Below are 102,547 nucleotides of genomic sequence, written 5' to 3' on the forward strand. Positions count from 1 at the left end.
TCTTAGCCGATAGGTTCTCTCATTGTCTCTTTGTCACTTGTGATGGTATGGAGGAAAATTGTTCTGTTGTACAGTGAACACCCATTTGATAACCAGAATGTTCAATAATCAGTCAATCAACCAGGACCTTTAATGGCGTGATAGCATACAGGATAGGCTAATACAAATTACAGGATTGTTACAATAAAAAGATAAAAACATGTGCAGATAAAATTCAGTTATAACATCGGATCATCTCTGTCTTTTATCTTGATGGATCTTGATGGCAGATTGGAGAAACAAAGCAACCTTCTTGGTTGTACCAGGAGAGGTGTCCTTCAAGATATAGTGGGCTTTGATGTGATCAGACAGATCCATCTTATTTCCAAGAATATGGTCAAGATACTTAAAATGAATATTTGTGTAAAAGGGACAATAAAAGACGATATGTGGGACTGTTTTGATACATTTCAATTTACACAGACAGAGTCTAGCAGAGTAGGCTATTTTTTGGAACCTGCCAGTTTGGTGTAGTGGTTAAGAGCACGGGACTCTAATCTGGAGAGCCGGGTTTGATTCCCCACTCCTCCACGAAGCCAGCTGGGTGACCTTGGGCTAGTCACGGCTCTCTGGAGCTCTGTCAGCCCCACCCAGGCTGTTGTGGGGTAATAATAACACTTTGTAAACTGCTCTGAGTGGGCAATAAGTTGTCCTGAAGGGTGGTATATAAATCGAATGTTGTTGTTGTTGTTGTTGTTGTTGTTGTTGTTGTTGTTATATAAGAGCGCTGAAGGCATGGCAGTGTTCAGTATGAAGAGGCAGCAGATCTTTGAAAGCCTGGAGCTGGGTCTTTCCATTATATCTGGCCGGTGAGTTTCCCAAGTTCATCCAGCTGCCCAATGATGGGAACAGAGAAATGGGGCAAATGGACATTTGGTCTGATCCTCCCTTACTATTTCTTAGGTCTGTCTCATTTTTGCAATGCGGAAAGCTAGAATGGAACAATCATTGCACATCATGAAACTGCTGGGTACTGAGTCAAACTCTTGGTCTGTCAAGGTCTCTATTGTCCGCAGTGACTGGCAGTGGCTCTCTGGAGTCTCAGGCAAAGGTGTTTCACATCCCATGCTAATCTCATGCATGTCAGCCACAGGGCCAGACAACAGCATTTGCAATGGAGAGAACAAGGACATTGAGGCAGTGCATTTGCAAGTCTCCAGACAAGTCAGAACTTTAGAAGATCCAACCAGTCGTCCATCCAGTCCAGAATATTATCTCAGACAGCAGCCAACAGTTGCCCAAACAAACAGGGTATAAGAGGCCAGAGATTTCTGCTGCTGCTGCTGCCTCGCACCCTGGAATTCAGAGATTTTCTGTGTCAGTCACCACGGCACCGTTGATGGACCTTTTCACCATAAATCTGCCTAACCCTCTTTTAAAGCTGTCTATGTGGGTGGACATCACTGCCTCCACTAGCCCATGAGGTGGGCAAGTCCCATGTTGTACACCTACCTGACTTATTATTTTATTGTTTATTTATGTCATTTATAGTCCACCTTTCTCACTGAGACTCAAGGCAGATTACAAAGTGTGCATCTAATACAGTCAATGTCAAGGACATTTCCATAAGCAAGTCTAGAAGGTATATAATTGCAAGTTTACAAAGACGTAACATAAGCAGAAATCCAATACAGAGTTGAAGACAGGGATTTTTTTCTGGGAAAAGAGGTGGTGGAACTCAGTGGGTTGCCCTGAGTCACATGGCTGGTGGCCCCACCCCCTGATCTCCAGACAGAAGGGAGTTTCGATTGCCCTCTGCGCTGCTCCAGCGTGGAGGGCAATCTAAACCCCCCTCTGTCTGGGCAATCTAAACCCCCCTCTGTCTGGAGATCAGGGGACGGGGCCACCAGCCATGTGACCATTTCCAAGAGGTTCTGGAACTCCGTTCCGCTGCGTTCCAGCTGAAAAAAAAGCCCTGGTTGAAGAAATGCTGAAACAAAGCAAAAGCAATTCTAGGACTGACATTAGACAACATGGAACTACCCAGTAGGATCATACTTAAAGCACACAGTAGCACATACTTAAAGCAACGGATAGGACGTAAGGCAACACAGTGGTAAAATCTATTGTCCCTATCTCTTTAGTGAAGCATCTCTTTGAGACCACTTCCTTACTGCACAGTCTTCCTATCTGAGTAAAAAATCCCTTTTGAATAATTCAGTTGTGCATCATTTGCAGAAAGCCGGGAGAGTGGGGGCTCTCCTGACCTCCTCAGGCAGACCATTCCATAGGGCTGGGGCCACACAGAGAATCCACATATATGGGCAGCTTTTGATTTCGCTGATGTGCAGGGTGGCATCTGCAAAAGAACCTGTTCAGATGAGCAAAGCTGCCGTAGAGGAACATAGGGAGAGAGGGAGTCCTATAGGTATGCTGTATCAAGGCTGTGAAGACCTTTGTGTGGTGGCCAATACCTTGAACTGAGCGTGGTAACCAGGGGTCATTTCATAGAAAAAGAGCGGGAGGAACTCATTAGCATATGCCACACCCCTTGCCATCATCAGAAGTGTGTCATTGGCATAACTGATTTGCATATGCCACACCCTCTGACCTCACCTACTCTGACTGTTTTGGACCCAATCCTGGCCATTCAGGGCCGAAATTGGGCCCAAAATGGCAAAAAGGGGCTGAAAATGGCTGAAAAGGGGCCCAAAATGGTCAGGATCGGGTTGCTGATGAGAGGGAGAGTGATCCACCACCTGTCAGAGGCCTGATCCAGGCCATTTCGGCCCCAATCCAGGCCGAAATGGGCCCAAAATGGCTGACAGTCAGGAGGGTGGGGCCACCTGACATGTGACCTCTTTGGGGAACTGCCGGAACTGTGTTCCTGTGTGTTCCCCCTCGAAATGAGTCCTGGTGGTAACTGATAGGAAGCTGATGGAGTGACTGCAGGATGGGAGTGATATTCATGCTCCTGCTTGCTCCTGATAAGAGCCGAGCTTTAGCATTTTGCACCAAATGGAGTAAGCCCTGTTGAACCCAGTGCTACTCCCTTAAACAGTCATATGATCAGCAAGGCTGTTTTGGTTTTGCAGTTATGCTTTGGAGAGGCAAGAACTGGCACTGGATGCAGAACTCAGGATTTTAAAAGTGTTGTTTCCCAAAAAAGCATGTTTCTAGTCCCTAAGACTGTGATGGTGGCTTTGGAAGCGCCCTGAAAATATCTGGAGGAATCTCTGAAATCTGGGAAGTCTTTCCAGTGGCCTGGGCATGGAGTTTAGTTCCTGATATGCTTCATGCCCTTCTCTGTCAGTATTGGATAAAGACTGCTTTATCCAAAATAAGTAAATGTATGCATGTTTAACTAATTCAAGTCATAAAATCCAGCTTTTCTTGGCACGGAATTTGAGTTCTCTTCCCACTGCGCCAGTACCCAGCCCTCGCCCTGTTCTAACAATAATACCGGGTCAGCCCCTCTGTTTGGATGCTGGTTTATATGCCTCCCTCAGGGCTCAAGCTGCCGGCAGCTTTCAGAGGATGCGATGTACTTTATTGTATTGCCTACTCAGATCTTGATTTCCTGTGTGCTCACTCGCTTGCCGTGTTCATCATGTCTTTGGAGTAAATTTGATAGGCACAGGAAGTGTCATTAGATATTGAACCTACAGTCAATAAAAAGGAACTCTGTTTCAAAGAACGGTACATCATCACGTCCCTTTGGATTTTATACCATATGAGCAAATGTCAGTGCAAAAGATTTTTTTTAGCCTCTTAGTGATGCATTGCAGAAACAGTAGTATAAAAGATGCATTTTTTTTGTCCTCAGCAGAGGAAAAATATATGAATTGGGGATACTGATATTGTAATGATGAATGTCTTCATCCCATTCACTACCTACCAGTGCATTACGAACTGCCCACATCACCAAAAGTCACATTTCACATGGCTACTAGTTTAGTGTATTTATGGTGCATGAGTCATCAGACTGCCTCCTGATTGGCTAAAAATTAAACACCCTTGGGACTGTCAGTCAGTTACAGCCATTCTCAGGCTTCATTCACAGATTTATTTAGCTTGTACACAGTGAAATTCATTCAGAAAACTTCATTCATAAAAACTGCAATCTTCTCTTTCTCTGTTTTTTAACAGAAATAAAACTGCCACGGCCTGGCTGCTGAAGAAAATCTACAGATGCCTCAAAGGCTTCCCAGAGATGTTCTCTAGGCGATGATGAATCTGAAGCTGTGAAGTAAAATCGTGCCGGATCATTAAATCTACTTGGAGAGTTTTGGGATATTACGGTGTTCAGGGATCTTTCAAGAACTGGCAAGGTGTCTGTTGAGAACTTCAGCCACAGAATTATTTTTTGCATGGATTTTCCCCCTTCCATTCCCCTTTTGTATTATTTTGGTTAATAAAGAATTTTATAAAATGTAGATCATTTCCCCCCAGCTGATCTGCTTAACATTTAAATGCTAAGCACAAGGCTAGTGGGGGGAAAAATCCTCCTTTTATTACTGCTGATCTAGGAAGAGGAGATATTTTAGCTCTCGTATTGTTTTGTATGGAACAGTGTGTGTCTTTCATGCTGTGTATGTGTGTGCGTGTTTACTGCAGTCAAGGTTTTTGCTATTAACGATCCAGGCGGTGTGTGTTCGAAGCTGAGAATGGTTTTAAAGGTTGCCTGCTTGTGAATGAAGTGATGGGGAACAGCTCTTCCCATTTTAAACAACTGGTTGCTTTCTTCGGTTTACCTGCATGTGGGTGTCGTGAGTGTTTCCTCGAGATTTAATTCCAAACAGCCAGATGTCCAGGCAAAACGAAGGTGGGTTTGTTAAGAGGAAAAAACCACTCGGGAAGCAGCCGAGAACCCCATCGACCACCAAATCTGCTGTCTTCTTTTTCGTTTTCAAAATTGTTCTGGTTTGTTTAATTCCATATTACTTTCTGTTGTTTTTAAGAAGGCAGCCAGTTTAGGCAAAGAGGGATTGGGTCTTTTTTTTTTTTTAACTTCAAAGGCTATGAGAGAACGCATTCCACAAAGCCTCAGTGGACACGTACTGTATGTAGAATTGCTGGGAGACCCAGGAATGCTTCACAGGGCAAAGTACAGTCGTTTTAGGAATGAGTCCCTCTCATCATTTGAGGAAGATGCACAGAGTGGACCTCTGCATCTTAAAGGTTCTCCATCTTCTCATGTCTCAACGCCGAACATACCAGTCGACAATGTTGCCATAGGGACGCCGGACAGCCCTGTTGCTCTGTGTGCCTTGATACCTCGCATGGCTAACGTCAAGCTTTCCAACCCTTCCACCCTACCGAGCTTAAAGAACTTCTGTCTGCGGACTAAGGAGGTGCCGAGAATTAAACTTACAGAATGTGCAACTGTTCCGAGCAGCCCAACCTCATCAGAGGTCAACCTGCCTGCCTGCCTGTCCTCTTCTTATCCCCGGGGAGAACTGGATAAACCACTGAAGGCCAGCTCAAACATCCCAGAGGAAAACCTTTTGCTGGGCACTGAGGACTCGGCTGTGCTGACCAAACCGGACAAAGACCTCGGCTGCAAGGGGGTCGGACCTGGTTTGGAGACTGGGATCTCGTACAGCATCCGAGTAAGTTGCTTTTTCCTTTCCCTTTGGAAATGCTGATGACTCGGTCTAGTATTTTTTTTTCATAATGCTGCTTTATATTTGTTTTATGTGTGTGTGTCAATCTCCATGAGGCAAATTAGGCCAGAGTTGTTATTACATGCTTGCTCAAGGCCACTTTTAGAGGCTTCCTGCCTGAACTGAGGTTTGAACAGGTGGTTTCCTGGTTTGTAGTTCCAAGGGCAGTCTTAGTGATTCTAGAGCCTTGGGTAAAAAGTCCAGGATGGGGTCCCCAAACCACTGACACCTCAACTCTGCCTTCCCCCCTGATGAGGCCAAGGTAGATGGGGGGCACTGTTAAAAACTGGCTGCCCAAGCCCCAGATGGGTCAAGCACAAGCAGATGTCAGGTCCTTCTTCATTTCCCCCACCATTGGGGTGGGGCCGTGGAGGATTAGTCCCCCCTCCACAGCGCAGGGACTGGGGCAGCTACCCCTATTGCCTATCGGCTAAGGCTGCCTCTGTCATTCAGATAGATCAGTTAGTCTGTTAGTCTGTCTGTAGCAGTAGAAAAGAGCAAGAGTCCAGTAGCACCTATAAGACTCACAAAATTTGTGGTAAGTTATGAGCTTTCGTGAGTCGCAGCTCACTTCTTCAGATCTATGAGCTGTGACTCACGAAAGCTCATACCTCACCACAAATTTTGTGAGTCTTATACATGCTACTGGACTCTTATTTTTTTCTTCCATGTCATTCAGTCACTTGTCCCCAACACAAATTTTTATCATAACCCAGGTTGGACTACAATATGAGAGCTAGAAAAACATGAAGACTTTTAAGAGCCCCCTTTTCATACTTAAAAGCTTTTTTACTACATGTAGGAAAGAAGGCAAGATTGAGATTTTTTTTAAAGTCAGGTGTTTGTTTTAGTCACTGTAATGTTAGAAGTGAATTACGTATGTGGGACATACAAGAACAAAAATAACCCCTGTCCATTATTAATTATAATGGCCAATCTGAGGATATGCTGTGCTAAGGTATATGTCCTTAGCATATCTACCTTAGCACAGGTCAGGAGGTGTCTTGGCACAGACTGAACCAAAAAAATAACTTGTATTCCTGAAATAAAGCCCAGTACCTTCCCCTTCACCGTTACTCCAAGCCCTATGGGAAACAAGGCAAGCAGGAGGATAAGGGTTTAGTAGGACTAAAGAGCAAAGGTTCTTGTTTCAGCAGAAAGGGCGTAGGAGAGATTGCATTGAATGTGCAGATGATGTGATGGTCAAAAATGATTTGTTATCCAAACCTTCATTATACCTAATCAGACTATTGATTGGTCTGATTTATGGTGCAATCCTAGGCAGAGTTACTCCGGTCTAAGCCCATTGATACCTAATCAGACTATTGATTAGTCTAATTTACAGTGCAATCCTAGGCAGAGTTATTCCAGTCTAAGCCCACTGATTTCAAAGGGCTTAGACTGGAGTAACTTTGCTTAGGATTGTACTGTAATTGTTCTACTCTGAGTAGCAGCTGCCATCCCGGGTCTCGGGCAGAGAAGGGCTTTTCCCCAGGACTGGTTGCCTGAGATTATTTTGCTGAAGATGCCAGGGAGCTAAATATATCTTTGTTTGAAAAGCATGTACTCTTGCCACTGCCACAAGCCCTCCTCTTCTAGGGATGAATTTTCCTCCTCCTCACAATTAATCTTTATGGAAGAATGGAAATGGAAATGGCTATGCTCAAAAAAAGGGAAAGGGAGAGAATGGGGGGAATTAAATGGAAAAAAATATACACGTGAGAAGTGGTTCAGAAGTAATGACTGACATACACTAAAATGAATGTTAAAAAAAATAACCAGCAGCCAAGGAGCTCACAGCCTTCCTGGATTTAGTGTCATGTGTACATGTGCAAACATAAGCACCCCATTCTTTCTCCTTTCTCTTCCTAAATTGTTTTTAAAACGTCGGTGGCACCATCTGTGAGGACCACTTGTAGGTCCCAGCCTACTGGTTGAATATCAATGCCCTAAAGCATTTTTACACTTAGGTGCAATTTTGTTATGGTTCATTAATGTATTGATTGTAAGATCTGAAATAGCTAGGCATTGCACACTGTGTAACATGCAGCTCATGTGTAATGAAAATCAAGCGCAAGTGTCAGTCTAGCAGGAAACAAGGTAGTACTGAATGGCAATAAAACTGTGCATTTATTCTTATTTTAAGCGGTCTTGTGGCTGAGAAGATGCCTTTTATTCCTTGATCGTCACAAAACCACTGAATGCTATTGAGGTCTCTTACTGCTAGTACATGTTTTCATTTTAATCACAAACCATTTTTAAACCCTTGGGTTTGTGGAGCATGAGTTGGTGTAATCCAAACCGGAGATTCGGTTCCTTTGTCTTTATAATGAAAATAGTGGTGGGTTACCTAAAAGAATTCTTGTAAATAAAGTTGGTAATGCAAGTACAGTCAGCTGTTACCATGTTGTTCTTAGAGAATACACACAGAGTGAAAATCCATTTTATTAGTTCAGTTCCAACTGGTGTAAAAGTATATAAGCATTCAGAGTTACACAGAATTCTTAGGGTGAGATTGAATGGAAATGAAACGAAATCACACGTTATTGTGTGTAGTCTTACAAATCAAGAAAAGTTAATAGTCTACAATAGCCTACCCACCAACGCATTTATTACTAGGTGGGAGGGGGGCCAGTACTCACCACGATGATATACCTGGTACCAATGCAACGACATAACTTCTGGAAGTGACATCATCATGCTGGCCACGAGAGCATTCCTGCTCTTCACGTGGGGCCGATTCTTTGACAATCTGCCTTTGGGGAGAGGAGGGAGCAAAATCAACCCCAAGTGAAGCGTGGGAACACTCCCGTGGCTGGTGCAATGATGTCACTTCTGGCGACTGGCAGGCAAACTAGCAGGATGTTGCCTGCCACTGGCAGGCACCTGGAATACCTCTTTATTAGGAATGTATGGCTCTCAAGAAAAAATAAACTGCATTTGTAAAAGAAAAGAGTGAGATGACATTTTGAAGATGAACAGGTCCTCCTCACGTCACTCACTCCATTTGTGCAAGTGGCCATTTAGCTGAGGGAACCTGATTTATAAAGGAAGTGTTGGAAGAGGAGGATTTAATGCTGTCCTTTTCCTCAGGTTTCAGAGGGGGACAAACCAAAGAGTTAGAAAGGTCAAGGCACTCTGTTTACTTACAGCTCTGACAGTCCTTTGATATGCAGATTGCTATTCTCAGGATTTCCTCCTCCTGACTTCCGTTCACTTCCTCTCTTCCTGGCATTTTTCCAGGCAACATCTCTCTCCTTCTTCTCGCTCCATCTTGGCAGCATGGATGCCGGCCTTGTCCTGCCATCCATGTCCATCCTTAGATTAGATAGGTAGTTAGGATCTGTCTCTCCTCCTTCCTATCAGAGGATGGAGTTCCTACAATAAAGAACTCTCATTTCTTTTCCAAATACAAAGCAAGTGTATGATTTTATTATTTTCTCTCCTGCACATACACCAGCCAGCAGAACCAGTTCACAACCACCTATAATCACACTTCCTATGCCAAATGATAGACTCTGCGAAGGGCCCAAATGTGGAATCCTTTCATTAGGTTTCTGGGGCCTACATAACGGTTTATTTATCAGGAAGGCTCCAAGAATTTAAGGAAAGAGATCCCTCACCCAGCCTATACTCCATATGAGGCAGAAGAACCCAACCATTATATGTTGTTTGTATATTTAACATATTTTGCTTTGAGGTCAGAAAGATTCTGTTTTGGATCCAAAGGTGTTCTTCTACTCACAGATCAAGAAGTCCTCCCTTGGGGAAGATTCCTTCGGTTCATAGAAGATAACTTTTCTCAGAAGTCTCCTTCCATGCACGGAGAAGTGAAGAGGCACTTCTGAATCTAACCACCGTTGATCTTCTTGCCCTTGGGGGGAAGACGCAACACCAACCACCTCACATTATTCAGTAAATACCTAAGTAAATTCTTACCCCAGGGGAAATTTTACAGTTTCCGTTCCTGTTTCTCTCAGGTGAAGGAAACACACTAATAATTGTGGCTAAGAAGGAGAATTCTCCAAGACTAGGGGTTAATTTCGCACTAGATTTCATTTCTGGGAACATAACACTTACCTTGCAAGTATATTAAATGCTAACGCTATATGTGAAGTACTCTGGGAACTGTAAAACCTAAGTACTGTGATAACGGTGCTTTGGCACTGTTTCGTATTATGTTGTAAAAGCAACATAAGCAAGCAGAAAGCGAGACACCTCTGTGCTTAACCATTCACTATCAGGAAGTTTTGGGGCAAAATAACAAAACAATAGTTTTATTCCTGCTTTTATACATATACATATACATATACATATACATATACATATACATATACATATACATATACATATACATATACATATACATATACATATAACTAGAAAGAACTAACATTGACAGACATCTCTTGCACCTACCTACATATACATATACACAGGGCTTTTTTTCAGCAGGAACGTGGTAGAACAGAGTTCCGGAACCTCTTGAAAATGGTCACATGGCTGGTGGCCCCGCCCCCTGATCTCCAGAAAGAGGGGAGTTTAGTTTGCCCTCCACGCCATGGCAAACTAAACTCCCCTCTGTCTGGAGATAAGGGGGCGGGGCCACCAGCCATGTGACCATTTTCTCCTAGGGCAACTCACTGAGTTCCACCACCTTTTCCCAGCTACACACACACACACACACACACACACACACACACACACACACACCATAAGGTAATTGAGCATGGACCCATTCACGGTGTCGCAAAGTTGCCAGATACACACTGTTGAAAGAGTGGCACATTCTACTTTTCAGTAATTCTTTCCACCTAGGCTTGTCTTCCCGGGAATCTTTGGGTGTCTGTGGTAGAACTTCTGTGCATTATAGTAGATTTGGGGGCATGTTCTAGGGCAGTGCCCTTCAACCTTTTTAGACCTGGGAACTGCTGAGCTGCAAGGACATAACAGGAAGTCCATGTGACATCACAGCCACATGACAGGAAGGGTGGGGGACGCAGAGCAGAGGTAACGATATCAAGGGTACCTTTGTAGGCAGCAGATCAAGAGAGCTAGGAAGGGCAGCCAGGCATCAGCAGGTATGTTGTGGTGAGAGACAAACAAAACCATGGAGAAATCTCTCCATCCAACCATAAAGGTTGCTAGGCCAAGGCCTTGTGGATTGTAGCACTGTTTTTTATGCTTTCGGTTGTATTAGTTTTAGATGTTTTTTTAGATGTTGCTTGCTGGATATATTTTTGTGAGCTATTGTGGGCTGTATCTGTAGAGTTGTTGTTACTTTAAACCATTTTTTTCTGGCATGGCTTCCAGTTAGCATTGCTGGTTCCCAAGCTGTCCTCAAGCTCCGGTATATGTCAGGATTCTGGTTGACTTTTTGATTGTTACCTTGATGTTTGTCAGCTGGTTAATGCTGTTTCATGTTGATGGTTCATTTCTGCTGTTCTATTATGCTGCATTTTTTGTTATTCACCTTGCATAGAAATGTAAAATATTAAAAGATTAAACAAGAAGGATTTGTTTACTATTTATATATTGCAGTAAAATTTTTCCAAAGCTTGGAAAACTATGAAAAGGTTAGCAGGGTTGTCCGTGCCTATGCAACGTGTATTTTCCAACGCTGGCCTTATTTGTAATGTGTGCACATAAGACTGACAAGTGGAGCATGTTAATATGTTAATTTTTCTTAACAAAAATTGGTAGCAGAGCTGACAAAAATGCAAGAATGTGTAAGTGGGCTAGATGGTGAGCTGATAAATGTTTGAGCTATGATTTTTTTTTATATTTAAGTGGTTGCTTTATTAAGTGAAATGGTCATCCCCGACCCCAGCCTTGGACATCTTTCCAAACAGAAAAGCAGGATATAAATTTATGAAGTAAGCAGGGCTTTTTTTCTGAGAAAAGAGGTGGTGGAACTCAGTGGGTTGCCCACGGCAAAAAGGGTCACGTGGCTGTTGGCCCCGCCCCCTGATCTCCAGACAGAGGGGAGTTTAGATTGCCCTCCGCGCCACTGCGCGAAGGGCAATCTAAACTCCCCTCTGTCTGGAGATCAGGGGGCGGGGCCAACAGCCACGTGACCATTTTCAAGAGGTTCCGGAACTCCGTTCCGCTGTGTTCCAGCTGAAAAAAAGCCCTGGAAGTAAGTGTGTGAAGGATTATCAGGTGTTTTGATGACCGTTGACTTCAGTGCGCTTAGCTGTGCAGAGGATTCGTTCGTGGAAACAGGGGAGAAGAATATCTTTCCACGGTGGTGTAGAAAGAAAGGTTTTGGCACCGGCTGGGAGAGTGAGAAAAGCCTTTAGAAGAGTTGGGGGCTGTTTTTCACATGGATGAGTCACTGTTATGCAAAACAAGGCATCTTCCCAATTTAGAATCTGTAGGCTCATCCCGAAGATATTTTTGTCTCAACTGTGCTGTTGGATTCAATAGGAAAAATCTGAGCCCCGCACGGCAGAGAGAAATGATTCTTTCCCCCTTGCCTGAAACTCAGTCCTGTCGGTTCTGTTCAGAATGTATTTTCATTAGGCTCAGTTCAGTCTTCCTGGAATTGAGGTGAACTTAAATCGATGGTCTAATTCCTGGGCTCTCTCCTCGTTCAGTTTTCAAACACGGTTTATGCACAAATCATTTTTTAAAGTTCCAGCTGTTATGCAAGCATGGAACACACCACAAATTTTTCCCATCTCTTCTCTTCTGTGTGTCTGTTGGAGTGGATTCTTTGAAAGAGAGTACTTGGAAGTTTATTATTCACTGGTTACAAAAAAGTAATGGCCACTTTTATAAAAAAGTAATGGCCGCTTTAGTGTTAATCTGTTTAGCAAGTGTTACCCTGCTGCACTTGAAACCTCTTACAAGAACTGGTGCTTCTGAGAATTAAACATCTGTGTAGGCCCCACTCAATGGGAGTGGGGGATCCCCCACTCCCAGCCGCTGCCCCTCGCCACCACTCACCTGGCCAGTGAGAGAAAACATGCAGGGAATGGGCCCCGGAGCCCCTCAGGGTGCTCCTGCATGCTGCGGAACACTTCCTTGTGACAAGCAAGTGAAGCTCCCTCCCCCCTTTATCAAATGATCAAATCAGCCCTGAACAGGGGCCTTCACTTCCTCGTTGCATCGGGAATGACATAATTCTGGGCATGACAAGGAAGAGCTTGGGAGCGCGGGCACAAGGTAAGTACTCCCAAGGCTCACATTCCATCTCCCCAGTCCCTCAGTTTTGGTTCCGGGGCGGGGGGGGGGGGGGCTGGCAACCCTAATCCCACTTGTCAAAACAGTCTCTTATGGCAAGTGAGGTTGTGGTAACTGGAACTAACTGCATAGATTGTCATGTCTTGGTTTAGAGATGCCGGCCCAGGAGACTTTGAGGGGAGAGGGGCAGAGACTCACTGAAACGGTGTCCCATGATGTCATTTATGCCTGTGTAACTGGGAGTGACATCACTGCATCATTGGCTGCTCTAGGATTCACTTGAAACTCTATGGTTTCTAGAGAATTCTAGAGTGTTGATGGAGTGGCATCACTTTTGGTTATTTGAGTGTTTGGTTGAGAACTGCTGTAGCATCTCAGTTAAGTGATTGGTCTGTAAGTGAGCCAGGATCCTGCTGGTTCAAATCCCACTATTCCTATGAGCTCAGCAGGTAGGGTAGCCAGATGTAATAGGAAAAAAACCCTGACCTGCCAGATTAGAATTCTTCACACATGTGCTTTGCGCGTGTGCACTCCTGGGAGCCAGTTTGGTGTAGTGGTTAAGAGCGTGGAACTCTAATCTGAGAACTGGGCTTGATTCCCCCCTCCTCCACTTGAAGCTAGCTGGGTGACCTTGGGCTAGTCACAGTTCTCTGAAGCTCTCTCAGCCCCACCCACCTCACAGGGTGTTTGTTGTGGGGATAATACTTACATGTTGTAATCCGCTCTGAGTGGGCATTAAGTTGTCCTGAAGGGCGGTATATAAATCAAATGTTACTATTATTCGTTATTATGAGCCAGGGTGATGATGTCACTTCTGTAAGTGATGTTATCCATCAGCTCTCTTGGGCAGCTTTCGCAGGCCCGGCCTCACTGAAGGGCAGAACGAAGCAGGCCCAGGCCATGGTATTGCCTCCTTTCTTGCTTGGGCCATGTGTCTGGTATTTTGATCTTATTTCTCTTAGATAGTCCAAGAGAATACCATTCTATCTGAGTAAACACCGGACACCTGACAACCCTATAATTTTGGGTAAGCCACTCCTCTCAGCCCCGGCTCCCCAGCTGTATTGTGGGGATAATAATAACACTGACTTTGTTCACCATTCTGAGTGGGCACTAGTTTGTCCAGAGGAGTGATACATTAAACACATTTATTGTTATTATTATAAGTGGTTGGGCTGCAAATAAGCATGCTGCTGGTTCGCATTTCTCTACTGCCATGAGCTCAGTAGGAGTGATATATTAAACAGAGTTATTATTATTATTATAAGTGGTTGGGTTGCAAATAAGCATGCTGCTGGTTCGCATTTCTCTACTGCTATGAGCTCAGTAGGTGGCCTTGGGTAAGCCAGTCCTCACATTCCCAGCTATATTATGGGGATAATAATGACACTGACTTTGGTCACCTTGCTGAGTGGAGCACTAATCTGTCTAGAAGAGCAGCATATAAGCTCAGTTGTTGTTGTTGTTATGTAATTGAAATGATGTAATGATATGACATTGCAGGAGGTTGTTCCAGCCCCTGCATTTCTCCCCGGCTGCTCACCGGGGTGGGTGGGCAATGGGGTGGGGGGTAGGGGGTGGAAGTTTCCCTGCCTGAGAAATGACAGCCCTATGCACAGTGTCAGGAAGGCAGCCAAGTGCCACAGTCTTCCACATCTGTATGAACTTCAGCAGCATGCAATTCTTGGCCTTTTAAGGCCATCTTTAGCTTTTAATTTTGTTTAAACCCTTTCTAGCCAAGGTACTCCTCTATGCTAAAAGAAACATACGCATTCAGAGAGACAGTGTTGTGTGGCAGAGTGTTGGCTAGGATCTGGGAGACCCAGGTTGAAATCCCCACTCAACTATGGAAGCTTGTTGAGTGACCTTGGGTCACCCATACACTCTCAGACTAACCTACCTCACAGGGTTGTTGGGAGGATAAAATTGAGAAGGGGAGAATGTTGTAAGCCACTTTGGGGTCTTCACTGGGGAGAAGAGTGGGGTGTAAATGAAGTAAAATAAAGTGAATAAAAAAGAGGGATTGAAGAAGGGCAATTCAGTATAGAGAGTGTAACAACAACAACAATAACAACAACAAAGAACAGCAACAACAACAACATTCGATTTATATACCACCCTTCAGGACAACATCCACTCAGAGTGGTTTACAAAGTATTATTATCCCCACAACAATCACCCTGTGAGGTGGGTGGGGCTGAGAGAGCTCTGAGAGAGCTGTGACTGACCCAAGGTCATCCAGCTGGCTTCAAGTGGAGGACCGGGGAATCAAACATGCTGCTCTTAACCACTGCACCAAACTGGATCAGTATACACAGATGACTCAGGGTACAGACGTGTTATAGAAACTAAATCTTAGGGTTAGGGTCTACGGGAATGGTTTCGAGTAGTCCAGTGGTCTTCCCAGCATTTTTAAGACTTTGGAGAACCACTCCTAAATGTTTCTAGTAGCACCTTAAATACCAACAAGATTTCCAGATTATAAACGTTTGAGAGTCAAGCTCCCTTCGTCAGAAACTAAGATACCCTGGAAATCTTGTTGGCCTTTAAGGTACTACTGGAGGTGAGTCTTATTTTTCTATTGTAAATCAACAGAGCTACCCACCTAAAACTGTCCAATGAGGTGGGGTGTGTGTGTGAGACGCTGAAGCCCCCTTGGCTAAATGCACCACAGTAATGATCCAAATTAGGCAATGCATACGTAGAAATAGAGGCGAACCTGTACCTGGCACCTGACTGTTACACAAGATGGGGACCCAACCTGTGCATTCTGTAATTGTGTTTGTGCCTCTGTATGTGTGTGTGTGTGTGTGTAAGTTTTTTTGCTGAATATAGTCTTCCGTGCATTCTATCAATTGAAAGGGGGAAAAAGAAAGGTAAGTTGACCTTTCTTCCCTAGTAAGATTTTCCCCTTTGTGATGTATTTACAAATGGAGGATCCTGTTTAAACTAGGTGGGGAGGGGAGGGGGTGGGGAAGAAAACAGGCTACCACTGCTCCAAAAAAGGATGTTTTTTGACATCTTCCCACTCGCTCTTCGTTACGTGTTCGATTTATAAATCCTCCTTCTCTCTAGAGAGTTCAAGGTGATTTACGTGGAGTTCCAGCCTCCCTACCATGCGCTAGCATGATCCAGAGCTGCATAACTTCTGCACGGTGGCTACTGCTTTGCTTTTCCGGGGACGGAAATGAACTTCAGTGACTCTGTGCTGCTTCTCTCGTCTATGATTCAGGAGCCGGGGAAATATTTTTAGCTTCTCTCCCCCCCCCTCCTCTTTTGATTCGCTGCACTTGGGGAGCAAACGTTTAATTATAATATCCGAGGAAAACCATTCAGCGCACAGGTGTCTGCTTGCAGACCCGTGTGGCTCCAAATCTCATCAAAGGGACGGAGGAAGAGAGGAGGCTGCAGCTGTTCCATCTCCTTCTTTTTAATAATTACTCACCAATGAGTCATGCGGCTTGGCATCCCACTATGGACTGACCTGGCACGGATGCCCTGGAAAGCTGCTTGATCCTTGCCTTTCGTAGCATGGCCCTTCGGTGAACAGCAAGGAATGAGTGTGCACTACAGGAAGGCGTCAGTTGAGGATGTTGAAGCTGCCTGGCCTCAGAGCGGGGCAAGGTGGGACAGATAGCAAGGCCCTAGGGGAGCAGGAGACCCATAGAAGGAGGGTTTTAAAAAGGAAAGGCAATCACATGGTCTTTATTTCATCCCTAGCCTAGCACTTAATACTTTGCAGAATGGTAATTTTGGTGGCATACGAATTGGCTTGCTTGCTTGAGTTATCTGGCAGAAGTAGTCAACTCCATTTGTGTGCTCTGTCCCCTCTGTGTCTCCCACTGATGTTCCTTGTCTTACCTAAGGGCTCGCAGAATTCTGAAGCTAGCCTTGTTTCCCCTGGTAGGTGTGGTTTTACTGCATTTTTCAGCAGGGTGAGTTACAGCCGCTCTACAGCTGTTTTGTGGAACAGCCAGCTGCTGTTTTCATATAGGGCACAAGAACAGCTTTGCCCTGGTGCACAGATGTGTCTCCGAGGGCTGTTCTCACAACACAGAGGTTTCGTTCACTAGAACTTTTGCCTTAGAAATACGAATGGAATGTTTGCTAAATTTAATCAGTCACACCACACTGGGGGGGTGGGGACGACGACCCAGTCCTGATACGATAGTACTTATGATTTAGGCCTGGTGGCAGCAGGCAGTCTCTTTCCCCTGCTCTTGTTAACCTGAGCAGCAGAAGAAAAAAAAGGGGTGGGGGCTGGCACCAATAGTGATGATCTAGGAATTTCCCTCAGTCTCTGTTGCAGAGACTACAGAGATTGGAGGATTCCGAGGGCGTTGCCCAGAAGTGACATTGTCTATGGCATCACATCCTCCATGCTGCCCTAGGATCTTCTCTTGAAATTCCTAGAGTGTCATCCAAAAGTGATGTCACATTCCCTCAAAACTTCTCCCTCCCCGGTCACTGTTCTCCAAATCTCCTGGTATTTTCTGGCAATCCTACTATGAGCCCATGATTCTTCTTGAGCAGCAGTTTTGGTGCACACATGTTCCTGAACAAAAGTAAAATATTACAAGTGAAAATTCAGTGAAAAAAGTGAAATTCAGATGCAGTGATGCATAGAATTATATTAAGATTGCTAAAACGTTGCTTTGGAAATGAGGATGAGGGGCAAAAACATATGGGTACAGCACGGGGTTATGTAGTGCCCATTCGTTGTAGTGCCCATTGCTGACCCACATATGGGTTGCAGTACATTATCTGTCTGCTTCCCTCCCCCTGTATGTTGATGGGCAGGAATCTGGAATTGACCCCATCTTGGGACAGTTATTATCCGTGTGTTGATTTCATGATGAACTGTTGCTTTATGAATTGTTTTAATATTTGTATTATATTTTTATAACTGCTGTACCTCGCCCTGAGCCCGCTTGTGGGAAGGGCGAGTTGTCATTGTTGTCGTCGTCAATAAGAATAAGAATAAGAATAAGAATAAGAATAAGAATAAGAATAAGAATAAGAATAAGAATAAGAATAAGAATAAGAATAAGAATAAGAATAAGAATAAGAATAATAAAAGACATGAAGGAACTGAAACTTGCAGCAAACGACCGAGGCACCTCACTCAAATAAATAACGGCAAATAGGATGCCGGCGTATCTCATTTAATCAGTGCTATTCTCACTGGGACTTGAGGCAGATTACTTAATTTAAAACAAGGCAATAGGAATGGCACAACAAAAAGTGCAATGAAAACTAGAGAACAAACTTAGAGGATGCAGTAGAAAACTGCAATATATACAATAAAGAACGATTGCAAAATTGGAGAACAATGCAATAAAAACCTTATAATATATACAATGGGCAATGCAGTGAAAACTGCGTACAATTTCACAGCCAATAACACTGAGTCTCTCTACCCGAGAGTGCATGTTCGTTAAGTACAGGGAGACGCGATGTTAGCCAGGTGTAGATCACTCCTCAGAGGGTTTGTTAATTTCATCTTCTCCTCTCCCCCCCCAAAGGCTCTGTCAATTTCACCTCTCCAGTCTAAAACTGTGTGGGATGGCAACCAGAGGGCAGCGAGGAATGGAGACAGGCTGGAGCTGCCTTCCAGAGCTGGACTTGGACCTGGAGAGGTTATAATGGGCTGAAGTTTCCCTTCTGGCATTTCACAGCCCCTTCAAACAGCTCCAGTGTATAGCAAAACCTTTACTCTGCCGTCGGCTCTGTCTTTTTAGACTACCCTTCCCAGCTACCATTGCATTGCCTGACATGTGTGCTTCACGTGTCAGATGTCTTGTGTAGAGAGACTCTGCATCCTTGTTCCCTTTATATTAGTGCTGTCCTGAACAATTCCATCTGACACATTTTGTGGAATGACACTCATCATCCAAAGGAAACAAGTGTTCTTGTATCTTGGTCCACAATACAACACATTAGAAAGTTTCCACTTTGGAAACTAGAACTCAGAAGTTGGGATTCGAATTTTGGAAGCATCTCCTCCCCTTGTGCCTTACATTACACATTTCTGCTAGCTTCACCTTTTCTCTTACTTCCTAAGGATAGTGTAATTTAGGGTTTGAGACCTTGAGAGAAACTTGAGGTTTATCCAGCTCTGGGGTCGTCAACATTTCCTGAACTTTAGCCCTAAGCTGGGCTTCTGTTTTCATTCTAGGTCCTCCGCCCTTCCCCTATGCCTTTTCCCCTCCCTCCCTGCCATTTCACATTGGTTATTGTGCATAAATCATGTCCAGTGGTGGCCATTTTAGACTTCTGCAGGGACACACAGCTTCCCTTCTCCCTTTGTGCTCCAACTTCTTCTCAGACAAGAAGTGTCAAAAAAAAGAGAGGAGAAAATGGCTAGCACTACGAGATAGCAGAAGCTGATTAGACCTCAACCCAACTTCTGGTTTGCAACCCAGTCTGTTGCAGATACGTGACCCAGGTGATCACGTCTTGAATTCTGACATTGGAGTGGTTTCCTAGGCAATTACACAGGGTCTGTACTGACGGATGCTTCCAAAACAAAAGTGTTCAGACTTCCTGTCTCCGTAGCACTAGAGAACAGAGATTCATAAACGTTGCAGATAAAACCCTTTTTTGTCACCAAAGCTGCAAGTGCGGCGACCTGGTTGATAACAAAGCAAAGAGTAAATCAAGATGGGTAGCCATGTTTGTCTGTAGCAGTAAAAAAAGAGCAAGAGTCCAGTAGCTCCTATACAATGAATAAAATTTGTGGTAGTGTATGAGCTTTCCTGAGTCACAGCTCACGTCCTCAGATACGAAAGCTCATACCCTAGCACAAATTTTGTGTCTTACAGGCGCTACTGGACTCTTGCTCTTTTCTAAAGCAGAGAATAGATATCTAACGGGTTTTACCCACTGTTCCTTCTACAGACCTCTTCAGTTTGATCCTGACGCTGGTCCTTTTCACACTAACCAACTTTATTGTAGCATAAGCTTTCGAGAACCACAGCTCCCTTCATCAGATGCGTCTGATGAAGGGAGCTATAGTTCTCGAAATCTTATGCTACAATAAAGTTGGTTCGTCTTAAAGGTGCTACTAGACTCTTTACTATTTTGCAACTACAGACTAACACGGCTAACTCCTCTGGATCTATGGTCCTTTTCATCTTTTGAAACCAGCCAGCCTCCTTTGATACTAGTAGTCGCAGTTCCCTTCATGTTGAGACTGTGCTACCTTACTGCTTTGATTTAGAGATGTGTGTGCCATTTGTACACCGTAAACAAGTCCAGAGACCGGGAGAAGTGGCTATATAATGCCTTTCTTTTACTCAGGCTTTTAAAACAAGAGTGAGTCTTTGTGAAACAGTGATAAGATTAGTTCCACTCAGGAGAATTTATTGCAAACTCCCTGTATTGATTTTTTTTTCTTGTCTGTTCTCCCCCCGCTCTCCCCCCCCTCCAATCTTCACTCAGTATACCTTCCCACGCATGTTCAGGGTGATATTGCTCACTGTCATATGATCTCAGCCTATGACTCACCTACTCATACAAATCTTTGGCTTCATCAAGGATGGCGAAGCACAACCAGCCGATTTACAAGATTTCTGCGCTTCACAGAAAACAGAGCTGAGAACACTCACAGAGTCGCAAACACAACACTGCAGCGCTTTTCAGAACATAGGCTTCCTGATCTGTTTAAAAAAAAGATTCTTCATCTCAAGGGGAATTTCAGCCTTAACCCTGTAATTGCTTTTGTGTTCTTTTTGTGCTTCTTAAGAGTGGACAATGAGATTTCAGCTTAGGTGAAACGCAAGTTATGTCTTTAATATATTTTCCAGCATGGCCTTGAGTGTGCAAATAATTGGCAGCAGGCGTCATGGATTCTGAAACCTTGTTTGCATGATATATATAGTAATATTACATGCTGCACTGAGAGATGTGACAGTCCAGAGGCAGAGCTTACCTGGACATAGGGTTGCCAACTCTGGGTTGGAAAATTGCTGGAGATTTTGGGGTGGAGCAGGGGAAAGGGGATGTTTGTGAGGTATAATGTCATAGAGTCCACCCTCCACAGCAGCCATTTTCTCCAGGGGAACTGATGTCTGAATATCAGTTGTAATTCTGGGGGCTCTCCTGGCTCCACCTGGAGATTGGTAAACCTACCTGGAATGCTTCTCTTTGGAAGAGATTCTGGAGACTTTATGGCATTGTTTAGGGATTAGTTATGGCAGCCAGATCTTCCGCTGTAGCTGATTTTTAGCAAGACACTTTTGGTCCGAGGCCCCATTGCTCCCATTGCTGCTTGGTGGCAAAGTGGAAGTACTGCATCGGCATGATGCTCTAAGATTCACTGGAAACTATTTTACCATAGACTTTGGGCTGTATCCTAGAGCATTGTGCTGACACATTGTTGTGACTTTTGGGTTCACACTGGAAGTGATACTGCAACCTTGGTGTAATGCATCGAAATGTAATGTAATGCAAACATCCTGACTCCACCCCCTCCACCCAATTCATGGAGATTCTCAGCCCTGGTTGAAAGTAGCAAAGAGAATTTGTCTGAATAAAATTCTGGATTTTCTTAAATGGATCAACAATATAATTTTTGTACATTTTGAGCATCCCAGACATATTTTCTCATCTGTGGAGATTTCAATATGTGCTTGTATCTGTTTCTGCATCGATTATCTTTTAAGTCAGAGAGCTGGTATGATGTATTTGTTAGAATGCCAGACTAGAACTTGGTGTAGAGCTTATTTTTATGCCACTGAATCTGATTTTTATGATTATTTGATGTTACTATTTTATCAATGTATTTTTATCTGTATGTTGTAATCTGCTCTGAGACCGTTCGCAGGGAGGGCAGACTATACATTTAATTTTAAAAATAATAATAATAGGAGCTGGGAGACCCAGGTTCGAATCCCCACTTCTACCATGGAAGCTTGCTGAGTGACCTTAGGCCAGTCACACACTCTCAGCCTACCTTACCTCACAGAGTGGTTATTAGAATAAAAAGGAGGAAGAGGAATTGATGTGGTAAGACAGTTTGTTTCCTCATTAGGGAGAAAAGCAGGGTATAAATATCTAAATAAATAAATAATAAACCAGGGGACTTATTTAAACGTATATTATGATTGGACAGTCTCTCTCTTTATTTGTTCTAGATTGTTTTCAAACAGCTATAATTTCTTTCTCTTTCAATATTTACTCTAGTATATGGGCTGTATTGAAGTGTTGCAGTCAATGAGGTCTCTGGATTTTGGCACCAGAACCCAGGTTACAAGGTAAGTGGCCCGAGACTGAATGTAGCATCTTACCAAACGCTGCAATATTTATTTTGCTGTGAAGGCACAGATACGGGTTCAAATTCTGCTGATTACTTTCCCCCTGCAGTTCTTTTGATGTTTTCACATCCTGTTTCAGGTTAGAATTATTCAAGTTTAACAGTAAACCGCATTTTTTTTTAAATAAGGAGAACAAACCTTGAAAGTCCTTGGTTTTCTGCACTCCCCTGCCTCCCCCACACTGCTTTGCATGGCTCCAGTATTGATGATCTCATAGTTTACATCGACTCACGCTTAGTTTCTTGCCTACAAGCGAAGATGGGTGAGAATTCTGATCTGTAGGCAAGGCACGGGAAAAACACAGCTTCTGGTTCAGATGTAACAATGATGATCTGTGGTTTGTTGGAAACAAGCAAGTATCCAGTATCTTATGCAAGAGAAAGGGAAAGTAGGGTGTGTTTACGATTCCCAGTCCGTGAGAGACAAGTGGCAGGAACATGAGGGGACGGCATCACATGCAGCCACATGAATTTCCCCAACATCCCCCCTGCTACCCTAACAAGTAGCGGCAGGAGTTTGGGGCAGCCCACGAGAGGTCTGTTGCTAGGTGTGTGAGAGCCCAAAACTTTCCAAAGTTTTTTCTGACTGTTGTGGACCATTAGCTCAACCCAATATGATTTCTTCAGTGTAGCCCATATAAGAGGACATCTGTACTTGGACAATTGAATCAACTTTATGCCAATGTGCAACGGTTTGATTGGATCCTATACTGTGCCAGGGTCCAAGCTAGAGAATCCCGTGGCAGTTACGTGCTTGAGAGCCAGTTTGGTGTAGTGGTTAAGAGCGGCAGGACTCTAATCTGGAGAGCCGGGTTTGATTCCCCACTCCTCTGTTTGAAGTCAGCTGGGTGACCTTGGGCTAGTCACAGCTTCTAGGAGCTCTCTCAGCCCCACCTACCTCACAGGGTGTTTTACTGTGGGGATAATAACAACATACTTTGTAAACCACTCTGAGTGGGCATTAAGTTGTCCTGAAGGGCAGTATACAAATCAAATGTTGTTGTTGTTGTTGTTGTTGTTGTTATTACCAGCTCTGCATGCTTATGAAGGATCTGCCCCTCACAGAGAATCTTTTAAAATAAATTTTGGTTTTGATTCCAGAAGGCTTATTTTATGGGGCAACACATCATTTATACGTGTGTCACATTACCGTAAAAGAAAAGTAATCAAAAGTGTTTCCAAATCCAGATCAGGTAACTGGTTGTAGGAAGCTCACAAACTTGATCTAAACATGGCTGATTGGCAACAGAAACACAATTTTCTGAATTGTGGCCCCGGTTTATATCGGTTGTTACTGTAATGAAATCAAGTTTTTTTAAAAAAAAGGGATTGGGAGGTATTGAATGCCTTTTGTTTTGTAGAGCAGTATAGCTCCCAGGCTTCAGTCCTGCAAAGAATGAAGAATGGATAAGCTGGATATTACTCTGCTAATATATTGGCCACCAACCATCATATGAATGGCTGTCATAAATGTCTCTATTCAGCAGGAAACAATAAAGACCAACTTATGGTTCCTCAAGGGTTTTTAAAGCATGAGCTACGCTGTGCTGTGTGACATCATGTTGAGAGAGTTGTAGCTTCCTCCGTTGAGTTCTGTAAAACAGATTTTTGCTAGACTGCATTTTCAAGGCTGCATGAGATGTGTGTTAAACCTAAGCTGAGGTTTCCGTATTCTCTGGAAACGTTGCTCTTCCATGTCCCTTGCATGTCCCTTGTGGAGTCCCATGTCCCTTGTGGAGTACAATCTTGATGCCTTTTCTCCTATATACATACTTGCTTATATCTCTGCATGTGGAAAGATGGGGCTGTCAGGATTTTCTGGTGTCTCCCCTCCCCAAATTTATAGTGCAATTCTATTTATAGTTACTCCAGTCTAAGCCCATCGAAGCCATTCAATTCAGGATTCTGAAGGCAGAAGCATCTTGGTACTTTTGTGATAAATTGTGGGGATTTATAGTGAAATCCTAAACAGAGCTACTGCACCCTAATGGTCTTAGGATGGAGTGAGCCCCCTGTTAAAGTCTGAATAAGAACACTGGTTAGGGAAGGAGGAGCACATTTTTACTTTGTGTGTTTTAGACCACATGCTGCTGTTAGCCACGGGTGTTTTCATCACTGGTTATCACGAATTAAGGAAATAAACCAATTTATGCTCTTAAAAATATTGCTTTTTTTGCATATTCATCTTGAATATTTCAAAAAGCAGGCGTTTGTACCTTGCTTACTATCCACCACCCCAATACACGCAGTGCACACATTCTCTGTCTCTGCAATCTACCCCCCCCCCTAGCATCCTTTGCATGAATACGTCTGGAAGGGGGAGGGCATAGTGTCAGGAATTTCAAGATGAATTTTTTTTTGTTTTTACTGTGCCTTTCCATGGGCAAAACAGTAAAGAGTCCAGTAGCACCTTTAAGACTAACCAACTTTACTGAAGCATAAGCTTTTGAGAACCACAGTTCTCTTCGTCATGCATCTGACAAAGAGAACTGTGGTTCTCGAAAGCTTATGCTACAGTAAAGTTGGTTAGTCTTAAAGGTGCTACCAGAATCTTTACTATTTTGCTACTTACAGACTAACACAGCTAACTCCTCTGGATCTATTTCCACGGGCAAAGAAGCCATATAGATCAGAATGTACAGATTGAGTTTCTAAAAGACAGAAAGAGAACAGGGGGTGGGTAGGAAAAGTGGTTCAAAAGAATCTTATATTTCCATGATCAATAAAGAAGATGCTAAAATGAGTTTAAGACAGTGCCTAGCTATTACGAGAGACTTTTGCATTACAATGGAACCTGAGGCAGTGCCTTTAAAAATGAATTGTTAAAAGCTTAAGTCATTAAGTCTTCCATTTGCCGTGCTTTAATGCAGCCTTAGTGCATCGGCTCAGCCTTGAAATCGGAAGTTTTTTGCTACCGCAATTAATTTATGCATATCATTAAGCTGCAGAAGAAGATGGTATAACCAACGCTTAAATTAACATGTCACAGTTGTCTGTTATGGGAAGCAAACGTCATCTAATTCTGTAAAGCCAAAAGAGAGGAAGTTGAATGTACAAATTCAGTTGCTGTTTGCACACTAAAACTGATCTCATGCACCACATTGTAGGCGCAGTATTGCAATGCAGTGTTTTGTCTGGTGAAGATTCCAGTGGACTGTTGCAACATTCTCATACCTCAGCATTCTGCGTACTGCAACGGCCCTATAGATTCTGGAGGAACCACAGGCAGGGGGTGATGGAGACTGTCACCCCTCCCCTCCCCCAAATTCCTAGTAATCAGCCCCAAATTGGCAATTGATTAATACAGCAAATACCGAGACCAAATCCCACTGTTGGATTGACTAGCAAAAAGAGCGCTCCTGTCATGGATCCTTTCAATTTTTAGTCGTTAACCCTAAATGATGTGGGATTCTGAAATCTTACTGGGTCAGAGCCAACCAGCTTGCTTTGCTGGTTAAAAAGAAAGGAGGGGTTGCATTCTGCTAAAATGCTGAGGGTTGAGGGACTAGAATGCTCGAAAGCCACCCGAGAGAGAGAGGTTGCAAAATGAAGGGGCATTGTTGCAGAGGCGGGCAATGGCGAAGTGCCTCTGTTAGCCTTTTGCCATGCAAAGCCCACCAGGGGTCGCCATAAGTCAACTATGACTTGAGGGGCAGGATTTCATGGGGGTGGGGCGCAAAGTGGAGTGAAAAATATGAGCAGATCCAACCCTCTTTCTGCAAATAGAGCTGAGCCAGTAAGTATTCCCTGATGCTTTTGGCTGGGGCAATGCCTTTCTTGCTTCACCATCCATGCAGGTTTTCTGTTGAGCTCCTGGCTTGCCTGGGGACGTGCGAGAGACAAGGAGTAAAGGGCGTTTATTGAGCAAATACGTCCAGTGATTTTTAATTAAGGGTCTAACAGAGGCCGTCTCACGACTGAATTCAGTGATCTAGTAGACAGGCATAGCCAAAGTTTGGGAAATTCCTGTGGGTCTGAGACTCTATGGCATTGTAAGGAGCAGGCCCTGTTCCGCCATACTCAGAGTAAAAAACTTTGGTTCGGGCTTCATGCCTGTAAGAAATTCTGTTTGCCGAGAAAGGCACAGCCATGGTTAACTATCTGCACCTGCGTTCCTATCGTTTCCTGAGAAAGTAGCCTTGAGAAGCCCAGTGCCTAGCCCGCCTCTCAGCTCCAAGCCATACTCCCTAAACTTTCACACTGAGATAATGTCCAATTAAGTAATGAGCCCTTGAGGGGGCTGATGGCCCCCACCACCTTGAAGAAGCCTCTCTGTTTCCAAGCAGTTTACCATTCTACCATTCCATACCATTCCAATCTTGACTACCTATGCTACCTTCTGATCACTGCCAGCTATGGAAGAAGAGAGCTTCGAGCTCCGTGCCAACTCCAGGATGCCCAGAGTGAGCTGGCATGGGTGGACTTTGGTAAGAACAACCAGCCCTGGAACCAGCTCAGAGAAGGTTTAGACAGCTAGCCAGCAAAGTAGTATTTTAGCTAGGTAGAACATAGGCAGAATAGCAAGCTGTTTTTTGTTCCATGTCTCTAGTTAATGGTCTAGGGGCCAAGCTACAAGTGACGAATGACACTTGAACGGCAAGTGAACAGACTCACGTGTATTCCTCCCTGTTCACTATGTGATCGAGTGGAGGGCAAGAGAACGGGGAGGAATACATGTGAGTCTGTTCACTTGCCGTTCGAGTGTCATTCGTCACTTGTAGCTTGGCCCTAAGAGCCTACTGGAGATAGTGCTGGCTATACTGCACTTGCCTGTCAGAGTACCTGTGCATGGATGTTGAGGTCTCCATGGAGTGCATGCTCTACTGCTTCAGATGATGCGACTGCTGGGGGTGTGTTTCTGACTCTGGATAACAGACTATAAGAAAACCCTGTTTTCCTGCCGCGTCTATCAGCAAAAGCATGGTCTGCTTTTAACAGGACAAACTCTTGCTGAGTGAATTAATACAGCTTGCAGAGCAGTACACCTTCCATGTATGCATGTGTGCAAGAACTGGGTGGTGATCTTTGTTCTGGGAATCAGTGTTACAAGCACGTCTCTGTTTTCAGCGGTGACATGTCGGGGAGTATGTGAAGGCTGCGCTAACTCTTAAACTTGAAAATGGCTCAGCAAAAGAGCTTTGTGGGGGTAAGGGGGCATTTGAAAATGTGCTGACCGAATAAGGCAGACTTTGTCTTGATGATTCAGCCTTCTGCTTCATAGGATACAATCCCTTTCTGTTCTGTGGGTGAAGGCCCGGCCTCGGAGGCTTAAAAGCCCTGTCTTCCACCGCATTTTTATTCATTTACATCAGCCCCACCACGTCCTTCCCCTCCGACTCCTTTGCAGAAACAATCAACAAAGTGGACCAGTGTTGTGGTGAGCTTGCCTCTCTCTTCAACAAAGTTCTTCTCCAGACTGCCTTAGAAGGGCACAGTCCCTAGGGGTTGGCAATCCCTTGACACCCAAGAGACCTTGGATTGTCTTTGAGCATGGAATGGCTGTTTTTCATGCTCTTTCAACCCACTGGGGCAAGGGGAGCTGGGGTTAGTGGACTCATAAAATACCAAACAGAGTCTGCTGGGTATAGAATCTCTTCTGGCTGGCAATTGCTAACCAAAGCTAACAATGCAGTGAAGTTAAAATAGTTCCATAGTTGCAGGAGGCTCAGACAGAAAAATCAGGATTTGCATCTAAAAACAAACAAACCACAATTCTGTGCCAGGAAACACTGGATTCTGCAACTTGCATATATTATGCAAATAAATGGCCAGTATATATTTTAGGCTTGCTCCGTTTCTGGCTAATGATGGCCGCCTCTGACCGTTGCAGATACCAGGCTTCTGAAATTTCCCTGGATGCTTCTCATACTAGGGTTGGCAGGTCCCTAGGGGGGCAAACCAGAGGATGGGGAGGGCATGGGGGGAGTTGCATGGGGTGGGTACTTGCCTCACACGCATGCTCTGGAGCACCCCACGTCATTCCAGGAATGATATCATTCCTGGTGCAATGTGGAAGTAATGGGTTGCGCCAGGGGGCCTATCGAGTGGGAATCAGCCCCAAATGCTAAATTTGGGGCCAGTTTTCACTCAGTCAGCCCTTAGAGCAACCATTTACTTCCTCATCGCTCCAAGAATAACGTCATTCCTGGTGTGATGCGGGCGCAGGTGCTCCAGAGCGCATGGGAGTATGCTTTGCCCCCGGCACGGTGTTCTTGCACCTTTCTTCCCCCTGCCAGCCAGGGAAGAAGTGGCGGGGGGAAGAGGCTGGGGGCACGGCAAGCCTATCCCATACACTCGTAAGAGCTAGGAACTTTACTTTAAAAAAGAAAGAAAGCTGATACAAGTCATGCAAACTTTAATTGCCATCAGGTTTCAAATTTATCCTGAATGATAATTTGGTCCATATCCGTTTTGAAGAGGCCATGTCATTAAGTGGTTCCCAATGTATCTGTATGATAATGACCCCACTAGTTCAAATTTACGTGGTTCGGTGACCCAGTTAGAGTTGGCCCAAGGTTTTAGGGTATCCTAGGCGAAGTATGACCATGGCTCCCATCTAGTCCAACATTCCATTTTCTACAGTGTAGGGTTGCCAGCTCCAAGTTGGGAAATTCCTGGAGATCTGAGGAGAGAAACCTGGAAAAAATGGGGTTTGGGGAGGGAAAGGACCATGGCGTGGCATAATTCCATAGAGTCCACCCCCCCAAAGCAGCCATTTTCTCCAGGTGAACTGATCTCTGTGGCCTGGAGACCAGTTGTAATTCTGGGAGATCTCCAGCCTGGGAGATCCCTACTACAGTGGCCAACCAAATGTTTTTGAGAAACCAACAAAACCTCACATTCTCCTATGAACCTCAGGGAAGCAGCATTCCAAAGCTCACAGCCTTTGCAGATGAGAGCCACACTCCAGCATTTGGCCACTGTTTTCTTCCCTATTACTCCCTCTAATCTCCTTTAAGAGTCAAAGAAACTCACGCTAGTAACCATCAAGACATGTTTTACTTGATTCTTTTTCAATCCACGTGCATATGCAGTGACGAGAAAAATACCAACTAATGTATGACATGGAAGATACTGTTTCCAGGGTCAGGTCTAAGAGCCAAGCTACAAGTGACGAATGACACTTACCTGGCAAGTGAACAGACTCACGTCACGTGTATTCCTCCTTGTTCACTTGCCATTGACTTGCGCTCCTCTTGATCAAGTGGAGAGCAAGTGAATGGCAAGTGAACAGAGAGGAACACACGTGAGTCTGTTCACTTGCCAGGCAAGTGTAATTCATCACTTGTAACTTGGTTCTTAGTTTCCAAAATAAGGTCAAAGCCTTGCCTCAAATTAAGCACTGAAGCTGGCTCTTATAGGAGCCGCTTCACACATTGCAATTTTCTTACAGAAATTTTATTCTTCATAGGAAAATGTGTATACCTATGAAGTTACTAGTTGCCGGATGGCTCCCATGACCCATTATTGTTGCAAAGGGTAGGGGAAGCGAGAATGTGAGAAGCTGGCATGGAGGAAAAGGAGAGAAGGAGAGCAATGCAAAGGGCAGGGACGTCAATTAGGAAGGGCTGGCCCCTTTCAGAGGCTTTGTGACCCACTTCTGAATCCCGACCCACAGCTTGGGAAACACTGCTGTAATTCAAAGATCTAGAGGTGGAGTTTGGAGAAACTGCCAAACCCCTAAAAGGCTGAAACAGCAAAGACCAAACTACTTTTTTTTTAGCCGGACTTTTCTTTTTAAATCAAGCCTGGAAGTACTAAGAAACACTACATTATGCAAGAGATGCAACTTGAAATTCAGCATTGAACTCCCTTCCCACACACAATCAGAGAAAGAAGTCTTGCCAGAATCCTAGCCACTTAATTTGGCCTTTATTAGGATGTAAAAACTTTTATTTGGTGTGTATGGGCGGGGGGCAGTAGGGAATGGAGTGGAGTGGCTTGTTATGTAGGAAAAGTGAACAGAGAATCTGAAAGGAAAGGGGGGGTAATGAGGGGCAAGCTGAATTTTGGCAAGAACTGAATGCTGAGCTGCATTATCCAATACCCAGGGGGGATTGGGGGTGGGGAGAGGAGGAATAACTCCAAAGCAGACTACTAACAAGGGATCTCATTCTCGCAAGCTGAAAAATGGTACCATGTTCTTCTCCCAAGAGAAGAGCAAAGTTTGTTATCAAGTGGTCACTATCCCTTTTATTGTCCCCTGGAAAACACCTTGTCGAACAGCTTAAAAACTTTTTATCTCCATGGCAAAAATTTTGATTACTTGGAGCATTTTTTCTCCACCCAAGGGTTTTTTTAAAAAATAAACAAGCTTTTAATTTGCAACTTAAAAAAAATTAAATAATAGAAGCAGAAGGGGAAGCATATCCATTTAGCATCTATAACTGTGAGCATGGTAAAGAGGATATACAGAAGGGTCGGAGTCAGGGCTCGTTTCGAGGGGGAACGCGCAGGAACACAGTTCCCCAAAGAGGTCACATGTCAGGTGGCCCCGCCCACCTGACCCTCGGCCATTTTGGGCCCGTTTCAGCCTGGATTGGGGCCGAAATGGCCCAGATCAGGCCTCTGACAGGTGGTGGATCACTCTCCCACTCAGCAGCAGCCTGACTCTGACCATTTTGGGCCCCCTTTTCAGCCATTTTCAGCCCCTTTTTGCCATTTTGGGCCCAATTTTGGCCCGGAATGGCCAGGATTGGGTCCAAAACAGCCAGGATAGGTGATGTCAGGGTGGTGTGGCATATGCAAATCAGTCATGCTAATGACACACTTCCGGTGATAACAAGGGGCGTGGCATATGCTAATGAGTTCTGCTAATGAGTTATGCTAATGAGTTCCTCCAGCTCTTTTTCTACAAAATGACCCCTGGTCGGAGTGGATCTCTGCATGGTTTTCTGGCTTCCAGTACCTGCAGAAGCAATATCTGAAAAGAGCTACCTGTCATTTTGTTCGAAGACAGAAGTTGTGCGTCCAAATAAGGCCGGATGATTTGTAGAAATACAGTGTGTGTGCATCTTTGTGCATCACACATGCCTTGAAAATTTGCCGTAGAGAATAAAGGGCTGTGAGGATCGATGGGTGTCGATGACCTATTCTCCATTTCTGTATTAAAATGTAGAACTGCATTGAATAATGGGACTAAATATTTGTAGATAAGGCCACAGTTCTCTGAACACTGTCCTGGGAATAAGCCCTACTGAATAAAATGGGATTTACACCTGAGTTGGCCTGCTTAGGAGTTCCTTCAATATGATGGTGGTTCTTACCCCTAGATGGTCTCTGAAATGAGCCTTCTGTTTTCAGTCTCTGGTACTTTCCTGTGTATTTATCATTGTTGCTGTGTCAGAAGATATGTGTGCCTTAAACAGATGCAAAGAATGAGGCGTTTCCACGTTGGTACACTGACCATTAAGGAGCAGAGAGTCAGTGACCTTTGGTAAAGATAACATCGTCTTTTTGTTCCCTGCACTACTGTGATGAGGATGATTAAATGCTGCATTGCGTGCCAAAATAAAGAATCTGACTGACCTGATATCAGAAGTTTCTTTGTTGAATGGAGGGGGCTCAATGCAGCGTATCACTTGGCTATATGGTGTGTAATTTGTCTGTCTTTTGAGGCAGGCCATTAAGTGTTGTTTGTACGTTATTAGCCATCTGCTCTTTTCCCCATCTGTGCACAGAGAGGATCTTTGAAAGAGAGGAAGAGGTACAAAAGGAAATCTTATTAGTTTTATCTTTTTTTAAAAAAAAATCTTATATCCTGCCTCCCCAACAAATGCTTAAGGCAGCATAACGAATCAGTCTGCACTTCTATGCTCTCAACAGTTCATCCAAGGGAGAATCCAGTGTGAAATTGCTGCATCAGAATTCATTAGCAAATTCAAGACGGTGAACGCCCTCACCTCTGCTTAATAGGGACCAGGGATTCCTAACTCATTTATAAGTAATATCTCGCACATCCCACCCCTCACATATGTGAATTACTTCAGCTGTACCTCTGTAACTTCCTACTGTGTCTGCTTATCTCACTTCATCCCACACCAGTCACTCCATTGGCTTCTCATCAGTTACTGATCCAGAGGAGTTAGCTGTGTTAGTCTGTAGTAGCAAAGTAGAAAAGAGACCAGTAGCACCTTTAAGACTAACCAACTTTACTGTAGCATAAGCTTTCGAGAATCACAGTTCTCTTCTTCAGATGCATCTGACGAAGAGAACTGTGATTCTCGAAAGCTTATGCTACAGTAAAGTTGGTTAGTCTTAAAGGTGCTACCGGACTCTTTTCTGCTCCATCAGTTACTAGGCTCAATTCAAGGTCAAGACTATCACATTTAACGGCCCCTCATATCTGTGAGACCACCTCTTCCACTATGGCAGCTTGGCTCATCTGGACAGGGCTTTCTGCAGAAACCACCCTGAAGCTGGGCAAAATCAATAGCTGTGTGCTCACATGCTTTCTCTGTGGAAGCCCCCACCTTATGGAATGGCCTCCCTGAGGATGTCAGGAAAGCTCCCACTCTCCTGATTTCCCACAAACTATGCAAGACTGAATTATTCAGGAGGACTTTCTACCCAGACTATAGGGCTGTGTGGTAAGAAGTAGCTCAGAAAGATGCAGGAACTATAAGCTACTCTGTTGGATATTGTCTGCTGATGGACCAACTAGGAAGTTTCCTTTTTGCAAACCATGCCATGCAAATTAGTGAGATGTCCAACGAAGACCAGGGTTTTATTTATTTATTTATTACATTAGATTTTTAGTCCACCCTCCCCGCCGAGCAGTTAGGCAATGGCAAACCACCTCTGTTAGTCTCTTGCCATGAAAACCCCACTAGGGGTCGCCATAAGTCAACTCTGACTTGAGGGCACTCTCCACCACACCAATTGGTTATGCATTGTTTCAGAAAGATTTCATCTCTATTGTTGGCTTTATGCTTGTTTTTCCAAATCTTCTGTTACCGTAGTCTATTGTAGCTCTTTCCCTGAATGTCCTAACTGTTGTTCATTACTGCACGTTACTCCATGAATGTCCTAGCTGTTGATTATATTGTATTTTCATTGACATTTTAATCCGCCTTGAATCTCAGTGAGAAGGGTGGACTGTAAATAGGGTTGCCAGCTCCAAGTTGATATTTCTGCTTTGGTTGCCAAAATATCTTGGGCCAGCCCCTCTCCCTTCTTCCCTTTCCGAAGCTCCAGGCCAAGTGCTTTGGAGGGACAGTGGTTTTGCTGAAGAGATGCCATAGCAGTGCCCCCGCTATTGGTTTCTTAACACCTGCTCAGCACTGAACATCTGAGACAAATATTCCTCTTAGTTGTAAAGAGACTGGCTCTGCTTGGGTAGGCTGCAGTTATTTCCTACAACAAATTTTTCCTGGAATCAAAATTGACTTAATGTCTCCAAAAGAACCACTCACTGCCTGAAGCTGAGGTTATATAAATAAGTCACAATTCCAACAAGTTGATCGTTTGCTCTTGTTTTTTTCCAAGGGAAGCAATAAGTCGGCTGTGTGAAGCTGCACCAGTGACCCTTGGGGCCATGAAAAAGCGGAAGGTAAATACTACCCCACTTTGTGTTACAGTGTTTTCCTTCGTTGTATGGCCTGCCACTCTCCTGGACAGAGGCAACTCCTAGGGCATTTTTGCAGTTTCCTTTGGAGAAGAGAGAGTGCTGGAGATTTATCGATTAATTTATCATCTCTCACAGTCAGTGGGCTGGCAGACTGACCGGTAGGCAGTGCTAATTTGAAAGCAGTCACTTGCAAAGGAATCAGTTCCTATGAAGCTCCAAGTCTGCTTCTGCTCACCGCCTGCAAAAACTTTGACCTGCATTTTCTTTGCTTGGCCAAATTCAAACGGATCGGTGGATTATTTTCAGTTTGCCCTCAAAAATGCACGTTGGCGTGTTCCAGGAACTTAGAATAGTTCTTGTCTATCCAGAGCCCTTCATTGAGGACCGTAGGGTATACCAAAGCCAAGAAAGGTGGCGATTTTTGCATAATGACAGAGCGGCCTAACTCTAACAGTATGGTCTTGTCTGTGTTTCTGAAGGGCTATGCAGGGTGGTTCCAGAAAACTGGAAGCACGCAGGATCAACTGGGTCTAAAATGGTCGTCCAGCACGGCTTACCTCTATTTAAAACCAGCCATGCTGTTCTACTACTAAACTGCAAGCTTCCTTTGGCTATGATGGACAGGACCAGGGATATCAGAATCTCCTACTTCTGCCTCTTTATAGTGCGAGAGGCCCGTAGCTCAGTGGTAAAGTTCTGCTAGGCATGCAGAAGGTCCCAGGTTCGACCCCCAGCATCTCCAGTTAAAAGGATTGGGTTGATGTGAAAGACCTCTGCCTGAGGCCCTGGAGAGCAGCTGCCAGTCAGAGAAGACAATACTGACCTTGATAGACTAAGGGTCTGATTCAGAATAAGGCAGCTTCAAGTGATGAAGCTTTTTCTGCCTAGCATTGGCAGTTAGAGTAGCAACTGAGTTGCGTGTCTGGAGAAACTTAATTTCTTGGCTTCTGATGAAATATGAATAGGCATTCTCTGGTCTTCGCAGCCTCCGGCTAAATTTCTGTCTCCAGTGCTTGGGAAAAGTAACCTTCAGTTTTCTGGCATTCATATCAAACTGACCATCTCAACAAGCAGCCTGACTCTAATGAACGTCGAAAACCATCAGGTGGGTTGTTTCCTTGTTTTCTAAGAGAGTACCTTTTATATCTGTGTTATATTTGGTTTTGTTCAAGCAGTACCAGTTGATCTGCTGCCAAAAAAAGCCAATCCGAAATCATTCCTTTTCCAAAACCATGATTGTGTGAATACTTTGGCAATACCCCAGTGGACTTTAAATATGGAGTTCACTTTGGAATTAGCTATGGCTCATGCCAATACGTGATGCTAATAATAAAACTTCCCTATATATATATTGTTTGGATCCAGAAGAATGCTTCTGCAGTTGTAAAGACTTCCTCCTGCGGAGCATGATTCCCCCCCTCCATCCCACAGCAGCCTGAAATGCGCCCCCATCCTATTCCTGGGGGCCTCCTCTTCCTCAGGAACAGAATTGGGGAGGCTTTGGGCAAGCTGCAGGAGGGGAAAGGGGCAAATCGTACTTGGCAGGCAGAAGTTTTTGTACCTGCATAAATAGTCTGGATCCAGTCCAATGATTTTGTTTTGCTAAATGTTCAAACCATTTCAGGTTGCTTTTTACACCAGACCTGGAAGACAGGTTGTTAGCAGTGTTACAGATGTGTGTGTGTGGGGGGGGCATGTGCTCAGAAAGGGGACCTGTTAAAGGCTTGTGGCCCAAGTGAGGTTTGAACCAGACACTTCCTAGGTCACAGTTTGTTCATTTAAGAACTTTGCTAAGCCATTGATGACCAAACATCTTGACCAGTGTACCACTGAATGACAGCGTGCCATGCCACTGTGTGTAAACAGCCGCCTGTGACCCCTGGACTGGTCTGGTTTCTTGCCCACTAAGACAGCACAGTACAAGAGAGGCAATGTGAGTCTATGGCATAGTCAGGCCCACCATGGACGGTCTTGTTCCTGCCAATGTGTGCCATATAAATCTACTATATGTGCCACAGGTTGCTCTCATGCTTCCATCCCAGTGTAGACACTAGTTATATCACACAGCTCAGCTGGAACTTTGTTATAATCTCCAAACTGGTAATTTCTATACATGGAGCATAATCTTTTTTCTTCTTCTCCAGATCATTGCCAACCATCACATGCAGTCCATTTCTTTTGCCTCTGGGGGAGATCCCGTAAGTATGAAGAGAATGCATTCTGTCTGAACAAGCTCCCCAAATTGTCGTGCTTCATGAATGAATCCATTTTCACGTTAACTTGCTCTCTGTAGTCCTGACCGTCCCTGAATGAAAGAAGAGCACACTGATAAGAGAACACATGTGCTTGGTATGTGCAAGCTGTGCGAGAAAGCCCTCTGACAGTACACATGCACACATGAAGCTGCCTTATATTGAATCAAGCCATTGGACCATTAAGGTCAATATTGTCTACTCAAATTGGCAGCAGCTCTCCAGGGTCTCAGGCAGAGGTCGGACACTTGGTGTTTTTTTTTTAAAATCAAGATGCTGAGGACTGACCCCAGGACTTTCTGAATGCTGCTGTAGCATAGTGATTAAGTAATTGGGCTGCGAATCAGCACTCTGCTGGTTCAAATTCCATGACTGCCAAAGTGGTCGGGTTGCGAATCAGCACTCTGCTGGTTCGAATCTCACAATTTCCATGAGCTCAGTTGATAGCCTTGGATAAACTCTCAGCCTCCCAGCTGTATGGTGGGGATAATAATTACATAGGCTTTGTCCACTGCTCTGAATGGGGTACTAATCTGTCTAGAGGAGAGGTATATAAGTGCAGTTGTTGTTATCACTGAGTCACAGTTCCTCCTCTAAGACTGAGAAGGTCTTTTGCAGGAGGTCTGCCAGTTGCAGCAGAAAGGCTGCCATAGCTAGGCTTGCCTCCATATAAGCAGCATTTTGTTGGTGAAAGTAAACTAATTCATCTTTATTTTGCTTAGTTGTAAAATGGCCACATTGACTCACACGAGTCCTGTAGCTGAAATTCTATTGTTCTAATAAAGAGAGCTAAAATTAAGTAGGATCCATCCTTTTATTGCATTGCTATTGGCCTACATGAGTAGTAAAAAATATCATGCAACTAACATGTTAAAATATACTTGAATCATGTTTGACAAGTGTAATGTTTGCCAGACTGCAAAAAACTTATTTATTTATTGCACTGGCAAAATATACCACACAGGCAGTTCCTTGTGTCCCACTGCTTTGCAACGTTCTTCTGTATTGCTTGTGTGGGAGCTCAGCACCAGCCATCTGGCTATTAATTGTGCCATCCACCCATGCTTTGGATATGGGAGGTCATTGCCAGAACCGTAAAAACTCAGCACTGAGAGAGCTACAGCCTCATGTTCAAAATGGTGCCAGCGATTCTTCACTAACCCTCCTTCCTGTTTGTGTGTGTAATTGCTTGTGTGTGTTGTTTTAAACTTGTTCTTATAATATGAATTTAATACAAAAAATTTAAATGGTTTTCATTGTTTGGAGAACCTTTCGTTGTTTGGAAAGTTGGCATAAATATAAGTTCTAAATTTCTTTCACTTGGAGATGCCTGCATATCCATTAAGGACATGTTTACTTAATCTTTCTAGAATTAAAAAAAAACATTTTATTTATTGCTTTAAAGACACAGTCGTCTATTAATGACACATTGCTTCTTATTCTGCTTGTTGTTACCTAGAGGGTTGTCCTAAGCAGAATTACACTCTTCTAAGGCTTTGGTTTATTTATTTATACTCTACTTTTGCTCTTTCTCGACTCAGTGTGTAACTCTGTTTATGATGACACTGTTGATCTGCTTTCTTTGAAAGACGACAAGGAAAGTCTACTGTAAAATGGATGAATATTTTTGTGGTTTTATGTGTTTTAGGATACAACCGACTACGTTGCCTACGTGGCAAAAGATCCTGTTAATCAAAGAGGTAAGAGTAATCATTTCCAAGGATGCTGTATATATAAAACTAACATTCTTACTCACCTATGAAGCTCTGCGGGTGTGGTTGGCCAATTCACTGTATCTCTGCTTAACCTGCCTTGAAAGGTTGCAACAAGACCAGTGCCTAAGTTCTACATGAAGCAGAATTAAATGGTCATGTTTGACCAGGACTGTAGCAGTTGAAGCGGCAGGAAGGAATTTTTTGCTCTGTGGAAGCACTCTGTGAAAATAGGTTTGAGTCCAATAGCACCTTAAAAACTAACGAGTTTCCAAGATCTTTAAGTTGCTATTGGACTCAAGTCTTGTTCATTTACTGCAGACCAACACGGCTAACCACCTGAAGCTATCTCCTTCAAAATAGTAAGTCAGGGAGAATATCAGTATTGAAGCCCTTCTCCTTGATATCCTATGTTTTCTACATGCAAGGAGCATTCTGCTGCCCCCCCACCCCCGTGGGCAAGTGTTCAGACATGCCAGATTCCGTCTACAATCTGAAACCATACAGCCCAGCTGAAGCTTGACCATTTGATCTAGCGGACTGCATAAACTGGTGGCTAGCAGCAAATGGGGAAGTTAAGAATATCCAAAGCGTCAGCAGTTAGCCTGCAGAAATCTTTACTTACCAGAGTGGTACTGAAGTGCCATCTGATGGTTAAATTTGGGAAGTGTAATTAGCAAAGAAAGACACCCATAAGATACTGGGAGATGTTAGCAAAGCATCAGAAAAAGTAAGACTGGGGTTCTAGAATTCAGTGAAGCACTTATATCCAAAGTATTGCAAATAATTCTGGTGATTCCAGGTAAAGCAAATTTTGAAACCAATACAGACGAGTGTATGAAATACCTTGCCCAGAAGGAAAGCCTGAAAAGATTTGGGTACAATCCTTTTGTGGATGTAAGTTTCATTGAAACCAATAGGATTTACTTCTAAGGGAACATGTATAGACTTGTAGTCTTCAGTTTAAAATAGAGATAATGAAAAGCCTGTTTGAATGCCGCATAACTATTCACCTTCAATCCCTTAGTGCAATCAGGAGTGGGTATTTATTTACTTCATTTTATAACACATCCTATATAACAATATATATATAAAAATAAGCAGTTATTTAAATATATATATATATATATATATATATTTAAATAACTGCTTATTTTTTCACAGATATTAAAACTAAAATCCTACTGCAGGAAATGTATTTGCAGGCCTGAGGAGAGAAGTGTGGGGAGAATGAGGTCTAAACAGGCTCAAAGAAGAGATGTGAATGATATTTATGTTGTGTTGCATTTAGATTTAAATGAGGACTTTACAGACTGTGCGTTTGCATGTATCATTTTTACCATTCTAATGTCGTTTTAAGTTACACTGACAGTGAAATCCTAAACAGAGTTACTCCACTTTAAACCCATTTATTTCAAAGGGCTTAGACTGGAGTAACTCTTCTTAGGATTTTACTGTGAGTAATTCTTTTGCGATGAGAAAGCAGGGTGAATATAATGGTTGTTGTGGGTTTTCTGGGCTGTATTGCCGTGGTCTTGGCATTGTAGTTCCTGACGTTTCGCCAGCAGCTGTGGCTGGCTTCTTCAGAGGTGTAGCACCAAAAGACAGAGATCTCTCAGTGTCACAGTGAATGGCTGTGTCAGTGTCATCTGTGACACTGAGAGATCTCTGTCTTTTGGTGCTACACCTCTGAAGAAGCCAGCCACAGCTGCTGGAGAAACGTCAGGAACTACAATGCCAAGACCACGGCAATACAGCCCGGAAAACCCACAACAACCATCGTTCTCCGGCCGTGAAAGCCTTCGACAATACAGGGTGAATATAAACTTGAACAGATGGGGAAAAGTACACAGAGGTCAGTTTTTAGTCTTTTATATTTAGTAAACATTAACAAGTTCCTAATGATATTAGCATCATTCAACATTAAGAGAAAATAAGATCGAATCATCACTTCTATTCAGTTCATTGGGTGTGTATCATACTTTTCATTGCCGGGCTACTAAAATGTCCAATATATAAAAATCTGTTCTTATGTTTCCAATATTTTTCCTCCCATTTTTATTTTTTTTAGCATGCCACATATTGGAATGTCCCACCGGGGTAGCCCAAGAAGTCATTAATACCATAGGGCAAGCTTTTGAGCTTCGGTTCAAACAATACTTGAAGAATCCTTCTACCCTGATCGCTTCCAATGAAAGGTCAGCATATAGTTTGCAAGCAACACAAATACTGCTTCCTGTTTTCCTGCTGTTTTCAAAATCCTGATAGTGTCCCCTTTTCACCTAGCCATTGTCCTGTGACTGTCCACTTGGTGCTTAAGTAAGGACATCCCTGTTTTTCTCAGGGATTTGCGGACCCTTAAATTTAAATTGGGGCCTTGCATCTTACTGGGCTGTTCCCTTTTCATCTGTATTTTATGAAAATACAGAGTTGCCTTATCTTGTCAGACCATTTGCCTGTCTCTGTCAGCGTTATCTACTTTGACTCTGTGGTAGCTGTTCACAGTCTCGGCTACAGATACTTCACATCAGGGCTTTTTTGGGGGGGGAAAGAGGTGGTGGAACTCAGGACCGCACAATGACGTCACTTTGGGTCAGCTGGAACAAGGGGGGAGTTTTTTAAAGTTTAAATCACCCTTGGCGAAAATAGTCACATGGCCGGTGGCCCTGCCCCTGATCTCCAGACAGAGGGGAGTTTAGATTGCCCTCTGCGCCGCATGGCACGGAGGGCAATCTAAAGTCCCCTCTGTCTGGGGATCAGGGGGTGGGGCCGCCGGCCATGTGACCATTTTCAAGAGGTGCCGGACCTCTGTTCCACCGCATTCCCTCTGAAAAAAAGCCCTGCTTCACATCAACTGCTACCTAGTTTTTTTAACTGGTGATACTGGGGAGTAAACCTGGGAACTTGTGCATGCCAAGCAGATGTTCTGCCCCAGAGCCACAGACCTCATCAAGAGAACAGAACAGAACAGAGTCTCCTCTGATTGGCAGCCACATCACCTTCCCATCGCTTGCTTCCTGATCCTTTTTTTGAAAACTGGAGATACCAGGATTGAACCTGGGACCTTCTTCATGCAAAACTGATTCTCTGCTACTGAGCCACACCTCTTTCTGTAAATTTTACTTTTTCCGCACACAACAGCAGCTGCCCGATAGTAAGACAGGCCACAGATCTGTCGAACTGGCAGCATCTCTCCAGAGTCTTAGGTAGAAGTTGTCCGGGGTCTGAGTCCCAGCCCCCAGACTTGCCAGGAGGGAGCAGTGGGAGGCAACCGGGAGGCAGTGGCCCTACCACCCCAGCCAGCAACCAGGTCCAGAACCTGCCCACTCCAGGGGGAAGGGGCGAAAGGCCAAAGCCTCAGAGGGCTGGAGGGAGCAGGGAGAGACCAGCCAGTCCCACCCTCCAGGGGGAAGAGAAGGGGCTAAGCAGGACAGAGGAAAAGGACCAAGGCAGGGAGAATAGGGACCCAGAAGCAGCCCAAACAGAGCCCTTACCAGCCAGGGAGGAGAAGCAGCCACTAGAGGACAGCAGCCTTGCTCAGGAGTTGCTAGGAGCCAAGCCCCTCCAGGTGGAGCTGCCACAGGCATTCTGGGGGAGGAGATGGGCAGCCCTGCCCAGCATCAATGAGCAGGCAGCCCAGAAGCTGGCCAGGGCAATTCCTCACGAGCAAGGCCAGGCAAGCTCAGCAGCGCAGAAGCCGGCTGGGGCAGCTCCTCGCAAGCAAGGCCAGGCATGCTCAGCAGCACAGAAGCCGGCTGGGGCAGTTCCTTGTGAGCAAGGCCAGGCAAGCTCAGCAATTCAAAGGCCTACTGGGGCAGCTCCTTGTGAGCAAGGCCAAGGAGACCTCAGCTGGGGATGGCTCGCATTCAACCCCACCCTGCCAGCAAGGCAACGAAGCCAAGAAGGGATTAGTGGTAGGAGGGAAACACCTGAGGGAAGGCACAGCTGGCCAAGTCAGGAGAGGGAACAAGCCTAGAAGGAGGGTGGGGCGGGGAAAGGAAACCCTATATAAGGTGGCTGGGAAGAGCTCTGAGGTGGTGGGTGTGAGTAAGGAGTGATGGCGTGGAGTGAGAGCAAAGGCAAGGAGGAGAGTGGATGAAGGAGGAGGAGGAGATGGCAGAGGCCAAAGAGGGTGAGTGGCACAGGTTGAGCAGGCCAGCGAGTGGATTGAGAGGGAGTCTGGGTGATGTATACCGCCCCTCCTTCCACAAAGCAGGGTCCTGTAGAATCCCTGGCCCCCCTTTGATGTCAGGAGCAGACCGCCCAGTGCCCCGCCCAGTGGTGGCCGCTGCAAGCCCTGACAGAAGTCACCTACTGTTCAATCCTTTCAGCTGGGGATGCTGAAGATTGAATCTGAACTCAGGTTTATTTAAGTTATTAATGGCTTCAGATGTGTTTTGCTGATGCTTACACTTCAGTTAATCTGTTCATCTTGAAACCACTGCAAGACTCCTTTCTCGCTCATTTTAAAGATTTGTATTTTTAACTTTGGTAAGCTGTTGCCTTGGTTGTTGTTTTTTTAAAAAAAAACTTGAGTGGGATAAAAATATTTTAAATAAAATAAAATGAATAAACTGCTGCGTACGTGGAAACAAACAGATGGAGGATGTCTATTAGAGACCGCAAGTGTGTTGCCCCCTCTCCAGTTTCTATGAATCACTTAATTAAATTCTTGAGTAATATCCCATAACCAGACTGCTTGATGTGTATCTCTTTCCTGTCCCTGGCCTTTTATTGAATTATGCTCTCGTTATGAATGAGCGGGGGGTAGGGGGAAGCCAGATTTCAAGATGAGCTTTTTCTTCATCATTTTTTTTTGCAGAAGTGATGCAGCAAATTGAGAGGGAGGGGGAATCTGGGATTTTTGCGGATGTAGGGGCTACAAGTGCGACGGATCGACATTTTGCTGCAGTTTAGACTGCAGCAAAGCATAAGAGAACCTGATCAAGGTACCAGTTGGGCCTGATTAACACTCATCCCTGGAACTGTTTTTCAAAGTCCTACTGGAATATTAAAGAGAGTAGTCCTGAGTAGATGTTTTCAAGCAGCACGCCTCATATATGATTGGTCAAATGACCGTAAATAAAGAAATGAATGAAAGCAAGATTCACTTCTCCAAGTGTAAGCCTACCAGGCTTAATTCCCTTACAAAGAGAAGGCGCTTGTGGGGTCTTTGTCAAATTAATTTACAGACATACAGGCAGAGGCAAAGAGGCAGCAAACCCATCACCCCACATCTGATGCTCAAGCGGGGTGGGGGAGAGATCCCGTCTGCCCCATGCCTCCTTCCCATTGTGCTTTAGCTAAAGCTCTACAGAGTATTTATGCTGCTCCTTTTTTTCTGTCACCAGTCAGAAACGTAGATATTACGGTTTCTTTTCTCTCTCACATTCACACAGCCTGCTTAGGAGGGGGCTGTCCTCTCTTCCACCCCAATGGGCATTAGAACAAAGCCCATTCAGAAGCACTGACACCTTTTTATCATGTAGGGTTGACTGTGAACCATTGCTGACCTGCAATTCAAGCACGTTCTATGGTTTGATTTTGTACAGTGAGGTTGTGAATCTAGCCGGATCGACCTGGAACATTCAGGACAAAGATGATCACGAATATTATAATGAAATCCCAGGGAAAGAGCCTCCTGCAGGGGGGATATTGGATGTCAGGCTGAAAGTGCCCACGGAGCAAAAAACAAACTGTCCCACGCACTGTGAACAACAATACTGTCCGGTAAGTATATACGTGAATGATGTGGCTTAGCTAGATGTGTTCTGTAGAGTCATAAACGTGGACTTAGGAAGATCTACCAGGCTCCCGAAAAAATGGTTCCAGCCTCTTATGAAGAATATCGACCTGTGTGTTTATATATTATTCATTCATTCTTTCATTTATTTTATACCCCACCTTTCTCTCTATTGGAGATGACTTTGTTCTCTTCTCCATATTATCCTCATTCATTCATTCATTTTATACCCCACCTTTCTCTCTATTGGAGATGACTTTGTTCTCTTCTCCTTCATTTTATCCTCACAACGACCCTGTGAGGTAGGTTAGGCTGAGAAAGTGTGACTGCCCAATGCAGAGTGGAGATTTGAACCTGGGCCTCCCAGATCCTAGTTCAACACTCTACCATTAGGCAACGCTGGCTCTCTATTAAACAACTTTGGGCCTTGAAGAAGCCCAAACTGTCACTGCTTCAAAAGCCGTCTTACAACATCATTCCAGACTGTGCCAGAAGGGACAGATAGACGCCCTTTCCTCCAAACAGGAACTGTTTGTTGACAGAATAAGAACTTTTGGTTTCAGGTAGAGAGAACTGTGTACACCCATTCTATGGCCTCTGCTATCAGTCTCACAGAGAGCAGAACAGGTTCCTGTTTGGTCCTGTCTCAGAACAGTCTGTCAGCTTCAGGTGGGGCAGAATATTCTAAGACACAGGACAGCAAGATGAGGCAGAGAGCAGAAAGGCCAGAAGTAGGGTTGCCAAGTTCCGTTTGTGAAATTTCTCGAGATTTTAACGGTGGATACTGTGGAGGGGAGAGACCTCACTGGGGTATAATGCCATAGAGCTGGGATCCCCAATATGATGCCTGTGGGCACTATTGTGCCCACTGACTCCCTTTTTGTTCCTGCCAAGTGTTTTTAGAAAGTGGGTAAGGTAGGGGTGCCAAGCCCCCCTCAGCCTCTGGGCGAGGGATAGGGGCCTGGCACTTACCTTGGGGGAGAGGGGGTGCGCGCCCCCACAGGCACGATGACGTCACTTCAGAAGTGACGTCATCGTGCAGCCCCTGGGAGAACGTCCAGGCTCCACAGGGGCTCAAAATGGGCCCGATCCGTGCTGAAACAGGCCTGTTTTTGAGGTGCTGCAGAGTGCAGGAGTGCTCCGGGCCTGACTGGTGCCGAAATGGGCCCGTTTTGGGGCTCTGTGGAGCGCAGGAGCTCTCTTTGTGCTGCAGCGCCTGAAAACGAGCCCATTTTGCTGCGGATCGGACCTGTTTTCAGGCACTGCGGAGCGCAGGAGCACTCCTGTGCTCTGCAGCGGCCCCAATCCGGGTCAAAACAGGCCCAGTCCCGATGGCTGCTGTGCACTGGAGTGCGCGGTGCTGTGGAGGAGCCCACAGGGAAGGTGCGCCCCCCCCGCTGGTTAGGTAAGTGGGGGCGGGGTGGGAGGAGCAGGGGATCCCCCGCCCCCACCGGGGGTCCAGGATCCCTAGGGTAAGTTCAGGTGGAGCTTTTGCCAAGCATGGCTTCTGATTGGCCATTAAAGTATTGATCGGCTGTGTAGATTTTTAAAAACATTATTTTGGCAGAAGCTTTTTCCACAGCACAAAGATCTTCACTGTGTGACTGAAGGTAAGGTGTAGCAGCCATTTTGTAGTTGGCTGCGCCTCCTGTAGCAGCCATTTTCTGGCTGTGTCCTACACACAGTGTCAGAATTCCGGATGTGCCCCTAGGCTCAAAACAGTTGGGGACCCCTGCCATAGAGTCTAACTTCTAAAGCAGCCATTAACAATCCTAGCTAAAAGCTCTGAGTAGTAAGGCCCATGCCTCAACGTGAAAACCTCACAGCAGCAACAGGGAGACCTGGGGGGGTGGGCTTCCACATGGCAGGTGAGGTTTCTCTGCCCCAGTGCCCCAGCAGTGGCCTCATCTGGGCCATCAGGGCTTTTACGATTTTAAAAATTGGCGCTACAGTATCACATTATACCATCATGTGTGTCAGGCTCCCTGAATTCCCAGCTTTCATTTTTTAAAAATTCAGTCTCTAGCCCCCTCCATTACAGAGACATGCCTTTTTCCTTATACCTCTGCAATGGAAAGAAATGGAGACTTGATTTTTAAAAAATGAAAGCTGGGAATTCAGAGAACCACTACACATATAGGTATAAAGTTATATAGCTATAGTAATACTCTAGTGCCAATTTTAGCCTCTTCAGGTAAAATGGCTGCCATGTGGGTGGGAAAACCCGAATTTCCTCATCCACACAGCAGCCATTCAGGCTTTACTGAGATCTTTTCCAAAACTTTGGAGCAACCTAGATTTGAGAAAGACGAGAAAAGTCAAGAAAGCGCTAGGAGATGCACGAATACACTACAATGCTTCGGGTAAGTGGTGGTGGGGGGGAATCTTCCCAAAAGAAATGTTTGGGCCAGACAAGTTCCATATGATTTTATCTGCCTAGAGAAGATAAGCAGCTTTTGTGTAAACTTTCCTTGTTTCAGAACACCGGGAGTCCTAAATCCACAAACATTTACGAAAACTGCCTAGAGGAATGCAAGCCTGTAGGTAAGTACTCTGTACTTTCATGAGAGATGAGTTCACATCTGACATCCTTGAAGAAACAACATGTAGTATTGGGCTACATTTCACCTATAGTCAAACTTGCCTGTGCCCAGGGCTTTTTTTCTGGGAAAAGAGGTGGTGGAACTCAGTGGGTTGCCCTCAGAGAAAATGGTCACATGGCTGGTGGCCCCGCCCCCTGATCTCCAGGCAGAGGGGAGTTTAGATTACCCTCCACGCCATGTGCGGAGGGCAATCTAAACTCTCCTCTGTCTGGAGATCAGGGGGCGGGGCCACTAGCCATGTGACCATTTTCAAGAGGTTCTGGAACTCCGTTCCACCGCGTTCCAGCTGAAAAAAAAGCCCTGCTTGTGCCTCTCCTCTCTTGTTGTCTGGTAGTCAATACAGGAAGATATGCCTGGAGACCCTCCATTAGCTCTCTTCCAGCAAGGAGAAAGTAGCTGTCACTGTTCAGTTGTCATTAGCTGGGGCAGCCAAAAAGAAACGTTGTTGAAAAGTAATGTACTTTTAGCAATAAGACCAGTTGGTTCAGCCTTCCAGCTAAGATGGGTGAACAATGCTGTGGGTTTTCTCACTGTTGGATCTCCAAAAAGGCAAGGGAGAAGTCCGATTCCCTCTTCCTAGATTGATCAGTTGAGAAGGAAGCGGCGGAGTGAAGGCAAGCTTGGTTACGGGCAGACATTCCCCATCGAGAAAGTCAGAGTCTTCTAGCCCTTGAGTCATACACCTAGACACCGTTAGAAAAAGGGACTAGCGATGTCTCTGGCTCAGACCTTCAAAATTACAAAAAAAAAAAAGAGGAGACAAGAACCATAGAGCTAGACGGATAGATAGGCTAGTATCAGTCTCCTTCCTGCCCACTCTACTATCACTCTCTTTCTCTGATTAGTAGAATGTAGTCCTAGGGAACTTCCTTCCTTTCTTTCTCTTCTTCTTCCCTTTGCATGCACCTTCTTCCCTTTGCATGCACCATGGTAACTCCTCCTGGGACAAAAACGAAACAGATGGCCTGTTATCAATCTGAAGCCATCCTCGTTAGCTAGATTAGTTAGTCACTCTCTTTCTTCACTATACTTACGTTAATGTACTTCTCTAAATAAATAGACCATTGTTGTTTTTTTAACTCAAAAGAGATGCTCTCTGTGTGCAATGTGTAAGATAGTGTGGTAAATACTAGTTTAGGCCACGCTGCTGCGCTGAAGCTCAGGAGGAGCACTCTGTTAATAAAGAAAGGAAGGGCTATCAGACTGGTCCAGCCGTCTTTAACTAAACTCAACAGACACTCCAGGATGGCTGCCCTTTGTGGGTACCCACCATCACAGTAAAAAGTTTTCATTAAAACGTTAAACTATATGAATCTTTACAACCCTTTTGATTTGCATTAATGATAGCTGAAGAAATCAGGTCAGAACGACAAGGGTTGAAAGCTCTGCCTTGGCACTGGTGTTCAGGGAGGATAGCTGGCCTTCTAGAAATTGTACTTTTCCTAAGAGCAGAAAGTATTAGATAATTTGGCACATTTGCTGCCTCTTAATGTGGTAAGGCTTTTTTTTTAAAATGATCAATATAATTGTTCTTGTAAAATGAAGGGAAACATCTCTCTGTTGCTATTAACTGCAGATAATAGTAATGAACAACTGCAGGCAGCCAAGAAAGATGCTGCATTATTGCCAAAAAATGCAAGCAAAGTAGACCTTTTTGATGATCCTCGATACATCAATACGCAGAATTTGCAAGCCACGCCTTGTACTACCAGAAACTTCACATCGGTACAGACCTGCGGCAGCCCACTGCATTGTCCAAGTATGTCCACATCCTTATTTGATATATTCCTCAGAGCTTTGAACAACAGTTGATGAATGCCTGCAAAGTATTTCAGAGCTTTTTGAAGCTGGGCTCGTTCTAGCTCAAATTGTGCATTGCTGATTTGGGAATAATAAAAACAGTGCATACAATTGTACAGATGACCATCAGTGGTAATTTACCACAATGTACATGGAGCCACTTGCAAAAACCAAGTATCATCTTGGGGTATCTAAAAGACTTAACGACTTTTTATTCTAGCATAAACTTTTGTGGACTAGAACCTGTTTCATCAGATGGGTGTAGTGGGTTAGATGCGTACATATGACAAAGTGGGCTGTAGTGTGGTGTGTAGTGGGTTAGACTGTCGACTAGAATCTGGGAAACCCAAGTTTGAATCGCCACTCTGGCCTGGAAGCTTTCTGAGCAACCTTGGGCCAGCCATACAATCTCAGCCTAACCTACCTTACAGGGTTGTTGTGAGGTGGGGAGAAAAGCAGGGCAGAAATGATGTAAATACATAAATAGTTCATAAAACCTTATACTAGGGGGGAAAACTCTTTTAATGTGGCTTAAAACTTCTGTTTAAAATACAATAAAGGAGCAGAACAGCAAGATATGAATCCAGTGGCACCTTAGAGACCAACAAGATTTTCAGAATGTAAGCTTTTGAGAGTCAGTTGATTTTCAAAAGCATACATCCTGAAAATTTTGTTGATCTCTGAGGTGCCACTAGATTCAAATCCTACTGCTCTACAGCAGACCAACATTGCCACTTACCTAATAAAGGAGTAGCTGACTTAACATTGGACCAAGTGGACTGCAGGCAATGAAAGTTTGTTCCTGAATAAAAACTTGTTAGTCTTTAAGGTGCTCCAAGATTCCTATTTATTTTGGTGCAGTAGCTTGTTTGGTGTAGTGATTAAGAGCAGCGGGACTCTAATCTGGAGAGCCAGGTTTGATTCCCCACTCGTCCGCTTGTAGCCAGCTGGATGACCTTGGCTCAGTCACAGCTCTCTCAGAGCTCTCTCAGCCCCACCCACCTCACAGGGTGTTTCTTTTGGGATAATAATAACATACTTTGTAGACCGCTCTTAGTGGGTGTTAAGTTGCCCTGAAGGGCAGTATATAAATCGAATGTTGTTATTATTATTATTATTATTATTACTAGGGCTGATATTCACATTATTGAGTCCTCATGTTTCTTGGGCAATGGCACAAGGACTTTGAATGAGATGTTCAGTGGGAGTTTTGCGGCTCCCGGACTCTCACATGCTCTTTTCATCTTGCCACTAGGGCACGTGTAAAAGCAGTTGAAACTTTCCCCCTTTGTTCTCCCCTCAAACCACCGGATAGAGCTGCTATTGGCTCAGGTAGTGAAATCAAGTTACTCACATGGCATATCCGGCAATATAAAGGACACAAGTCAATTTCTGGTAGACCATTCAGTGCCTGCTGGTTGTTGAGATACTTGAAACATTGTTGGATGAAGTTGATCTCGATTTGAACAAGCAAGGTGCTTACGTCTTTAACAAAATTGCATGACTTAACACCTGGTTGGTGTAGTGGTTAAGAGCAGCGGTTTGCCAGTTTGGTGTAGTGGGTATGAGTAGCGGGACTCTAATCTGGAGAACTGGGTTTGATTCCGCACTCCTCCACTGGAAGCCAGCACAGCTCTTTCAGAGCTCTCTCAGCCCCACCCACCTCCCAGGGTGATGGTTGTTGTGTGGGGATAATAATGGCATACTTCGTAAACCGCTCAGAGTGGGCGTTAAGTTGTCCTGAAGGGCAGTATATAAATTGAATTATTATTATTATTATTATTATTATTATTATTATTATAATTATATTAACTATGTTTTAATTTTTGAGAGCACTTGAGCATATATGCTTGCTTTGCAAGTGGGCTACTGGGATCTGGGGTGGAGGGGAGACAGTGACCAAGCGAGACTGAAGTCCGTTCTGTAGTGCATGTTAGCGGAGCAGGTTTGAGGTTCTGTCATTCTGCATCTTTTCTTTAACTGCAGAATCACTGGACGCTGCTGAGCAGAATCTTTCCTGCCCCGTGGCCACCCCGGGAGGTGTGGCAGGCATCAAGCAACAACTGTGGAATGAAGAGTGCTACCATGGGAAGTTAAGCAGAAAAGCTGCAGAGAGCCTCTTAGTGAACGACGGGGATTTTTTGGTGCGAGAAAGTGCAACGTCACCGGGCCAGTATGTGCTGAGCGGGTTGCAAAGAGGCCAAGCCAAACACTTGTTGTTGGTGGATCCTGAAGGGAAGGTAGGAATAGCAGCTGCTGGAAGCCAAAGACTAGAACTTCTGTTCTGGAGGCTGTGACCTCCAGGCTGGCTTGGGCTGCAGAACAGTCTTTTAAAAGTTAAAGCTCTTGGTGTCACGTGTGTGTTTTGGAACAGAACCAACCCCAACCCCGAATTTGGATTTCCAGTTCCCTAATTGTGCAGTCACAGCACCCTCTAGTGTGTGTAATTAATAGTTGTGTTTAAAAATTTTAAAAGGCTAAATTATCCTCTAAAATGGCGTCAGCGGCCATGGTCAGACCCAGGGCTACCATTACATGTAGTTGTCCCTGAATCTTGGCACTGAACTTGGCTTTGGAGAGGGAGTTAGGTTCTGAAAAGCCCCAGGAATAATCCTGTTACTCCACACTCTGTTTACTTTTTATAGCAACTGTGTTGGGCACCTCATCTGCAGCTGCCAACTTTTAAACTGGTCCTTCTAGCTGTCCCTTCAGTAGCCATTTGACCCTTAGCAAGCATCCTGCACTCTGTAGGGCCAAACAGTCTGAAGTAAGCAGTAGCTTGGCTGGCGGAGCTCAGAAATGCTGAGTGCCAAGGGCCCAGACCCTTGCCCAGATCCTCTGGGCCTCCTGCCTGGCACCTCTGTGGCTCCCTGGTTCTCTGGCCCTGGCTCCCCAGGCCTTTCTCCAGGATCCTCTGGGTCAAGTGCCACTGAGCTGGTTGGAGGAGGCCATGACAGCAAGGATCAGGTGACATTAGCCTCATGCTACGTGACGCTTCACCTCACCGTTTCTGAACATTAAACCAGCATGAAAGAGATGGGGCATTTTTTCCTGGTTAGTTGGCAACCCTGAATCTCATCTCCTAGACTCGGGTGATGGACTGGTTTACTACACTATTTTAACTCCCCCCCCCCGAAAAGTATAATTTAGAATTGAATTATTTAATTGGTTTATTTTTCTGCCTTTTCAAGGTGCGAACCAAAGACCATGTCTTTGACAGCGTGGGTCATCTGATTCGCTACCACATGGAGAACAAACTGCCAATCATCTCCTCTGGAAGTGAATTAAATTTGAATCACCCCGTGAGAAAAGCAACTGGGTGCTTGGAATAAAGCGAATGATTCTCTTGGCTCACATCATCTTTGAGACAATTTTTTGTCCCCCCGCCTCCTTCCTCTTGACAAAAAAAGCTTCAAACTCAACTGCTGCAAGCAAACTTCACAATGAGTAGGCAGCACTTCTAGCTGCTGTTACAGGAGGACTATTTTTGTGTGTGTGTACATAAGCCAATGTATGTATCTACTTACATTTCTGTAGTTCCATCTGCACAGCTGTATAGTTCCACTTTAGCAAAACAAATCCATGACGATTAAGAGATTGTTTGGGGGAAAGTTATGCACCTGAGTCACTTTTGAGGGCTGGTTCTTTTTTTTTTTGTGGTGGTGGTGGTGAGGGGAGGGGGGCTTGAACTGGTCACAGATATAAAAAGCACAATCAAACCTTTGCTCACAAACACAAAACTGACTTGAAGAAACTGCTGAAATGTTAGAATGTGCCTTTTTATTCAAGGTGTTATTGGGAAACAGTATTTATGTTAAACTTGTTTTTAAATGTTAAATTAATATGTGTAAGTCTAAAAAGGATTGCCAAAAAAAGGCCCCAAGCCAATTGGAATAGAAAAAAATACTTTTATTGTGATGTTGTTCTTTCCTTTGATATAACTGTACTCTAATGGGAAGTGAAGGCTGCACTTGTCTGATCGAGTTTGGTTAGGCAAAAGGCTGATGTTTAAAAATAATTCCACACACGATACAAAAGATGCCAGAAGTACCAGATCTTGTTGTTTCACGACTGTTCCGTGGTAGTACATGCTAGTATGCAGTACTAGCACCTCTTTTGGCTGGTGGGCTTGGGCCGCTAAGGTGGCAGTCATCTTGCATACTGGCACTTTTTTAAAGAAAAAAAGCACTGAGCTGTTTCTCTTCTCACACCCCACTAGGGTTGTCAATCTCCAAGTGGTGGCTGAAGATCTCCCAAAATTACAACTGATCTCCAGGCAACAAAGATCAATTCCCCTGGAGAAAAGGGCTGCTTCAGAGGGTCGACTCTATGGCATTATACCTTGCTAAGGCCCCTTCCCCAAACCCCACCCTCTCCAGGCTCCACCCCCCCCCCCAAATCTCCAGGAATCCACCCCCGCCCTGAGCTGACAACCCTACTCCCCACCAGTACCACAAGTCGCTTACTTGTTTGTGATTGTGCAACATTTGCTAAATTTTAAATCTGTAAATGAAATATGATTTTGAAACAGAAGTTGACAAAGTTAGAATTAAGGTGGTTGTCTTTTTCCATTGGGCAGCCTCCTGTGCTCTTGACAATAGCTTGCTTTTTATTTGATTATGCTTTTTATTGGCATGATGAATCACTGACCACAAAAGCTTCATCATTTCCATCTGCACAAGTCTATGTTTGCATCAGTAATCAGAGCAGTATGGCAAACTCTCTCCGTGCGGAAGCAGCCACAGGAGCGGGGCCGACAAGAAAGAGAGCAACCCCTGCTTTATCCTATTATTTTTGTGTCATATATGTTTTTTTACTAATACTGCCAACGAGTGTGAGGAAAAAAAACTCGCACTCTTTAAGTACGTTACCTTCAATTTCGTTATATGTTTACAGAGTAGAGCTGAAGGAAACCAAATCTACATTATTTTGCAGGGGAATATTTTAAACAAATAACCGTTGTTTTTGTGTGCTTAAATCTTGCATGCTGTATATTTTTCTCTCTACTTCTTTTTATGAGGTCTTTCCAGCTCTATTAGATTTTGTTTTTCCTAAACAGCAGAGAAAGATATTTTGTAAAGAAATATTAATGCTGCATTATCTCTGCACCCATGTCGGCCAGGATGATCCGGCAATGTACATCATGATCCGGCAATGTACATCGATGTAGCCTGAAGTGATTCTGTAATCTGTGTATAATGAAGTATGGACAGTTGTGTTTGGGGTTCTGAAAAGAAAGTTGCAGTCCTGAGCACACTTACTAGCGAGTCTTACTGAACTCGCAGGAACTCTTGCCTCTGTGTAAACATAGGCTGTTTCTACACAGCTCACTTTCATCTGGAACGCTGCGGAATGTCGTGAAAAAAATGTGGAAGATAGCGTCTTCTTGCGCGAGAAGACACTATCTTCCACATTTTTTCCGCAGCATTCCGGATGAAGGTGAGTAGTGTGGAAATGGCCATAGTTAGAACTGCACTGAGCACATACTTCACTGAATAATAGGATCTGGGATGAAAGGGAGAGTTTTCTCAGGGTATCTTCCTTTTTTAAATATATTAGCACAATGACCACCACAAACCTATTTACTGGAGCTGAAAAACTGGCAGAGCAATAGACTTGTGATTCTTTTCTTAGCATCCCCAACACTAAATATTTGAAAAATATAGGAATGAGATTAGCGTTTAAAATCATTAAATTTAAAAAAATGAATTTTGTCTGTGTTAAGTTTTTGTTTTCTGATCCTTCCTTTTCAACATCCTGTTGGCTGGAGTGCTGAGCTGTGAAAACACATCACTTCTCCAAGAGTCTTGCAATATGAAACACATTGTTTGCAGCTGGTATTTTCTTACGTAGGGGCATAGGCGGCTCGCCCTTCAGTGGCCGTTCCCTGAGCATGCTGCTCCGTACGTTTTCCTGGAGTAAGGGAGCAGATTGACCACCAATAGTGGGAAGGATACGAGGAGCCTGAAAGGTTTGCGTTCTGCTCTCTCACAGTACTTTTCAGGGGTGTGAAGTTTGCCAGAGGTTTTCCTTGCGGGGGGGGGGGAGGGCAGGGCGGAGAGGAGGAGGAGGTGGTTTACTCCTGTCAGATTCCCAAGCCAGCAATGGAGATGTAATGTGCCATTGCAATGCCAGCACGTCTGTCCCCACCCACCACCCCTATTTCCTCCCAGCACATTGCCAGCTGTGGCTGGCCACTCTAGGTTTTTCACTGTTGAAAGAGAATATTCTTACGGGTCTTGCTTGATTTTTCTGGAATCCACCGCATTTGGAAAGGACCAGTTTCCACTGTTACTTCACTAGCCTTTTCTGCTTGTAATATTTTCTTTTGTTGCTATTGTTATTTTGCATGCTGTTTTTCACATTTATTAGAAAGCTGGTGTAAAGAAATCTCATAAATCATTTTTCTGCCAAGACCACATGGCAGATAAAACCTACTTAAACTTCAGTTCCAGAAGAGTTAGCTGTGTTCGCAGCAAAAACAAACTAATTAAACAACAAAACTAGGGGGATTGGTTTATGAACAATTGCTACTGTTGTGAACGGTCTCTGCTTTTCGTTATGTTTGAAGTTACTCTTATTACATCTCCAGATGTACAACTTGCATTTTTGTTAGACTTGTCTCTACATTTTTTTTCTTTGCAACTATATAACTTTATTTCCAACTCTCCTGCGGCATGCCACCTGCACAGATTTGCTGCCCCAATGCTTTGGCTAGGGCGGGTGTGGGGAGATAGCTGGGAAAGGCTGAGCATGCTCAGCGAAGGGAGAAAGAGGAACCTAGAGGAAGAACTGGGGTCTCGGGCAAGATGAGAATCAGACTTGGCCAAGCCACAGCAGAGGCACAGCACAGGATTTAAAGGGCAGAAAGGGGAGAAGAAGGGAAGTGCTTTCATATGGAGACCTGTTCATGGCAAGAAAGGGAGTCTATGCGCACCATTTTGTCTGGGTGAGTCGCTGCCTACCACAGAAGACCCTTCTGGTGTCCTCCCCTTCCTAGGCTCCTATGCTGTTGCACGCAATACAGATCAAGATTCCTGTGGTCCTATCAGTGCCAAAGGCATGGTTCCCAAAATGTTGCCAGACCCCACCTCAAGTTAGGCTTTAAGGTTCACAGAGTTCCAAGTTTCTTTGTTTACTTTACTGCACTTTTAACCCGCTTTTCTCCCCGCAACATGGACCCAAAGCGACTTATAACGCCCCAAACACACTACGGAATCAAGTTTCCAAGAGTTGAACTGCATACTTGCAACAGGAAGCAAGCGGATTGGACGACTGGGAATAGGCTCTGCCTCCCATCCATATGATTGGCTAAACCCTTCCAGCCAATCAGCAAATGGTGTCGCTTCCCGCCGCCTTCCGCGCCAGCATTCAAACAAAAAAAAAAGAAAAGGGGTGGGATGAGGGAGCGAGAAAAAGAATGCGCGGTGCACTCGAACTTGTAAAAGTGGACGCCAGCCGCTCTACCACGATTTCCTCCAATTTGCTGGAGCGTTCGTCTGTCAGGAAGTTCGCTCTGTTGATTGGCTAGTAATGTTTTCCGGTCACTCAAAGGCGGGTCGCCGAAAAAAAGCAAGGTAAGTTGTCACAAGGAAGAGTAGGGGGGCAGAAAGGGGATGCGAAAGAAAAGGTGAGGCGTTTGGACTGGGGCGGTTGTGGGGGAGCCTTTATATTTGAGGTGGGGTCCGTCCCTCCGCACTGGCGGGCGCTTAGGCCTTCGGGTGGGTGGGCGCCAGTGGGAGTCAGTGGTTGTTGGGCGTTGCTATGGAAACGGGGTAGTTCGGGCTTAGCCCTCGCCCTACGACTCTTGGAGATTTTCTCCCCTCACACCCTTCCTTCCTTCCTGTTATTTTGCTATTATTATTATTACTGTTATTACTACCACCAAGCACTTAAAAACGTGGCTTTTTATAGCTTTTTTTTGGTTTCCATTTTCTTGCTGTGGTTAAATTTATCGAAATTCTCGTTCACTCAGGCTGCGAGGACTAGCCTATTTTATATTCTGTGCATAGGGTTTTATATTTCAATTTATTTCACTTATCGTCCACCTTTCGCAGTGAGACTCAAGGTGGATTACAGAATTAGGTAAAGCGCTTTTAAGAAGCCAGTATAGCATACTGTGATTGTGCATATGCGCGTGTGTATCAAACTAGATTACAAAGCTAGGGAACAGTGGTATAAACATTTAGTAAAGCCCAACAAAGCAAAAGAAAAATAAATTGCCTAAAAGTTCTGAAGAAGGGAGCTATGACTCTTGAAAGCTTACACACACTGAAAATCTTGTGGGTCTCTTAAGTTGCCACTGGACTCATCCTTCTGTTCTATATGCAGACCAACAAGGCTACCCACCTAAGATTTTTAGGGCTATCAAGAGTCAAAGCTTGGAGTCTGAAGAAGGGAGCTCTGACTCTCAAAAGCTTACACCCTGAAAATATTGTTGGTCTCTATGGTGCCACATTGGACTCAAGTCCCGCTGTTCTACTGCAGACCCACGTGGCTGCCCACGCAGAAGTTTTCAGATATCAAAACTGCAATCCTTTTGACTTAGTTTTCAGCTCTCAGGTTCTGCAAAGGTTTACACCATCTTTTACAATTATACTTTTCATCCTTTATTTATTTTACTTCATTTATGGTCTCCCTTTTGCTCTCACTTGCTATTAATAATGGTTCTGCCGTAGCCCATTGTTCTAGGCTTGCCAACCTCCGAGTGGTGCTAGTTGAACTATGACTGTGGTGCTGTACTTGGTATTCGTTCACAGACTGAATTAAGCATATACATTGGCCTGCCTCCACACCTATTCCTTCTTATTGTGCAAGGTATAAAACTGCTGCTGTAAATACTTTTTGTGCTGCCAGTTTTTTTCACTTAAATGTAAGCAGCATATACATTTAATGAAAAAATGCAGATAAGAGTACATTTTTAAAGGCTCTAATCTTTTAAAAATATATGCAAGCCATAGAACTGTTCATACATCTTTAGGCTTTGGTATTCAGAGCAAATATAAAAATAGCTTCTGTTAACATTCCCAGACTGATAGCTACCTGGGACTGACAGCAGGTTATTTTTAGAGCTAATGATGCAAGAAGCTGCAATAAATCTATAAATGTGTAATAAAATATAAAGGCATTCATCCAAGTTCTGCTTGGGTGTCATAGAACCCGTGGAAAACAGAGAAGAGAGAAGGAAAAAGAATACTAGCAGAGGTTGTGGTAAATGTTAAAAGAACAGAAAATACATTTTGTGGAGAGTTTGGAGTGCTCCTTTAGGAACAAAAAATCCCACTCTGGTACACGTCTCATTGTTCAGCAGATTATAATATCAAAGACTTCACAATCAAATCGACTCATATGGAGGTGTGTGGTGAAGTATGGTGGCACAAATTTTGCCAGTAATTTTAAAATACTTTAGCTGACTGTTGCAGTGCATGCCTGAACATATATACAGGCATGTCCGTCTTCATGACTGCTCTGATTTCACGAGTGTCTTCAGAAATACTCCTGCAGACCAAGAGGTCAGAATCCAAAGAGCTCCAGTGACCAGTAAATGTTTTAACAATTTTTAATAATGAATTGAAATGCCCCTTGCAGGTGTTAGACTTTTTGACACCTTGTGGTCTTTTGTCCGTTTGATGAAGCATGCATGACAGTACATCGGTTAAGAATGGGGAGACCCAGATTCAAGTCCCCACTTAACAGTGACGTTCCCTGGGTGGTATGGTGCCATTTACACTTCTGCAATCTAATTTGTCTTGCAGTGTTATTGGGAGGATAAATTGGAAGAGGGAAGAACTACGTGCAGTGGCTTAATCTCAAAGGAGAAAGAACTGGATATGACAGATTTTTTTTAAAAACCCTGCTAATATTTATCTATTTATGGGAATGATTGTAAGTTGAACATGTTCATTTGTTTGTGTGTGTGTTTTTTTCCCTCCAGGTGGAACGAGAAACATTTTGATGAAAAATGTCACTTGACTTTGACAGCGCTGCTTTGCAGATGCAACATGATGAAGAGGAATATGACCAAGAGGACTATATGAGGGAACAAGAGGTAAACAATGAGATTTGGCTACTCTTCCAGGTTCTAATTCTTGTTTATCTTACAGTAGGAGAGACAGTTCCTTTAGCACTAAGGGCCGCATTGGAAAGTACTTACAATTCAATAAATCAGTAAAATATGCAAGTACTCTCTCACACAATACCTATAGATAATCACCTGAAAAACATTAATTATGACTTTGATCCTGTAGTGGCACTGATAACCTATTCCTTGATGTTAGTCTTTGAATATTACATTCCCATAGGCCCAATATTACATTCCCATAGGCCCAATATTACATTCCCATAGGCCCAACAATATTAAGGCCTTAAGTTTTATGGGTACTAGTCCAGTAATGTGAGTCTTATCTATGTTCAACTAACCTTTAGCTTCTGTAATAATCCTCTTTACTGTCATATCTTCAGGAATATTAATATTCCTTCTCAGCTTCCCAGATACTATCTGACTCAGTGGTTGTATTTTGCTATCTTAGTTGATCAAGCAGGCCCAGTTTGGGGAAATTATCACATCTTTGAAGAACCTTCTTTGCTTAATATAAACAAGTGAGGCCTAATGCTGTTGCCTTGGTAGGGAGGTAGACTTCTAATGACATCATAATCTGTTTGAATTTACTTCAGTGTCTCTCCTGATGTCACCCAAACATGTCCTCAGCAGTGTGGTGTTCTGGTTTTTATTCAAAAGCTTCTCTGGTTACACTTAAATTTTCTCTTGATGTTGAGTATGGCTGTGTTAACAGAGTTCTGAACAATGCCTCTTCATATCTGGAGCATTCAGGGCTATGGGCACCTCTCTCCGTTGTGAGAAGAGGGCCCCTGGTGTTCTGTATAGCCCTTCAGTATGTGTTTTCTGTAAGTTCAGTTTTAGCCATTGATAGAGAATGGTATTGAAAAGTGTATACTGTGCGGCTGCTGTGCATTATAACCGCCCTTGGAACATACGTACGTGTGTGTTAGGGGTAGAGGAGTATATAGGGCTTGTAAATGTTCAGAACTGAGGCTTGTCAAGTGGCTCATTGAGAAAAATAATTGTAGGTGTTGGTTTATTCTTACGAGCATTACAGGCTGTATTGGCAAAGGTCAGACTAGCTGAACATGCAGGTTTGGGGCCAGTCTCTTGTTGTGTAATTAGGAATAATTGGCCTTGAGATACGAGTTTTCTATCTGCAGGAATATATTTATAGGGAAATATTGAAGTATGTGTGCCCTTTTTGCGATCTGAAATGTAACTTGACACATACATTCTTCTTTGTGAGAGCTGAGCCTCAGTATTAAGTTGTTTTGCTTGATAAGTAAAAATTATCATTGGATAACCAAGCTCTGACTAGATATAACCCACCACTTCTGTACCTGATGGCTACTGTTTGTCAGTCGAATTGGTCATGTCTAAACTACTGCTGGAGAGCACATCTGAGTATTTCCCTTACCGTAGAAATGACTGCCTTGCCTGCTGCTCGTTTCTATTCGTGATCTCTCGAGAACAGCAAATACTGGAAAACCTGCAGAGGTCTGCAGAACAGCAGTGCTTGCCCTTTCTTCCTAAACTGTTTGGTACTTAAAACTGGGATTATACAGGTGCCCCTAGTAATAATAATCTTGTCTGAACAAAAGAAAATTGCTTATAGCTATGTCTGAGAGCATGTGGATGCTTTTTAGAGTGTGTGTGTGTGTGTGTGTGTGTGTGTGTGTGTGTAATAAACTAATAAAATCTAGCATCCTAAGAGTTGCTTGATTGCCAGATCTCATCTCTGGATTTTTTTTTTGTTTAAAAATAAGCCTGTCAGAACGCAGAGGGGTAATTTACTTGAAGCCGTATTACATGTATCCCCCCCTTCCACCCATACTATGGTAACCGCTAAGATGTGGTAGTTTATTTCTCCATTGCCCATCATCCTATTTGCAAGGTGTTTGTTTTTCTCTAATTAACAAACATAGGCTTTGTTAGTGTTTAGCGTGGAGAAGAACAAAGTTAGGGTGCCAGATCTGGATGCAATAACTACTTATATGTTGCATACCACTTTCTAGTAACCTTGTGAGAACAGGAAAATGTACTGCACAGATGTATCAGTTGAGATCCATTCTATGTACCAAAACCTCACTGAAGGTTTGGAAAATCAGGTACAGTCTGTACAGGATTCCTTGCTCCAAGTAAGTAATGAAGGCTTCTTCTTTTTTTTCTTAGCTGCTGAAAAGTAATTTCTAAAGACAGTAGTTAAATTTGAAAAAGACTGTAGACGTCTCTTAGAAATGTTCGTAGTGCATTGCCTTTCTCCTCTCTAAAAGGGCAGTCTTGCAGAAACTTTATAAGGTGTTTTCTGGATTTGAAAAAGGTGCCTCTTTTACAGAAGTTTGGTCTTGTTCTGCTGTTTTACTTCAGTTAAAATAATGAGTGTTTCCTTATTAACATCCACTTTATTTTTGTAGAAGAAATGGAGGGTTATATCTGATCCCCAAGCCGCTGTATGCTTTGATTAGCATCAGCATAGCATCTTGCTCTGTGACTCCCACACTAATGGCAGCTGCTACACTGTGGCGTTTAGGAGTTAGCACATATACACCTAATAGCAGCTCTCACCCTATGTATTGGGAGTGGGCTGCATTCGGGGTGGGGTTGGGCGGGAGAAGATGGCTCAAATAAGGAGTGGCCTCCCAACCCTTGTTGTTCTCAAGACTGAATCTGTCAAACGACAGCCTTCTGATAAGCTTCTGTGATGGCACCTGTTGTGTGTTACCTGATCTGGTTTTGTTGTGCTTGACCTGCAGCAGTCGTGTACATTTTAAGGGCCTGCACCTGCCAGTGGTTCGGCAGGCTGTCTCCTTAGTGTACAAAGTCCCTTCCCTCCCAGTTTTTTTTCTTGTTTGCAAAAAAGAATACTCCTTACCTTTATTTACAAGCTAAGGCAAAGGTATGCAGTAAACAATACAGCAAGAGGATTATAAAGCACAAGGCCTGCCTTTGCTACATAGTTTTATACCTTGTAATCCACTTTCTGTATTGGTTATAGTATATCTTTGCCTTAGTTTGTTGTTGCATTGTTACTTACTTCTTCCATGTAGATAGTTTCAAGTGAGTAGCCGTATTCGTCTGCAGTAGAGCAGCAAGCTTCGAGTCCAAAACATCTTAAGAGACTAAAAATATTTCCAGGCTACAGGCTTTCAGGAATTTGACTTTCGAAAGCTTATACCTTGGAAATATTTTTGGTCTTTGCTACTGGACTTGAATCTTGCTTCTCTAATCTGTAATCCAGTTTGGTGTAGTGGAGAGCCAGTTTGGTGTAGTGGTTAAGAGCACGGGACTCTAATCTGGAGAGCCGGGCTTGATTCCCCACTCCTCCACTTAAAGCCAGCTGGGTGACCTTGGGCTAGTCACAGTTCTCTGGAACTCTCTCAGCCCCACCCACCTCACAGGGTGTTTTGTTATGGGGATAATAATAACATACTTTGTAAACCACTCTGAGTGGGCATTAAGTTGTCCTGAAGGGTGCTGTATAAATTGAATGTTATTATTATTATAATCCTGGTCCTATTTATTGTTCATTGGTTGCCTTATTCTGTCTGATAATAATAACAACAACAACATTCAATTTATATACTGCCCTTCAAAACTTAATGCCCACTCAGAGCGGTCTACAAAGTATGTTATTATTATCCCCACAACAAAACACCCTGTGAAGTGGGTGAGGCTGAGAGAGCTCTGAGAGAGCTGTGACGGACCCAAGGTCACCCAGCTGGCTTCAAGTGGAGGAGTGGGGAATCAAACCCGGCTCTCCAGATTAGAGTCCCGCACTCTTAACCACTACACCAAACTGGCTCTCACTGCTTGCACTGCTTTATGTCCTTTAATACACCTTGAGCCTTAGCAAGAAAGGAGGCCTATAAATAAAGTAAGTATATAAATAAAACATTTCAGAAATGCGGAGGGATAGTATCTACCAACTGCCGTGCTAATTGTAAAGGCACGGGTTCTTTAGAACAAATGTAATGTGCTCCCTCCCCACATTGATTCCTCTGTGTTGAAAGACACATCTGCTGCATGTACAATCCCTGTGCTGCATTTAATGGACAGGCAGACCACACAAACAATTGTGATCCTTCTTATTTCAGTTGCAGAAGCTCCTGACAGACCTTCCCCATGACATGCTGGAAGATAGTGGAGATCACCTCTCCAACTTCTCTGACTGTAGCGCACCTGAAGAGCATGAACAGTAAGGGATATTTCTTATTCATTCCCCCAACCCTCCTTTTTTTTTTAAGGCATCGAGGACCTGAAACTACATTGAAAAGCACTGTATTTAGTTACTGGTAGAAAGTGGTCGATGGAAAACATAGCTGCCGTTATCGTATGACAGGACAGCATGCCCGTATTAATGAGATTCTTAAAGGCCCACTTACTTTCTGTCCAGAGTACACGAACCCTGGGATCAGGAGGCCAGATGGAACGATCATCCGATGACAGCCAATCCACAAAGTGTGAGTTCTTGAGAAAATACTATATATTGGAATGTGATGGTAATGATTGTTTTCTCTTCTTTGTTTTGTATTGATTGGTAAGCTAAACGCAGATACTTACAAGAAAACACCTAGTTGCCTGAAGTTGCAAAAAACTACCTTCTATGAAACACTGTGGGGGAAATACCTCCCCCCTGGTTTTTATAGATCTGTTTCACACTGGTGAACTGCTGCATTTTCTTTTTCTGCCTTTCATGTATTTTTATTTGATTGGACTCTAAACTCTTCCTGTTTCTCGTGTCATTGCTTTTCAATGCCTTCTTTGGCTTCCTCAGCCTTTTCTCTTATCTTTTACTTCCATTTCCCTCTCTTTGTGCAGTTATTGGCTTTTCTACTCTTCCGTTTCTGCCCTTGATTGTTAGATCTCAATCCTGCCAAGACAGGAGTGCTACTTCTGAGCAGAAGACCTGACCCAGAATTTAAAGTGTTGTGTGTTCTGGGTAGGGTTGCACTCCCCTTGAAGGTACAGTCCTGTCGTCCGAGAGTGCTTTTGAACCCAGGCCTACTTTTGGGTAAGCAGATGGCAGCTCTGGCCAGGAGTAACTTTCACCAACTTTGACTAGTTAGCCAGTAGCAGCCTTTCCTAACCAGACTGTGGTACGTCTAGTTACATCTAGATTAGCTTACTGCAATGCACTCTATGTGGGGCTGCCCTTGAGAAGTGTTCAGAAATTTCAATTGGTGCAGAATCCTGCAGCCAGGATGTTGACTGAAGTGGGTCGTAGGAACCGTATTCTTGGCCTCTCTATACTGGCTCCCAATCAATTTCCATGCATTATTCAGAAAGCCCTGTATAGTTTGGGACCAACATACCTGAAGGATTGCCTACTCCTTTATGAACCTACCTGATCACTATGATCATCTTTGGAGGCTCTGCTTTGGCTGCCCCTTTCCTCAGATTAGGCAGATGGCAACCCGGGAGAGCGCCTTCTCAGTCATGGCACCGAAACTCTGGCACTCACTCCACAGGGAGACTCAGCTGTCCCCTTCTGTTGTCATCTTCTGTCAGCAGGTGGAGACTTTTCTGTTTCATTTGGTGTTCTTTCCGTGATTTCCTCCTTCTTGCTCAATGCTTTAATTGTTGCTTTAATGTTTTTGTGTATATTTTAGCTCTTGTTTTAATTGTTTAAATGTTGTTGCTTTTGATAGTTTTTAAGTTGTGGTTTCATTATATATGTTTTTAATTTGTTAGCTGATCTGGGTGGCCTGTATGAGGACAGGCCCCAGAAAGGGTATAAACTTTGTAAATAAAATAAAAATCCGGGGAAGGTACCGTGGCTCAGTGGTGGAGCATCTGTTTCACATGCAGAAGGTCTCACGTTCATTATCTGACACCTCTTGTTAAAAGGATCAGGGAGCAGGTGAAAGGCCTCTGCCTGAGATCCTGGAGAGCTGCTGCCAGTCAGAGTAGACAAGATTGACCTTGAGACACCCATGGTCTGATTCTGATTTTTCTCTTTCTCGGGCAGCTTTGGTCCCGTGGAGATTGTTTTCCTGGAACTACTACAGAAGAGAGCAATGCCATTCACAATCACAATGATATGGCAAGCGCCTAAGATGGGTGATAGAGCTAGTTCATGGATTCTTTATGGCTCTTCAAAATAGGCATACTAGTTAGCTTATGTTTCTTCCCTCCCTTGGTCTAATGTGCCCCATTCCTTCCTGCATATGCAGCATGCTTAAAGTACTTAAAGTAACCGCCCTGAGCCTGTCTGACGGGAAGGGCGGTCTAGAAATGTGATTAAATAAATAATAATAAATACTTTATTTTAGCAATTTGGTCTGCCTCAGACAGAAACAATACTAAGTAGTAATCGCTCTCCTTAACTGTTCACTGAACGACAAACAGGGTCCGAACTTGTATGCTGAGCGTTTCTTGTATGATCAAGGCAACATTCAAGGTGAAATGCATGCCTCGGAGTGGCCGAATCACAATGCAGATGAAGAAAGGAACATGTATGAGATCTCTGGCCGAGCCAGTGACGATGGGTCTGACGATGTCTATCTTGGAGGAGACGGCTATCCGGCACCAAACCGCTATCCCCAGGGCAACACATATCACCTGCCTGAAAACTTCAGACCCTCATATACAAATGGCCCCCAGCAGGAGCTTAGTAACCAGCACAAAACAGCAAACTTTGTAGATACCAAGAAGGAACACTTGAAGGTATGTGGGCTGGTGATGGAACTGAGAAATACTGAAAAGCGTTTGTGGTGCTCAGTTCCGTATTTGAGTTTTGCTATCAAATGTTTTTAGTTATGATTTGTTAGCTGCCTTAAGCAGCAAGGAAAGGTGGGGTTGAAGTATTTTTAACACACATTTATCTATACCATCTGCTTTAAAGTACTCGTGAACAATGATGGCATAGGAGTGAGTTCATCTGGGCTTTGTGTATTTGAAGGGGGGAAAGTGAGTCTCATACCTGTATTTTCCCTTAGATTTGGCATGATTACATATACCTTTTATGTTCTCAAAACTCAAATACAAAACAAGTCTCTAGAAGCAGTGGCTCTCTTGAGACAGGAAGAAAAGCGGGATATAAATATTTTAATAAATAAATAAAATAATGTGAGTGTGTGTGTGTGTTGTGCATTTGCAGTTCGGCACTTCAGAGACTACTAACAGCCAGTCTGTGGAGCCTTACAAAGTAATCTATAAACCTTACCAGAATAACATCCAGAAACCAGTGACTGTTTCTCCAGAAGCTGCGAGAAGAATCGAGGCGTTTGAGGACATGCAGCAGGAATTTCTGGGGACAGGTGAGAGTAAGTATTGATGTTTATTCCACTGTAAAAATTAACTGTAATTAAAATTGGTCCTCCAAATTAGCTCTGACATAAATGGACATGCGACAGAGAAGAACGGAGTTCTGCATAAAGAATCCAAGCAACCGCCGTTCTCCCATCAGAGGCAGAGCGGCACCTGGCTCCTTCCTGCTTGGCCCCCAGGACGTTGAAGACTTCTCGTCGTGGGAGGAGGGGCTATGCCGCCACCGACTCAGCAACTGCTATTCTACTATCAGAAGCAGATTTTTAATTTTTTTTGGTATTTTTATGATTGCTGTTCTTACATTGTAAAGTCATCTTTAAAGTAAAGTAGAAAGGCAGCTAATAGATATTTTAAATAAGTATGCAAAGGCTGTTCTTGCCGATTAAATAAATGGCCACTCATTTGATTTCCTTTTTTATGTGTTCTGTATTCATACTTACATAACTCCAGAGACAGTCAGCACAGTAGCTGATTATCCAGAGAGCAGCTCGCTTTGCTAGTTATGAAAACTATGCACATTAAAAATCCAGACTGAACTGGAATGTGTGCCTTGACTTGACAGATGCTCCTGACAACATGCAGATTCTCCAGCTTCAGGTTCTTAACAAGGCAAAAGGAAGGCAACTGGAAGAACTTAATAAGCAACTGGAAGAGAGAGCACAGCAGATTAGGTATCTGTCTCATCAGCTTTCAATTGTCAAAGGTAAATCTCTGTTGTAGGGGGCAGGTGGGGCTACGGAGACTGCTTTTGCTCCACTTATATATTGTAGGCTCCTTGGAAATAAAAGATGAGCATGGTTCCTCATAATATGGGTAATGTGAACAGGTTATGGTGTGTGTATTCATGTTCCAGTTTCCTTCACCCTCCTCTAATCGGTGTGGTGACCCCAGTGGCTGGGCGAGAAATGGAGATAAGGCCAGAAATGGATTTAGCTTGTCATCTTTTGTAAGCAGCGTTTTGTTAAGCGAGTCTGTATGTAGCAATTTAGCTGGCTGGATTCAGCTAGCGATATCCTTTCCAAAGCAAAATAGACTCTGTATATTCCTTTTTTCCTACTGTGCAAAGACTTGGAGACTGACAGTTAAATGCTCAGCAGAGTTACTCCAGTCTCAGCCTTTTGATTTCAATGGGCTTAGACTGGAGTAACTCTGCTTAGGATTTCACTGTCAGTCTTTAAAGACCTCAGTCATACTCTTACTAATATATGCGGACAGCAAACCAAAATTCAAGTCACATCTCCTGTTGCATCCTTACTTGCTTATCTTTTGGAGTATAGAGAACAGTATTTGTGAAATACAAAATGAGGCAGAATTAATGTGGAGGTTGTGCAATTCACACTTGTATAGAATGTTCCATGGACACAGCTCACAAATTGCGATCGGCTCAGCAAATGGCCGGGGAGAGCTCAGTGCTGTAGCGTTGCATTGCTTCCGATCCAGCAGGGCCCTCCTGCATGCAGAAGGTGTTCTCTGCACATGGAAGGGACTGCTGTACATATTGGACTAGAGTATTGTGTGAAGCTATTTAGATAAATTCTTCCTCAGGTAGAACGGCTACAGAATCTGTTTTGCCGCTGTTTTAGTGAAATGCTGCACAAATATTTATGGAGCAGCACTAGCAGCCAGTGGTTTCCTTCTGCTTAGTGCCCTTCGGTAACCAGCCCATAATATATACACAGCCTTGGCTGAGAGGTGGGTTATGAAACGGAGAAATAACAACATTGAAGAGGAGTGATGGAGAAATATAAACATGCCTCATTTACTAGATATTTGATGCCATGTTTGTAAAGGACTCTCATGCAATTTTTAGTGATTTTTAAAAAAAACAAAAACAAATAGTCTTTACGCTCACTAAACTGTATGCTAATCTCGATATTGAATTTGAATCCTGAGTTTATATTCTTGAATTAGTTTTGGAGAAAATGCGCTTCTTCCTCTACCTCCTGTTAGCCACTGCATTTGTAAACATTCGGCCGAGGGCTTGCTGGTTTATATCTGACCAGCAGTATTTAAGCATATAACTAAAATCCAGAAACACGCAAGCTGAATTTGAAACTATAGATGCCTACCTGGGTGTTTTGTTTTCGTTTTGTAAACAAAAACTTCATATTGGCATTATAGCTTTTCCTCGTAATCATATATTGTAAATCTTTTTATAAATTAAAATTTTCCCGTTTTTAAAGATGAAAAGGACGGCATGTGTCTCAGTCTCCAGGAAAGTCAAAAACTCTATCAGAACAGCAAAGAAAGAGAAGTTCAGCTTGAAGGCCAAATAAAAGCTTTTGAAACACAAATTCAAACTCTGGCTGCCAATGAGGAGAAGGTACAGTAACTATATTTTAACCTTATTAATTGCTAGAAATTCTTTCAGTATTCACTTTGAGAGTTTGCAACTGGCTACGAATGATCTGTTAAGCTCCCTGGAGAACATCTGGTCCACAGCGCAGTCCCAAGCAGAGGTACAGACTTTTAAATCTGTTGAAATCAGCTGGCCTAGAAGGGTGTAACTCTGCTTAGGATTGCACCGCAAGGCACTCAGCCTGATTCTGGCAGGTTTGTTGGAAGATGAAAGGTATCCGACCAGTTATTGTGTACTGTCCTGAATATCTTGGAGGAAAGGTGTGATAGAAATAAAGTGTCAGAGAAGTGTCAGAGTATGCCAAAACATCACAATATTTCAAAGAAACCCAAAGGCTGGCTGGACTGGGGAGAAGGGATTTTTTTCTCTCTCTTCCTTGCTGGCATCTAATCCACAGTTCTGGAGCCATTGCTGAGCTCTGTGCAACCAGGGAATGTACATCCTCTCTTCTTTCTACTTCTGAGTTCTTCCTGGAACCTGAACAGAGGGCCAGTGAACAGTTGGGATATAGGGGGGCCTGCTTGGCAGGCTGATTTGCAGCAACCAGATTGGGCAGAGCCTCCTCCCCCAACTTGGTCCATTGTGCTCTTTGTAGTTACTTATTGTACAGAATTCATACTCCGTTTTTCTGCTCTCATCAGGGCCATCAAGGTGGCTAACAGATTAAAAAAAAGTAATAAAATCTTTTAAAAACCACCCCAAAACATGTTGTTAAAACAAGTAAAACCAAAGCTAAAAAGACATGTATGGAAGCATAAAAAAGCAAGTGATTGAAACATTGATTGAAGTTGGTGTTGATCAGGAAGAAAAGAGACCCTACTGCATAGCTTGCTTGCTTCCTTCCACTTAGCCCTTTCCCCAATGCCTGGGAGAGAGAATTTGGTCTTGGAGCATTATGCCCGTCATAGTTTGGAAAACTAGCCCCTCTGTGCTTGGGGGATTAATGTTATGGAGCTACCCCCCACCCTGGATTCATATTGGAACGTATCTATCTCACTGTTGCTGCTTTTGTATTTTGAATGAACGTGTTCTAATTGGGCATCCTTTTCCCCAAAAACTTTGGTAGTTCATCAAACAAGCCAAGGTAGCAGAGACTGCCTTGGAAACCACGCAGCAGCAGCTCTTGGAGCTCCGGCGCTCCGATGCTCTTCAGCGCACGAGGGAACAGCATGAGGCCATCATTGCAGCGCTTAAGCAGAAGTACGAAGAGCAAGTCATGTCTTTGCAGGAGAAACTTGATGCTAGGCTCTCGGAGCTGCAGGAGCAGGTCAGGCTGGAGTATATAATATGAACATGGTTATGGAAAGTGTGTCAGCTTTCGCAAAGCTTTCCTTCCTTCGTCATAATGTGCTCCTAAATACCAGAAACTTACTAAGTATGCTAAAATGTATTATTAAAGCGAAAATGGCATGAATTGAATCTGAGTCCTTCTATAAGAAACCCTAGCCTCCACCACCAATCTATTTGTCCATCAATATTATTTACTCTGAAGGATAGCTTCTTTCCAGGGTCTGCCTGAGAGGTTCTTCCCAACACAGGCTGAAGGCTTAAAAACGAAGGGCCCTTCTACATGCAAAGTAGGGGCTCTACCACTGAGCCCCCCACCAGTGTCATATCTGAACCCCATCCATGCCAATTTTAATAATCCTTTTGTTCTGGACCAATGTATCCTGCTGTAACTCGATATCATTTTACCACACTTAGTGCTAAGTGTGCTAAAGCACACCGGAGTGTTTTAAACTGAAATAAATGGGGTACTCATCCCCTACAGTTTTTTTGGCTGGTGGCTTCCAGCCCTATTGCTGGTTATGTAGGCTGATGATGTGGCCCAAATTCAGGTCCTCCTTCAGAACTGGGGACTCCCTCGCATAAGTGCATTGTAGAGAAATGTGAATTGAAAAGTAGATTCAGGTGTTCCTTCTGCTTACAGTTTTATTCAACCATGGATTTTATTTCACATACATTTTCAGCACAGGAAGAGAGTAGTAGAGGAAAAGGAAAACACATTGGGGTTGTGTATTGCAAAAGTACTGATAAGCTCAAGCTTCCAAGCACCAGCCTTTGTCCAGAGGCTCAAGTTTCCTAAAAGCAACCATTTCTCTTGTGGCAAAGATTCACAAATCTTCTAATGAGGTATAAATATCAGGATGTGGCTGTGGGGAGTTGATAATTATAACTAGGTGGAACTATCAGTTCTTTTGTCTAAAAACCTGTGTGTAATCAGTCCTATTCGGTAGCGGGCAGCTGTCTAAATAATTAGGAAAATATATTTAAATATTTAAAAGGTTGAATATAAAATGAGAGACAGTCCCTTAATACATCTAGTAATTGTATATTTACTGTCGTTTATCTCTCTGAAAAAGTGCTGAGTTTCTCTTTGCAGTCGTGCATTGTCTTCGGCTGTGGTTTATGTTGTGCAGTAAACTTCTAATCCCTCAAGTAAACCTTGAAATGGCATGTCAGATCCTGACTGTATAACCCGCTCACTTTAAAAAAATTATCATTTATATATGTAGGAAAATGATTCTTTGCTGTTCATTATAGCTACTTAAGCTATCTGCAGAAAGACAGGTATATAATATCTACAGTATCTTTTTATCAGACAGAACTCTGCTGTCGTCTAAGGGCGCACATGAAACAACTTGAAAGAACGCTGGAAGAAAGCAAATTAGAAAAAAATGCGATAATCAATCAGCTCTCAAGAAGCCTAGAAGAAAGCCAAAATCAGTGTGCAAACTTACTGCAAACAGGTTTGTCTTTTTAAAAAACAAACTGTTTACTTGAGAAAATATTTCGCAGTGCAGTTCGATCCTTCTAAGCCTGTCGGTGGACTTGAAAGGGTGCCACTCTACGTAGGAGCGCATTGTGGAGACGCTCTTATTTCTTCAGTCAGAAAGGAAGCATTCTGCATGAAGGTATCGTAATGGCATCTCCAAGCAGCGCACATGAAGAGCCGCGTTGTGTTTAGAACTCGCTCCCCCCAAAGATTTTTTTATTGAGGGTTCTCTTGTGATTCTCACAATTGCTGGCCCAGTTCCAGATCTAGTTGGCGTTTGCCTATCATGAAAACAGATCTACTGTGGCTGGCAGTTGCTGAAGAGACTCCTGATCCCTGCTGATGGCTATTCTTGTTCTTCTCACTGCAGTGGGCACAGGCTGAGATGGCGTGACACAACTAGGCCCAGTGAACTTAGTCAAGACCCTCTTTCAGATTGCGCGTAACTATGCGAGCGTCTTGGGGCTCTCCAGAAAAGCACGTGGATTCTATTGCAAGTGTGCCTTGACACAGATATCAGTGTTAAAAGTAGTTGGAAATGGTCCCTCTAAGTTATTCCTGCTAACTATTATAATGGAGATTACAGGTTGCTTTTTGTTTGGGGTGGCAGCCTAAAACAGCAGATGGACCAGAAGTTTGATGCCTGTAAGTGGTGAGAGACCTCCTGAAGAAGGGCGGGTGGAATGTAGTGTTAGAAGGAAGCTTTTAAATTAACGGCATAATACAGTAAATAAGTGTTGATGTGAGTGTGATACTTAAGTGATACACACAGCCTGCTAACTCTGGACTGACAGATATTCCTGCTGGTTATACAAACACTGTGAAGTGCCTGTAACCGACATTAAAGAGGCAACTGTGTACATTTAAACAGCTTGTGTCTTGGGAAAAAAGTTGCTTTAACAAGTCAGCTTTATTCATCCTGCATGGGTTCTGGCATGGTTTTGCAGTTTCCTTTCCCTTCTGGCCAGCTAAAGAAAAGCAAACATTTGGTATGTCTTGCTTAGAATTACTTTACTTTGATGTCCCCCCCCCCCCTGCTTGAAAATCAAAGGCAATAAAGCTACCACAGTCTCAAGTGTAGAATAGCCATCCATTTAACATGCAGCCAAAATGTCCGCATCCTCTTCTGTTTAGGAGGTGGTTTTCTGCTCCCAGGCATCTCTCTAAAAGTGAAATCCTCGTGCTAATACTTTGTGGTCTCTGTGCATTCACGCTGCGCAGAGCCATGAATTTAGAAATTTCTAGAACTACAAGATAGCCACGAAAATGCCCTCCAATGCGGTGGCAGACTGCGCATGCTCCAGGGGGAGGAGTTGCCCCCTTCCCGTTCTGTTCCTTTTCATCCACTGCAGTGATGTTGGAGGCTTGACTCCTCCCCTGGAGCATGCGCGGTTTGCCCTGCATTTTTGAGGGGAGAGGATTTTTGTGCTTATCTCGTAGCCCTTGAAGTTCCCACATTGGAGCCCTGGGCAGGCACAAAGCCCATCAGAATGAATGCCCAGGTGACCCCGCCCTGAGCCCGTTCATGGGGAGGGCAGGCTAAAAATCGAATCAGTAAATAAATAAAAGAATGACAGTGCATGTTTTCCGATGCTTGTTAAGATGCTGCTGTATTAGACAAGCTTCCTTAGGGGTAGAGTGTTCTTAATTCTGGCTCTTTCTTTCAAGGTTTGGTGCAAGAGACAAATCAGTTACGCCTGCAGCTTCAGCAAGCCCAGTCGGCACAGCTGATAAGTAATGAAATGAATAAGGCCCTGCAGGTTGGTTTATTTTCTTATTAAATGTTTTAATATTTTGACTCCTGTGGGTGGAGCAAGGGAACTTGGTGATTGCTGAATGCATTTTCTTCTCTGAAGCTGAAAATACGAGACTCAGAATTTGGAAGGTAGATAACCTTATTCCATAGTTCTTATTAAAGACATATTTATTTTAACTCGTATCACATTTTCCTTGGGAGACTTTGTGCAATGCAGAAAATGCTAGCAATCTTCTAAATGTGGTTAGGAAATCAGGAATGTGTTACAATGTGGGCTCTTTCTCTCCCTCTCATTTCCTGGCCAACATGTTATCGTTACGTCTTTCTCGACTCTAGAAAGGTGCTTGGGAGGAAAGCTGCTTATATACATAAAATTCTGGACTTAGAATCAGAATACAAGTCAAACACAATGGGGCCAAGTACAGAAAAGGGAGAAGTTTCTATACATCTGTTTCATGGTAATTCTATACACCCGCGGGGGGGGGGGGGGCGCCACTTACCACCCTGCAAAAGTGGAGAAGTGCAGCTTAAATAAAAAGAATGTCTAGTGAGATTTTGCAACCATCATGAGATTTCTGCAGCAATGTGGGTTGAGGTGTCTTGTGGGGGGGGGAATGCATCTTTCAAGCACAGACCCCCCCCAATCAGCTGACAGAAGGTGGTTGAAGCAGAAAATACATCCTGCTTACTTTCTGCTGCGAACGTCCCTTGAGTTTGGAAACTGCCTTGGCAACTGACAGCCAGTTGATTGGACATTGTGGAAATACATGAACCTTGAGAGACCTGTTTCTGCATAGGAAATTTCCCAAAAGAAAGCGTGTCTTTGTTAGAAATAAAAGCACATTCAGCCGTGGCCAGTACATGTGTGCAAAGGTATATAACATGCAGGTATTACAGAACTGGTTGGTGTCTGGTTGTCTTAATGTCAGGTGCCAAGAGAAGATGTTCTTGGCCACCGTTTTTGTTAGAATAGGTTTTTGTTTGTTATGATGTTGTTACTGGCTTATGAGATTTTTCTAAAGAACGACTTTTAATAACTGATTTTACATCTCTTTCTCAGTTTTTTTAATGCCGTATTGTGTTGACAGGTGGGATATCAATGTTTTAAAATTAACTCATAAAGGTCACTTCTGATGCTTGTGGGTAAACTCACAGTGCAATCCTAAGCAGAAGACAGTGGACTTAGAAGGGTCTAACATCTGGATAATCACCAGTGGCCTTATGTACAGGCCCATTCTCTCCACCTGAGGTTCACTGAAGTTCTCCTGCAGGAGGTTCTTTCCTTTAGGGAGTTGTATTTGGCCTCCATCGGACTGCTGTCATAGTGATAGCACCCAGCATCTGGAATGGTTTGTTCAGAGGATGTGCATTACGTTCAGGAGGCCATTTTTATTTCAACAGACCTTTGAACCTGCTGCTATTCTCTGATATATGGATGTGCTCTTCTGGGTTTTGGCTGGCATATTAATAAATCTTGGGGCTTGAATTTTGACTGTTTGGCTGTGTCTAATAGAGATGGGCACAAACCGGAAAAAAACCCCGAACCATGCAGTTTGTGGTTTGTCGCATTTCACGAACCATGAACTTTCATTAACCTGCCCTGATCTGCGAACTGGTTCGTTCGGTTCATGAAAACGTCACTTCTGGGCCAGCAAATCATCACTTCCAGGCCAGCAAAAGGTCACTTCCGGATCAGCAGAAGGTCTGCAGAAAGCTCACCCCCCCCCCCCCCCCCGTGGCCTAGGAAACTGATTGGCACCAAGCTGTCTGCAGTGACCTGAAAAACAAATCAAACGAACCAGCCTAAAGTTTGTGGTGGTTCGTCAGAAATTGGCTCTGACGAACTAGCGGTTCGCAAACCATGAACTGGCCCGGATCGTGCTGAACTTTGGTTTGTGTTTCGGTTCATGCCCATGTCTAGTGTCTAATATGGGTTTAGGTTCTGTAGTGCATGTATAGATCTATTTTTCTGTGAGCTGCATCATGTTGTAGAAACAGCATATTATTTTTAAACTTCATTTTTCTATCCTGTTCCAGATATTAATTTATTTTTTGTGTGTAATTTTTTTCTCCAGGAAGAACTAAAGGAACTAAAAGAGGAAATAGTTTTGTATGAATCTGCTGCAAAACATGGTGTATTTCTGAATGACCCAAGAGGAAATGTAGATGTAAACATGACAGACTCTTATGCAGATTTGGGTATTAAGAAGGTCAATAAGAAACCCAGACTTCACAGGTGAACTTTTTTTAAAATTTAGAAAAACGACATGTTCTCCAAATTGTATCATCTCCTCTAATTCATAGCAGAATCATTAGTGGCCTGTTCACATGGTTGTGAGATCCATTTTGTGAACATGAGATGGAGCATTCCGAATGTGTAAGTTTGCATAATGAATGTTGAAGGCAAACTCAATTTTTTGCCAGGTACATGCTTGATAGGAAGCGGCTGGTTATCAGTTTCCTGAATGTTGCTCTTCTTGGTTTACATTCACATTGTAGACCTTTCTATTTACCACTGAGATGTTTTAAAGTGTAGTCCTAAAAATTTGTCGTGTGCAATGGCCAGACAAAAAATAGCCACTCTTCCTTTGATGTTTGGATTTTTCCCCCCAGAAGATATGCCACAAAGATTTTTTTTAATGCATCATTTTCATGCCACTCTTCTAAGAACTTAAGAGTGGGTAATGTGGTTGTCCCCTCTTCCTGTTTTATCCTTGCCACGACTGTGTGAGGTAGGTTTTATCCTTGCCACGACTGTGTGAGGTAGGTTAGGCTGAGAGAGCATGACTGAACGGGGATTTGAACAGATCCTATCTCCTTCATCCTAGTCCAGCACTCTGGCCCTTGAGTCATGTTGATCCTCCTATCCTTGAAATAGTAGTGCATTTTCTTCAGGAAAAAATCCCGTCTTGTAATATGCACATAAATTGTGTATCTAACAAATCTTTTTAGATTTTGTTCGTGAATTAAAGCCTAAGATCAAGCAGGAGCCACCTGATTTGGTAGAAGTTCACACAGTGATGAAACCTGAGTGAGCACAGTTGCTAGAAAATTGTTATGCAGCAAGTTAAAATGTTGAGCACAGCTCAAGAATTAAGCTGGAGGTAACGAACTAGTCTTTTAGCAGCTCCAGGTAATGAGAGCTTGTGAACTTGTACCTGCTGGTACTTTTAACAATAAGTAAACTATTGCCTTAACCCACGTTACTGTGTGTTCATTTAAAACCTGCAGAATAGATGACCATAGAGTCATAAAAATCAGGGCTGTAGTGAACCCACTTCTTGCATAGAATAGAATCCCTTGCCCAAGTACCAGGCTAGCTCATAACGTATCTTAATTATAATGAAGCTAGAGGTCAAAAGATAGGCTTTCATCCTGATCCTACATTTGTTCACAATGACGTATCTCAGTGTTTTGTGAACCTTTCTTCCAGCGGGTGTATTTCATTGCTACCCTGGCGAGTTAAAATAATTTCTGGTGCTTAAAAGCTTGAAAGTTTTCCCCAGTATCTACAGGCTATTAATGCAACTGGGTTTGTATGTCTCTCTTTTGGTAATGCTCAGTAGCGAGGCACAGAATAAAGAACTGGATAAAGAACTTTGTAAAGACGAGATCATCTTGGAGCTGAAGGCAGAAATGGAGCGTTTACTAAACAGTAACAAAACAAAGAGGGACCGAGTTTCTCAGCTGCAGAATAATCTTAACGAGTGCCAGAGGACGATAGAAGAACTGAAGCAGCTGCAGAAAGCAAATGGGCAGGAGGTATATTTTTATTAGGGGGCTGTAGAAAAATTGGTAGGATTTTAGTGAACATAAACTTAATTGATGCAAGCCAGCTGAAGTGGTTTTGTGTAGAATATTAGAATGTTGTTCAATCCTAACTTTGCTTAACTGTAAGATCCTACATTTAGACTGCATTTTAGTCCTTGGTGGTACTGTGCATGTTACAGTGATAATAGGATGGCAGTTATAGTTGAGTTCATTAAGACAGAGGAAATTATATGTTAGTGTTGTTGTTTTTTTAATTCATAGCTTTACTCAATCCCAAAAGTTACCCGTTTAGCCTTTTGAAAGCATCGTGCTCTGTTTCACATTCCATATGTCCAGAGGTTGCTTTGACCCAGTACAAGTGGTACATTTTTAAGTGAGTTCAAAGTAACTGGATAGTCTAGTACTTCTGCTTGTGGCAGCTTCTTCACATGAACAGCTTGTTGAAAGCTGAGAGCTGCCGCTATGAGCCCCGTTTTCATCTCTGTCTCCCTAATTTGTAGGCCTTCATGTAGATAATTAATGCAGTGAAAACCTGTTTTGTAGTATTAATAGAGTAATCTGGGCATAATCTCTTTTTGGTGTGTTTTCTGATAGCCTCAAGGAAGAAATACGGAAAGTCCATCGGATATCTTACAATCCAATATATCTGCTAGTGAAAATAATCTTAAAGAAGACATTCTGAGGCTCCGGAAGGAAAACCAGGTTTTGCAACAGGAAATTGAGGTAGGTGTTAACAGTGTTCTCACTTTCATAGTCTAACACAAGGATGCTGCTGAAAGTTAGGCTGCTGTCCTACCAGTAATATGTTAGGAACACACAACCCTGTCATATCATTTGCAGTGTGTATTTTTACCATCCATGTAATTTATTCCAGATAGTGAGAGTGAGGAGTGAGTATGGCATTATACAAGTTATAGGGGAGAGGGGAAGAACTTGGCTCAAGGGTGCCAAGGATGGGGCATAAACTAATAGTTGTGAACATACTGAGTTTTTAAAACTGGATTTCATTTTTTTTCCTCCTAAACCAATCTTTGCCTTTTGATTGAACAGAGCCGAAGCGCACATATTCAGGAACTTGACAAAAATGAGGAAACGCTGAAAAAAGTAAATCAGGACCTCTGTAGTCAAATGAGACAGATGGTTCAGGACTTTGATCGGGATAAACAAGAAGCCATTGAGAGGTGAGAGACAGCGGGGCGGAAGAGTGAAATGAATATACCCTGTCTTTGTAATGATCTGCTTCCTCTCCCCTCCATTAAAAGAGAGGCAGATAAAGAGTTATGCTGCATTTAGAGGCAGCTTTTTTTGAGCTGATTTAGATTTACTGCCAAGTTGTTATTTGGGTTTTAAATGAGTGAGCTTGACTTGCATATTTATTCCCCCCTTCAAGCACTGCAATTTCCTGTCTCAGAGCAAGCTGTGGTTTGTTGTTGTATCCAAACTGGCTTGGTGTAAAGGAGAGGGGTGGAAACTGCAGCACATGCAACGGAGCCATTGGGGTGGATACTATCCCTATCACGCCACGGCACTGAACAAAGTTTATGTATTAATTTATTAAAATATTTATACCCTACATCTCCTTTTGGCTCAAATTTCAAGTCTTCTCTCCAATCTAAGGAGCTTTTCTCCAAATTAAGCAGCTCCTCCATTAGAGGAAGAGCCACGCAAGTAGGTGGAAGACTCCTTAGGCTGGAGGAAGGCTACTTGGAGGATGGTTGGATCCACCCCACAGTCTCTTGGGGTTTATTTGCTTCCAAAAAAGTACTTGTAAGCATATTCAGCAGATATGTACCATCAATCAGAACAGCTCAATGGAAAACAGCGTCTCCAAATAAGGTATTTCAGTTTTTTGCTGAGCCTTCTGGAGGCTTACTTTTTGAGGGCCAGTGTTTGTGAAGTGCTGAATATTACTGTCTTGGTTAGAGCAGTGTGCTCCCCAGCACTTGCTGGCATTCTCCCCCCCACCCCACCCCATTATTTTAACTTAAATTTTCCAACCAGGTGCTCGTAATCGTCTGTGATTTTGCCCCTGTCTTAGGTATGAGCTCTTGCCCGCTTCCCCTTGTAAGATCTCGCCTGTACCCAGCCTGTCAAAGTTGGCAAAGATCTGTAATACTGTGAGTAGGAAGTGCAGGTTTTGTAGGGTGGGTAAGGCTGTAATCCCAGTTACTGGAAGCAAGTGATGAGGATTGTGTGAGCCATGTTGGAAAAATGAGTTCCTTACAAATCAGAGGCACTGCTGCTAGATTATGGTCCGATATCCCAACAGATCTTCAAAGAGTAGTTTTATATGTTATTACTGCTGCCAGCCTGTTCTTTGCCAGGAAATAGAGCCCCTCCCTGTCTAATCTATCTAGACCAGCTGTTGAAAGACCCATCTCTCGGTGAAATTAGCAACTTACCTAAATAGTGATGTATCCAGTTATACAACTCCTGACCATAATGAGTCCAGAAGATAGGTCAGGCAAAGGAATGGCTAGAAATAGAATTATGATAGCTCGATGTTGGTATTTTTGTTTTTATGCAAATGTGAATAGTATGTTATGGGTAATTTTTTGGACAGTGTACATATAATTGGTATGTTTCGTTTGTTCTCTCTTTTTGTTGTTGTGGTTTAATAAATTTTAATTAACAAAAAAATTATGGAAGGGAGGGTACTTTTTCAGTGCGTACCCGCCCTCCCAAACATACAGGATTCTTGGCTTGGATACCTCCCACTTTTACTGCTTATTGTGACTTCAGGAATCTACTACTTGAATTCATGTTTCCTCTTAATATCTCCATTAGCTTTGAGGAATAATTTCTGTGTCATGTTTTGTTTTGTTAATCCTGCCCATCCTCAAGATGGCCTGCTTGGGACTTTCCTATTTTATCCTCACAGCAATGATGTGATGTAGGTTAGTTTGAGAGTAACTGGCAAGATTTTGGCTGATCTGTAACTTTATTCTTGACTTCTCTGTTATGCCAGCCTTTCTTTTTCTCTTGTGATATTGGTAGCACATGTCTTCTCTTTCTGTATGTAGTGGTGACTTGTGCTCCTGGTGGGCCTGTAGAATGTGTGAAGTGATATACCTGTCAAGAGTTAGGTCTCACATCTACATAAATGGTAGCTTCTCACAGGTGCGCAAAAGTAGATTGTATGTAAATTCTCTCCCTACTATAGGTATGAGAGAACATATCGGCAACATTATGAAGACATGAAGAAAAAGTATTATGAAGAGCTCATGGAAGAGCATGCTGTAGAAAAAGAAAAACTCATCCAAGCTTATGACGAGAACATTGCAAAGTTAAAGTATGATTTTTTTAATGCCCTATGAAATAAGATGGTCTTGATACTGTTTGTTTTCAAGCCTTATTAGAAAAGGAAGCTTTTAAATTGCTTTTTTTTAAAAAAAATCTACTTGTGTGCGCCCTGTTTTCATCTCTCTCTCTCTCCCTACCCCGCCCGGGCTGGCAGAGTTGAAATTGATGAGCTGAACAAAGAGATGCTTACAGTAAAGGAATGTTACATCACAGTCTGCAGAGAGAAGGACGGACAGGAGGCTGCTCTGAAGAGAAAGTTTGAACAGGAGCAACAACTGAAGGAAGAGAATGTAAGTTCACACAGAAAAAAAAGTTTCCTGTAGAAGTAATTGTGAAAAATCCATATTAGCTGAACCAAAGACCAATTTTGCTAGTTGGTTGTCTTGCATATTTTGCAGTTTGGAGCAAAACCTGGTATATTTTTCTTTTTGAGCTATAAGAACCACAGACAATGAAGCTGATACCAGTAGGTGCATCCAGATCCCTTTCATTTGTCGTAGAGTTGTTGCATGCCCCAAGTTTCGGCATTGGTCAGGGCAGACATAATGCTTGCCCAATCCCTTAGCCCATGTAAATGGATTGAAAATAGGTTGCAGAATTGTAGTCTCCCTCTCTCATGCAGATCCTTTCTACTTCCCTTAAATATAGTTGGCTATTTTATTTGGGTTTTCAAACACGTTTTAAATCATACTTAACATCAACCTTGTCAGAGTCAACTATAATATGTCTGTATTATTTATGCCAATAAAGGTTGCTGTGCTGGCTGGCTGGCTGCTGGCTGGCAACTATAATAAAGGTGTTGCCAATGTAAGCACTTGTTTAGCTGTGCAGAATTCATGGTGTTTGTGAGTTGGGGGCTGACTAGGGTGAGTACTGCATGGTCCATTTCTGGCTAAGGGGTCAACCGTACTGTAGGTTCTTCGTCTCGTTGAAATTTGGATCTTCAGCATCACCTGATGGTGCTGAAGTCCTGAAGTTTATTTCCACAGCAAATATTCTATATTTTAGATTTGCGAATATCTTAAAGTATTAGGCGTGGATTGTCTCATCATAGGAGTTTCAAGGTAAGAAATTAGCAGAAGTGGTTTACTATTATTTCTTCTGCTTCGCAGTACTAACCAAGGTTAGTTGAAGAAGTGTAGAGTTGGCACTGTGAAAGCCCAAGGTGTAAGGGGGGGCAACAACAACATGCAGGGTATTGTTCAAACAAGTGGAGTTTTCTGGGCAAAGTTTAAAAAAATGAAACTTAAATTTCTTTTATACTCTGCCATTGATGCAAAGACTCAAGGCAGATGACCAGAATCTTAAAAACAGCAATACAGTAAAAACAAACTAATAAATATGGTAAAAGCAAACAATAAATACAACATCATCATCTGTTTTAGTTAAAAACTACATGATACGCTCTTATACATCAGTGAAGCAAAATTGTTCGGCATTAACATAGAATCATAGGGTTGGAAGGGATCTCCAGGGTCATCTAGTCCAACCCCCTGCCCAGTGCAGGAAATTCACAACTACCTCCCCCCACACTCCCCAATTACCCTTGCTCCATGCCCAGAAGATGGTAAAACACTGCCAGGATCATCAGATATGGCAAAACCACGTCTGATGCAAGCCAGACATTATGGTGTCTCATAATTTATCTTATTTTTATTTATTTGCTAATGACAGTCTTATTTAGATGATAGCAATTGTTATTTATTTATTTCCCTGGGGATGGGCGGTATATAAATTGAATAAATAAATAAATTTAGGTGATGGATCTATTATTAGCCCCTTATTAATCAAATTTGAATAAAACCTTAACTTGTAGTACCCTGTTCTGGGCTGAAGAATTGACCGCTATTCCAGAAGATGAGCCCCGAGGCTTCTTGTTGTCCAAACGCAATACTCAGCTGTCTTGTTAAATTTTGTCTAGTTCAAGAAACAGCTCCTGGAGGAAAAAGAAAAATCTTTGAATGATTTGAGAGCTGAGCTAGAGGAAACATACCAGAATTCTGTTATGACAGCCAAGGCCAAGTGGCAGGAAGAAAAAGAAGCTGACATCAAACAACGTGTTGAGAATGAAGTGGAAAGAGTCAAAGCGGGTTGGGAGAGAGAACAGAAAGAGGTATGCAGGAGTTTGTACTAATGCATGTTCTTTTCATGGAGCCTCGGGAGGATTGAAAAGCTTCCTGAACTGGGATCTTGCAGAAAACTGGCACTTCTCAAATATTTCTGCTTTCTTAACTATAAAATAGAACTTTTCCTTTTGCATTTGGTGGCTGTATCATCATCTTCTCAGATTCTAATTTTTGAATGTTTTGTAGCCTTTTGATTTTAATAAGATCACATTATCTTCAGCACTCTGCTTCTATTAAACATGAATCTTTTCACTTCAGCAAATTAAACTGTCTTGAAGAGAAGCCACCAGTTTTTCCCTGTTTGAAAAAAACCTGAACCTTAATTTCACAATTTCTTTAGAAGATAAATTACGTGAAATGTAGCTTCTGAGCATTTAGTTTGAAAGTTTCTGGGTTGAATCTCATAGATCTTTTGTGCTAGCTCCTTCGTCTGGTGGAAAGAGCTGCTCTGGGGTCCTTGGATGAAGAGTGGGAGAAGAATATATTTTATTCCCCTGACAGGAGGGTTTTCCATTGACAGGCGAGGCCCGTGTTAGGGAGAGGGAAGAGCTGTTACTGCAGGATCTAACCTTGTTTGTGCACATTTCCCAGCCTCCCCTTTTAAAAAATCCTCTGTTACATATAGATCATAGACCAAGCTATTCAGGAGGTTGAAAAAGAGTGGCAGCGTAGACTGACTCACGCTCTGGAAGAAAGCAAGAGAACCGTTGTGGAACTCAAAGACTGCTGCAGCCAAACACAGCCGGTGACCATCACAGATGAAACACTGAGCCAGCTGATGGCAAAGGAAGTTGAAAAGCAAACATTGCCCTTGCAGGAGGCACTGAAAGAAAAGGAGAGGGCCTTGAGAGAGCACGGAGCAAGTCTGGAAATGAGACACCGTGAGAACATTGCCCGTCAGGTAATAGGTAGACGTGTTGCCTTCTGCTTGACAGTTAGCCAAATATGACCAAAGTGTGATCAGTTAGAGTTGGGATAATACGTAATTGGTTGACTTGGGTACTATGAAAAATACTAAGAGTGTAATCCTAAGAACATTTTCCTGGGAGTAAGCTCCACTGAGTAGACTACAATTCTGAGTAAACCAGCTTAGGGTTGCTCTTTCGGTTTAAACTGGTGGAAACTGGGCTATGTATGAGTAACAATTCTGAACAGTAAAGGGTTCCCCCCCCTTATACTCAGTTCTTCAAGAGGAATATGAAATTCTGCACTTTAGCACCTCATTCAGAATTGAAAACTTTGTTAATGTCATACAATAGGCCAGCTTTTAATGTCTGATGAGGCGATCCTATATGCAAGTAAAGCTGCTTGACATCAGTGATAGTTAAGCTAATAGCAGGATCTGCAGCCTAAAATTACCTAAATCAAAAACTTAATTTAATGTTGCATTAAATGAATCGGTTATGAAACCATGCTTCCAGTCTTACCTCTTGAAACGCCCGCTTCTTTACTGCCATCTAATCATCTGTAGGTGGAGGCGGCCCTGACCAAGGCGCATGCCAGGTGGCTGCAAGAACTGACTGAGCTAGAGGAGTATAAAACTCACCTGAAAGCAGCTCAGGAAAAATGGGAGAAGGAATACGAAATCAAGACAGCAAAACAGGTAGCAGAGAACAAGCTGATTCTGAAAGAAGCATAAGAGTTTTAAAAGCTTCGTTTGGGGCAGCTTTGTATGCAGGGAAAAATAGCCGATGTTGGGCTCACCAGAACGGAAATCTACCGGAGCCATTTCCTCATTCTTTATAAACCAGTGTTGTGCTTGCGCGTCCTTAAGATACAGACGTTGGTGTTTTGTAATGCAAGACAGCAACAAAGAGCCAGTATAAACAAGTCCATTTGCATAACTAAAAATATACCAATTAACTTTACTGATCATTGGCATGATAGGCAATTGTTTTATTGCCCTGCCATCAATCTGTGCGTGGTCTGCCTTTGGATTCCTGCAAACTGGTCACCTCTTATCAGTTTCCCAATCAACTTCTAAGAAGCCCTCGGGCCCCGTGGAAATCTCTGCCTGCCATTCCCTTTATATACTCCTGGTTCTAGCATCCCACGTACCCTTCAAATATATGCCACAGTTTGCAGATCCTTCTTGTAGGGTAGACCAATAGCTTATTAACGGGAATAAATGTTTAGGTGCCTGCGCTGAGTATTCTAAAATGGTTTCTTATTGTAACGCTTGCCCGAGTTATCCAGGTTGCTGGTAGGTATCGCAAAGGTTCAAAAAACTTCTCTTCCCCTTGCCCCCCCCCCCACTTTTAAGAGGACATTTTCTGCCCCCCCCCCCCCCGTTCTGGAACTATCTAGGTTTAGTCATTTGCTCTGCACGGATGTTAAAAAGTAATCCCCTTTTTGCTTCTAACTATGATTTGGCCAACCTACAGTTAACGAACACTTGCTGTGTCTTTGTTGGCAGTTACTGGAAGGTGGCAGAGAGAAGGGGCGCAGTGTGAAAGGGGAGAGTGGAATGTGGGAGCGCACACACTTTTTGGATCTTCTGATCGTCTGACTACTCTTAGGGAATGGGGGTAACATTATGTCTGCACCAGGGTATTGTGTATTACCCTCCCATGGTGGTGGAGATTGCTGTCAAGTCATAGCTGACTTATGGCGACCCCTGGTGGGGTTTTCATGGCAAGAGACTAACAGAAGTGGTTTATCACTGCCTGCCTCTGCAACCCTGGTCTTTGTTGGAGGTCTCCCGTCCAATTACCCAGGGAAATCTCTAGGGTGGCGTCGATTAGCTCATTATGTGTTGCATTCTTTAGGTATCATTGGCTCTTTCAGCAGCTGAAGAGAAATGGAAGAAGGAACTTGAGAATGGTGACCAAACTAGAATGAGGACCAAAGAGCTCGAGGAGAAGTTCCTTTCCCTTAAACGAGAACTGGAGCTCAAGAAAGAAGAAATCCCTGCCATTGTTAAAGCAGAACTGGCGAAAGCTCGGACTCTGTGGAACAAGGAAAAGCAAGAGGAGGTCCTTGGGATCCAGGAACAGAATGAAAAAGATTATCATTCGTTTTTACGTGACCACCGTCATCAAATCAACGAGTTGCTGGCCAAGGCCAAGGAGGACTTTGCAAAGCAGAAGGAAGAGCTGCTGGAACAGAAAGAGGCGGACCTGAAGGTGTGCTTGGAGAGAAAGTGGCAAGAATGGGCCATTCAGGAGGCGAAGAGGTTCCAAAATGAAATTCACCAGTATGAAGACAGGACTCTGGTCCAGGTGGAACTCCTCTTAGATGAAATGCACAAGGATTTAACTAGGTGTGCCGGGGATATGCCTGCTTGGCAAGCCAAATGGCGAACTGCTCCCCATGTTCAAGTCAACCTCCAGTTCAAAGACAGGCTGATACTGTGTCTGCAGAAGGCATATACGAATGCTGCCTATGCCATTCTAGAAAAAACCAAGCCAGCAGGGATCAAGGTAACATACTTGAGGCTTTGGATGAAAACACGCGAATGAGAACAAGTCTTTCTTGCTTTTGCTATGTGGCTTTTGCCTTCCAACTTATGTACAGAATTGGAGCTGAAAGTTCTGTAATTATTTACATAATTAGGTTTTTTTTTTAAGAGTAGAAAAGAGAAGGATGGAGGACTTGTTCCTATTGGGGGAAAAAAATCAGGGTCATTGAAGGTGAGGATCTTTTCATGCTCTAGGAGCAGACCCATTTGTACCATTTGTACTCTTTCTGCAAGTGGAAATGGAATTTTGTTTGGTAGAGGCTTCACGGTTGGATATAGGCCAGTTATCTTCTGTTTCCCCTTCCCTTTTGTGTAATCAGTAACTGGTAAGGTAAAACTTGCCTGCCAGATTGATTTGTTCTTAAAGGTTAGCAGGTTGTCTGTTGTGTTGAAATAATCTCATGATGTACATTATAGGCACCTGAGGATTTGGACTGTGATTCCAAAGATCCAGCCCATCCTTGCTTGCAAAGTGGCGAAGGAGAGACTGGGGACAAAGCAAGGCTGTCCCTGTACGATGTTGGAGAGCAGGTAGAGCTGCAGAGAAGATTAAGAAAGCTACCATCTCCTCAGGAGACTGAAGCAGACAATGGTACATCTTTTGCTTCAGATCTTAATTGGTTTGTTTATCGTGTAAATTACAACTTCGGGTTTTTCTATGACTTATATTGCTACTGTAGAGTAGGAACAAGAACGCTGATCCACTTACCTGAGCATAGATCACAGATTTCAGAAGCTGAGCATGAGACAGCTGGACCAAGCTCTCCCTTGGCCAGCTCTTGAGACTTCCACCGCTGGCCGGCGGCTCATGAGCTTCCCTTCAACTTATACTCTAGGTGGCACCAAGTGACCACTAACAACGTCTGCTGCTTTATCTCTGCTTTATTCCCCTAGTTTTATGATGCTCCACATGCACCCATGTTTATATCCCACCTACCTCCAAGGAACTTTTATCTGGCAACAACTGCAAGGGTGAAAGGTCCAGGTGGTCCAGTGGGTGGGGATTTGACCCTAAGTCTCTTTGATCCAGCACTTTTTACACCCCACTGTTTTGCACATGCATGTTGAAGCCCAGCTTGTTAACTCCCTCTGTGCAGTTAGATTTGATCACGTGGTAGATTTTTGGTAGTGGTCATGTTAGTGGCCATCCGATGATAGAATGAAAGTAGCCGGGCTTGGCCCAGCGCGGGCTGATTTCTTTCTTCAGGAGAAGCCATTCATTGTGGAGCCAAGCAACCCTCTGTGATACTCAGGTAGGATAGGAACTAATACCTGGGTACCTGTGGTTTGCCTGCTGTTGCCCCAGGCATAATAGCAAATGGTAAAATGAAGCTGTGCTGAGACATTATTAATGAACTGGCATTTATTCCTGACTGATTTATTCTTGACCTCACTTACTTTGTGTGCAATAGATGGAGTAGGTTTTTTTTTTAAAGATTTCCTAAAGTCTCCACTTTACCCTCAGTTTGTTCTGGAGTCTAAATGCAGGCACTTCAGCAAACTAGAGCTTATTTCTTCCTTACATTTGTAGGATTTTATTCCACTCCAGTTCATTGAAGAACCTGTTTGTAACAGAAGTCCACTGAGGGTAAATTCATGACTATTTAACCAAGATGCTATCGTGGTCTCTCTCTGTTCACCTTCCCACTGCCACATGTTGTGGCGAGAGAGCATATGAAGCCCAGGGATAAATTTTGCCCATGCGGTTCAAGTTTTCAGGAAAAAAGATAATTTCCCAAGTTCAGTTGTGATCACCGGCTTGGCGGTGTGCTTGTCTGCCTTTCTTTTTCTCAGGCTTGTGACTGTTGTTTTCGATTGGTCATTTGCAGATTCAAAGTGCTTCTTATCCCAAGAAGACTTTCGCTGCAAGCATTGTCTCCAGCAGCTTGAAAGAAAAGAAAGGGAATGTCAGGATTTGAAAAAGAAACTTGACAAAGCTTGCAAGCATCTCCAGCTAACGGTGAAGGAGCACAAAGCTAAATCAGAGCAATGGCAAGGTTGGGGATTTTTTTTGTCTGTCAAGGGAAGTTACTGTTGTGTTCTTTATCCTGGTGGCTACATAAAATCTGGTTTATACACGCGAGATGATTGATAGCTGATTGTGTGAAGAGATTGCATGGAAAGCATTATGTTCCGTGTTGTGTTGGCTGCTATGAACGTTCTAGATGTGGTGTAAGGGCCCTGGGCCCATTCATGTATGCCTATTTACGTATCCCAAGTCCTCCATTGATGTTGCAGAGAGCAAAAGAGGAGCATTCATGTGTGTGAACCAGAGCTGCAGATCTTGCCACTTCCAGGAGCTCGCAAAAAACAAAAACATCCACACAGAACTTTCTGATAATTGAGGTTGGATTGTGACAGTAACCGTTTTAAGGAAAAGAATTTGGAGCCGTTTTAACACTTCTATCCATCCTGGAATTTAATCTGTGTTGAGAAAAGCAGTCACATGCTGTCAGTAGTTTTTCCTGTTTGGTACCCAACAGTTTTTCTAGTAGGTGCGAGTTGCGGTATGAATTTTATTCATCTGCTTCCTTTAATAACCCTGACTTTGTCTCTAGTGAGGGCCCGGAGGAGCTTATATTGTTCTCCTCTCCTCCATTTTATCCCCACAGCACCTCTGTTGCAATAGGTTAGGCTAAAAGTATGTGACTGGCCTATGGTCATTCATAAAATTTCCATGGCAGAGTGGAAGAGAGGGCCAAAAAACCCGAGTTAACCTTATTAGCAAAGTAATTTAAAACAAAGCTTCCCCGTCTGTTTGCTGATTTTCATTCTCTGATTCTATTTCAACTACACTCCTCTCTTTTTTCAACAGGCACCATTAATGTTGGCTGTGTGTGTTTTATTTTTCTCACTTCATTCATTCATTCATTCATTCATTCATTCATTCATTTTATATTCCACCCTTCTTCAAAGTGAACGGCATACACAGATGGAATGATCCTGGGTTTTTTTCCTTACAACAGCCTTGTATGGTTAGTTAGGCTAAGGGAGGAAGATTGGCTCAAGGATGCCCAATGAAATTCATGTTTTGGACAGGAACTTGGCCCCAGGTCTCCCCAGTCTTAAGTCGATTGCTCCAACTGCTACACTGAACTTCACACACCAATGGTCTGCAGGGCCGGATCTACGGGGGGGGGGGCGGGGGGGTAGTCTGCCTCCAGCGCCTCCAGGGAGGGGGCGCCGGGAGCAGCTCCCAGCTGCCGGAGCGCGCAGGCGGCAGTGCGGGCAGCCTCGCAGTCCCCGCACTGCCTTTTGCCTGCCCTGCAGGGCAGGGGTTGCGCGGCAAGCCGGCCGCCCCCTGTCTTGCAGGGAGGCGAATGGCGCGGGCGGCCTCGCAGCCCCCCACGCTGCTTTCGCCTGCCCTGGAGGGCAGGGGGTGCGCGGCAAGCTGGCTGGCCCCTGTCCTGCGGAGCAGGCGACAGCAGCACGGGGGGCTGCGAGGCCGCCCGCACCATTCGCCTGTGGGGAGGCGAATGGGGCGGGCAGCTTCTCAGCCCTACACGCTGCCTCCGTCCGCCCTGCGTGATGATGTCACCAAAGTGACATCATCACGCAGCGCGGGGAGCGCACACGCGACAGTAAGCCAAGGGTTGCCCCGGGTGTGGACAACCCTGGATCTGGCGCTGGTCTGTGCTGCATTTTGCTGTATGATTCTTAATCATTTCTTGTTACAGCAACAGTGGATTTGATGGGAAAGCGCAGTGTTTACACAGAATAGTAATTCATGTTTCAGGCGGTAGGAAAATTCAGCGTAAGTTTATACCAAAAACACCCGGTTGAACCAAGGATGTTTAACGTTTCTTTTATTTTTAGAAAATGAAAAAATGGTGCAGACATTACGAGAGGAAAACATTGTAATGAAGAGCCAACTTGAAGAGGTGAAACCAGGCAGTGTCCCGCCAAGGTAAGCAAAGAGAGGGAAATAAAGTAAATTGATTCGTAAGTACCTGAAGCTGCCTTACACCTTGCTGGCCAGGTTTCGTCTGCGCGGGCTCGCGATGGCTGCCCAGATCTCTTTCCCCAGCATCTTCCCCCTGAGATCTTTTAAAATGGAAGCAGGAGGCGCCGTCCCTGGGACTTCCCGCTTGCAAGCCAGTTTCCTCCCCGCTGTGCTGCAGCACGTCAAGGTTCAGAGAGCGTTTTCTGTGTGCTTTTTAGATCATTATCTGAGGGGTACGTTTCAAAGCCTTGTCCTTCCTGTGACGGAAAAGCCTTGGAAGAAATGCGTTCCCAGTATATTAAAGCTGTGGGCAAAATTAAGAGTAAGTGACCCCCCCTCCCCCCCAAAAATCCTAATTGTTTACTAACCCATTCAACCTGTTTGCATGCAGTAATAGAGAAATGAAAACGAGACTACCCGTAAACTAAGCACCTAATGTTGATTGGCAGCCCTTTTCTGATCTTTTTCACACTGTATTTCCTGCTGTTGTTTAAAAATCACGGCGTTTGGTTCAAATTGTCAAGTGTGCAGCCACTCTCTAAACTTGTTGCATATATATATGTATCTCGAGCAGTGGTTCCCAACCTTTTTGGTGTGGTGACCCACAGATCCAAATTTTCTTCTATAGTAACCCATCCAGGGCTGGCCCAAGAGATTGAGAAGGTGCGGAGTGGGGGGGGGGGGCACTGTGTTAAGGAGATATAGGAAGATGGCAGATATTGGCAAAGAGGTGGGTAGCAAGCGGCTCAGTGTAACACATCTCTCACAGCAGGTAGAGGGCATTGAGGTACTGCAGGGGGCTGGGCAAGAGGATGGGATGCTGAAGGATCAGTGCCGAGACAGAACCTGTGGTTGCACACACACCTTTCTCTCCTTCTCTCTCTTTTCCATGCGCTGAACAGCTCCCACCTACCCTCCTGCCTTTTCTCCCCATCTTCTAGTTACTATCGTGAAGATGCTAGTTGCCAGGTAGCTTTGCCAGACAGCTTTTTCCCACTTGCAGTTGTTGCAAAAGATGAGGTGAAAATATGAGAAGCTGGCAAGGAAGAAGAGAAGAGGAAGGTGCAAAGGGCGGGAGTAGCCATTAGGGGATGGCCGGCCTGCGACCCACTTTCAGAAGCTTTGCGACACACTTTTGTGTCCCTCCCAACCCACAGGTTAGGAAACACTGCTCTAGGGAACAGAAATGTATCCCATGTTGTTTGTAGGCGACATGCTTCGTTACATCCACGAAAGTAAAGAGAGAGCGGCCGACATTATTAAAGCAGAAGTGTTAAGGGAGCGCCAGGAGACTGCCCGGAAAATGCGCAAATATTATCTGATTTGTCTTCAGCAGCTTTTGATTGACGATGGGAAGCATGACGGGTAAGTTATTTCTACGGGCCTTAGATGAGCATGGACATTTTTCAGTAGGATATTTCTTTCTAGTATATTTCTTTTGTGGTTTTCCTGCACACAAGTGCATAATCCATATATACTACTTTTATACCGGAATCCTAAACAAAGTTGCACTCTTCAAAGCCTGTTGACTTCAGTGGTCCTAGAAGGGTCCAACTCCGCTTAGGATTGAGCTGTTAACTGCCTGGAAGACCATGCCTTCCAAACTTAGTTATTAAGACCAGCTCTGCTTTTTACCGTTCAAACAAAGTGTTTCCTGCAATTTGGCCAAATGGATATAAACAACAACACGGTTCACCCTTGAGGTGAGCAGGGTAGTGCAAGAGCTACACATTATACACAATTGCGGGATCACCTTTTTCATGGAAAGGGAGCCACAATCTTGATTAAGTTCTTGTGTGGCTCCTGCTGTTTACAAGAGTAGACCACTTGAGTTAATGAGGTTGGGGCTTTATTTTGTTTTAAGCATAGGCTTGCCGCAGCATCCCACTGCAACTGAGTCAGAGTGAAAGTGCTTCCTGAAAAATGAATGATTTCACTGTCTGGACATCTTTTTCACGTTCTCCATAAAACCAGAGAGCTCTGCCATGCCCCTTCCTCTCACCAGCCTCGTGTTTAAGTGACTTACACTGCAGTTCTGTGCAGAATTACTCCAGGTGAAGCCCAGTGGTCTTGGGCTGCAATCACTCTCTTTAGGGATTGCTCCGTTAGCTACGAGTCAAGGTTTGTGTGTGTGTGTTTCCCCCATCCTCTTCAATGGAAACAGCCCAGAGAAATGCGTGCATATGGGTGAGTGAGGGGTGGGGAAACTGCCTCTTGTTTCCAGTGGTGCTGGACTGCTCATAGGGCCAGTGGAACTTGCTAACAGCCAAGCAGTTGGTACTCTGCAGCTGGATAACAGAAATTGTCCTTGGCTCTTTTTTTCCAGTTCATTGACAGAGAGCAGGAAACAGCAGCAGTCCTTCTGACCATTGGCAACTGGGAAGAATCACAATTTATGAGTTCTATCCCATGGTCTCTGAAATCTCACCTTTGATGCTACTGTGAATTATTCTGTGGGCTTCTGTAGATACCTAATATTTCTCAAACAATGTTTTCAAAACTAGAATGGAATATTTTGAGTGGCAATTGCACTTAGAACAACCTTTTTAAAAGATTTCAGAATTTAAGTACAGCTAGGTTAAAAAAAAATAGCTAGCTAATTGAAAGGAACATATACTTTGCAGCTACAAAACTGTCAAGGAAGAACTGAGCTTTTAAATTTTTTTCCCCTGGGAATTTGCTACAGGGCTGAGAAGAAAATAATTTGTGCTGCTGGCAAACTTGCTACCATGGCCAAAATCCTAGAAACTCCGGTGCGCAACTCATCGCAGAGTGAAGCTGCTCGTTCAGGTATGATGTAGAGCTTGGTTTTCGGTTTTGCAACCATGGGCACTGTGTCATAAGTCAAATGTTTTGCTTTTTCAGTGCTTCTGTGTCAGGCATCTGCAGGCTGTGGCTCTAGAGCCAAATATGGCTCAGTATGGAACAACATATGGTTAAAAGGAAGCAGTATTTTAACTTAAGGTAGAGTGGCAGACAAGGTAGGATGCCGGGATAACCAACGGCAAATAAAGATTTTTATAGCACTAAGGGGCTTCTTAGAGAAGTTTTCCAGAAAGGAAGTGTACAGATTTATGCCAGTGCTCTAAAACCATCATGTAGGCTGCTCTTGTGTGTCTATGTATGAATTACTGCGAGACCTCATGTGTGCCAGTTCTTGATAAAGGACTCACAGCAGCCGGCGTCTGGACATGTAGAAACTTCGCGGATTATTAATCCACATGTCAATTATCAGCAATATTAATGTTATATTTTTGTTATGTTAATGTTATGTATATATATATATATATATATATATATATATATATATGTTATATAATGTTTATACATGGGCATTATCATACAGGCTCTTTGATCGCTAGTTCCAAATTTTGACACAGTTTGGCTCTTTAATTATTAAAGGTTGCTGACCCTGATCCATCACTCACACCTCCAGCTGAAACTTTTCCGTGTATATGAAGCATTTTGAGCTCATCAAAGGAATCCTGGAAACTGGAATGTATTAATCCTTTTTGTTTGTTTTTCCTTATTGCCTTTTTTTTAATATAGCCCTGCCCCAGAATTCCAAGCCTTTTGCTGAGGTCGAGGATCCTAAAGGAAATCATATTCATCAGTCTAAGCAAGCCTCAGCAGAAATTAATGCTCATGGTAGAAGTGTTGCCAAAAAGGCCTACCATCAAGTGCCTCAGAAACGTATTCCTTGTAACTTAAGGCAGCAACTTGAGGCTGAAAACCCGTCTCCTCTGTCTTCCAATAACCTGGGTGGTGGGAGTTCTTTTAAGCAACTGGACAATGTTTCGGTAGGTGCTGTGACCTCAACAAAGGCTTCCACTGGTGACAGGAATGCACACAAAGGTTTGTCTCACGCCACGGATGCTGCAGCATTCCACAATCATTCCCCGCACATTTCAGAGTTCCAAAATGTGAATCTAGCTAGCTGTTCTGATGATGGATCTTACTCTAGGGGAGCTTGCGTCATGCCTCCGAACCCAAATGAAAGGCCAGTCTCAAAAGAATTCGGATGTATCCAGTCCACTAGGTATCGGAAGGCAGCTCCTAGCAAAACTCAAGGCTTTGATTTTCAGGAAACTCCAGTAAAGGATGACAGAAGCGCCACTGATTGTTCCCTGGTTAGTGAGACGCTACACTTGGAAAGCAACAGCATATCTTCATATCCTGCTCAAAAAGCACATCCTAGCACCCATGGAAAATCCTGCAACCGGTTTCCCATGGCAAACCAATTTTCTCACGTCCAGGAAGGTGCTTCTGGTTTTTGCCAACAAGCCAGCAGTCACAGAGAAAAGTTTCTTGTCACTACAAGCCAAGTCTCAAATTGCAGTAAAGGCTCTCTGAAGATGAACCCGGGTCTCACGCCATGTCAGAATGCAGACAGATTAAGTCCTCCTAGTGCTCAGCAGAGCAGTGCAGTATTGTGCTCAACTGCAGGAAAAAACTACAACTTGCTGCATTTGAGGAAACAGATACACGAGATGAAGGATTTCCAGCAGGACAGTGGTTTTGACAGCCCTCAGATTAACTTTGATTAACATCAAGGGCTCTCTGAACATTCTCATAAAAGAGAGAGTTAAATATATTTAAACGAAAGTGATGGGAAGAGGAGACTGTTGTGCTACAAACTTCTGAGGTGCCTTTTTATGCTTCTTGACTTCCTAATTTGGCTGTTACATGAACAAACCAACCCCAAATATTTATGCAGGTTTTGGATATGTCTTTGCTATCTGGCTGTGTATAAACTGTCTTTTTATATAAATGTTTGTGTGTGTGTGTGTGTGTGTGAGAGAAATGATCTATTTTTATATCTCAAGATTAGCGTGCAGTACAATGCAACCTTTTTTATTATTTATTCAGAAATAAAACTGACTTTTTGTGGTCTGTTTTGTAAATTTGTCATGGAACTTTCCTCAGCATTAGGAGCAATTTTACCATTGCTTATTTTGTTCCAGCATTTCCACTGATCCTCTGTGGAGCTGATGATGGCAGTATCCATTGCTGGTCTGCCATCTGGGCACTGGTCCGTCCCAAAATGAAAACTCATCTTAATGTAGGTAGGTAGGTAAGGTCTTACCACAACCACCCTGCAGCCTTTCATGTGCCCAGGATCAAAGAGAAAGTGGGTTCCCTTCTGCTCTGCAGGCAACTTTGGATCTTTTGCATTATATGGCCTGGACAGATAAAGCACGGAGGTTCTTAACGTTGCATGCATAGCAGCACAGTTTAAATGAGTTGCGAGGGATATGCAAAACCGCCCAGTTCGCTCTTCTGACCTCAACAGCATCACATTTAAATCGGGTCCTACTCAGCTTCAGCAAAGGTACTATGACATATGCCGTTAGGCCACGCCTCCTTATTTGCTTGCAAAACCTGGGGACACAGGAGCACTGTTTTGTGCACCCCACCGCAAGATGGGATTTTTCTGTTCATAGAGGTGCAGTCAGGCCAGCTGACTCAGAAGGCAGACTTTGGTAGCAGAATAGGTGGCCTTTGTGGTTGTGACAGGGAATAACGCCCCCCCCCCCACACACACACTCACTCACACATTCCCTAGGGGCCAAGCCATACGATCAGCCTTTCTCATGGTTATTTGGCATTCACCTGCCGTGGTCCATCAGGGAGGAAACCCATTTTAAGAATACTTCTGGCAACCAGTGACATGGCTGGGTGCCATGACTTTAAGAACGATCTCAATCAGGTCTATTTAGTGGGATTTACTCCCTGCAAGGTTTTTTTAAGAACTGCACTGATCAGTGCTTCATGCTTTTGTCTTCATTTTAAACCCTTTTAAATGAATGTTTCCCCCCCCCTCCAAGTAATGTCTTAGAGGAAGATGGAGCACGATAGAACCAAACGTCCTTGTGCAAGATTCCAGGAACTATTTTCTGTACTTCTACTGTGGAAAAGCAGCATGGAAAGCTCTGGTACGGATGCATATTGGACCACGAGCGTGTTTTAATTGCTTTGCATAGAATTTGACAGTTTGGCAGAGAGAACTGCATTTGAAGTCTATGATGTTAAAATCCAGATAACTGTATCACACAGGCATGTTTTTACCTGTCACTCCTTCACGTAGCATGAATGCTGAATTTAGTCTCTGTCAATGGCTGATATGCCTGTGCCAGCATGAATAGAGGAGAAATCTCACCTTGAGAATCCCATAAGCTTTTCGAACTGTCTAGGAGATCTATTTACTATACTTGGGTCCAATGGGACCCAAAGTCGTTTTCCATTTTTAATCTTAACCACCCTGTGAGGCAAGTTAAGCTGAGTGGGTGTGACTGGCCCAAGGGCACCCAGCAAGCTTCCATGGCAGAGGGCAGATTCAAACCTGGGTATCTCATATCCTAGCCTGACACCACCTCACTGGTACAACCTGACTCCAGATGGGCCTTATTTAAAACTAACGTTCTTCCCAGAGTGTTTTTTTTTAAAGCTTCTCTATTAAAATACAATCTGCAGGCCAGCAAAGTTTCACAAAGCAGCTGCAGAAGCGGGTGGGGACCCGTTGTAGCTAAATGCCATCTCTGGTATTTTTTTGGCTTTTCCTGTTTGATTACTGTACGAGCAGAGCAAGCTGTACTGCAAAGCTGTCATTATCTAATCAGTGTCTCATTTTTCTTAGAAAGCAACTTGCAGACCTTTTTAATCCACTGGTTTTACCATAGCCATTAATCAAGTTGTGCAAATACAATTTGTTCAGTGAAACCAAAATTAGTAAGATTAAGTGTTCATCCTTTAATGGCGCTCTGCTCCCTTCCAGCAGTTTTTTTTTAAAACAAAACAAATCTACATTTTATATAATACCATCTATAAAAGCAGGAACTAAACCTTAGCTAGAAAAGAGCACACACACACCCCTCCCAAGTTCTTTTTCCTACTAGGGAACTGCAGAGAGAATGGTACAAATTGATCAGTTCTCCCCCACCACCACTCTACACATCGCACATTCAAGATACTGCAATTCCTAATGAGGTCATGTTGCAGCTCCCAAGACCTCCCTCTCTCTTGCAAAACCCGTATCTTCAGAATATAGGTGTTGCTTTTGCTGAGGAAGCAGCAGCTCATCAGAGAAATGTGGAAAAGATGCTGCAGGGACCATCTTGGCTAAAGGTACCTTACACACAGCTTTCTGGAAACAACAGCTAAGTTCTCCTCTTGCCCGCCGGCATGGTCGTCTCCCAGGGACGTCACCTTTACATGCTTGTTGCTCTCATGCCAGTCTGCGTTTGTGCAAATTCTGCTGACAGAGGTGTGTTACATCCATGGCATACTAATGGTGCCATCAGGGAGCAGAAGGCAGAAGCCCCAATTTCCCTGGCTAGCAGGAGGCCACTTTGAGCAAAGGAGAAGGATTGTGCCAATGCAGAGTCCAGGAAGACTTGTTTCACTAGATCCCCCGACATGCCTATTTATGAAACACTTTGGAATCAATAATTTCAAATGAAGTCGTTCTCCCAGAAGGCCATTGGAGGCCAAGACTTCCCCCAAAGTGGAATCCCAGCAAGTGTCATGGTTTCAGCTCTCCATGCCCCAGGACTGGCAACCAGATGACAGCTAAACAATTCCCCCCTTTCATTTGGGTCTGTGTCCTCACTTTGCATGACCCCTGAGCATCTAGAGATTAACAGTGTACATAAAGCAGGTTTCAGGTGAGCAGCAAATAGCTTCATGAATATATTTCACAGTCGAATGCCCATGCTGCTGTTAGCACCAATTGAGATTTAAAAAAAAAAAAAACACCTAACATCTGCTCTTTTTTTTTTTTTTTTAGGTTTCATTGCTTTCGTTCTTGGTGGTTTTATTCCTGAGAACTAGAAGATTTCTGTTTTAATTAAGCTATATTCCCCACCCCTGACAAGGGAATGTGATAACACTTTCAAAGCCCCTTTTTTGGTGTTAGTTTAGTATTTCTCCACTCAAGAGTCTGTTCAACTTCCTTTAAGCACTGTCAGTTTCTAACAATTTAGTCTTCATGCAGAGTTAATCCAGTCTAAATGCCTGGTCTTAGAGAGGTTAACTCTGCGAAGGATTGTACCGTCACAGCGCAATCTCATGCATGTTTACTTAGAAGTAAACTCTGCTTTGGTCATTTGGGCTTGGTCCTCCTGATAAGTGTGCAAAGGATTGCAGCCATGGCTTAAAAGGTTTTTTTTTTTAAAGCTTCCCAAAGATCAGCAATATGTTAATGTACACAGGGCTTTTTTTCAGCTGGAACGCGGTGGAACGGAGTTCCGGAACCTCTTGAAAATGGTCACATGGCCGGTGGCCCCGCCCCCTGATCTCCAGACAGAGGGGAGTTTAGATTGCCCTCCGTGCCGCCGAGCAGCACGGAGGGCAATCTAAACTCCCCTCTGTCTGGAGATCAGGGGGCGGGGCCACCAGCCATGTGACCATTTTCTCTGAGGGCAACCCACTGAGTTCCACCACCTCTTTTCCCAGAAAAAAAGCCCTGAATGTACACAATGTAGGGGAAAGACATCTCCATTTGCTTTTTAATCTTGATTTACGTTACACCATGTTTCTGAATTATTTGATAGTGTAAAAGTGGCCCATCTAGTCCAACATCCTGTCTCACATACTGGCCAACCGATTACTCTGAAGGGCATAAAGGCTCAGGCCTTCCCCTGATATAGCCTCCTGGCTCTGGTATTCAGAGGTTTACTGCCACTGAATGTGGTGGTTCCCTTTAGTCACCATGGCTAGTAGCCACAGACACCAATCTGTGTAATCCACTGGCAAAGAATACCGTATTTTAATCACTCGTTGAATAAAGAAGTATTGTGCTAAAAGTTTTAAGGGCCTCACAGAATGACCTTCCTACAGAGAGAATCTTTCCATGTAGCGTGTCAGATGAATATCTGGGAGACCCAGGTTTGAATTCCTGTTCTACCATTGAAATTTATGTGGTGGCCTTGGGCTAGTCATTCAGCCTTGCCTACATTACAGGGTGGTTGTTAGGATAAAATGAATAGGATTGATTGTCTAATTTATAGCCCTCCCTCCCCACAAGCAGGCTCAAGGCAGGTTGATGTAAGCTGTTTTGGGTCCCATTGGAGAGTAAAGTTGGGGTATAGATAACTATATAATTATATGTACCTTAGCACCCCTGTGGTTGCTCCAAGGCTGGGCTTTAATCAGTGCCTGATTCTTTACTCCCCATTTACACAACGTAGAATAAGGAGATTTGACTGCATAAAGATTCCCATGGCAGAACGTATGATAAAATAGCTACAGGAAATCAATTCTGTATGAGGCAGTCCTAAAATATACGTGTGTGTGACTGTTCCCATATATGGCTTCTATCCTCAACAATTTTAGCTCATAGAATCTCCAGTGCGTGGTCTGAAATATGCTGGTTGTTCAAAAATGACTGCAGGAGGAAAAAAAAGGGAAGGTGGGTGTAGGGTCAACTCTTTCCCTCCTTAAAATTCTTCCATTTGTCACTCATTTTGCCCATCAGCAAACAGAATAGAGAATTTGAGAACTGAACACCTGCCATTGAATGTGTAGTTCTTTTAGAGTTTAATTTTTGTAATTAAAACACGCTCCTAGATTCTTGCATAGGTCAGGACAAAATGGGAGTGTATTGATAAGTCTCTGTTAACAACTTGAATATAAAGGTTTGCTGCTTTCATTTTTTTCCAACTTCTCTTAGCTCTTAAGCATATAGGTTTTGTAAGCTATGTGCCCCAATGCAGTTGCATGGAGAGTCTCCATACCAACACTGGATGTTCGTGGTGGCCATTGATATGAACTCTTCATACGAAAGTCACAGCTGCAGCAAAACCTAAAAGTTTCTTGAGCATGAGGTCGATAGCTTATGAAGTGTCTTTGAGCAGAAGCTTCAGAACTTAATGAAGAAATTCCTGTTCAAGTGTTAATGTGTCTAATCGTTGACCAACATTTTTCTTAAATACTTCATTTTCAGTTTTAACCTTGTTATAACGCCAAATAAAACATAACAATCCACAATACACATTAGCATTAAAAGAAAACATCTTTATCCAGAATAAAACAGAATAAATAAATAAATACATAGATAGTAGTTACATATCAACTAATTTCAAAGAGTGGCTAGTTTGCTATAAACTAACAAATCAGGTGTTTATTATTGTTCTTGGGTAGTCATATGATTTAGGAAGGGATATCACAATTTTTAAAAAAGGACTGAAATTGAGGATCATCAATAGAAAATAGCTGGTCTTCACCACCACCCCCATTATAAAGAGGTCCCGGGATTTTTTGTACCACATTTTCAATATTGGTTGACCAACATGGTTGATCAAGGCCAGCCTCTTAATTGCAAGGAACTGGAGTGCTTCCATCAAGGGGTGTAGATATCCCCAAGGCTGGGATGGACGTGGGAGAGAGCTGTTCCCAGAGCATAGTGGGTTCATTGTAATCCCCATTCCCTGATACCATGGATGTTACTTCAGCTACATCAGTGGGACACTCCCACAGAGCTGAAACATCTCATTAGCAAGGGACTGTTTGGGGTAGAGAACAGAGGCGGCAACGCCTATTCCCACAGCTGACATGTTGTTTTAAGGAATGCAAGGTCTGATTCCACAGCTGTTCCTCGGGTCGACAAGGGGTTTTGCAGGAATGAGACTGAAGGCACTCCTAGTTTATAATCCTACTTGGCTGACCCAGATTTTGTTTGTACAGTAATGACTTTCTTAGGGGAGAAAAAAAAGAAGTGCACTTCACATTGTTCTGTCCACCAACCTGGGGTCTTACCCAGCAAGTTGTCACAAAGTGCTGTACGGAATGAAGAAGTGCTGGCCTACTCTGTAAATACTTTGGTAGGCCAGGATATGGAGAAATTAACAAGGCTAAATTATTGTGCAAGCCAAACCCTACAATTCCCTTTTTAAATATGCCCACAAAACACACACACAGAACAAAGAAGCACCCACTTTTTAGGAGTTATCAAACAGCTTTTCCCCCTTGAGAGCAGTCATCCTATCCTTAAAAAAAAAGCTTCAGCTTTATTTCCCTATTTCCCCTTCAAAGTCCCTTTTCGATCCTCTCCAGGTGCCTTGACCTTTCCTTGTGGGAGGAAAAAGAGTCATCCAACTGTCCATGAAAATGTGATTTTCGTTGATTGATGCATTTGGAAACAACCCCACATTGCCAGAAAATATTTCCCTCCCAATAGACTTAAATGCTAAGTAGAACAGGCAAAGCCTTGGCTTTTATGCCCTGTTTCTTGGTCCCTCCAGGGCAACTGGTAGGCTGCTCTGATCCCGCGGGCTGCTCTTACGTTCTTCACAGAAACAGCAGACTAAACTGGTCTAGTTTTACCATCCAAATTTGAATTGTAAAGATGATCTGTGTGGGAAAGTTGATCAAGGTGCTGGATTTAAATAGTGAAGACAGGAATCTAAAGCCTGGTCTCTTGAGAAACTTGCTGAGAGAACGAGGGCCTAATAGCTTTGCTGTGGAAATAAAATGTGAATATTTCACGTATGCCAACGTGTGTTGTTTGAAAGGAAAATCAGATACTGGTGGGTTTAATACAGGCACAAAAGGAGACGGTCAGGGAAGGCTCGACTTAAAAAATAGCGGGATGCAAGAGCGAAAGGAGTAGAAGTAATTTGTGGTGGTTGTGTGTGCGTGTTGGTAAGGATTCTGCCTTGTAGCTGATGATCTTTGCTTAGAGGATGTAGTGTTTTTCTTTCAATTCCTGTACACTTTTAAAGGCTTGATTGTGAATGCCACTGTTTTTCAAGATGATGCTCTTGAGAGTGGTTTGCCTGCATACAAGGGTGGGGGAAGAACCTTCTGGGTTTTTAAAAAAAAATCTATCAGAATATTTTCAAGACCAATAATAGCGATACACATGTCTATAACTCTTGAAAATGTTCAACATGCTTCACTTTCATTCTTACAATAGCTTTGTAAGGTAAGCCAGTTCCCCTCGTATTAAGAGATGCTAAACTAGTGCTGAAGAAAATGGTAGTTTGTCTAAGTCCACTACGGGGACTGTGTGGCAAAGAAAAGTGTTGAATGGGAAACTTATTTTCACAATTTCTAACCAGCCCTTCCTCCAGGGCAGCTTGTCTGTCTGTCTGTCTGTCTCTCACACACACACACCTACACACCCATTTTATTCTCACTGTAACCCTCCAACCTAATTATGGTCCCAAGGTCACCAAGTGAATTTTTCAGAGCAAACGGGGAATTAAACCTGCCACTCCCTGTTCTTACACTCTGGCTTTCAGATGTGATCAGATTTCATTTTTGCTCAGAAGAAAAATATCCCGTGTTAGGCATTTTACATGTGCTACTCTTCAAGAATAAGACTTGTCTTTTTAGGCTTTCTTCACTTTTCTTCTTCTTTTATGCACCCTACCAGGTCAGGACATTAAAAAAAAAAATCCTATCTATTCCTCAAGATTTTTAATATTTTTTTTGTACGCGAAAGCTAAAGTCACATTCATAAGGACAGCTCAAGCTCCCCACTGAAAAAGAATACCATGTGTTACTGGGGCAAGGTTGGGCCCTTGCTGGCTATTAATTTCTCTTACGGAGATTGACAGTGCAATCCTAAACAGAGTTGATTTCAATGGGCTTAGACTAAAGTCTGCTTAGGACAGCAGCGTCAAACTCTTAAATCATAAAATGGACACAATTTTCAGGACTATTTTTACACATTACAGGAGCAACCTATGTTGCAACTACTGAATTGCAACCTGGCGCTCGTGTTTTAACCCATTTATTTGTGGTCCAAGCCCTGTCATCCTGTTTTCTTTCTCTCCTGACAGACTGTCTTAACATTTAAGTGCTCCTGAAGCAATAACAGGGCCTAAGATACTGGAAAGCTCCCTTAGTAGAATCTGTCTGTTCCCTCAGCCTTGAGTTCATCTCTTGTCTCTCTCAACTTAACTACTCTCTTCATGAATCCGCTGAATAGGCCTTGGAGAGATGAGATTTTTGTGATCTCTTTTGTTCTAGAGGCTCTTACTGCTTTTGTAGTGAAAGAAATTCAAATACTGAAGCACACAATAGCTTAAAAGCAATGGAAATTGATGTTTCCCTTTCACCATATAAACCAATAGCCCTTATTCTTTTACTTTTTACAAAAAAGACACAAAAGAAATTGATGAAGTGTTACATACTTCACAATTTTAATTGATGGGCGGCCTTTGTAGCATTACCTCATATATTGTAATCTGCATTGCTGAAGCCGCTAAGCAAGAAACCAACTAAATACCTCATCACGATTGTCCCATTAGACATAAAAAAAGTCATGAGACTCTAATTAACTTCTTATGTGGGCTGGATAATTCTCTAGCAGCTGAAGAGAGATCCTGGCTCGATTAATGAGGAAATATAAGCCTGCCTTGAGGTACAACGTTTTCCCTTCTGTTGAGGCTGCAGTTCAGTGCACATTTACTTGAGGAGTTTCACTGACCTTGGTGAGACTTACTTATGAGTAAACTTGCATAGCACAATGCTGTAGATTATGCTCCCTTGCTTCTTCCCCTGTGGAGCTTTTCCATCCATCTTATTTACCACTTTCTTCGAGCTTCTCAATAATGTGTCTCCACTTTTTTTACACATAGCCCTCTTGCAAAGCTCTCATTTATTGTATTAGAATACATGGTGATGAACTTCTTGTACCCTCTGGCTGTAATACAGAAAAGGGCTTGGTGGTTCACCACTATGCCTTTTCTTTGTGTTTTTCTTAATCGCAAAACAGCTCCTTCAACTGGTTTCACTCAGGCATGCCAACCTGAGATGCATTTCAATGTTATCTTTATTCGCTGCCTGGATGGCTGCACGTTACATTCAATCAAGCAAAAGATGAGCCTTTGAAAACGAATCTTCTAATTGGTCTACGTGTGGGTTTGTTTCCTAAATGATCACTAT

The 102,547-nt window shown here is 43.5% G+C and overlaps 2 protein-coding genes across 2 annotated transcripts; both read left to right on the forward strand.

The window, feature by feature from the left end:
- The first annotated feature begins 5,000 nt into the window (after positions 1-5,000).
- Positions 5,001-51,438, forward strand: SHC4 (SHC adaptor protein 4). Its single transcript, XM_055002773.1, has 12 exons — positions 5,001-5,591; positions 22,020-22,090; positions 33,637-33,700; positions 34,704-34,823; positions 35,863-35,916; positions 37,619-37,670; positions 39,754-39,880; positions 43,235-43,355; positions 45,906-45,965; positions 47,574-47,812; positions 49,861-50,068; positions 51,020-51,438. Exons 1-12 carry the CDS (start codon positions 5,001-5,003, stop codon positions 51,158-51,160), a joined length of 1,848 nt encoding a protein of 615 aa, XP_054858748.1. The 3' UTR covers positions 51,161-51,438.
- A 6,351-nt stretch (positions 51,439-57,789) lies between these two features.
- Positions 57,790-93,481, forward strand: CEP152 (centrosomal protein 152). The gene is made up of 28 exons (XM_055002718.1): positions 57,790-57,876; positions 61,986-62,086; positions 62,285-62,351; positions 64,240-64,557; positions 64,991-65,156; positions 65,723-65,863; positions 67,344-67,483; positions 68,586-68,786; positions 70,122-70,269; positions 71,964-72,055; positions 74,127-74,287; positions 75,618-75,813; positions 76,417-76,545; positions 76,873-77,003; positions 78,986-79,114; positions 79,280-79,415; positions 81,047-81,238; positions 81,877-82,152; positions 82,723-82,854; positions 84,020-84,673; positions 85,129-85,300; positions 85,622-85,642; positions 86,526-86,708; positions 88,528-88,618; positions 88,873-88,976; positions 89,863-90,019; positions 91,341-91,444; positions 92,204-93,481. Exons 1-28 carry the CDS (start codon positions 57,790-57,792, stop codon positions 93,199-93,201), a joined length of 5,427 nt encoding a protein of 1,808 aa, XP_054858693.1. The 3' UTR covers positions 93,202-93,481.
- Positions 93,482-102,547: the final 9,066 nt, after the last annotated feature.

Source organism: Eublepharis macularius, chromosome 18 (genome assembly GCF_028583425.1).
Source record: "Eublepharis macularius isolate TG4126 chromosome 18, MPM_Emac_v1.0, whole genome shotgun sequence".
Classification (NCBI taxonomy): Eukaryota; Metazoa; Chordata; class Lepidosauria; order Squamata; family Eublepharidae; genus Eublepharis; species Eublepharis macularius.

What these genes read in the sequence shown, in the direction of transcription:
- SHC4 (XM_055002773.1), top strand. Translation starts at nt 5,001, where the DNA reads ATGAGAGAACGCATTCCACAAAGCCTCAGTGGACACGTACTGTATGTA. An exon ending in GCCTAGAGGAATGCAAGCCT is followed by an intron (nt 45,966 to 47,573) that starts GTAGGTAAGTAC and finishes TGTAAAATGAAG; the next exon opens with GGAAACATCTCTCTGTTGCT. An exon ending in TCCACATCCTTATTTGATAT is followed by an intron (nt 47,813 to 49,860) that starts ATTCCTCAGAGC and finishes CCCCGTGGCCAC; the next exon opens with CCCGGGAGGTGTGGCAGGCA.
- CEP152 (XM_055002718.1), top strand. Translation starts at nt 57,790, where the DNA reads ATGTCACTTGACTTTGACAGCGCTGCTTTGCAGATGCAACATGATGAA. An exon ending in TCAGGAGACTGAAGCAGACA is followed by an intron (nt 85,301 to 85,621) that starts ATGGTACATCTT and finishes ATGATGCTCCAC; the next exon opens with ATGCACCCATGTTTATATCC. An exon ending in TAAATCAGAGCAATGGCAAG is followed by an intron (nt 86,709 to 88,527) that starts GTTGGGGATTTT and finishes TTTTATTTTTAG; the next exon opens with AAAATGAAAAAATGGTGCAG.